Below are 143,508 nucleotides of genomic sequence, written 5' to 3'. Positions count from 1 at the left end.
CGCGCCATGTGGGACCCTCCTCCGGTAGCCGGGGAGCAACCGGGGATAGAACCAGTGCTGCAGAGGCTGCGGGCAGCTTAGCAACCCAGCGCTCAACCTCTGCGCCACCTGGGAGGCCCCTGAATTTCTTTTTCTTACACTATCTTCTTTTTTTCAATTTTTTTTTGAGGCGGTTGAGTGCTTATTGATTGATAGATTATTTTTTTTAAAGATTTATTTATTTATACAAGAACTAGGGTACAGGCCAGAGGTGTGGGGGGTTAGGATTCACCAGAGACAGAGTGGGAACAGAACAGGTGGATCGACTGAAATGCACTGCTGAGGGGAGCAGCAGGCGAGTCAGGAGAGGTCTGCTGTGCCATGTGGGTAGCTCCCTGGCCCAGGATCGAACTCATGCTACAGTGGCTGCAAATAGCCTCATAGGTTGCATCTCAACCCCTTGTGCCACCAGGGAGGCCCAGATTTATAGATTCTTTTTCTACATAAAATAAATCAGTCCTTTGTCTTTGATGTATATTTCATGGATTTTTCCTCGTTTATCTTTTCTCCTTTAACTTGGTTTATGTTTATTGCTTTGCAAACATTTTAATTTTTATGTAATTGAACATGTCAGTGTTTTGTGACTCTTGAGTTTTGAGTTATCTTTAGAAATACTTTATTTACTCTCTTTTAAAAAAAGGATTTATTTATTTATGCATACAAGAACTGGGGTACAGGCCAGAAGTGCGGGCTAGAGGGTGGGTAAGACGATTCACTGGAGACAATGGGAAGCAGAATAGGTGGATTGACTGAAATACACTGTTGAGGGGAGCAGCAGGCAAGACAGGAGAGGTCTGCTGCACCATGTGGCTTAGCTCCTTGGCAGGGGATCGAACTCATGCTGCAGTGGCTGCTGACACTTGGCACTGAAACTTAACCCCTTGTGCCACCAGGGAGGCCCTTTTAATTGACATTTACATTTCAGTCTATGCTTCATTTTGAGTTAATTTTTGTACAAAATATGAGGTTTAGGTTTCAGATATTTTTAAAAATCTGTTTTCTAGTATGTGATTTTTTTAATTTAAATATTTGATCCACCTTGAATGGATGAATGTGTGAAGGGTGGAATGTGTATACCCCTGTCATTCACAATGGATTAAATATTTAAATTTTAAGCATAAAAGCTAGATGTTTGCCAGACATTCGGTGATATACCACTATTTATTCAATAATCAATATCATTTCTTTATATATGCTATGAACATTAACATACGGTTTGTATGAGAACATAAGTTTTCATTTTTCTGGGATAGATGGTTAGGTATACAATCCTTTACCTTTTGGGGAAAGTTGATTTATTGCTCTTGTGGTACGTTACAGATCCTAAATGTTAAGTGTGATGTGTCTGACAGTTGTATAAACCCATCTAAATATGTATAGTATTTTAAATCCAGCCAAATGAAGAAACAGTCTAGGGAAGTAAGGGTATTGTCAGTCTGGTAAAGGTTATCACCAGTTTTGTTTTAGTGGAAGAGGTAATACAATTACACAGAAATCTTGAGCATTTATAAATGTTGTTTGCCTCTCAAGATCAATGAGTACAATATTATTGAAGTCTAGTTTCTTAGAGACTCCAATTTTTTTCATATTATATTCTATTTATTTCATTAAAGCAACCTATTTCATTAGTAATCTTTAGAGTTACTATTCCATAGATTCATTCCTAATTTGATATGTGTTTATTCATATTTGGTTCAGTTAGGTAAGCTATATATATATATTTGTCTTCCAATTTACTTTTTTTTTTTTTAAATGCTCGCCATCTCTTTTTTTTCCTTTAATATTTATTTATTTATTTATACAAGCACCGGGTACAGTCAGAAGCTCGGGAGGGTCAGAGAATTCACCAGAGCCAGAGCGGGGAGCAGAGCAGGCAGAAGGACCGAAGTACACTGCTGAGGGGAGCAGCGGGCGACAGGAGAGGTCTGCGCGCCATGTGGGACACTCCTCCGGTGGCCGGGGAGCAGCCAGGGATCGAACTGGCGCTGCAGAGGCTGCGGGCAGCTTCGGAACCCAGCGCTCAACCGCTGCGCCACCGGGGAGGCCCCCAATTTACTTTAGACATTCCCATTATACAGAAATCTCCATTGTAAAAAATTTTTTTCACTTATTTTAAGCACTACTTAGTGCTATTTGGGAAGTCTGCGGGCATGTTATTTGAGATGTATGATATGGTCAGTGTGATGAACATACTGATAATCTTTGCTGAGGCTTTTTCATAGCACTTACCCTGGGAAAAGTTTTTTTTTTTTTTTAAACATTAGAACAACTATTACCATGTTAATGATCTTTTCCTATCCTGATTCTTCTGTTGGTAACATTGGATAAGAGAGAAAGCAGCATACGCCACATATGGTTAAACAAACAAGTGGTCCTGATGGTCTGCTGTTGCATACGCCACATATGGTTAAACAAACAAGTGGTCCTGATGGTCTGCTGTCCCCTCAGCCAGCTCTTCATCAGCAAGTCAGCCTGGTCTGTTGGCCATTTTATTTATTTATTTATTTATTTTAAAGATTTATTTTTTATTTATTTATACAAGCACTGGGTACAGTCAGAAGCACGGGAGGGTGAGAGAATTCACCAGAGACCGAAGCACACTGCTGAGGGGAGCAGCAGGCAGCAGGAGAGGTCTGCGCGCCATGTGGGACCCTCCTCCAGTGGCTGGGGAGCAGCCGGGGATCGAACCAGCGCTGTAGAGGCTGCGGGCAGCTTTGCAACCCAGCGCTCAACCGCTGAGCCACCAGGGAGGCCCTGGTCTGTTGGCCATTTAACCAGTGCATAGTTGCTTTTGTTTAGTGTAAACCAGAGGAAGTTTTAGTAATTGTGCTGAGGAGGAACTCAGCAACTGAGGCAAGAAGAGAAAAGACATAGATACTCATTTAAGTTTCTAGCTTTTCTGAAAACCATTGCTATGATTCCTGAAGGTTGAAATTTCACAGTTTTGTTTTATGTGCTCCTAGTTTTCTCCAAACAATAGAACATCCATTTTCCAGTAAGATAGTCTATAATATCATCATCAGTGATAAGGAGATATGTTTCTCTGGATGCAGTTTGCCTGGATCCTGGCTGATGAAGATGTGACAGGCCCGGCCATTGAAATTGTTCTATGGCAGGGGTAATGCTTGATGCCAATTGTTCGTTTACAGGTAGCTTTTGAAAATGGCTGCCTCTCGTTTCACCGGGCTCACAGCCGTTGCTGATGTAATTAAAGATCTAGACACTCAGATAGCTGTAAGTAAGCTCCTTGAGACCTCTGCGGGTGGAACCTGGTGAATGTGCTTCTGACCTTGATGACACCAAAGCTGATGTCCAGAGTGCTGTCATGGTTCTGAAAATGAAGAGTCTTGGCTACTTCAGCCTAGGGATGTTGCATGTACTTAAAGGTTGATAACACTGAGAAAAAATGTGCTCTTGATGACAAAGGAGAGCTTACTTTTAACAATTGCTATTATTTAATCATAGTCTTGACATAAACTTAAGCATGTTTTGAAATGCCAGAATAAACTAACTATTTTCTGAAGTTTTATGACTGGATTTCAAGTATGTGATTGTGCCATGTTTTATTGAATTTAACATTATTTGATTTTCAAAAACAATGCATGTGGTAAACATGTCTTCTATTTTTACAGCCTTCAAAAATGTCTTGCTCATTCTAGTTTACTTTTTGTGTGTAAGTTACTGCAGTTACTTTCTTCCTCATATCAATTTTATGGACTATTTCACTTAGTTTTTGGAGAAGAGATGTTTTCTAAATATCAGGTGAGAGAATGAACGTTCTTTTTTCCCTCCATTTTTAATGTGTAGGTATCAGGTGGTCACTATTCCAGATATACTGAAGACCCTTCAACATCTGACAGATCTCATAGAATTTTTCAAAATTCATCCTTTATTACAGGTGCTTCTGGAGCTAATTCTCATGTTTTCCTTCTACAGTTGCTTGGCCTTGGTCCTCACAGCTCCAAAAAGAAACAGGATCTTGATAAGCTCTATGAGCTGAAGTCCAAAGCTCGGCAGATTATGAACCAGTTTGGTCCCTCAGCCCTAATCAACCTCTCCAATTTCTCATCCATAAAACCGGAACCAGCCAGCACTCCTCCACAAGGCTCCATGGCCAATAGCACTACAGTGGTAAAGATACCAGGCACTCCTGGGGCTGGAGGGCGCCTCAGCCCTGAAAACAATCAGGTATCATCCTCATACTTCTTTGCTCTCTATAGGCACTTTGTCTTTTATTTGAACCTGTAATGCTTTAAGAGATGTCCATCTCAGATGCTGCCTCTTCCTCTCAGCTGAAAAAGAAGCTTTTTCCCCTCCTTTGGACTTCTAAGGTTCCTTATCAAATTTCCATATAATTCACTTTTATTGTTGTTAAATAAAATAATTAATGGATTCATTGTTCCTGTAATAAAAGCACTCTTGCCTCTAGCCTTTTCTCCTTCTAGTTCATCCAGCTGCTGACATTATTAATTTTCGGCAATAATTCTTAAATCTACCACCCTTTTTCTACCCATGATTCTGATTCCACCCTCTAAAGCCACAAGAAATAAGTATGATCTCTTGACTGGGACCTTATACCATAAGTAGTAGGATGAGGAGACAATATGTCAAGAGAATTGGTGGAGAGCCTAGCACAGATGAATGGGGGTGGGGCAGATGGTCAGGAGACTAACGTATGTTGAGTGTGGACTCTATTGGAGAAGAACAGGAGATAAATTTGTATAGGTAGGATTACATCAGAACATACTGGGCCTGTAGTAGTTTCCATAGGGGCTTTTAGTCAATCGACAGTTTTTGTGAATATTTAATGGAGGAGTTAAGAATAACACTATAAAAGTAGCATGTTTTAAAAGTATTGACTTGGTGGTAAGGAGATGAGAAAGGTAGGAAAAGGGGTGGACAGAGAGGAAAACCAATATTAAGAATTGACATAAATTAAGACATGAAACAAAGTATTGAATAAAGTAGTAATGGTAAAGTGGAGAAGAATGGGTCGATCTAAGATATCATTAATATATTTATTTTGATAGTTATGTCCTTTATGCACGTTTGTCACACTTTAGAAATACAAAAAGTGGGCCTCCCCGGTGGTGCAGGGGTTAAGCACCACACTATGAAGCAATATGCAGCATCTGCAGCATGAGTTCAATCCCCAGCCGGCCAGGGAGCAACCCACATGGCGTAGCAGACCTCTCCTGACTCGCCCGCTGCTCCCCTCAGCAGTGTATTTCAGTTAGTCTGCCTGTTCTGTTCCTCACTCTGTCTCTGGTGAATCCTCTCACCCCCTGCATCTCTGGCCTATACCCCAGCTCTTGTAAGCATAAATAAATAAATCTTTAAAAAAAAAATTTTTTTTAAATCTTTAAAAAAATAAACAATATAAAATAATTGGCAATTTTCTGAAACAACACACTGTACCATGATGCTTTTCCACCCTTCTTCCTACCTGCTCAGCTCAAGGTATCTCCTTTGTGATGCTTTTCCTAGCACACAAGGTGAAAGCTATGATACTCTCTTTTGGCTACTTTTGTACCCTGTGCACCTTTCTATCATTATGTGTGTTTTATAAACTTGCCTGTTCCTGAACAAATATGCTCAAATCTCCCTGAGGGCAGGAAACAACTCTGTATAACTTAAATATCTGTATAAGTATATATAACCATGATCCCTCTTTCATAAAGGAAATGTCATACATGTCACATATCTGCTCCATTAAAAATAATTAAAAGGGGCCTCCCCGGTGGCGCAGCTGTTGAGCGCTGGGTTGTGAAGCTGCCACAGCCTCTGCAGTGCCGGTTCGATCCCTGGCTGCTCCCCGGCCACCAGAGGAGGGTCCCACATGGCGCGCAGACCTCTCCTGCCGCCCGCTGCTCCCCTCAGCAGTGTACTCGGTCCTTCTGCCTGCTCTGCTCCCCGCTCTGGCTCTGGTGAATTCTCTCACCCTCCCGCGCTTCTGACTGTACCCAGTGCTTGTATAAATACAAAAAAAAAAAAAAAAAAAACCACTTCAGTCCTTTAAATATATATATATATAATTAAAAGACAAGCTAAAATACTAACATAGTCATTTTTAGGTGGTGGTAGAATTATGAGCTATTTATGTTCTGTATTTCTTTTTCTTTTTTAAGATTTATTTATTTATGCATACAAGAGCTGGGGGTTGGGGCCTCCCTGGTGGCGCAGGCGGTTGAGCGCAGCCCTGTAAAGCTGTCCGCAGCCTCTGCAGTGCCGGTTCGATCCCCACTGGCCTTGGAGCATCCCACATGGCGAGCAGACCTCTCCTGTCTTACCCACTGCTCCCCTCAGCAGTGTATTTCATCAGTCTGCCTGTTCTGTTCCCCATTCTGTCTCTGGTGAATCCTCTCACCTTCCCGCACATCTGGCTTGTACCCCGGCTCTTGTATAAATAAAATAAAATCTTTTAAAAGAAAAAAAAAGAGCCGGGGTACAGGCCAGAGATGTGAAGGGTGAGAGGATTCACCAGAGACAGCAGGGAACAAAACAGGCCACCGGTAGGACAGACTGTTACCTCTTTAGGAAGAGAAACTAAACCCAACAAATTAATAGTCTTTCTTCATTATGGAGTAATGAGTTTGTTTTGTTTCCTTAATACTTTGCTGAAAAAATCTTTTCCCTATTAACTTTAGGTATTGACCAAGAAGAAATTACAAGACTTAGTAAGAGAAGTGGACCCTAATGAGCAATTGGATGAAGATGTGGAGGAGGTAAGGTGCAGCTGGGTATCCCTGAGACTAGTAGGAAATAGCAGTTACCATAGACCACAGAGGCACACAAATCTGAATTTAAGTCTTGCCTCTGCAACTTACTTATGTAGCATGAGTCATTTAAACTTTGAGACTCAGTTTCCTCCTGTGTTGGTAGCTATGACATTATCTACAAGTTTATTATGAGAGTTCAATGGAATAACTTATATAAGTTACCTAGGAGAATACCTGGCACTTTATAACTGACAGCTGCTATTACTTTTACTTGTCAAAAAGGGCATTGTTTGCTACTCATGGGCAATTCCTTTCAACAGTTTTAGTTGTTTCTAGAATATTCCTCCATGTTTCTAAGTAATATCCTTAAACAGATATCTTTTGATTCATTAATTTTATAATAATCTATCGGATGCCTATTATGGTAGAAGAGAATTTTGTTAAACCACATACACATGCCAGACACAACTTTTCTTCACTTTTCCAATATTATTTTTGTCACGATATTTTTCGTGAAAATAACTGAAAAGTAAGTACTGACATTATTCTGACTATATGTATAAAAACTGATAGGGCCTCCCTGGTGGCGCAGCGGTTGAGCGCTGGGTTGCAAAGCTGCCCGCAGCCTCTGCAGCACAGGTTTGATCCCCGGCCACCGGGCGAGGGTCCCACATGGTGCACAGACCTCTCCTGCCGCCCGCTGCTCCCCTCAGCAGTGTACTTCGGTCCTTCTGCCTGCTCTGCTCCCCGCTCTGGCTCTGGTGAATTCTCTCACCCTCCCATGCTTCTGACTGTACCCAGTGCTTCTATAAATAAATAAATAAATCTTTAAAAAAAAAAAAACCTGACATATATATATATATATATATATATATATATAGTTCACCACTGAGCCAAGTCATGTCTTAGTTGCCTTTCCTTTCTTGTGCAGCTTATTCTCTTGAAGTTGATAATTGACTCATTTTATTTTTTTAAATATTTATTTATTTATTATGCATACAAGAGCTGGGGTACAGGCCAGAGGTTGGGGTGGGGGGGGAGGGGTGAGAGGATTCACCAGAGACAGAGCGGGGAGAACAGGCAGATCAACCGAAGTACACTGTTGACGGGAGCAGCTGGCGAGTCAGGTGAGGTCTGCTGCACCATGTGGGTAGCTCCCTGGCCTGCAGGGGATCGAACTCATGCTGCAGTGGCTGCGAACAGCTTCACAGGCTGTGTCTTAACCCTTGTGCCACCAGGGAGGCCCTGACTCACTTTTATTTACTTTACTTTTTTTGGTGCCTTTTTTATTCTGTATCTGCTATCAGCTGTTACACACCTATCTAAATTGTTTTCCAAATGGAAAAATACTTTATTGATTTGGGTTCTCCCCACCTCCCTGGAGATTTCACTCTCAGAAACCTCCATCCACTTCAGATTGATTAATTTTAGGCCACTTGAGCAAACTCTTCATGAGTCTTACATTCTTTCTCTATTTGGGTATTTCATTTTCTGGATCCCACATCCCCTTCTCACTTTTCTCCCTTTTGTTGCCGTAGCACAATTTTTGTTACTTCCTACAAAAGGATAGATGAGAGGTAAATGTCTACATTGTAACCCCACTTTTAATTTTTGGTTTGCCTGGATTTAAAATTCTAGTCTGGAAATTGTTTTTTCCTTTCAATTGTGAAGGCTTTGCTTCATTGTCTTCTAAAATCTATTAAGAAATTTCTTGCTGTTCTCATTTCTTTTTAGAATCTTTTTCCTGTTCTGATTTTTTTTTTTTAAGATTTATTTATTTATTTATTTATACAAGCACTGTGTACAGTCAGAAGAGCGGGAGGGTAAGAGAATTCACCAGAGCCAGAGTGGGGAACAGAACAGGAAGACCAGCGAAATACACTGCTGAGGGGAGCAGTGGATGCAGCAGGAGAGGTCTGTGCACCATGTGGAACCCTCGCCGGTGGCCAGGGATCGAACTGGCGCTGCAGAGGCTGTGGGCAGCTTCGTAGCCCAGCGCTCAACCGCTGCACCACCGGGGAGGCCCTGAATTTTTTTCTTTTAAGATTTATTTATCTAGGGTCTTCCCTAGTGGCGCAGCGGTTGAGCGCTGGGCTGCGAAGCTGTCGGCAGCCTCCGCAGCGCCGGATTGATGCCCGGCCTCTGGCAAGGGTCCTACTTGGCGCGCAGACCTCTCCTGCCATGCAGACCTCCCCTGCCATTCCCACTGCTCCCTCAGCAGTGTGCTTCCGTCCTTCTGCCTGTTCTGCTGTGGCTCTGGTGAATTCTCTCACCCTCCTGCGCTTCTGACTGTACCCAGTGCATGTATAAATAAATAAATAAATCTTTCAAAAAAAAAAAGATTTATTTATCTATATAAGCACTGGGGTACAGGCCAGAGGCGCTGGAGGGTGAGAGAATCCACCAGAGACAGAGCAGGGAGCAGAATAGGCAGAAGTACCGAAATACACTGCCGAGGGGAGCAGCAGGCAAAATAGGAAAGGTTTGCTGTGCCATATGGGAATCTCCCTGGCCAACCGAGAATTGAACCGGCAATGCAGAGGCTGCAGTCAGCCTCATAGCACTGCGCTCAACCCGCTGCGCCACCAGGGAGGCCCTGTTCTGAATTTTTTTAAAGATTTATTTATTTATGCATACAAGAACTGGGGTGCAGGCCAGAGGTGCAGCGGGTGAGCAGATTCCCCAGAGACAGAGTGGGGAGCAGAATAGGCACATCTGCTGAAATATACAGCTGAGGGTAGCAGCGGGCGAGACAGGAGAGGTCTGCTGCGCCATCTGGGTTACCTCCCTAGCTGGGGATCAAACTTTGTTGCAGTGGTTGCCAATAGCTTAATGGTGCTGTGTCTTTAACCCCTGCAACATGTTCTAAATTTTTATGTGAGCTGTAGTATATGTCCATTTTTATTTGCTGTGCTGAGTTCTTCTAGATATTTGCATGCCTTGATTCTGGGATGATTTTGTTTATTTTGGTTTCTTTTGGTCTTTGCTAAGGAGTGTGTTATGACACAAAAAGGAAATGCAAATTACAAAAACAGTGTAACTTCACTGTTATTTTCATTTTTTAACCAGCGGGAAAATATGTGCCTTCTTTGTGTATATGTGTGTAGCAACTTTAATGAGATATAATTTATATACCATAAAATTTACTTATTTGAAATGTACAGCAAGTTGTACAAGTATAAGCTATCAGTTTTAGAACATTTTCATCACCTCCCCAAAAGAAATTGATCTGTATTAGCTGTCACTCCCCTTTTCTTCCCCACCCCCACTGCCCTAGGCAACTACTAATCTGCTTTCTGCTTCTGTAGGTTTACCTATTCTGGTAAACAAGTGGAATTATCTGATATTTGTTTTTTGTGACTGACTTCTTTCATTTAGTATAATGTTCCTAAAATTCATCCACATTTTAGTATGTGTTGATACTTCTTTTTGTGACTCAGTAATAGTCCATTGAATGGATATACCATATTTTGTTCATATGTCAGTCAGTGGACTTTTTGATTGTTTCCACTTTTTGGCCATTATGAATAATGTTGCCATAAACATTCACATATAGATTTTTTTGGTGATTTTTCTTTCTTTTTTTTTCATTTGTGTACAAGTTTTTGTATGGACATGTGTTGTCATTTCTCTTGGATATATACCTAGGAATGGAATTGATGAGTCATTTGAAACTCATGGTTTTCCTTAGAGCAACTATCTGACATTTTCCAAAGCACTTTACCCTTTTACATTTCCATCAGCAGTGTGTGAGGGATCCATTTTCTTTTATTAGATTTTTTTGTAATTTCTCCTCTATTTTTGCCTCTTGCTAGAGTGATGATTAGATATTAGATCTTACATAATACCCTTAGTTTTTTCTTGGTCTTTTTCCTCATATTTTTCATTTCTTTGTAATTCTAAGTCCTACTTGCTTAGGCAATTTTCCCTCATTTATTTTCTAAACGCTTTAAATTTTTTTATGTAAAATCTTAATTTTTCTTGTTGACTGATTGGTCTTTTCTTCCCTCTAGCCACTCTGGTCTTATTTTATGGTTGTAATATCTTTCTGAGGGCATTAACTACATTTTTTGTCATTTTCTTCTTTTTCCTGCATTGTCTTTGTTTCCTTGGCATTCCTTATAGTCCCCTTTTGTTTGTTTGTTTTCCTCTTGGTGTTGAAGACTTCATTCAAATATCTAGTGATTCTGGAATGCTAAAAAACTGATTGGAAGCAGAATTTATTAACTGGTGAACTTCACCCTGTTATGTAAATAGTAAATGTTTAACAACCAGCTCTGTAGAGAAAAACGCCCTGATTTTTAGCATTTCTTGATTTCTGTGCTGTAAATATTCCCACTATGCCCTATTTTAAGCTATCAGCCTGTTGTCACTGAATGCAAAATTGGGGAGAAATGCGAATAATTGACTTTCATGAGCTTGTCTCAGCTGGCTCCGGCATACTACTGGCTTCACTATAGAATAATTTGTCCACAAGTCATTCTTCTTGTTGGGGAATCCCTAAATGTCAATGTCTGTAAGTCTTTTCTTTGGTGTCATTTAATATCTTAAGGGAAAAATCTTCCAGTCTCCTGTCTAGAGGGTTTATCCCTAGCCTCCAACATTCTTGAAGAAAGGCAAAGAGAAAGAGATTTGTGTCTCTCTCCTACTTGTGTTGTGTCTGATATATTCTGCCCCAGAGCTGTTTCCATTTAGTTTCTGGTGGATAAACCTGCATGTTCTGTGTCAGGGGTGTGTGAAGAGAAATCACTTGGCTGCTCTGGAGAACTATTCTGTATATAGACACGTAATAATTCCTCAGTTTTTGATTCCATGCTTCAGCCCAGTCTTCTATGATAAATGGCATATCCAAATCACAGATCTCAGGAATAGTGAAGGGTAAGTTAGACAGTTCTCAGTGGTGTCCCTTCTACAGGCACACGTGTTTTAGAGCTAGGTCTGTTCCTATTCTTACTTGGTATCTCTCTTTTTTTTTTTTCAGAATTTTTTTTTTCCTTTTTTTAAACTATTTTTTTTAAGATTTTATTTTATTTTTATACAAGAACTGGGGTACAGGCCAGAGCACAGGCGGGTGAGAGAATTCACCAGAGACAGAGCAGGGAGCAGAACAGGCAGACTGATGAAATACACTGCTGAGGGGAGCAGCAAGAGAGATGGGAGAGGTCTGTCATGCCATGTGGGTATCTCCCTGGCAGGCTGGAAATCGAACCCAAGCTGCAGAGGCTACGGACAGCTTCACAGCACTGCGCTCAACTCGCTGGGCCACCAGAGGCCCTTTACTTAGTATCGCTTTAGCAAATACTTACTTTTTTTTTTTTCAAGATATTTTTTTAAACATATTTATGCACACAAGAGCTGGGGGGTAGGTCAGAGATGCAGAGAGGTGAGAGGATTCACCGGAAACAGAGTGATCAGCAGATTGGGCGAATTGACTGAAATATCCTGCTGAGGGGAGCAGCAGGCAAGACAGGAGAGGTCTGCTGTGCTATGTGGATTTGCTCCCTGGCTAGGGATCAAACTCAGTGCTGCAGTGACTGCCAATAGCTTCATAGTGCTGAGATTTAACCCCTTGCTCTATCAGGGAGGCCCTTTTAGCAAACATTTACTTTAAAAGTTTATTAGAATCTTTGCTTCTTTAAAGTATCTCCTTGCACTTATTGTCTTTCTAGATTTCAGTGTCCCCTTTATTATTATTTTAATGGGCTTAGGGAAGGAGCGGTCATGTCTAGAGTTTATTTGCATGTTCAATCAGGATCTTTCCTTTAGATGATATTCATTTTGTTCCATAAGGAAGGCGACAGTGTGTTGTCTAACAGAATAAGGAATGTCTGTATCTATAGTTGTTATTGTATTTTACTTTATTCTTTGGTTAGCAGAGGAAGTAATGGGGTTAGAGATATTGACTTATCAAATTTTCAGTTTTCTTATGTGCATTTTTAGCTTCAGAATTCTGATTGTGCTTTTTGCAAAGTCCAGGAAAAACTGATAATAAAGCAGAATGAAACCAGGATTTGACTCAGAACCTTGAGGTTGAATCCTGGTTCCACTGCTCAGTAGTTACATGGCTATGAGCAAGTTAGTCTCTTTGGGTCTTAGCATCCTCCTCTGTAGAATGAAGATAAAAGCCATGCCCTTTTTTTCCCCCACTGGGTTATTGTAAGGACTAAGTGAGGTAATGGAAATAAAGTGCTTAAGGAACTTTACATGAGCAATTAAAGGAAACTTTTAATGCCTGCCTGTGACTATGCATTTGTTTCTTTTCACAAACCTTTTCCCTTTGCAAAGCAGCAACAACAGCAGCAACAGCAGTTATCTGCCTACTTGGATTTATATTATGTCTTTTTTCTTTCTCCTTTTCCTAATAACTCTGTCCTTTGAAAATGTTAAAAAGAGGGCCTCCCCGGTGGTGCAGGCAGTTGAGCACCACACTGTGAAGCTGTCAGTAGCCTCTGCAGCACATATTAGATTCCCTGCCGGGCAGGGAGATACCCACATGGTGCAGCAGACCTCTCCTGTCTTGCTTGCTGTTCCCCTCAGCAGTGTATTTCATTAGTCTGCCTGTTCTGTTCCCCACTCTGTCTCTGATGAATTCTCTCACCCTCCTGCGCATCTGGCCTGTACCCTGGTTCTTGTATAAATAAATAAATCTTAAAAAAAAAAAGTTAAAAAGAAAAAGAGGGCCTCCCCTGTGGTGCAGCGGTTGAGCGCTGGGTTGCGAAGCTGCCCGCGGCCTCTGCGGCGCTGGTTCGATCCCCGGCTGCTCCCCGGCCACAGGAGGAGGGTCCCACATGGCGCGCAGACCTCTCCTGCCGCCCGCTGCTCCCCTCAGCAGTGTGCTTCGGTCCTTCTGCCTGCTCTGCTCCCTGCTCTGGCTCTGGTGAATTCTCTCACCCTCCCGTGTTTCTGACTGTACCCAGTGCATGTATAAACAAAAAACAAACAAGCAAACAAACAAATAAATAAAACATGCCTCTATTAAAAAAAGTGTTCAAAAAGAAAAAGAAAAGAAACTTCAAATGAGGAAGTATAATGAATCATTTTTTGTTTTTCCACCTGATTCAGAAGCAAATATGGGGTTAGGGATTGAGCTAGGTGATCCCTACTATGTAGAAAGCCCATCATCAGAAAGGTGTGAGTTACACTCCGCCTGGTTAATGAGTCAGTGTGTTTCTATTGTCTTCACTCCTCCTCTCTACTTCAGCTTAAAAGCCTGACTAATGTGATTCAGGCAGATACAGTTGTCCCAGCAACAGGAGCCTACCTTGCCAATGTGATGGTTACTCTTCCTTCACTTTTGTCTTGCCCAGATGCTGCTGCAGATTGCTGATGATTTTATCGAGAGTGTGGTAACAGCAGCCTGCCAGCTTGCTCGGCATCGCAAGTCTACCACCCTGGAAGTAAAAGACGTCCAGCTGCATCTAGGTATGTGTCTCCTTTCTTCCTGAGGTCTCCACACTATTGTTCCTTTAGAACTGCCAAAAAAAAGTGTAGTCAGAGGACTCTTAATGCCAGAATCAGACTTTTAGGCACTGGGGTTGATATATCCATTAAATAGTGGTGTTACATGGAGAAGAGAGGTGTCCACGATAGGGGGATGAGGCCAGACAGTCGGTTTACTGCTTTCTAATTGTATTCCCTTACCCTTCCTACTTTCTCCTAGACCTGTTTCCATAATTCTAAAGTGGGGATCATAATATTCTACTTAACAGGGTGAGGGGTCTGGCACAAAGTTTGAGCTTAGTAAATACAACTGTTAGGTCTCCACATTCAAAGAATGGTGTTTCCCTTCCAGTTTTTAGCCTATTTATGCATTTTCCCCAAGAAAATTATAATCATGATATACATATAATCTGTGCTCTATTTTTCTGCTTAACAAACACTAAATTCAAAATTGTGAAATTTCAAACTATAGGAATCATGGCAATGGTTTTTAGAATTTGGTAAAGCTTAGCAACCTTAACAAGGCTTTCTCCCCTGTGTGTCTCTGCTCTACTTCTCATAAGCCGGTCATATTGGACTAAGGGCCCACCCTGTTCCTATATGACCTCATCTTAGCTAGTTACATCTGCAACAACCCTATTTCTGGTGCTTGCTGAGTTTTCGGGCGGTTTGGACTAAAACATATCTATTTGAGGGCCTCCCCGTTGGCGCAGCAGTTGAGCGCTGGGCTGTGAAGCTGCCCGCAGCCTCTGCAACGCCGGTTCAATCCCCAGCTGCCCACGAGGGTCCCACATGGCATGCAGACCTCTCCTGCTATGCCCGCTGCTCCCCTCAGCAGTGTATTTCGTCAGTCTGCCTGTTGTGGTCCCCGCTCTGGCTCTGGTGGATTCTCTCACCCTCCTGCTCTTCTGAATATACCCAGTGCTTGTATAAATAAATAAACAAATCTTTTAAAAAAAAACAAAAACAACGTATCTTTTTGAGGGCTCCAGTTCAGGCCAAAACCGTTTCATTGTGTCCATGACATGCATGGGCTAGGGTCTCTCAAAAAGCTGGACTCCTCTGGTCACTCTGTGTTCTGTCTACATAAAGTCATTATTTTGCAGTCCCAGGATACCTGAAAGCTCCCAGAACAAGCATCTCATAACCTTCTGGAAGAAACTACATGGCTTTTTCTAGCCTAGTCTCTACAGTCACATAGCACCACTGAATTTTATTCTTTTTTATTTTAAAGATTTATTTATTTAGGGCCTCCCCGGTGGCGCAGCGGTTGAGCGCTGGGTTGCGAGGCTACCCGCAGCCTCTGCAGTGCCTGCTCGATTCCCGGCTGCTCCCTGGCCACCAGAGGAGGGTCCCACATGGCGCGCAGACTTCTCCTGCTGCCCGCTGCTCCCCTCAGCAGTGTACTTCGGTCCTTCTGCCTGCTCTGCTCCCTGCTCTGGCTCTGGTGAATTCTCTCACCCTCCCGTACTTCTGACTGTACCCAGTGCTTGTATGCATGTATGTATAAATCAATCAATCAATCAATCAATCAATCTTAAAAAAATGGTTTAAAAAAAAAAGATTTATTTATTTATGCATACAAGAACTGGGGTACAGGCTAGAGGTATGGGGGGGGGGTGAGAGGACTCACCAGAGACAGAGTGGGGAACAGAACAGGCAGATCGACTGAAGTACACTGCTAAGGGGAACAGCAGGTTAGTCAGGAGAGGTCTACTGCACCATGTTTGGTTTGCTCCCTGGCCGGGGATTGAACTGGTACTGCAGCGGCTGTGGATTGCTTCATAGGTTGCATCTTAACCCCTTGTGCCACCAGGGAGGCCCTGAATTCTATTCTTACTGGGAGTGTGAAAGAATTTGCTAACATGTTGTAAAACCCCCACAGCCCAGGTTCATAGAGAAAGTAGAATGCGTGGTTGTTATCAGAAACTGGAAGAAGAAAATGTGGAGTTAGTGTTTAATGTACAGATGATGAAAATGTTTTGCAGATGCATAGTGATAATGGTTACAGAGTAGTGTATCAGTGAATATGCATAATGCCACTGAATCTCAGTGTATTCATCACCAGTAAGAAGCAATTATCACAGATACCAGAATATTCAAAAGAAAGGAAACTTAATCATCAGCAGCAGAGTATTTGGAGAGTATGAGATCAGAGCATGGGAATTTAGGTGTCTGGTGTCAAATGGCACTAGACTATGTAGGTCTGCTGCACATATCACACACCCCTCAACAAAGATAGGCTGACCAGTTGGGCTGCAGATTCCTCACAGCTCTCTTCTGTATGAGCTGGGATAGTTCAGGCCAGTGTTAGCTTCTGACTTTGTTTTCTATACTTGGTACTTGAATAACTTCCCTTTCTCATTGAGTCTTTCTTTAGAAATGTTAATGAGATCATGTATAGCAAAAGTTTTGAAGATTTATTTTTATTTATTTATGCATACAAGAACTGGGATGTAGGCCAGAAGTGTGTGTGTGGCGGGGGGCGGGGGGTTTGAGAGGATTTACCAGAGACAGAATGGGGAGCAGAAGAGGCAGAACTACTGAAATATATGGCTGAGGGGAGCACTAGGCAACACAGGAGAGGTCTGCTGTGCCATGTGGGTAGCTCCCTGGCTGGGGATCGAACTCATGCTGCAGTGGCTGGTGATAGCTTGATAGTTCTGAGACTTTAACCCCTGCGCCACTAGGGAGGTCCTTGATTGTAAATTTAATTCATGGAGAATAATCTTTTTTTAAAAAAATTTATTTATTCATGCATACAAGAACCGGGGTATAAGCCAGATGTGCGGGAGGGTGAGAGGATTCACCAGAGACAGCGGGGAACAGAACAGGCAGACTGACTGAAATACACTGCTGAGGGGAGCAGGGGATGAGACAGGAGAGGTCTGCCGCGCCATGTGGGATTCTCTCCAGCCAGCTGGGATTGAACCCGCTGCCGAGGCTGCAGACAGCTTCACAGTGCTGTGCTTAACTGCCTGCACCACCAGAAGAGGCCCCTCATGGAGAATAATCTTAGTGTCACAATATTAGCAGACTTCAGAGATTTTTATTTTCAAGGAAATACTGAAAGAGAGCTGTATTTAAAATTATTCTAGACCCAAACATGAATCCTTCATTCATTGAATATTTACTGTACATTAGACACAAAATATGACTGTGAAACCTCCTGTGCTCAATTTGATTTAAATATATGCCTGCCTGGAGTAAAACAAATCTGCAAAACAAATGTTTTCAGTGCTTTAGGGGAGTATGATCAAAGAGTCCCCATGTAACTCCTTTTGAGTAAAGACTTACTCCGTTAATCTCTTGTTAGTAGACTTCACACTTTTCTTCATGGGTTTGGGGCACTATGTAAGTACTATGCCTGTTACTGCCAAAGTAGAATAAATAAGTTGCCCCCTGGCAACTTGTAGCGACGATTTGACAGGGAAGAGCATGTCCAGTAGCACAGGGCATGGAGCTATGTTATGCACATACCTATGTCTTGTCCTTTCTTTGCGTATTAATCCCAGGCTCTGGGATTGCATTATGTCATTAAAGGCTCTCAACCACCCTGCAAGGTGCTTATTGCTGTTGTTACCACCAGGTAAAAGATGAAGAAACTGAGGCAGACTCTCATATAGCTCCACAGTGAAGCCACAGAGCTGGGACTCCACTCTTAACTCCAAGATTCTAGGAATATCGTTCTGTTCTTCCTCTTCCTTTGGGTTTGAGAGAAGTTACTTTGTTTCTTTTTTTTTAAGATTTTATTTATTTATGCATACAAGAGCTGGGGTGTAGGCCAGAGGTGCAAGGGATGAGAGGCTTCACCAGATACAGAGGAGGGAGCAGAACAGGCAGATTGACAGAAATACACTGCTCAGGGAAGCAGCGGGCGAGACAGGAGAGGTCTGCTGCACCATGTGGGTCACCTCCCTGGCCGGGGATCCACCTTGTGCTTCAGTGGCTGCTGATAGCTTCATAGTGCTGAGACTTACCCCCTTGCGCCACCAGGGAGGCCCCAAGAGAGGAATTACTTTGAACATAAGAGATGAACAACTACAAAAATAAATTGCTTTGCTTTTCCATGAAACCACATGGAGACCTTGTGCTCAGCTCTCACAGTTTTGACTAATCTACCCCTTCTTTCTTTGCATTAAAGTGAAATGGTGTCTTTTTAACATTGAAGGTACCATATTTGATCCCCCACTTTGTGTTCCAGAGAACCCCTCTGTAGGCTTACTGGTTTTGGTTTTGTTTTTTTTTTTTTACATCTTAAAAGGACAGGTTTATTAGGAAAAGAGACACAGGTGGGTAGGAGAGCTGCTGCAGGCTGACCGTTGATAAGTACAGTTGATTTCTCAAATTAGCCCTCCCTGAACTTATCTGTGGGTCACACTGCACACCTGACTCTGCCCTCCCAATCCCCTTATCTCTGCTGCCCCTTCCCTGTAGAGCGCCAGTGGAACATGTGGATTCCAGGATTTGGCTCTGAAGAAATCCGACCCTACAAAAAAGCTTGCACCACAGAAGCTCATAAACAGGTGAGGAGCCATCAGAGACCTAGGGCAGCCACATGGCTCTCAGAGCTGTCTCAGAGGGAGTGCACACATCACCATCACTGTGGTTATCACTTCCCAGCTGGGGAACTTCACTTCCTGGTCAAAGGTCAGAGAAGGCCAGAGGCAGCAGGCCCGGAAGGCAATCTCATTGTTCCTTGGTGCTTTCCTGTTCATGCACAAGGTCTGGGGATTTTTTCTTTCAACTATGATGGGCACCATTTAAAGCTGTTGATTCTGACTTTTTCTAATATGGATGCATCTCATCCCCTGCACATCTCTTAGTACCATCTCCTTTCACTGCAGCTGATTAGATTTTCAGATGGTCTCATGACCAGAGGGCAGGTTATTCACAGCAGTAATCTGCTACAGTTTTGGTGGAGAAGCAGCGGCCCAGCTCTGACCTCTGGCCCTCTTCCCACTGAACTGAGGGTCCATATGAGAACCTAGCACCCCTCTTCTGCTGTGGAGCAAGTCCTCCTGTGATTGGCCAGGGTAATGGCAGTGTTGCCCTCCCTTTGACAAAGCTTTCTTAATTTAACTGGCTACTCTGACTGAAAAGTGAGCTTTAACTGTAAGCTTGATGGGCACAGTGGGCTGTCCTGAGTGTCCCTTTCTTTTCCATAGCCTGGCGTCTCTGCAGTGGGGATGTTTGCAGAACTCACGGGGCAGCCCTGCAAGAGAGCCGCCAGAACTGAATCAAAGGGCCACATGGGGTTCCCTCCTGACAGTGAATTCACTATGGCTCTGCTCCCAAATTTCCACCATTCAACCGTATCCAAATATTTACCAATAAATGGCAATAATATTGGAACAAACTCTTGGTCAACAAGAGTGAACAAAACAAATCAGTAATTTGTCTGGTGATAGTAAAATGTGATCTGAATGTTCTCCCTGCTGACTGTGGTGAAGGTTGTTAGTATCAGTTTTCCTTTATTGTAGGTGAGCAAGTGTGAGGTGTCAGCTGCTTTTAATTGTAGCCACAGACAGGAAACAGAGGCCCCTCTTCATCATGAGAGAGAGATTGGGGTAGGGGAGATCCTAGAAAACACATACTTTGAAGGCCTGTCCCCTGTGTCTCCGAAAGGCAAGAACTGTTACCTTCTGCTTTTAACTTTTTTGCCATCCTGCTAGCCTAGAGCAGTTTGGCCCTTTTGGTCAACAATGTGGATCCACTGGTCTATCCAGGCATCTCTGGGCAGCAGACTGTCTTCAGGTTAAAAGTAGTCTGCGGCCCTGTCCGGTAGGTTCCTGAGAACTCCACCTTGTGGTGAAGAACATGCTGCCTGCTAGCCACACATGGGTGTTCCAGAAAGCTCCTGACCTTAATCTGTGTAATCGGTTATTCCTCTCTCCTTTCAGAGAATGGCATTGATCCGGAAAACGACCAAGAAATAACACATGGAAAGGTCAGGGAATGGACAACAATGTATTTGGAGATACTTGAGCTGAAACCTCAGCCATCTCATCCTTGGAATTTTTTTTTTAATGCTTGACAGAGAAGCATATATTTTTTATTAACAGTGCAGCAATATAATGACTGAAAGGATCTGCCAAAAGAATAAAGCCTCCTACCCCAACTTCCGGTCCCTTTTCCCTGCCGTCTCAAAGAGGAGCAATGTATCTTCCAGAGAAGATTTTATTTCTGGTTTATTATATAAGTGATTGAATATGGGACAAAGCATTATGGTCTTGTTTGGTGAGACAGTATTAGCAGGATTTGTAGAGTTTTCTGTTTCGTTCTCCCTTCCCCTCTTTCCTGTACTTTGTAATGTCAGTGTTTATATGAATATGACTTTCATTTGCTTTTCCAGAATAAAAAAGTTATTAATCGAAAGTTAGAGGGTACATGGCTCACAGCCTTTGAAATGCCACAGGGAGTTAGGACAAGCAAGACTGGATGTGGCTCTGTAGTCAGCAGGTGGCAGCACCATTGTTAATTTTGTGATTGAGGAAGAAACCCAGGGATTTTCCATTATTTTACTCCAAGGAAGGCCATTCCTTCCATCAGTAGGCTTTTTGAGTCCAGTTTCTCTGCATAAAGATGGGCCAGGGTAACCTTCTAGCATGAACCCCAGACGGAAGAGGGATCCTGGTTTTGGCAAAACCTCTTTTGACCTGTTCTTCTGGAACTCTTGGAGAAAGTTGTATTCATCCTTGACCCTAAGAAAGGATGTCAGTAGCCTTGGGGAAAGGCCTGTCTGTGCAGCTGCCTGTCCTTACTTGCTGCTGTCCCTGATGGAGGTATTTTTCACCATGGTGCAGAGGAAGCCAGGCCTCTAGAGACCTCAGGGTCATGACCTTCAGTGGCACTTAGCATCATCCTGTCCTGTGCCCAGTATGGCCCTTGTGGATCGTGAAGGGTTCGTGGGCTTCAGGGGATGTGGCTGTTCACCCAGGGGTCGCCAGCACAGGCACATCCACCTTGCCCTGCTTTGCTCCTCTGCTTCTTGAAGCTTGGCCTGAGATGGACTCTGCTTTTCACTCCCTCCCATTCTGAGTGTGGCTCCATGATCCCCCTCTTCACAGCCTCATAGATGTCTTGAATGAGCAGCTCAAAGGCTGTGCTGATGTTGCTGTCACTCTTGGCTGAGGTCTCGACATAGCGAGTACCCAGAGATGCGGCCAACTTCTCCCCTTCTTCTGCCATCACCTGTCGCTCAGCCTCCAGGTCACTCTTGTGACCTACCACCAGGAAGAAGATGTTGAAAGGTTTCACTTTCTCCAGAGCCTCCTGATGCCACCGGGTAATGCTCTCGAAGGATGCTCTGTTGGTGATATCAAACAGCAAAAGGCCTCCAGCTGAGTTCCGATAATAGGAGCGAGTCACTGACCTCGGCAACCAAGAAGGAATCCAGAGTTAGTTGAATCCTCCATTGAGGACGCAAGGGAAGGGACAAGGGAATCAGGGCAGTTGAAAGGAAAGAACTGGCGCAGAGTTTTAAAAACCTCATTGCTTAATCAGCTGTTACAGGTAAGTGACCTCATCTGTCTGAGTCTTGTCTGCTTATTGAGGGGCTTGTTATTTCTGCTGTGCAGGGCAGTGGGCTCTGCCATGAACAGAAACAGGAACAATCCTGCGATGGATAAATACAAAATTGCCACTGTGACAGAGATGCAAAAGTGAGGTTCACAGGGCAAGGAAGGAGGTCTGAGTAACCCAGGTGAAGGGGGTGGGGATCCTCTTCAAGTTGGGAGAGCTTATGTCTGCCAGTCCTGAGGTGAGTTGGGCCAGTCTTTGTACAGCCTTATAGGCCCCAGCAAAGAAATGGCTTTATCCAGTAGGAAGGATTGTAAGCAGGAGCAGGATGTAGTCAGATTTGCATTTTGAAAAGGTCACTCTGGCAGACTGAGTTCAGCCTATCTGAACAAACCGGAGGGCAGTGGAGGACGACCATGGACGTGGAGAGACTTGTTAGTGGGCTGCCACCTGGTAAAGTTGGGAGAAGGGTAAATGTGAAAGCTGTGTAAGTGGTGCACACACAGGCCTTCGTGACCAGAGGCGGGGGTACAGGAGAGAGCGGTGTCCCCCAGTGACCTGTCAGGGATCGTCTGACTAGCTGACCATCTCGGGTGCAACTTAGCCCCCATCCTGGGCGTGACACCCTCTACCTTCCCACTTGTATTTGGTCCCCAGAGCCTAACGTCCTGCTGAGCACAGGGCACTGGGCACCGGCTGAGGAGCTGGAGGGCAGCTGGCTGATGAACTTGTGCGCGCCAGCGGAGGTTATAGAGTGTTTCCCAGGTGCCCAGTGGTGCTCAGTCCCTTCCCTGGATAAGCTCATGGTGTGTCCCTAATAAGCCTGAAGAAGAAATATTACACCTATCATGTGTCAAGAACTTTATTTACAGTATCTCATTTAATACTGTTTTCCAGTGAGGAGACTAAGAGTGTTTGAGTAATTTACCCAAGAGCACACAGCTACAGGAACAGTGCTGAGGTTTCAGCCAAGCCCATCTGACTCCAGAGCCTGCACACTTCACTGTGCCCCAAACTTCTCCCCAAGTCCTCTGGAGACAGATGGGAGTGACTAAGGGATAAGAACAGCATGTGCAAAGGCCCAGAGGTGTGAAGACACTAACAGGTCAGTGTAGCTAAAGCACAAGGTGCAGCATTAGGAGAGAAGGCCAGAGATGAGCAGAAAGTGAGCTTGGGGGTGGCAGCCCTCAGGCTTAGTGTGGGCCAGTGCCCATACCTCGAGGCCGCTGCGTGTATGTTCCTGTGTGCGCCCATGTGCGTCTTACAGGTAGTGATAAGGGGTGTGACGTGGGAGCCCAGCATGCTGACTCTGGGCTTCCCAACCCTCTTCATCCTGATCAACACCTCTCTTAATGGTGGACATCTTAGGGCAGTGAGGTAAAGTTCCATCTGACAAGAGAATTCCAATACTAAAAACCGGCACATGAAAAGTTTGAAAGCTGCTGTACAGGTAATGGGGAGCCAGTGAAGTTTTAGATGGAGGACACAGTCGATTATGGCTGCATGTTAAAAAAAACAGTCTTCCTCAGGCTGCCAGTGTGGAGAGTGGAATTGGGAGCAGGCAGGAAGGGAACCATCCAGGAAGTTGCTGCAGTTGATTTGAATAAAGGTAAAGGAATAAGGCTTGAAAGACTTTCCTGAGAAAGAATTAACCAAAAAGCAGGTGGTTGAACAGCATAATTGGTTTGTTTGAGAGAAAAAGGAGCCATTTGGGACCAGGATGCCCTCCAGGAGAGGGTCCCCTGTGCCAGCATGAGGTGACGCATGGAGGAGGCAGCCAGAGCTTGGATCAAGGTCTTACAGTGACCCGCAGTTAGAAAAGGCCCCTACCTCCCTGGTGGCGCAAGGGGTTAAGAAACAACCTATGAAGCTACCCGCGGCCACTGCAGCATGAGTTTGAACCCGGGCCAGGGAGCTACCCACATGGAGTGGCGGACCTCTCCTGTCTCACCCGCTGCTCCCCTCAGCAGTGTATTTCAGTCAATCCAGCTGTTCTGCTCCCCACTCTGTCTCTGGTGAATCCTCTCACCTCCCCCCCCCTCTGGCCTGTACCCCAGCTCTTGTATGCATAAATAAAATCTTTAAAAGGAAAAGGCCCTTAGAGGTCCCCATTGTAACCCCCTTTATAGGTAAGAGCACCCAGGCCTAGAGAGGTCACGGAGCTGTCCAAAGTCGCTGGGCAGCCAGGACGCAGAACTGTGTTCTTGGTCCGAGTCCTTCCTTCTAAACAAACCTCCAAAGCCTTTTCTCTTGCCCCTTCCCTTCCTAGTGGGTGGGCTCTCCCTCTCAGGGGCCATGATGTAGAAGGCAGGGGGCAGCGCCAAGCCCAGGGGCCTGCTGCTGCAACACTCACCGGAACCTTTCCTGGCCTGCCGTGTCCCAGAACTGGAGCTTCACCTGGACCCCAGGCTCGACCTCCATGAAGTGCACAGAGAAGTCCACACCCACTGTCTGGTTGACACCCTCCAAAAAGATGCCCTCCGTGTAGCGTCTCAGCAAGGACGATTTGCCGACAGTCGAGTCTCCCAGAAGGATGAGGCGGAACTGGTAGTGCCAGAGGGTGTCCATGGAGCACGGAAGGCCGTGAGACACTGCGGGCAGGAAGAGGAGCACGGTAGAGCCAGAGCCCAAAGGTGATCAGGGGCCTCTGGGTCTCAGCTCCCAGGACACGCCCAGACCTGGGCTTAGCAAAGCCGCCGTGGCACCTCTGCAAGGACACGTCAGGTGCCATTTGAAACCACCTTGCAGAGCGGGTCCCAAGACAGAAGCAGGGCTTCCCCTCAATAGAGGGCCTGGTCCTGTATCCCCTGTGTGTGGTCCCAGGGTGGTAGCTTAAAAAATGATGGGCCACAGCCCCCACAGGCGAGGACGTCCCCTCTTCCTCGATGCTGGCCTCAGTCCCAGCCCCACGCCCATAGCTGCAGGAATAAGGGTGATGCAATGTGAAACCTGCCTTTCCCAACCACGCCTGAGCCTTCCGCAGGGGGTGTCCTGGCCAGGGGCCCTGGAAAGATCCTCCCACACCGGTCGACAGCACCCGTTCCCTGCCAGGCGAGGATCCCAAGAACAGCACCCGTAAAACCAGGGGGACAGTAAAATGGGATTGGGCCTTCCTGGTGATACTTGCTGAAGCTGCGGTACGTGGACAAGGAATTCCTTACATCATTTTATACTTTATCTCAGCTTATTTACACTTCGATGTTTGAAAATTCGATAGTAATTTTTAAAAGCCCAGTGTCCTCTTCCCCAAAAGAATCAGCCTGGGCCTCGGAAAGCTACAGTCTTCAGTGGGGTGCTAAAATGCAGGCAGGAGGGTCTGAAATCTCCAAAAATGAGCCACTTGTGCTCTGACGGCTCCGAGAAGGAATTGGTGTCTTAGGTAAGGCGGCATTTGGGTTAAACTGTGAAGGAAAAAGCAAGTGTTGACGGAATGGAGGACGGACCCTCCAGGTAAGGAACAAGACATGAAAGACAAAGGGGCCTTGTTAGCAGAAAGAAATCTGTTGGGCACTTAACGCACGTTGTTACCTTCAATCCTCCAGCAGACCTGTGCGGTAGGAGACCTTCCCACCACCACGAAGAGACTGAGGCTCAGAGGTGGGAACAGAGCTGGGTCCTGCCCCGTCTTCTGTCCCAGCCTGTGCACGGAGGGCAGGCTGCGTCCTCCCTCTTCATTCACTAGGTTCCCAAGGCTCCCTCAGCAGGCAGGGGCCCACCGCACTAGCAAAAGATTAGGGGTCTCTGCTTCCAGCTTGCCTCTTTGCATAGTTTTCTGTTAATTAAAAAACTTTTACAAAAGACTATACTTTCGGGAATCATTTCTATAGTTCATTACTAGAGAAGTTTAGCAGAAATTTAGAAAACCTAAATAAGGGACCAGGAAAAAACATAGTTATAATAAAGTGAAAATCAAAATCAACAAGCAAGGGCCTCCCCTGGTGGCACAGCGGTTGAGCGCTGGGCTGCAAAGCTGCCCGCAGCCTCTGCAGCGCCGGTTCGATCCCCAGTCACTGCTCCCCTCAGCAGTGTATTTTGTCCATCTGCCTGTTCTGTTCCCCGCTCTGGCTCTGGTGAACTCTCTCACCCTCCCGTACTTCAGACTGTACCCAGTGCTTGTATAAATAAATAATCTTTAAAAAAAAAATCAACAAGCAACTATAAACCAGAGACACACTACTGGCAGGGGTGGGGAGTAGGATCAAAAACAAAGGGGTGGGAATTGTATGGGGACTAGAACCAAGATGAAAATGCATACATTGTGCAGAAATGAAAAATGATGTAAAAAATGTATAAAATAGAGCCTCCCTGGTGGCCCAACAGGTTAAGCACCGCACTATGAAGCAATCCACAGCCTCTGCAGCACAAGTTCCATCCCCGGCCAGCCAGGGAGAAACCCACATGGCGCAGCAGACCTCTCCTGTCTTGCCAGCTGCTCCCCTCAGCAGTGTATTTCAGTCAGTCTGCCTGTTCTGTTCCCCACTCTGTCTCTGGTGAATCCTCTCACCTCCTGCACCTCTGGCCTACACCCTAGTTCTACACACACACACACACACACCCCACACACACCCCTTGAGGCAGTGTGGATGTTAAATCAGAGAAACCCTAGAGGCCGGAGACTCAAGAGGAGACAGACCAGAGAAGCTGGACTGTGATGGTGGTGGCTTGCTCCCAGTGGAGAGCATCAGCTTCTGAATTGTTGTGGGAGGTGCTGTTCCAGTTTTTGGGGTCACCTGCTCCTCTGAGCCTCCTGACCTTCTCTGCTGCTGAGCCCTGCCTTTCTCTAGCCAGCAGGCTGGGCTGTACCACAGGAAGGGGGCCTGGGAGGTTGGGGCCAGAGCCCTGAGGTGGATGAGACATTCAGCCACATCACCTTCGCTGACAATCTTGCTGCCTTCCCAAGATTTTTTTTTTTAATATTTATTTATTTATACAAGCACTGGGTACAGTCAGAAGCGCGGGAGGGTGACAGAATTCACCAGAGCCAGAGCGGGGAGCAGAGCAGGCAGAAGGACCGAGGTACACTGCTGAGGGGAGCAGCGGGCGGCAGGAGAGGTCTGCGCGCCATGTGGGACCCTCCTCTGGTGGCCGGGGAGCAGCCGGGGATCGAACTGGCGCTGCAGAGGCTGCGGGCAGCCTCGCAACCCAGTGCTCAACCGCTGCACCACCAGGGAGGCCCCCAAGATTGTTTTAAAAAGGGGCAGTGAGGCTCCCTGGTGGCGCAAGGAGTTAAGATGCAACCTATGAAGCTGTCCACAGCCACTGCAGCACCAGTTCAATCCCCAGCCAGGGAGCTGCCCACATGGCACAGCAGACCTCTCCTGTCTCGCCCACTGCTCCCCTCAGCAGGGTGTTTCAGTCAGTCTGCCTGTTCTGCTCCCCACTCTGTCTCTGGTGAATCCTCTCACCCCCCCACACCTCTGGCCTATACCACAATTCTTGTATGCATAAATAAAAATCTTTGGGAAAAAAAAGACACCTAGAAGGAGGAATTGTCAGTGGTCACAGATTCCTGAGGAAGAAACAAGCTGGGTTTGACCTTCATTTTTGAGTTGGGGTGAGGACAGGGTCTTAGAACACCTTCCCTCATTAGATCAGCCTTGCTGTAGGCTGCCCCTGGGGGGTGGGCTGGTCTGGGGAGCTATGCAAACTGAGCTCGGCATCCCACAGCACTCCCGGCAACTGGTAGGGGTGGGGGGGCTGGGGGGGAGCAGAGGGACAAAGTGGAGAGCAGGCTGTGGGTTCTTCAGCCCTACAAGTGGATGTTGAGGCTTATCAGTGTCCCCTGTGTCCCCAACCAAACTGCTCCTTCGGTTCCAGCCTCCAGGGTCCAGACCCAGCCTCCAGCCTGGGGGTGGGGCACTGAGCAGTCATGCCGGGTCTGAGGCCACACCTTTAATTCCATCTCTGACACCAAGTTTAAGGACCTCAGGAGGCTCCAGGTCAGGCTTCCCTTGACATTCCCTGCGCCCCTCCTCGGCTGGGCTGTGGCGTCCAGACGCTGAGCATCTCAGCATCCATACCCAGGAATAAAGCCAGAAACGGCCTCGTGCAGCCAAGAGGAGACGGTGCTGCTGACAGTTCTCAGCATTCCGCTCTCACCAGGCTGCAGAGCACAGCACACGCTCCCTCTCACCACACCCCCACCCGCCGGGAGAGCTGGGGTCTCATGGGCCCCATTGACAATAAGGACATGGGCCCAAGGACAGGAAACTGCACAGCTGTCCTCTTAGATCTTTCCAGCGGGGGAAGAGGCTGAGCTGATACCCCAGAACCCAAGAGGTGTGGCTGTGTCAGGATACTGTTTATGTTAAGGCTCTGGAGACATTCTGCCTTTTGCCCTCCAGAGAGGTGGCAACTCTCCCCGCCCCTCCAGCTCTTCAGGGGTTGCCCCTGCTTTACTCTTCCCCTCTCAGAGTCAACACTGGCACGGGCCTGGCTGCTGCTTCCTGGGGGGTGGCCTTGGGATTTGGATGAGGCGGACACCCCCCCAGTCCTCCTCCAGCTTGATGTCGCCTTGCTGCAGGGCCAGCTGGATGGCTTCCGCCAGCGTGTCGAAAGCCAGGTCCACATTGCGCTTGTTTTGGGCTGAGGTCTCCACGAAGGCCATGCCCAGGGAAGCAGCCAGCTCCTCCGCCTCCTGGACCGAGACACAGCGGGTGCTCTGCAGGTCACTCTTGTGGCCGACCAGCAGGAAGACCGCCTTGTTCGGGCCCTGAGTGGCCGTCACCTCCCGGTGCCAGTCTCGGATGTGTTCAAAGGACTTCCTGTTTGTCACATCAAAGACCAGCAGGACACCCACCAAGTTCCGGTAAAAAGACCTGGTGATGCACCTGATGGGGTGGGAAGTAAGTTGGGAGAGGTTTGTTACGCCTTTGAGTGATGCCGCTGACTGCCTCTCAGCCCAGTCTGGCTTTATTTCCCCCTGGGCGCCTCTGTCCCCATCCGCGTCTCTCCCAAGAGAGTGCGCGCTCCAGGGAGGGGGACTCTTGGTTCTGTTAGCTCCCTGACTGCAGATCCTTGCTCCCCATTCTCTGGGGGTCTCCTTCGCATCCCTCAGGGCCAACACCAAATCTCTCTTCCTCGACGCCTCTCCCTCTGCTGCGGGGGACTCTCAGCAGCCAGGCCGCTCCTCCCCCAGCTTTCACCGTTGGGGGCTGTGGGAAAACCAAAGTGATTCCATCCTGCGTGGACCCCATCTTAGGTCGGTGACCGGAGCTGCCCCACCCCGGGGAGACAGCCGGTTTCCTCATGGTTTCTCCCAGCTCTGTGAACCGCACTGCTCAGGGTGACCCAGAGGCCTGCTACTCTCCTTAGCGGAACAAAGGTGCGCGTGACATGGCCCCTGACGACCGGGGTCCCTGGTCTCACCCAAGAAGACCCGTGAACTAAACGGTATGAAAGAGCTTAGTGAGGCGCACGGCGCAGAGGCCTCCGCCAGAAGCCCCGGTCCCAGCTCCAGGGGCACCCTGCCTGCGAGCTGCCCTCAAACTCTAATTGTGACTAACAGACACGTCTGCTTCCTCCTTCAACTTCACATTCCCTTCTCAATTTGGGGGAACTTGCTGGCCCCCAGCGGACAGGGCCGCGCGTCCCTTCCCCCCAAGGTCCGAGCGCCCCTCCAGGGCGCACCCGGGTCTCAGGCGCGCCCCAGGGGCTTCCCTGGGCGGAAGGAGTGACTGGGAGTGAAGGACCCGAGGCCCGGCGCGGGGCCTCAGCCCCTCCGGAGGGAAGTCAGGGCGGGCGCAGAGCGCCCCCCGCGGGTCCCGGCCCAGCCCCCCGCCCCGCCCCGCCCCGCGCACCTGAAGCGCTCCTGGCCCGCGGTGTCCCAGAGCTGCAGCTTGACCCGCGGCCCGGCGCGCAGCTGCAGCGGGCGGCTGTGGACCTCCACGTCCAGCGTGGGCGCCGGCGCCGGCTCCGCGGGGCGCTCGGGGGTGCCCGGGGCGCCCGCCACGTAGCGCCGCAGCAGCGACGTCTTGCCCACGGCCGCGTCCCCCAGCAGCGCGATCCGAAACTGGTGGCGGCAGCCCCCCGCGTCCATGGCTCGGCCTCCCGGGCGCCCCCCAGCGCCCCGCCCCCCGAGACGTCCCGGGGCGCCTGACTGGAGGGCCGAGGGGACCGGGCTGTGCGCAGGGCCGGGCGGGCAGGCCCCGGGGAGGGTCGAGGCCGAGGAAAGGGCCTGGCCGGCTGCACGGGGCCGTCGCTGCCTCTCGGCCTGTTTTCTCCTGCAAGTGGGCAGCGAGTGCTCCCGGCCCCACAGGACAAGCAGATTAAACCAGATCTGGTGGGAGGAGCGGCCTCTCCACGCCTTCCTTCCTGGGCCAGGCTCTTGCAGCAACCCCCCTCGCTCCCCAGCGGGGCCCCGGCCGTCACCTCACAAGGGCCCCTTCATAGGGCCCCGCTCCCGGCTCCTGCTCAGCGCGCAGGGTCAATGTTCAAGTCTCCACTCCTCCTGCGGCACCGTCCTGGGGCCCCGGGGCCCAGAGAAGGATTGGGGGGCAGTGGCACAGGCAGCTGCGGGTGCAGAGGGAAGGCGGCTGCCCGCGGACCCACAGCTGACAGGCACGAGGCCGGACGGTCTGCTCCGTGCGCTTTGCCGGCAACGACTTTTGGGGCCTTAACGCTTCTGCTGTAAGTGGAGGTTCAGACGTGCGGATTGTCTCCGGCCCACAAAAGGGCAGGGACTCGCATGCAGGTTCCTGTGATTCTTCATTACCCCCTTGATGCCTAAAAGGGGACTGGAAAGCAAGTCCCCACAGGGGACGTGCGCCCTCAGGTCCCACTTGGGTTAGGGGCAAAGGGCAAGGCAGGCACTTCTGCTTCCAAGTCTAGTTCGCCCCACCCTGTCCATTCCCTCCCGGAGCCCAGGACCCTGAGGCTGGAGTTCTGCCCAGCTGCAGGCTGCCCATCGGCGCAATCCCATCGTCCTGCTGATGGTGTTACCTGCTGCGCTCGGGCCGTGGTAGTCCTCACTGTTGCAAAGGATCTTGTCATCTCATCTCCTCCACAGCCGATGGGTGGGGGCTGTTATTCCATCCATTTTTACAGATAAGGAAACTGAGGCCCAGAGACCACTCACTGAGGAAGACCTCATGACTCGCCCTTCTCTCTGGGCTCTCTCTGGCGTTCTCTCGCCTCTTCCGTAGTCACTGGTCCTTTCCTAGCGGCCTTTTGATTGATGGTGCCCGTGCAGCCCCGCCTCTAGGCACAGGTGTGCTCACTCACGCATGCCCACGCTCATGCTCCAGGTGTCCACAATCAGGCACGCGTGCCCCGCGCCCACGCTCCCAAGCGCCTTCCGCAGCAACACAGTCAGGGGCCCAGGTGATAACCATAGAGGACAGTGGCGTAAAAAGCCCAATGAGGGCCTCCCTGGTGGCGCAGCGGTTGAGAGCTGGGTTGAGAAGCTGCCCGCAGCCTTAGCAAAGCCGGTTCGATCCGGGGCCACCGAGTGAGGGTCCCACATGGCGCGCAGACCTCTCCTGCCGCCCGCTGCTCCCCTCAGCAGTGTACTTCGTCAGTCTGCCTGTTCTGCTCCCCGCTCTGGTTCTGGCAAACTCTCACCCTCTTGCGAATCTGACTGTACCCAGTGCTTGTATAAATAAATAAATCTTTTAAAAAAGAGAGAGAAAAAAAGCCCAATGAATTCACTTACCCTTCAGGACGCATGAGGTGTGTGTTGGGGAAGGAACCCTTCCTGCCAGCTCTGCCCGAACCAAGAGAGTTGGCCCCATCCCTTCCTCCATCCAAATGTTCTCATTTTGCTCTTGTTCCACTGAAAAAATATGTTTTGTGTCAGGCTCCTGCGGATGCCCCCAGGCCCTTCTTTTCCCTCTGTTTTCCTGGTCATGCTTGTTTAATGCCATGGTCATACCAGCAGGCAATGAGCCGCGGGCACAGGATTAGGAAAACTGAGATAATAGAGTACAGTTTACTTAGTAAGCTCGTCCTCAAGTTATGTATTAGGGGAAGAGAGCAGCCTTGAAGAAAATGCATTCACAATGAGTTGCCAATGGTCTCTTCCTAAGCAGCCCTCCCGAGGTCCCCTCTCTGATTACCTGACGGAGCTCTCTCCCCAAACCCACTCAGTCACTGCTCCCCATACACCCACCACAATTGGAATGCAGTCCTTTTCTGCCCACATGGTTAATTTCCCGACTTTGAAAGTCTCTCCAGGGCCTTCCTGGTGGCACACAGCCTCTCTAGCGTGAATTCGATTCCCGGCCAGGGAGCTACCCACATGGTGTCGCAGAACTCTTCTGGCTTGCCCGCTGCTCTCCTCAGCAGTGTATTTCAGTCAGTCTGCCTGTTCTGTTCCCCACTCTGTCTCTGGTGAATCCTCTCACCCCCTGCACCTCTGGTCTGCACCCCCGCTCTTGTATGCATAAATAAATCTTTAATAAAAAGAAAGTCTTGGGGCCTCCCCGGTGGCGCAGCGGTTGAGCACTGGGTTGCGAAGCTGCCCGCAGCCTCTGCAGCGCCGGTTCGATCCCCGGCTGCTCCCCGGCCACCGGAGGAGGGTCCCGCATGGCGCGCAGACCTCTCCTGCCGCCCGCTGTTCCCCTCAGCAGTGTACTTCGGTCCTTCTGCCTGCTCTGCTCCCTGCTCTGGCTCTGGTGAATTCTCTCACCCTCCCGCGCTTCTGACTGTACCCAGTGCTTGTATAAATAAATCTTTAAAAAAAAAAAAAAAAGTCTTTCCAGGGCCTCCTTGGTGGTGCAAGGGGTTAATACACACCCTGAGAAGCTGTCCGCAGCCTCTGCAGTGTGAGTTCGATCCCCTGGCCAGCCAGGGAGTTACCCACACGGCGCAGCAGACCTCTCCTGGCTCGTGTGCTGCTCTCCTCAGCAGTGTATTTCAGGCAGTCTACCTGTTCTGCTCCCCACTCTGTCTCTGGTGAATCCTCTCATCACCCCCACACCTCTGGCTTGTACCCCAGCTCTTGTATGCAAAAATAAATAAATCTTTAAAAACAAAACAAACAAACCAAAAAAACCAAGAAAGTCTTTCCAGAGACTGATCTGAGGGGAGCAGGGCGTGTCTGATTAGCGAGCCCAGTGCCTTCAACAGGACAGGACGTTTGGCGAGTGTAGACTGAAGGCAGATGAGCCTTTTCAGATCCTGAAGAAATCAATCACGGGGTCCCCCCCCCCCACCCCCAGCGGCAAGGACGCAGCCCGCAGCAGCGCGGGGATGGGAGCGGGCGGAGCCGGAGCACCAGCCCGGGCGTGGACTACAACTCCCAGGAGCCTGCGCAGCGCGCGGCTCCTAATGTCCGGCGCCGCCGCAGGGCGGGGCCTATATAAGCGCCGTCCCGGGCAATCGCGTCCTTTCTCCCGCGCCGCGTCCCCTCGGGAGGAGCTGGCGATGCTGCGGTCAGCGCGCTCTGTCCTCCAGGCCCTCCTTCCCCGGCCCCATGCTCGCCGCTGGCGGCCCGACACGCCGCGGCTGCCTGCGGGGCTGCCGGATGCCGAGCGCGGCGCAGAGGAGCCGGGCGACCGGCTCGCCGGGGCCGAGGGCCGAGGGGCCGGCGCCCGCCCGGGCCGCGCCCTTCCCCCGCCCGGGCCGCGCGGCCCTGCGCTCGGGTGAGTAGCGCGGCCGGGGCCCGGCGCGTGGCTGTCCTGGGTCTGAAGCGGCTTGACGAGGGGGAGGCCGCGTGGGGTGCACCGAATCCGCGCGTCACGGCTGCCTGCGGTGTGGCCTTGGGCACACGACTGAATTAGATTTGGCTGCACGACACATGTTGAGAGGTTACCTTGGTGGACACGAGATTTTCCGGGGAACGGGTTTTTTTTTTTTTTTGGGGGGGGGGACGGGTTTTACAGTCATTTTGAAACCTAGTTCTCCCGCTGCCGATAGGCTGCCTTAAGCAACTAATTTAGTCTTAACCTTGTGTGTAAAATGAAGATAGAATGGTCCTGTGAAGATGCAGTGAGACAAACGCAAAGCATTGGCATATGATGAAATAGAAAACCGGGACCTGTAGGATTTTATGCTCTTTGTGTTTCCGTGATGTTGGGGTACATTAGTTTCAGGGGACAGTAATGCACATAGATTGAGAGGCGTCTGCGGGGCTGTCCTGTGGTCCTGATAGCCTTGGGGCCCTTATCGAAGCTGCAGCTGCTTCCACGTAGCCGCTGTGGTCAAAAAGGAGCCCAGAGTGACAGTTTTCCTTGACGGTCGCCGTTCTGTTTGCTGTAACTGATCTGCAACATTTCGGGAAAAGACAGTTCTACCTGCGTAGTGTGGTGGGGCTCTTGGGGTGGGATGGATTTCCGTAACGGATAGTCCAGTAGCAGGTGGCACAGATCTTGGTGTTTGGGGGCATTACCCTGAAAAGCCTCATGCATCAGTACCAGAACCAAAGGCCTGTCACATCTTTGATGCTGAAGACCAAATAAAGGGAACTAGAAGGTCACTCAACAGCGGTTTCATTTTAGCTACGCCAGGTGAAGATTTCGGGATGTCTGAAGTGAACTTTCTGATAAGTGAGGGACCACGAAGTCAAAATCCTGGAACTCAACAGCCTCAGACCTGGTAGGTGTTTGTGGTGTAACTTGAGAATTACGTGGTGTTGGCTACAGCATGTTTCCAAGGGCTGTGGCCGGTTGTGGCCATGGGATCTCCAACTGCATGCGAGAGCAACATGGAGAGACTTTGACAGCACAGGTCAGCATAATACCTGCAGCTGCCACTCACCTTTCCTATAATATTCCCGTGCTGGGACTGGAAACCTTCCACCCAAGTCCTGGGCTTTCCATCAACTAAATGTAAATAGGAATATTGGATCTACTTTAGAGCTTTTATGTTTTTTTCTAGATTACCCCTGGGTTTTCTGGCATTATCTGATACTGAAGAATTTGAAGCGGCCCCCTTGCTGGAGCGGCTTTATAAGGTAATGTTTGATGCTTAAGATAGTTTGCCCCTCCGGTTCCCTTTCCCATCGGATCTGAACACTGGTCTTGGTGGTCGTATACGGAGGAACAGTGATACTGAAGCTGGTTCACAGGGCTTTTCGTCAGCCGTGTAGTGTGTGGATTAGTTTCGAACAAGTTGAATTCTCCCTGAAATGGGATAGTCTTGTCTGCTCTGAGTTGCTGATTGCTAATTTTTGTATTTGGGAAGGATTTGTTAATGGCTTTCTTGCCTCAAGTCACTGTTTACCCCCTTCATTTTTTAGATCTGTTACCAGTAAAGCTGTTTACATCTTGAGTTTGGTAAGTGGGATGGCTGGAACTTATCACAGCTTCCTTGGGGCTAATGGTGGTTAGTGTTTCACTCTGCTTAAGCAGCACAGCAAAAAGGTACACATCTGGCCTTTCTTGTGTGCTGTATTTGTTAGCTAGTCATAACTAGCGGACAAAAATGTTTGCATTGTGACTTGGTCTGTTAGATTTGCCCACCCTAAAGGCCAAGAGCAGAATGTAGCCCTGAGCATTTGAGAGTTCAGTAGTTTAACTCCATTACCCTGCTCCCCATCATGTGTCATGGATTGGGTAAAAACAAATAGCTCCACCAGGCTCCTTGGTATTTTAGACTGGTCCAGGATGAAACCTATCTGATTAGACATGCATGGATGACAGATGCGGATATGGGACTGAGACCAGCTCTTAAGAGAATGCTTGGGAGGCCATTGATTGTGGCAAGTACTAACACACCGGCTTAAACTTCCTTTACAGAATACTGTGCGAAGAGGCAAGCTGGAAACAGAGACTTACACTTTTTGCTAGTGCTGGCATAAGAAGTCAACAGATTGGGTAGTGGTCGTCTAGGGGTTAGCAGTGGACCTCTCCTGTCTCCCCCTCTGTTCCCCTCAGCAGTATATTTCAGTAGATTTATCTGTTCTGCTCCCCACGCTCTGTCTGGTGAATCCTCTTAACTCTGCACCTCTGGCCTACGCCCCAGTTCTACTCAAATAAATTTTTAAAAATAAGATTGGCTAAAGTTTGCTTGTGTGAGTTTTTTGTATCCCTTGAGTTGATTAGACCCAGAATGAATAAAAGGTTCACCTCTAGACACCATGACTAGCCACAGTCTACTGTGCTGAGTGAGAATTCATGCTGAACTATTTCCTATATACTCCATTTAGATGACAGTCAAGAGGTGATGGGCACGGCTTCTACATGGCTTGGTAATGCCCTTTAAATGTCTGTCCCTAAAACAATTAGGACTTTTAAAAAAATCTAAGCTGGGCCTCAGCAGGCTACAAGCTTTGTGTCTTATGTAGAATTAGCTGCACTACCTCTTCTTTGCCACTCATTGGCCTGCTTCAGTGCCTAGTCTAATCACAACTACAAATATTTACGAGCCTGTTACCTGAAAGCTGAGTCAAGTATATCCCACCCTAGCTGGGCTCTCCTGTCCAAAGGCAGATGGGAACCATGTCCAGTCTTGAATAGCTGGCTCCTTAGTTTTCAAATTCAAAGGGCAGAAACACTCAGAAAACGGTTGTCTTAATAGTAATATAAAACATTTCAAAAAAAAAGGTCTGGTTTTTGATTTCATTTCCTTCAGTCCATTCCGGCTTATTGTTTGTCTTGGCTACATCATGGCAGGGATCTCTGAAGACACTGTGTCCAGGGGTTGCCAGTGACAGTCCATCAATGCATCATACAGCTCCTCACTCTGTTCCATGAACTCCTTGTTGGCTTCTGTCACATCCAATTGAGGCGTGGGGTCTGGAAGAGAAGCAAAGGTAGGCTAAGGAGAGAAGCACTCAACAGCCCAGGAGACCTACATCCAGTGCCCTAGAGCCAGGATTTCTATTGGACTTGTTTCCTAGGGCTAGTCCCTGTCCCGTCGGTTCTCTGCACTTACAGGGGCTGACAGCAAGCACTGCCCTGGTTCCAGTGAGGATGAAAGTAAGCTACATGCCTCAAGAATGAAGCATATATACTGAATACAATCTAGCCATCACATGCCCTGGGTTTTCAAATTTGGGTTTTGTAATATTTTTCATTTCATGGTACTTAGAAGTCACGGCAAATTACTAAAAAACAAAACACAAAAAAACCCTGTAATTTCTTACAAGAGAAATACCTAACAGCAAAATGAACTTTGGCTGCACACAACTTGGATGAATCTCACAGAACACAGCTGAAAGATGGTACAACGGCACTATGTAATACTCCAAACTCAGCAAAACCATTTGTTTTGTGATTTTCCACATTTCACAGTAAAGTTTAAAATTCTTTTTCACTGACTGATTATGTAATTTTCCTTTAGTCTTCTGTTGGTTTGACATGCATATAAATACACTTATGCATTTAAAAACAAAAACGTGTACTCCCCAAGTTGATCTAAAGTCAATGCATTCACTATCAAAATCACCTGACAATAAAACATTCAAGGAACTTAGAATAGTCAAAGATGATCTTGAAAAAAAATGCAAAGACTCATGCTTCCCTGCTTTCAGTATTACGGCAGAGCCATAGTTAACGGTGGGAGTGGCCTAGTGACAGCCTCAGCAGGATTAAGGTACCCACCAAGCCTACATACTCAGTTAACCAATTTCTGACAAGGGTATCTGAACTCACTGTGTAGAGAACAGTCTTCGATGCATGGTGCTGGCACAACTGAATAAGCACATGAAAAACGATGCTAGACTCTTCTTTCACACTATACAAAATTCAATGAAAAATGGTTCAAAGACCTAAATGTAAGAACTAAAGCAATAAAACCCTTGGAAGAAAACAGGTCGTGGTATCTTAGAACGAAACTATAAGCACTAACAAAAGAAAAAAATAAACTGAGCTTCATACAAATTAAAAACTTGTATACTTCAAAGGAGATTACCAAGAAGTGAAAAGATAACTCACAAAATGAAATAACTTAGAAATCAGGACTCGAGTTAGAAGCAAAGTAGCATACCACATAAGGAAAGCATGTCTTGAGTTGGCCAGGATTGTTTTTTCAGATCAATGTCATAATGAAAGGACATCTGTGTATTTTACAGATGCGTTAAGGACATGGATGCAATGAAAGGACATTGCTATTTGAGGACCTGTGGTATAATACCTCATTTGAAGAGATTTGTCTGAAAGTTAGCAATTTCTTCAATTTCAGTATTACTGCAGAGCTATAACAAATGCTTACTATGGTAACAGATGCTTACCAATAAATGCTTCTAATTTAAAAACTGATGATAGCTACTACTACAAAAGGTGATTTCCATAATACCTCAGTATATTTTCAATCATAACTACTAGAAAATGAAAAATACATGTAATTTAAAATACAGAAAAAATTAAAACACAGGGCAAAAAATTTCATAAACTGCCAAATACAAGGCAATAGCAATTATGCTAGAGGCCTCCATCCTGGCGAGACCATCACTCCATAGAGGGGTGCCTCACTCCCCGTCAGGCTGCTTTCCCTGGGCTCGCTGAGACCAGCACTCGCAGCTCAGGCGACACCCCTTACTGTAGTTCTGTAGGTGATGGCTCTGTCACTAGAATGTAAGTTCCTCTAGAGTAGAATTCACCTCACATTCTTTCAGCATGTAGCTAACAAAGCACAGTGCCAGCAGCACAGCAGTCACTTAGTCACTGTCACACAAGTGAAGGAGTAAATGGACTCCTTTCTTACCTTCTAATGCGTCATCTCCAACTTCTTCGTATGTCTGTCAAGAGACCGGAGAGGAGAGTGAGAAGGATGGTGAACTCTGGACCCACGACAAGGACAGCTTATTTTTTTTTTTTAAAGATTTATTTTATTTATGCATACAAGAGCAGGGGTATAGGCGAGTTGTGGGGGAGAGGATTCACCAGAGACAGAGTGGGGAACAGACAGGCAGACTGACTGAAACACACTGCTGAGGGGAGCAGTGGGCGAGTCAGGAGAGGTCTGCTGCACCATGTGGGTAGCCTCCTGGCCAAGCGTGGATTGAACTCATGCTGCAGTGGCTGTGAACAGCTTCATAGGTTGTGTCCTAACCTGTTGTGCCACCAGGGAGGCCCGGACGGCTTATTTTTAATAAGAGGAACTGGGATGCTTCATCCTTTGCCGTTTTCTTTTGAAGCCCAAGCTCCCATCTTTAACCATCCCGTCCTGGAAACGACCCACATTTTCAGAGGCTGGCAAGAGAGCCAGACCTGCCAAATCACGGTTACCTGCATGGTGCTCTGGGTATAGCCATACTGTGGGTAGCTGTAACTGTAGCTGCCTGTGTTCTGGTCATAGCCCCACTGGGCATAATAGTTCTGGTACTGCTGATAATACTGGTTGTAGCTGTAACTGTACATCTGACTATATTCCATGGGCTTCACACGACTCCTTGATGAAGAAAATACCAAAAATAAATAAGCAAGTATAAGCAAACATTTCCACAGCACTTACTGGAGGTTAGTGACTGTTCTACGTGATTTACATAGGTGAACTCTTTAATAGCAGCCCTATGCAATAAGTATAAGTTATCCCTACTTTACAGATGAAGAAACAGAGGGACAGAGGGGTTATGTAATGTGTGCAAGTCACAGCTCATAAGAGATTCAAACCCAGGCAAGCTGGTTCCAGAGCTCATACTTTAGAGTTAGGAGCTTTTGCTTCCTTTTGGGGCCATCGCTGAAGCACTAGCTACTAAAAGGAAGTTCAATTCCTTTGTGACTTCTGACCAGAGCAAGAACCATAAAAGACACTTCAATGCACCCTCCCACATTCACAGGAAGATCCTCTTGTCCCCTCTTCCCAAAAAGCTAAAACAGAAGTACCATGTCCAATCCATGCCCACCCGGAACGATGATGGCAAAGTATCTGGGTTTACAGGAAGAAATGCGTCATCTACACTGAGAGCGAGAGACAAAGGCGAGTGGCACAGCTGCTCATGGGGGCCTTCACCCCAGCAAAGTGGGGATCACTAGACTAAAATTGGACAAAGGAAGAACCAGAGCAAAAACAAAGAAACAACTGAGACGATGCAAGAATAAAGTAGTCTTATAAAACGACTTTCATTAAAAACTGTGAAGATGAAAACAAAAAAAAAAAAATAAATTAGGAGCTTTTAATGGCTAGGTTTGCTTTTCTTATCAAACCTCAAGTACTGACATCTTCAAGAGGGCGGGGGGCAGGGACCTGCTTTTCAGATAGCCACAAAGGCTCAGGTAAAAATGGTCTGAAGAATCTGGATTTAGGGTGATCCAAGAAGCATTTCAAACTATCAAATACTTAATCATCTTAAAAAATTAAGAATATTCCGGGAGCTTTGCTGTCATCGCCATGATCCAGTTACAGTTTATGGAGCAGGTACTTGTACCTGTGCCAATTATATTTCATATGTGGCCCCCTATTTTAAGTCTCAAGCCTATGATAGAGCTATTATTTTTATTCCAGTTATAAAGATGAGAATACTGACAGCCTCTAAACAATTAAATGTATTACCAAGGACCAGAGTCAGATCTACCTGCCAAGTTCATACTCCTAACCCTATGCCATTACATATGGCCTACAAAGGATCCACTGTTTTCAAAAACATGAAAAGCCATGCATGAATAGTCTTATGAAACAGGCCTGGAGTCTGACCAGCAGTTCTGGCTGAGAGGATTCAAAATATAACCCAAGCACAGGCCATGATAATGCGTTTCGAGAATCACTGCCCTGCAAAGAGCCAGTCTCTCTTAGGTGCACACACCCCTACTCCCTGCCCCCCCGCCCCCCCCCCCCCGCCTTCACATGCATGCACATGAGGCTGAGGCTGACACAGGCCAGCTATCTATAAGGAGTCATTACTGTCACACAGTGAGAAACACAGTATATCCTCTTGATGGGGGCAGGGAGCATTCCATCTCCACAATGAAGCCAGAGAGGAAACCAAATAATAAGCAGGAGTTGAATTACCACAGAAATCTCCATCACTGGAACCACAAAGTGGGTACTCAAAAGTCTGAATAAGCTAGTCCCACGTTCCTTCTAAGCTTCACATCTGCTTGGGGAGCAGAACTCAGCCAGAGCAGCTGGGCAGACTGCACGGCTGGGTGCTCAGCACCACCTGCTGCTGGAGTGGCTAGATGACGTCCAGCAGCAGCCTCCCTGTCCCTACCCAGTACCAGGCTGGAATCTGCCAATGTTCGATTTCTTTCTCCCCTTCCATGTTTCAAGGATGTCTGCCATGTTCAATTACCTGATTATGTCAGGTACCGTCTTTCTGGCCTCAGGATGCATATTTCAGTTGCTTCTCCACACTTGGCTTTTAGAGTCTAACTCTCAAAGGGGACCTTTATTTCCCTCAATTCCTAGTGCTTAAGAATACCTCCCTCAGAGGCAGGCACCAAATACTGATGAAAATAACAAAACCACCAAAAACTCCAAATGCTGACAACAGTGTTCAATGAAGAGATAAAGCTGACAAACTATAACCTCCTTGCAGAAGGAACTTTGTTTCTCCCCTTTACAGCTACAGGTCTAAAGTACAGGACAGGCCCACAGAGTTGTAGGGACTCAGTTACTGCTGACTGAATACTAGGTAACATGTCAAAAACAACCAAAATAATCAACAAAATAACTGCTACATGGAAAAGATACTCAAAAGAATATACTGCAGCTGTTCAAAAATATGATTGTACAACCATCTGGAAAAGTGTGTATACTGAGTAAACTGGGGAGAAATAAGCATTGTTACTGTAATTAAAAATGAGGGGGATGGGATTAAAAAAAAGGCATTTATCTCTAAATTATGGATTCTTATGGAGAAGCCTAAAAAGGAACTCAGAAACATTAGCCATTTTTGGGTAACAGGAAAATTTAGTTTTTCTTTAATGTTTTTATATATGGAGTTTAGAACAAATAGCATTTTTTGGAAGGAGGTCAGTAGGCTGATGTATTAAACACAGTTACACTGCAAAGAACTTTTAGATATTTTGCTGCTTTTAAAAATATACAGCCATCTGGAAAATTTACCATAGGAATGCAGCAATTTTTGGCCTGGGCACTACTGACTTTGGAGGGCCGGGGGGAAGGCAGACAGTTCTCTGTTGGGGGAGCAGTACAGTGCATTTTGGGATGTCAGGGGCATTTACTCACTAGATGCCTGTAGCATTTCCTCTTCCCCCTACCTCCCACCCCGCCTCCCACCCAGTTTTGAGCACTAAACTCTGTCTCCAGAGGAGCAAAACTGCTCCTAGCTGAGAACCACTGCTGGTCAAAGGATGAAGATTCTATGTAATTTTACATCTGAGAAACCTGCTTGGAGGTAGGAGGGGAGAAGAGCTTACTGCCTGGCAGGACAGGCAGACAGTGATGTGTATAATATTCTACATATTGTCTGGATCATTCATTCTTAGCCATTCCCAATTATGGGAGGTTTGTGGGTTTCACTGATATAAATGAGGCTAAAATTGGGTTATATAATTTTTTTTTTGAATTTTTAAAAGATTTATTTATTTATTTATACAAGCACTGGGGTACAGTCAGAGGCACGGGAGGGTGAGAGAATTCACCAGAGCCAGACCGGGGAGCAGAGAGAGGCAGACTGACGAAGTACACCGCTGAGGGGAGCAGCGGATGGCAGGAGAGGTCTGCGCGCCATGTGGGACCCTCGCCCGGCAGCCAGGGATCGAACCGACGCTGCAGAGGCTGCAGGCAGCTTCGCAACCCAGCACTCTACCGCTGTGCCACTGGGGAAGCCCTAATTTTCTTTTTTTTTTTTTAAAGATTTATTTATTTATACAAGCACTGGGGTACAGGTCAGAGGTGCGGGAGGGTGAGAGAATTCACCAGAGACAGAGCAGGGAGCAGAACAGGCAGAAAGACTGAAGTACACTGCTGAGGGGAGCAGTGGGCAAGACAGGAGAGGTCTGCGCGCCATGTGGGAATCTCCCTGGCAGGCTGGGAATCAAACCGCGCTGCAGAGTCTGCAGACAGCCTCACAGCACTGCATTCAATTTGCTGCGCCACCGGGTAGGCCCGGGTTATATAATTTTCTCCCTCCTAAGTTGTTACTAATTACATGTGTAATTCTCTAGCAGTAGTACTACCCAGCACTGCTACCTGCAATGTCTGAGTCTGCCTCCCGCAATCTTAGCTCTCTCCCCAACTATAAGCTGTTGGAGGGTCAGGGTCACACTCATTCATCTCTAACACTTGGCACACAACCTGGAAAATAAGAGGATTATCTGTGATTTGAATGGACTCTCCCTCCAGCCTCCCATCTAGCATGGGGATGCCCTGATTATCAAATGGGGGGGGGGGGGGTGTCCTGGTGGGAGTCAGTCCAGAGCCAGTGCATGACTCACGCTTTAGGGATTGCCACGCTCAGTCGCACTGGTTTAGACCCCAATCCCACTGCTCCCTGGCACTCTGTCAGGGCTCGCTTCTGTTCTAGTTCATCTGTGAATTTCACAAAACCATAGCCCCTGTAGGAAAAAAAAAAGCACTATTTAGATAATAAATAGAGGAAAGTAAAGTCTAAGAATGAAAAAGGGCTGAGAAGGGAGACAGCCTATCAGACCATGGGAAGGGAGGAGAGCCCCATTAGTGGAGTTGTACACAGAGCAACTGGAGGGCCAAGCACTGGAGATCCCAAGTTCTGTAGGGATTCCCACATCCAGCTCACCATGCTCCACACTTTCACTGATGGGGCTCCTTCCCAAACAGTTGCTTCCCTTCCAATCTACTGGAAAGTATTTTTTCCTTTTGGAAAGTAGTATTATTAGCAATAGTAGTAACAGTGGTAGAAAGTTCATTCAGCAAGTATTTACTGAGACTGCATGACAGCCAATACACAAGCAGGCTAGCAGACAGACACAAGGCTCCTACTCCCCTGAACTCATATTCTGCTTGGGGGATAAAAAAATTACATTTAATGAGCACTTACAATTTCTCAGGCTGAGCGTTTTCCCAGAGATAGCTCATCAGTCTATGCAACAATTTGATAAAGTATGCCATGTTTTACTGGAGAGGGCACCAAGTTCAGAGGGACTGATATCTTGTCCAAAGTCATACTAGAAGGACTCACATTCAGGTGTGCCAGATTCCCAAAGCCCGAGCTTACAATTACTACTTTGATCAAGAATGGCCCCTGCCTGAGGTATTTCTACTTTTGTAGTAACAATAAACAGAACAGTAAAAATTACAAAGCATTTCCTACTGCTTTATTTATATTGCATCATTTAATTCAAACACACCCCCAACAGCAGATTCCCCCTTAACTACGGGGTATACATTTCAAGATCCCCAGTAAGTACCTGAAACTGTGGGCAGTACCAACTCCTATAAAGCTGACCCTGAGTAACGTGGGCCAACCAAACCTGGGCAGCTGAAAATTTATGTGAGCTTATAGTTTGGAGCCCTGTATACCCGGATTTCATTACTCAGATTCAACCAACCAACATTTATGCTTGGCTGAGTCTGTAAAACTGGAACCCAAAGACAGAAAAAAAAAAAAAAGAAATCCATATATAAGTGGACCAGTACAGTGCAAACCTGTGCTCTTTAAAGGTTGATTGTAAATTGTTTTTTCCTATACAAACGTATCTATGATAAATTTATAAATTAGACACTGTAAGAGAATACAACACTAATGATAAAATAGAACATACTGTAGTAAAACTTATGTTTTAATAACTCTCAAAATAATTACAGAATATGTAATATTTTTGGACCTCAAATGGCCACAGGCAACTGAAAGCAAGAAATTGTGGCTAAATGGGGATTACTTGTACTATTCACCAGTCTAGTTTTACAGATAAGAAAATAGGGTCAGCGGTTCAGTAACTTGTCTAGTGCATCTTCCCTGGTTGGTATAGGAGCTGGGATTCCAATTAGCCAGTTTGGCTCCAGAGCCTGTGTTCTTAACTAGCATGCTTACACGGCCTCTCTACTGGCTCCGTCTGTAAGAAATATGCTGAAACTGAGAGTGTGGGCATCAATAACAGGTAAGGCCTTACTTAGACACGCCTGTCTGGTCCAAAACCACCTTGCCTCCCCGACAGGAGGGATAGACTTTGACGAAGAATTCATACAGCATGCCATCATCCACATCTGGGGTCAGGTCCCCCACAAAGAGGGAGTACTCAGGGCTGAGAGGAGAAACCAAGATTCAGAGACAAAGACCAAAACTTCTGTTCTGACAAGCTCTTTTGGCCCATTCTTGGTAAACCCTTCCTGGACCTCCTTACAGAAAAACTCATCTGCTGGGTCCTTAAGCAGGTCATGGTTTGTTTCCTTGGGCAGTCCTGGCAGAGGGTACAGAAGTGGTCTCCCACTGCCAAGTCCTTCACCAACTGCACAGAGCCTGTCTGGCTTTGAGTATTACAAAGTGCAGATGGAGGAAGAGTCAGAGGTGCTCAAAAGAGAAAACCAGACATTCTCTATTCATTACATATTTTTAATTCAAATGGTGAATGACAGAGAGAACACGACTTAGATCTTACCTCCTAAAGACCTAACACCGAGCTAAAATGAACACCCCCAACTTTTGGAACAGGCACGCAAACTTTTCCTGTCATGGGCCAGATAGTGTTTTAGGTTTTGTGGGGCCCCTATGATCTGTTACTTTTTCAATCCAAAATGTAAAAACTGTTTCGTGTGTGTTCACAGGTGATTCAAATCAAGCCACAGATGGCCAATCTTTGTTCTAGATCAGTTATTTAAAAAAAGAAAAAAAACCACCACACACTTTCATTATTATTTCACATACTCCTTGTATGAAAAATAAAATTACCAATGACTCTGACATAAACTTATGTCATTTTCTATAGCTTTTCTTTTGAGTTTATAAAAATTAGATAGGATCATTTGTTTGTAGCATTCCCCCCCGCCACTTTTACCAAATGGCCAACACCTTGACATGTGCTCTTCGGCTACATAACTTGCTAATGGATACAAAGCATGCCAGCTAATGAACATATTGTAATTTAAACCAGTTCCCTATTACTTGATTATTTGGATATCCCCCATTATTGTAATGGGGGATATTTTCAATATTTCAATGAAGTCATCTTTGCACACATCCATGAATAAACTCCAAGAAGCAGAGTAATAGGTCAATGGGTACAAATCCTTCTACAACTTTTCATGTTTTCAAGCTTTTAAATAGCAACCCACAATGCTCAATTTTTTTCGATAACAGATCAATCCCTACTGAATAAAACCTCAATGATACGGGGAATAATAGAGTAGAAGGTCATACAGAGAAAAAATGGTCTCCTACAGAAGATTCCAGGATAGTCCACCAGGAGGGAAGAGGAATGGGGCTGTCCTTTAAGGAGGGGAAGCAAAGGGAGACAAACTGGCTCCCCTTCCTCCTCTTTGTTAGAGAGAAGATGCATCATCGCTGCTCACTATCTAGACATTTTCTGGGGGATGAAATCACCCAGGGACTGCTCAGCACTCACCTGTTATCTGGTTGTTTTCCATAAGTGGCATAGTTCAATTTAAAACGCTTTGCCTGGAAATTTAAAAATAAACAAACTAAAACAGAGAAAGGTGTTTCAAGAGTCAAACAATATTTGAAAAAAACTGAAATAAATTACCTTGGCCAAAACATCTCCCCCTCTCTAAGCCTCAGACTTTTCTCCTGTATAAAATGAGGGGGTTGCACGGATGACCGCTAAGGGCACTGCCAGCTCCATGGTTCTATGAGCCCAGGGGTGCCAGTTTGGTGCAGCTGTAAGCTAAGTAACTGTGGGAAGAGCAGAATGTAACTCTCTTGAAATGTGTCCTCACTGCTGCCAGCCTGTTCTAGTTTTTCAGTCAGGAAAGAGGCCTAAGAGTTTCAAGTCTTCCATTAAAGGAGGCAACGGTGCAGAGAGGAGAGGGCATGGATTTTAGAGGCAACCCATGTTCAGTTTGTATCCTGACTCTGCAACTTGCTACTTTGTTGCCTTGTTATAAGTGCAAGTTATTTCACTTTCCTGAACTTTAGTTTCCTGGTTGGTCAAAGATAACAATGCCTACTGTTTTGGGTTGTTACAGGATTAATTAACATCAATATACAGTAGGGATTAAAGAAAAGATGGTTATCAATGACAAAGTGGCAACAACATGATTATCTAAGGGTCCTTACAGGTGTGGCTCCTGGAAGGGGTTTCCCATTAATTTTATGCAAACACTTCTCCGCTGTGGCCAAATCTGCAAATTCTACAAAGCAGTAGCCAGCTGGGATCCTGGAGAGAAAACAAACAGAAAGAGCATGGTTAAAGATGCCCTTTCCAGATGAGATCCTGAAGGGAGAGAAGAATTTTTCTTTTAATAGAAAGTCCATGCAATTTTTTTTTTGTTTTTTTAATTTTAAAGATTTATTTATTTATTTATACAAGCACTGGGTACAGTCAGAAGTGCGGGAGGGTGCGAGAATTCACCAGAGCCAGAGCAGGGAACATAATAGGCAGTCAGACGAAATACACTGCTGAGGGGAGCAGTGGGCAGCAGGAGAGGTCTGCGCGCCATGTGGCACCTGGGGATCAAACCAGCGCTGCAGAAGCTGCGGGCAGCTGCCCAGCCCAGCGCTCAACCACTGTGCTACCAGGGGAGGTCCTCCATGCAGTTTTGTTCCTTGCCATATTCCATTTCAGACCTAACTTACAAAATTGGGCCAGCCCCAGAACCATTTAACATTTATTTATGTTCTGTTACCACCTTTGAGGTGCTTGGTGCCAAAATGTTTAATACAATTCAAACTTTTAGCTCTTAATGCCCTGTTTACAGGAAATACTAGGGACAGAACAAGTAAAACACTACCACAAGGAAATAAACCCAAAATGTAGAAACAGAATCTAGAACATAAGATCTTATATATGACAATAGTGTTAACTCTTTTTTTTTTTTTTAAAGATTTATTTATTTATATAAGCACTGGGTACAGTCAGAACCGCGGGAGGGTGAGAGAATTCACCAGAGCCAGAGGGGAGAGCAGAGCAGGCAGACTGATGAAGTACACTGCTGAGGGGAGCAGCAGGTGGCAGGAGAGGTCTGCACGCCATGTGGGACCCTCACCCGGTGGCCGGGGATCGAACTGGTGCTGCAGAGGCTGCGGGCAGCTTCACAACCCAGCGCTCAACCACTGAGCCACTGGGGAGGCCCAATAGTGTTAACTCTTTAAAAAGTCACTAGCCATGTGTTTTGCAACCATCCCAGATGGCAGGTTCACAATCAGTTTAGGCAGCTTTTAAAAGAGAACCTTGGAGGGTCTCCCTGGTGTCGCAAGGAGTTAAGCACAGCACTGTGAATATATCTGTAGCCTCTGCAGCACGAGTTCCATCCCCGGCTAGCCAGGGAGGTACCCACATGGCCCAGGAGACCTCTCCTGCCTCGCCCGCTGCTCCCCTCAGCAATGTATTTCTGGTTTTTTAAAAAATTTATTTTCATTTTTTTATAAAGATTTATTTATTTATGCATACAAGAGCTGGGGTATAGGCCAGAGGTGGAGGGGAGGGTGAGAGGATTCACCAGAAACAGGGTGGGGAGCAGAACAGGCCGATCTCCTGAAATACACTGCTGAGAGGAGCAGCAGGCGAGACAGGAGAGGTTTGCTGCGCCATGTGGGTCAGATCGCTGGCCAGGGATAGAACTCAAGAACTTATGCCAAAGTGGCTGGTGATAGCTTGATAGCACTAAGCCTTTAACCCCTGTGCCACCACAGGGGTTAATGTAGAAGAGGTGGGCTCTTCTACATTAAAGAGACTTTATAGAAGAACTATTGATAAATGCATGCAGGATCTGTTCTCTGACTGGATCCTAATTCATTAAAAACCGAAAAGATGGGGCCTCCCCGTTGGCGCAGTGGTAGAGCGCTGGGTTGCGAAGCTGCCCGCGGCCTCTGCGGCGCCGGTTCAATCCCCGGCTGCTCCCCGGCCACCGGAGGAGGGTCCCACATGGCGCGCAAACCTCTCCTGCCACCCGCTGCTCCCCTCAGCAGTGTACTTCGGTCCTTCTGCCTGCTCTGCTCCCTGCTCTGGCTCTGGTGAATTCTCTCACCCTCCCGCGCTTCTGACTGTACCCAGTGCATGTATAAACAAAACAAACAAACAAACAAATAAATAAATAAAAACATGCCTCTATTAAAAAAAAAAAATCTTTAAAAAAAAAAAAAAACTGAAAAGATGCTATAGAAAATATTCTGGGGACAATTATAAAAATTTGAATGTAGACTTGTCATTATGTTTCTAGGGAATTAATGCCAATACCACCAGCATGATATGAGCACTTTGGTTATGAAAGAAGAATGTCTATTTTGGACATATATGCTTATAGATATTCAGCAGCAGTGTCCAAAACTGTAATTCATTTTCACATGAATTACAGTAAATTCATTTACAGTCCAGTAAATTCATTTACAGTCAGTCCATTTACAGAATTACAGTTCAGTAAAATGAAATTATCCATCCACCTAACTAAAGATATTTTTTCTTTAAAACTTAATTTTTCGGGGCCTCCCTGGTGATGCAAGGGGTTAAGCACAGAACTGTGAAGCTATCCACACCCTCTGCAGCATGAGTTTTGTCCCCAGCCAGCAGGGAGCTATCCACATGGCGTAGCAGACCTCTCCTGTCTCGCCAGCTGCTCCTCTCAGAAGTGTATTTCAGTCAGTCGGTCTGCCTGTTCTGTTACCCACTCTGTCTCTGGTGAATCTTCTCACTCCTTGCACCTCTGGCCGGGACCCTAGTTCTTGTATGCATAAATAAAAAAATCTTAAAAAAAAAAAAAAAAACAACACACGTAATTTTTCTTTGAAAATGTGTCACAACTTTTCCGACAACCCAATAATTGAATGAACTAATTGAGTAAACTCATGGATGAACCTTACCTAATTCGGGGGATGTCTGAGACACCTATTATTCTATTTATGAAAGCATCACTAAGAGACAAAAGTAGGATGTTGTGGGAATACCCTCTGTTATCCCTACCCACTAAGAGACTGATACTGAAAACAGTTAATTATCCTTAAGAATCACCCTTAGGGCCTCCCTGATGGTGCAAAGGGTTAAGTTGCAACCTATGAAGCTATACACAGCCTCTGCAGCACAAGTTCGATCCCCAGCCAGGGAGCAACCCACATGGCGCAGCAGACCTCCCCTGACTCGCCAGCTGCTCCCCTCAGCAGTGTATTTCAGTCAATCTGCCTGTTCTGTTCCCCACTCTGTCTCTGGTGAATCCTCTCACCACCATCCCCCACCCGTACCTCTGGCCTGTATCCCAGTTCTTGTATGCATAAATAAGTAAATAAATAAATCTCAAAAAAAAAAAAAGGATCACCCTTAAATAGGGCCTCCCCGGTAGCGCAGCAGGTTGAACACAGCACTGCGAAGCTGTCCACAACCTCTGCAGTGCGGGGTAAATTCCCAGCCTGCCAGGGAGACACTCACATGGTGCAGCAGACCTCTCCTGTCTCGCCTGCTGTGCCCCTCAGCAGTGTTTTCCATCAGTCTGCCTGTTCTGCTCCCTGCTCTGTCTCTTGTAAATTCCCTCACCCTTCTGCGCCTCAGGCCTTATATAAATAAAATCTTTTAAAAAAAAAAAATCACCCTAAAAGCTATCACCAGTGAAACAATCCAAACTTTTCTGGAAATACTACTTTAGTTCGTCAGTTCAAATAACCTTATAGACACAAAGTCAAGAAAGAAGGAATGACAGGGATAATACCAGAGTCCAAGGATCACAGAGCAAAATCATGAGCTAAGTCTGATTGGCCAACTCTGTGCCTTCTGTCTTGTGTATCCAGAATTTTTTTTTTAAGATTTATTTACTTTTTTAAAAAAGATTTATTTATTTATGCATAAAAGAACTGAGGTACAGGCCAGAGGTGTGGGGGGTAAGAGGATTCACCAGAGACAGAGTGGGGAACAGAGAACAGGCAGAATGACCAAAATACACTGCTGAGGCGAGCAGAGGGCAAGACAGGAGAGGTCTGCAGTGCCATGTGGGTTGCTCTGCGGCTGGAGGCAGGGATTGAACCGGCACTGCAGAGGCTACAGACTGCTTCTCAGCACTGTGTTCAACCACTTGCACCACCAGGGAGGCCCAAAGATTTATCTATTTATGCATACAAGAACTGGGGTACAGGCCAGAGGTGCGGGAGGTGAGAGGATTCACCAGAGACAGAGTGGGAAACAGAACCGACAGACTGACTGAAATACACTGCTGAGGGGAGCAGCTGGCGAGACAGGAGAGGTAGCTCCCTGCCGGCCAGGGATGGAACTCGTGCTGCAGAGGCTGTGGACAGCTTCATAGCACTGCGTTCACCCCCTTGTGCCACCAGGGAGGCCCAAAATTTATCATTTTAACAATTTTTTTTTTAAAGATTTATTGATTTATGCATATAAGATCTGGGATACAGGCCAGAGGTGTGGGGTGAGAGGATTCACCAGAGACAGAGTGGGGAGCAGAACAGGCAGAATGACTTAAATATACTGTTGAGGGGAGCAGTGGGCAAGTCAGGAGAGGTCTGCTGCGCCATGTGGGTAGCTCCCTGGCTGGGGATGGAACTCCTGCTGCAGTGGCTGTGGATAGCTTCACAGGTTGTGTCTTAGCCCCTTGCGCCACCAGGGAGGCCCATTTTAACAATTTTTAAGTGTACAGTTCTGTAGGATTAAGTACATTCACATGACTGTACAACTAACTGCATCCTTGAGCCCTATGCTTTACTGAATTATTAATTTTCCCTGGGTCTTAAACTTCCTTATATTCTTCGGTCTTTGTTTTTTATTTTGCATTATCTTTCTCTTCACAGTACTCTTACAAGCCACTTCAAAGTCTTTCTAAATGAGGCCAAATGTAAATGTAGTGTTAAGACCACCATAAGAAACACCTTGAGTTTAGTAATCGTGGGTAGGCAGGTAAATACAGCCCAAATTTTATTTCAATAAAGATTAAAATGTGAGACCTCCCTGGTGGTGAAGGGGTTACATCTCCGTGTTATTAATGATAGTGACCTGAGTTAGATCCCTAGCCAGGGAGCTGACCCACATGGTACAGCAGATCTCTCCTGTCTTGCCCACTGCTCTCCTCAGCAGTGTATTTCAGTAAATCTACCTGTTCTGCTCCCCACTCTGGCTCCAGTGAATCCTCTCACCCTCCCGCACCTCTGGCCTACATCCCAGTTCTTCCACGCAAAAATAAAATAAAATAAAAGCTGATTATCTGTAACTTTCTGTCTACAAAAGCAAGAAGAAAAATTTTTAGGTCAGGATGATCTAGCAGTCAGAAAATCCATCCCTGAGTACTGGGGTTCTAAATACACAAAGCAACTGTTCACCCAACAGTCAGAGTTGGACGTACTTCCTCTCATATGTACTTTTACCCATTTGATATTTTAGCAAGCTAAATTAGTAGAGTACCTGCCAGAGTAGATACCCAACAAACACTGTCAGATTAAAAAAAAAATCCTGTCATTTGGGCCCAGGGACTATGTCTGGCTTGTTTCAGTCATGTATCCCAGCAATCTCGAACAGGAACACATAGCAGTGTCTTTAAATAAATCTTCACATGAATAGTCTACCAGGTAAGGGCACTCATGAGCTCTGAAGAAAGATTTGAATTTGAGTTGGCTTGTCATTTAATAGCCATATAAACTTAAGACAGTTATTAAGTTTCTCGAATAATATTATTTAGCTCAGACATTTGTGAGATTGAAAAAGTGACTTTTAAATGCTAACCTAGCAGATCATGACCTGTTTACATTTACTGAGCATATACACATGCCAGACACTAAACAAGGATGATGAATCAGCTCATTTAACCCTCACCATAATTCTATGAGGTAGGTGCTATTATTATCTCCTTCACTTTTACAGTGAAGGTGAAACGAGAGGGGGAAGTCGGGTCACCTGCCCAAAAGTCACACAGCAGATATATTCTGGTTCCATGGTGCAGTCCTTAAACATTACCTGTATCTCCTCTCAATAGCCCCCAAAAGTTAGCTTCTGTAATGTTATGGCAACAATTACCAGGGCTGAGGAGTCCTGGCCCTGCGATGTTTACTTCCCCTGAAGGGCAGGGTGATCTATTAAGGGAGAACTGAGTAGATGGAAGAAGAGAACTTACCCAGTGAGGCGGTTTCGGATAATTTTGACGCTCATCACGGTCTCCCCCATGGTGGCAAAGGCTCTGGAGATGAAGTTCTCATCCATGTAGGGCTCCAGCTGCGTAAATAAAAGGGCAGGGCGTCTCAGGCCAGCATCCTGGGTCCCTCTCCCGGTTCCAGAGCCCCTCGCTCTCAGGCCCGGGTTGGCCGCCGGGAGCCGGTAGGGATGGAAGTGGACAGGGACGGGGTTGGGGCGGGGAGGTTTTCATCTACAGAGTGATCTGAACCCCAACTTCCGCGCCCCCCACCAATCCTTTGCGTCCCTTCCTTCACACTTGCTCTCTTTAGAAAGCCTCCCCCCACCCTGGTCTTTGGAACCCCACCCCGCCAGTCTTACCACCACAGCGCCCTCCACCCCTAAGAATGTCTCCATTCTGTCCCCTCTGAGAACCCCCCTTTCTCTTCAGCAACCCGGATGGGGCCCTCAGACCCCTCAGACTCAGCGCCTTCACCCCCACGCCGGGACTCCCGCTCTGTGTCCCCCAAAAGAACACCCCTCCACATTCCTAGGGCTCCTCCCCCTCAGACCCGTCCTCTCTCGCGACACTAAGATTCCACCTCAGACCCGGGCGTCGCCCCCACTCACGTCGCCCATCCACAGGCTGGCCGCCATGCCCGCAGCGGGGCCGGGACTGCGCGGCGGCGAGGGCCGGCGCGGACGCCAGCCGCCGGGTCGCGGCCGCAGGGAGCATGCGCCGCCGCGCCTTCTGCGCACGCTCGGAAGCTCGGTAGCTCGGCGCCTGGCCCGCTCCCGCTCTTTCCACTCCGGGTTTTCCCGGGACCCGGCTAGAGCTTCCGGATCCCGGAGTGCGGAATCCGGACTGGAGGGGGAGAGGAAGGTGAGACCTCTGCGGGTCTAAGACCTCTGTGGGTGGGGGCGACTTGCTTCGTAACCGACTTTCTCGAGTTTTTCCTGACTTACATTTCTATCTAAACATTCATACAGATATACATGTAAATTCTCAAAAGTGATGAATGTAAAAAGGTGCAAATATAAATGCTTAAGAAAAAAGTGATTGGGCCCTCCGTGGTGGCGCAAGGGGTTAAGCACCTCACTAAGAGGCAATCCACAGCCTCTGCAGACCGAGTTCGAGCCCTGGCCGGCCAGGGAGCTACCCACATGGCGCAGCAGACCTCTCCTGAGTCACCCCCTCAGCAGCGTACTTCTGTCAGTCTGCCTGTTCTGTTCCCCACTCTGTCTCTGGTGAATCCTCTCACTCCCTGCATCTCTGGCCTGTATCCCAGCTCTTGTATGCATAAAGAAATAAACCTTTTATTTATATATATATATATATATATATATATATATATATATATATATTTTGTGGGACCCTCACCGGTGGCCGGGGATCGAACTGGTGCTGCAGAGGCTGCGGGCAGCCTCCCAACCCAGCGCTCAACCGCTGCACCACCAGGGGAGGCCCAATAAATAAATCTTTTTTAAAAAGAAAGAAAAAAGTGAATAGCTCCCTGTGGGAGTCTAGACCAACATCGTGGCACAAACCCTACATGACCTTGGGCATGCCACTGACCCACCAGTCCCCCTCTCACTCCATGATTCCTAGTTTGCAAGACAAGAGGTTTCTGTGGAAGCTTAGAATAGGGTCCTCCCCTTTCCCATGAATAACTTAGGGGTGGGAGAAGGGAAAGGTTAAAGGGAGTGTAAGTTAGGACAAACCTGTCATCTCAACAACCACTCAACCCCAAATCTTGTTACTCATCTTTCCTGAGCTTCACACCCATTGATTGCCCTAATCCAAACCACCAGGAGCTCCATCAGATCCCACAATTTCACTCGCCTAGCTGGAGTGTAGGAGAGAAGAGATTTGCCACCCCAAAATAGGTCTTTGGCAAGAGGTTTATTTCAAGCAAGAGCTTCTAAAGGCTGAGTGGAGGTTACTTTTGACATATTTTATATATAAACGTGTCTCTGAAAGGCCCTCTCCCTAGACCTAATCTCTTTCTTTTCTGTGGAGAACACAGAATTAATTTTGTATTTCTTTTTTTCTTGGTAAACATCTGTAGGGTAAGGTAAAATGTATCAGGTTTTTCTGCCCTCCCGCCATTAGGATAGACGGAATCCTGTGGTCCTGAATACATGCCTGATGGCAGGCACCTGGAATAGGGTGTGGGCATAGGTAGATGGGATTCACCTGGGCTGAGACTGGGCTTTTAAGGGTGGCGTCAGGGGGACGCCAGCAGAAGCCGAAAGAGAAGCAGAAGCTGGGAGAAGGCCAGAGAGCCCAGGGTGAAGATCTGCTGGGGGCTGGGAGGCCTGCCAGCCTACTGGCCCCCCAGTGCCCCTGCCTGCCATGTACCTGGTAATCCCAATAAAGACCTGCAAAAAGCCACTGAGGACTCTGACTCCTTTACCCGGTCTGCTGGATCAGAAAACCTGCACCGTGCCTACTCCTGACCTTACAACATCCTGAACTGCCATTCTTCTCCCAACCTGCTTCCACCTGGGGTCATTATCAGTCATGCTAGGTTTCTCCCAGGTACATGTTATTAAATTTCTGTGTGTTTTACTCTCTTCAATGCTTGTTTACTTGCCAGCCTAGAACCCAGAAATACACAGGATTTCCTTTGCACCGCAACAGTGATTTGGACCTCAGCCTCACTTTGGTACTCATTTCTTAGAATGAGAAGTTTCTGTAGGTGTTGTCGTCTCTAAAAGTGAACTCACACCAAGTGAGTCCCTTTCTAGCACTCCTGGAATGGGTGTCGCTTCCCTACCAGTTTATATATCCTAAGCTTGGGGTATTGTATCAAGCACTCAGCAGTCTGAAAACCTCAGGGTTGCCAACTTTCTAGCTTTAGATAACTCACCGCAATGAATGTATTGTTTAGTTGCTTTGGCTAGATTTGAACAAATTCTAACTTCCCCTAATTACTCTGTAAGTTATTTAACCTGAGAGTAATATGCATAATAGCAATGCTTACCTCCTAGGGTGTTGTGAGGAAACAAGTTGGGAAAGCACTTGGCCCAATGCCTGACATCCAATATGGCAGATAACTGATAGCTCAGTTGTTTACTTAGCACTCCTCAGTCCCAACGCTGTGCTATTGACTATCTTAAAATTTATTTTACATGTGGTAGATTTTTAAGTATTTAATTTTTTTAAAAAGATTTATTTATTTATTTATACAAGCTCTGGGTACAGTCAGAAGCGCGGGAGGGTGAGAGAATTCACCAGAGCTAGAGCAGGGAGCAGAACAGGCAGAAGGACTGAAGTACACTGCCAAGGGGCGCAGTGGGCAGCAGGAGAGGTCTGCGCGCCATGTGGGACCCTCCTCTGGTGGCCGGGGAGCAGCTGGCTGGGGATCGAACTGGTGCTGCAGAGGCTGCGGGCAGCTTCGCCACCCAGTGCTCAACCGCTGTGCCACCGGGGAGGCCCTTAAATACTTACTTTTTAGAGTGTAAATTTCACGAAACAGATTTTGTCAGTCTCGTCATACTCATACAGTATCTAGGATATGGCAGGCACTGAAAAAAAATTAGTGAGTTTATGACATGATAAACAGCTTTCCCTTATGCCCTCTATATATCCCTACCTTCAATCCTCACTCCCTTGAGGCAGTCACTTCCTAATATTTTCCCTAAATTATCTGCATATTTCTAATGAACATTTCTCATTTGTAGTTTCAGATACTTTAGTGACCACCTTTCTTACACATTTCATCTTGTAATTATAATTTTTGTCAAAGTTAATATCGGGCATTTACATGATTACCTTGTAAATATTTATAGCTCAGTTATATGGGATACAAGAATTACTTTTTTTGTTGCAACCACTCCAGGTTGGAGAATGAAAGAAAAGTAAAAGTATTGGATGTGTCTGAACACACAAAAGATTTCTATGGGCTAGATATTCGCGTTGAACTGGTACTTACACCAAAAGGCTAAGCACATTAAAAACAAGGTAATTATTAACTACAGGGAATAATGTACAATATTCCTAATATCAAAAACTTAAAGAGCATTTATTATATGCTTGACACTGTTCTTCATAACTTATAACATGCAGTATAAGGAAAAGGAATTGAGTTTCTGGGCTCAGGTGGAGACTGATTTAGATTCCAGCCTTGACTGTATTTGGTAGTTTCTTGACTTCTAGCAAGTCACTTGACCTATCAGAAACTGTTTTCCTGAGGGACAGCAAACCCTAATTTGAGGGCTGATATGAGGATTGAAGAAGCTATTATTGCAGTGCTCGCTTCGGCAGCACATATACTAAAATTGGAACAATACAGAGAAGATTAGCATGGCCCCTGCGCAAGGATGATACGCAAATTCGTGAAGCGTTCCATATTTTTAGAAAAAGAAAAATACCGGATGGTCTCACTCATAGCAGGAATCTAGAAAACTTAAATAAGGGACCAGGAAAATGAATAACTATAAGAAAGTGAAAATCAAAATCAACAAAAAACTATGAACCAGAGACACTTTTAGGGGGGCGGGGGCGGGAGGGGAGGGATTGGGGCCAGAATGGGGGGGGCTGCAATTGTATGGGGAATATAAAAATAAAATTTATTATTTAAAAAAAAAAAAGAAGCTATTATTGCATGTAAAGTATTCAGAGCAATGACTGGCCCATTTTAAGTCCATAAGAGCTGTTATTAAGACTAGGATACTTTCAACGTGCAATTATAATCAAAAGGGAAAACTCCAGTAAATCTAATCCAAATTAATTTTTAATTTTTTTTTGGTGGGGGGGAGGAGGAGCGCAGACACAAGTTTCTTTACAAAGAAAACATTAAAACCAAAAGCATGATTTTTCCAAGAAATCAATTTCTAATTGATATAGTGACTGCATCAAAACTAAAAGTTCATATATATTAGGGAAATGCCAATTAAGAGTTATTTAAAAATAAGTTTACAATTACACGAATGGCTAAAATGAAAATGACAAGCAAACTCAAGTTTGGTGATTTTGTGGATCAACCAGAGATCTTGTACATTCATGGTTTATGTAGAAGTACTTTGGCACAGTATCTTGCAGTATCTTAATAAAAACATGAGCATTCTCTGTGATCCAGCAATTTCATTTGTGCAAACACACCTAGAAGAAACGCACAACTCCAGTCACCATAAAATTATGTACGTGCACGGCAGATTTGTAATAGCTCCAAGCTGAAACCAACTCACATTAGTAGAATATGTAAATAATGGTATCTTCCTACAGCAGCAGTAAAGCAATGCTATATGCAACAATGCAGATTTTCACAAATACAACACCAAACAAAAGAAACTAGTGTATACCATATTATCCTAAAAAAAAAACAATGATCAGAGTGGTGATCCTTGGGACAGTAATGTCTGCTTAGGAGTAATGTTTTCATTTCCTGATTTGGGTGCTGGCTACATGGCATGTTCATTTGTTAAAAAAAAAAAATCATTAAGATGAACACTTGTATGTGTTACACCTTAATAAAACGTGTACTTTTAGGGGAAAAAGTCACAGAATACATTTTACGTTTTTACATTATATTAATTTCTTCAAGAGTCACCAACACCTAAGAATCCTCCTGGTGCTAATAAAACTTTGTTATACATATACAGACAGTATTATCAGCATTGTATATTATAACTTTCTTCAGTTCTATATATTCCTATAATTGTATAGCCCTATATGAACTGAAGAAGTGAATCTCAAATTTTTACATTTTGATTTAATTGTAAAAGTCACATGTAGCTAATGAGCACCATATTGGTCAGCTCAATGGTTTCATCGCTCAAATGCCTGTGAGAAAATCTACATTAATATGCATAAGTGGTCTGAAAAGCTATTGTGCAATTAATCATGTTTAATCTATTACATCAGCTGTTGACAATGATACAACAGCAAGCTTAATAGAAGCATTTCTAGAGAGGTACTGTGCAAAATCTTGGTTTGAGTTTAGAATATTAAGATTCATTCCAAGTATCTCATATTATACAGCATAATTTAAAACCCAGTGATTTGTGATACATAAATAAGTAGGAAAAAAATCAATCTAATCTCTTCTCTTTGATTTGTATGGAGCAGTCACTATCAACAGCTGATTGGCACACACCGACATTTCGACATCACTTAGGTCCTAGCTTTGACTAGGTCCACAGGAAGGGTTTATTCTGTCCTTCCCAACATAGCAGATGCTCCCTTAAAAAAAGCAGGGAGCATGTAGAAAACAAGTGGCCTGTTTTATAAAACTCTAAATTTATTAAAAGTGTTAAAAGGTTCCACTCTCCCCATCCTTTTTCTTACATTAAAAAAGAAAATCAAAACTGTTTTCTATTTTCTCAGCCACTGTACAAGCTACCACTTCCCTTTCTGGGGACCAGCCTCTCCCAAACTCTAGTCTTCCCCCTTTCACTCTCAATATTGCTATAAATTTGTTTATAAAGCCCTCCACCCTCCCTCCCCACCCCCCCCACGTCCTGCCCTGCAGGCAAAGCTTCTTTTCCAGATCCGGGGTCCTTGAAGTTGAGCAGGTTGCAGGGGTGGAAGAACAGGCAATGCCTGAAAGGCAGAATGCTTTGTGCTTCTGGGAAAAAGGCAGATTGGCTTCTTTCTTGATTAAGTGGACTTTGTTTTGTTTTTGCCCCATGCACACCTGTTGAGGGTCAACTATTTGGCTTGGGGTGGCCACAGCTGAGTAGCCTTGCCCCTTCTCCAGTTCCTCCAGGCATCGGTCCATGACAGCTGGGTCTGACTGATGACTACCCTTTGCCTGTGGACTCTGAAGGACAGGAAGAGTGGCACATGACTACAGTACTGAGTTTGATGGAGCTCCAACTTCGCAGTGTGGGCACCTAACCCCCAGGGGAGGAAGTTTTGTTTTTTGGTAGGTAAAACCAGGGTCAGCCAGGACCATGGGTGATAGATAAGGGAGAAAGGGGTAATCACATAGCTCTGAGCTGAGCAATGTTCCTTCAGGCAAAACCCCCTATCCTTATATCCTGTCAATGCCCCTGGCCCCCACCCCACCTTCATCCTGCAGGTCCCAGGATGACTCCAGAAAGGAGGAAGAAAAAGAGGAAAAGGATTCTGTTCTGCTGATGGGAAAAAGGCAGGAGATGACAGAGTACTCAGGGTTTGGGGAAGCCTGCTGGAATCTGTAGTCCTCATGGCTTTCCTGTTTCGGGAGGGAGGATGGGCGGGCCAGGCCCTCAGAGGCTTCATCAGCTCAGTTCCTTGTCCTTGACTAACAAGACTGTATGCTGGCCCCCACTGGACACAGATAAGACCACGCGGTTCTCCAGTTGCTTGCCAGTCATCTCTACTGGGCTCCAGGCATCCTCTTCCTGCCCGGTGCCCAGCTGATAGTTGGTGCCCATTCCCCAGGCAAAAACACGACCTGCAAGGGAGAGAAACGGGTGCAACTGTCTCCAGGATCCCCAGCCCCACCTTCCAGACTATTAAGAAGCCTCTGGGGCCTCCCTGGTAGAGCCAGGGGTTAAGATGCAGCACTATGAAGCTATCCGCAGCCACTACAGCATGAGTTCCATCCTTCACCAGGGAGGTGACCCACATGGCACAGCAGACCTCTCCGTCTAGCCTGCTAGTCCCCTCAGCAGTGTATTTCAGTCAGTGTGCCTGTTCTGCTCCCCACTCTGTCTCTGGTGAATCCTCTCACCTCCCCGCATCTCCGGCCTGCACCCCAGCTCTTGTATGCATAAATAAATAAACCTTAAAAAAAAAAAAAAAAAAGCCTGGGACACAGAGATTTGTAAATTTTCATCATGGCCTGCAGCAGCCTGGTAATGTCCCAGGTTCTGGGAGTTCAGGGAAGCTAATTCAAGGAGATGATGGGGAAAAAAGAGCTTCGTCAACCAGAAACCACAGTCCTTACACACTGCCAAACACTTCTCGCTGCTTGTAAGCAAGGCATTCAAAGCCCTATGTGACTACCATTCCCCAGGCCCCTACACCACCCTCCATTACTAAGACAAGTCACCTTTGAGACAACTCTGGATGTTTCTATGCCTGGAAAGCTCTTTGCTTATAAAGGACCACCTTCAAGGTTTGTGCAAGCCCCACTATCTCAGGAGATCACCTGAGATCAAGCATATCCACCAGGTCCAGACTTCTCATGCTACTGAGTCTTTTTTTTTTTTCCCTAAAAATTCTAAGTACAGCTTCCTGGGAAGCTGGTACATAGCAGATTGTAAATAAAGAGGTCACCATGGTGGAAAGCAGAGAACTAGAGTCTGGAGATAAGACTTCAAGTTGTATTGCCTGACTGAACCTCAATAACATACCCTCCCCTTTCCACAGAACCACCTTTATTAAAATTATTTGTTTACTCATTTTAAGTCCATCAAAGTTAGAACCTCTGAGAGTCAGGAAAAGCAACGTCATCAGAATCACTGCTCTCTGCCTCTCAGCTCCATCTGATGACACCAGAGGCTGCTAGGGAGTTTGGTGAGAATCACGACCCCTGGGCCTCCCTGGTGGTGCAAGGGGTTAAGTCTCAGCACTATGAAGCTATCCATAGCCACTGCAGCATGAGTTCGATCCCTGGCCAGGGAGCTACCCATATAGTGTAGCAGACCTTTCCTGACTTGCCCGCTGTTCCCCTCAGCAGTGCATTTCAGTAGATCCACCTGACCTGCTCCCCACTCTGTCTCAGGTGAATTCTCTCACCGCCCCCCACCCCTGCACCTCTGGCCTACACCCCAGTTCTTGCATGCATAAATAAATCTTTAGAAAAAAAATTCACAGCTTCCCCAAGCCCCCCATTAGAAAGACTGGGCAGCCCCACTCACCATCCTTGGTCACTGCATACCCCACAGAGGCCCCGCAAGCCACTGAGGAGACGGCAGGTAGCCTGGAGATGAGGGTTGGTATGCTCTTCTCCTCAGCACCCTCCCCGAGGCCTAGCCGACCATACTCAGCCCGGCCCAGGCTGTATGCTTTTCCTGTGAGAAGAGGGAGAAAGATGGGGAGATGGAGAGTGTGCTCCAGGTAGGCCAGGTGAGTCCCCGTAACTCTGAGAGTTTGTTCCCATGTCCTGGTGGTAAGGAGGCCTGTAGTGTCTCTTCCCAGTTTGGGGGGAGGCCTGGGAAAACAGTTCCATAGAACTCATATTTGGAAAATGCCAGGACTGTGGAGTACTGGGTTGATTAAGGCCCATCCTTGGAGCAGGGCCAGATTCCAAGGACCATGGTCTCACTACTAGTCTGGCTAGGCTTGTGTGCAAGGAACATTCCATCCCCCATCCTGAGGAGGACCTAGAGGTCCTACCTTCTGAATCCATGCAGACGGTGTGGTGCTGGCCACCAGAGAAGCCCACCCAAGACTTGGTGGAGTTCTTGAAGGACGTCAGGTTCTGGGGTACAAAGCAAGGTTCTGTGCCTGAGGTTCCTGGAGGGAAAGGGCAAGATCGAGCTGTCATGGGTACAGTTGTCCAAGGACCTGCCCTCCTTCATGCCCTCCCACAGTGAGGCCCAGCCAGGGTATTTATATTCTCACTTTACAGATGACAAACTGGCTCTGAGGGGTTAGGTGGTCCCACCAAGGGTGCAAAACAAGTGAAGGGTAAAGCCAGGCTTGGAACCCAGGTGTTACTGGGCTATGCCTGATGCTGGGCTCGGGACTCACCAAGTTGATGGTAGTTGGAGAGGCCAAAGCCATAGACGTGGCCTTCACGAGAGATGGCAAAGGTCAAGTAGGCACCACAGAAGGCATCCTGGAATCTCACGTGACCCCCACTTCCCCTGGATTTTAGAATCACACATTTGGGAACCAGGAGTCGTTCTGCAGGCAGAGAAGATGTCAGGGTCAGCGGCAAACACACATGGCCTGTCTCTGCCCTGAATCTGGTTCTCCTTCACTATTAAAGGCCTCAAAGGAAGGCTAAGCAGGAACTCCTCTCCCTATTTTACATGAGAGGAAACTGACGCCAAGAAACAAGTGCCTCAAATTCCAAAGCCGTAAGAGGTAACATTTACCTGGAACTTACCAGGTGCCACACATTCTCCTATTATTAACACCTTCTATGTTAACTTCACAACAACCCAGTGAGGTAGGTTTGGAGACGAAGAAACTATGTCCACAGCTAGTAGGGGTAGAACCAAGATGTAAAACCAGAGTAGTGTGGCTCTAGAGTGAATTCTTAACCACCGCAGGTCCCTCTGACACAAGCCTGAACAGACAACTCCTCCTGCTTTTCTTTGACTTTTACATGGGGGGTGGCTTGCCAAGTTGCCTGCCGGAAGGACCTAAGCCACCTACCAAGGCCCTGCCGGCCACCACGATTGGCAAATAACGCAGGCACACGGCCCAGCTGGCCCTGCTCCCCGCAGCCCAAAGTGTAGAGGTCGCCATCAGCTGTCAGCATCACCAAGTGGTCGTTGCCTGAGGGTGAGAGGAAGGCAGGGGATGCAGGGCTTGTAGGTAAGGCCCAGGCTGGGTTGGCCCCAGAACAAGGTTCCCTTAATTCCTGCCCAGAGTACCCCCAGTCTCACCTGAGGCCACTTTCACCACAGGCATACCCAGCTGCACCTGGACGGGCACCATGCTCTTCTTCATGGGCTCCAAGAGCCCAATCACACCATTATTGTCCTGGAAGGGAGGGGTAGAGAACCTATCAGCCAAGTGCAGGCTTACAGACAACCACAGAGCTGGAAAAGGGCACTGGTGCCAGATGGAGATATGGCCAATAGCCAGGCCACATACTGAAATAGTTATAAACACAGTCATACATGCCTTTTATTTGTTTTAAAATAACAGGAGGGGGAGTGGATGGTAGGTAGGAGAGTGCAAACAAGTTGGCTACAAGTTGATAATTGCTGGGTTGAATAAATGGGGGTTCATTACTTTCATGTATTTGAAATGCTCCGTAAAAATATTTTATGGCCTCCCTGTTAGCACAAGGGGTTAAGTCTCAGCACTGTGAAGCTATCCACAGCCACTGCAGCAGTCAGGGAGGTGACCCACATGACACAGCAGACCTTCCTGTCTTGCCCACTGCTTCCCTTGGCAGTGTATTTCAGTAGATCCTCCCCACTCTGTCTGTGGTGAATCCTTTCAACCCCACACCTCTGGTCTAGACCCCAGTTCTTGTATGAATAAATAAATATTAAAAAAAAAGTTCGGGCTTCCCTGGTGGTGCAGGGGGTTAAGACGCAATCTATGAACCTAGGTGCATACTGCAGCACGAGTTCGATCCCCAGCCAGAGAGCTACCCACATGTTGCGGCAGACCTCTCCTGACTCGCCCGCTGCTCCCCTCAGCAGTGTATTTCAGTCAATCTGCCTGTTCTGCTCCCCACTCTGTCTCTGGTGAATCCTCTTACCACCCCCACACCTCTGGCCTGTACCTCAGCTCTTGTATGAATAAATCTTTAAAAAAAAATTCATTTCCCTCATGGAATTTCTGATGTGACAGTTCCCCTTCCTGCCCTTTCCCGCCATCCCCCAAAAACAGTACAGATGAAGGTGGGAAAGGGGGGTTATGTTGAAGGTAGGGAGATAGGGAGATGGGTAAGGACAGCAAGTGAGTCTCCTGCATCAGCCTCAACCCAAAAGCATATTGGCTTACCCCCTTGCCAAGACACACACTCCATAACATCAGATTTGAGGAAACAGATGGTGGTGTTGACAGGCTTGGAAGAAGCAGCCAGAGACCTAGATTTGGGCCTGATCTCTGCCTCTGGGCCTTGATTTCCACTGGAAATCAAGACCATGGGGGCTCAGAGATGGGTTATCTTTGGGGCCCCAGCAATTAATTCTGCCTGCTAAGTCTCATGCACTTTCCAAAGAGAGGAGGAGCCCCAGTCTTACCCGAAAGGAACCCCAGAGGAAGACACGACCATCCTCAGTGAGGGCTGCTGTGTGACTGTCTCCTGCTGACACCTGTATCACCTTCTCTTGCAGTTCCACTTTTCCAGGGACCATCTCTGAGCCCTCCACTGATGTGTCCCTTCCCAGGGCACCATCATCATTGCAGCCGAAGGAGTAGACCTGTGCCCAGGATATCCCCATCAGTGCAAGGTCTCGCCTCACAGTCCATTCATATCTAGGCCACACCCTGCTTGGTTAGCCAGCTCCATCTCCACAGAGATATGTGTGTGGCTCAAAAGTCCCACCCCAACCCCCCCAGCCCAGGGCTTGTCCAATCCTATGCCACCCACCCAACCTACCTGGCCACTTTTGCTTAGACACACAGTGTGCATGCCCCCAGCCTCGGCCTGCACAACGTCCTCTGGAATGGGGACCAGGGCTGGCTTCTTCCTCTCCATCACATTCTCGCCCAGCCCCAGCTGGCCCACGTCGCCCTGGCCCAGTGTCAGCACCAAGCCTGGTTCTGTGCTGTGGGACCTATGTGATACTGAGGGGTGAAGAAGACAGTCCCTGAGTGTGTAGGATGATGGGAAAGTGGAGACTCACTGCATCAGCTCTGGGATCACATGACCCGGGTTCAAGTCCCGGCTCTGCCACAGACCATTAGTATAACCTTTTGGAGCCTAAGTTTCCTGATATGTGAAATGAGGATCATGAAAGATTTAAAAGTGAGCACGTGATTAATGTGAGAAAGGAAATGGGAACAAGGAGACACTCTACATTGTGAGGTGAATCTGGGTGGGAGGGGAATATAGTGAGGACACAAGATGGTTTCCTGATGAAGTTCTGTCAGGAGCTTGGTCAACGCTGAGGGCTCAGATAGTGTCTACCATTCCTGATTGCTCATTCTACTAAAGTTAAATTGCTTTGTAGTGCCCAAATTATGCTACAGACCTTTCATATTCAGGATCTTGTTTTATAGGAAAGGGAGTCTCAGGGACATTAAGTAACCTTTCCAGGGCCACAGAGCAAATAAGCCGCAGAGTCTGCACTGAAACCAAAGAACTACATGAGTCAGAGCAGAGCCCCTGGCTCTTATCCTCAGACTGTGATTTAACTTCTGGACACGTTCATAGAGGAAAACGGCCCCTTCCGCTCCTGTCTGGGGACAGGCAACTGAAAAAGTGGCGGCAGAGCTGTAATTGGCATGGAGGTACTGGGTATGCGGCACAGGGGCATCTGCTGGCCAATGGCAGCTGCCGGTGCTCTGGGACAGTCAGTGGCATCCAGCCCCTCCACTGGGGGTGGTGGCATGGCTGCCAGGGCCTCTGCAGCTGCACAGAGGGTACACTGGGCAGGGAGCCACCTGGTCAGGTTTTCTGGTGAGGAGGGCTAGGCCTGCAGGCACCTTGGCAGGAGCTGGCGCCTGGAACGTGGCGGGAGACAACGGCCCTTGCTGCCTGGTTACGAGGGTCTGCAAAAGACAGACACTGTCTGAGTGTGGATCCACACTCCATGCTCTCAAATTAAGGGTGGATCACTGTCTTCCTTATGCCCCTCCAGAGTCCCAGGAGAGAGGAAACCACAGCCAACTCCCTCAGATGCTGCCAGGACACTATCTCATTTAATCCTCATAATAGCTCAGGAAGGCTGGTGCTACTCTCAAATCCATTTTATGAATAGAGTAGTCCAAGCTCAGTGAGGTTAAGTGACTTGCCCAAAGCTACACAGCTAGAAAGTGGCAGAGGCAGGACTGGAACCCAAGCCTAGAAGTCAAAGGTCCTAATCATAATGCATTACTGCCTGGGGCAAAGCCCTAGGTCTAGTGCTGTCTGAGTGCCTTTAGACAAGTCTCTGTCCCCTTGAGATCCTCAGAGGGTGGGGTTCAATGAGCTATATGGGAGACTCTCCAGTTAGGATGGTTCCCTGGAATTCCAGGCTCCTCAGCTTAAATGCCAGGGAGGAAGTAAGAAACCCAGCCCCAGATTCTGGGGGCTCCTACAAACCACCCATACCCAGTATAAAGGCCAAGGCCAACTTACTCTTCACCTTCTTGCTTTTGGGGAGAGCATCTTCTGGGGGTGACCTTTTCTTAGCTATGCGCTTGGGTGGCATCTTTCTATCCTGAAAAACCCAGACAAAATATTCCAAGTCACAAGTGGCAATCATTTTCCTGTTCTAATTAGACAATATTTACCAAAAACTGTATTTTAAAAAAAGGTGAGAGGAATTTTTCAGAATTTATCCCAAGAACAGAGTGGATATATGCAAAGATTAAATATTCTTTACTGTAATCTTCATTACATTAAAAAAAACAACCAAAAGTGAAGCAACCCGTGAGCTCAACAGGAGGAGATTGGTATAGGCATGACAGGAATATGAAGCCCTTAAAAATGATACTTTCAGGGCCTCCCTGGTGGCGCAGGTGATTGAGCGCAGCGCTGTGAAGCTGTCTGCAGCCTCTGGCCGGCCCTGGAGCAACCCACATGGTGAGCAGACCTCTCCTGTCTCGCCCGCTGCTCCCCTCAGCAGTGTATTTCAGTCAGTCTGCCTGTTCTGCTCCCCGCTCTGTCTCTGGTGAATCCTCTCACCCTCCCAAGCATCTGGACTATTGCCGGGCTCTTGTATAAATAAAATAGATCTTTAAAAAAAAAAATTGATACTTTCAGAGATTTATTGAATGGGAAGATGTTCACCATTACCAAGTGAAAAACAGCTCACCTTCTTATTTCCAACACACACATACATGTAGAAAAATGTGTGGAAGAAGGCCTCCTTGGTGGCTCAAGGGGTTAAGTCTCAGCACTATCAAGCTATGGGTAGCCACTGCAGCCCTGGCCAGGGAGGTGACCCACACGTCACAGCAGATCTCTCCTGACTTGCCTGCTACTCCCCTCAGCAGTGTATTTCCCACTGTCTCCTCAATCCTCTCACTGCCCTGCACCCCAGTTCTTCTATGCATCAACAAATCTTTAAAAAAAAAAAAAAAAAAAAAAAAAGGCTGTCAAAGCCTGGGGTGCCCAAACTCTGGAGTTTACACTAGAATGGATGACTGGGGTCAGGGCTCTGGAACTACTCAGATGCAGAATTAGTATAGCATGCAGCACAGCCTGGAAGCTAGAATCTGGGCTCAGCTACTTTTTAACTGTCTGACCCTGGGCACATTTCTTTAATCTCTTCAGGATTCATTTTCCTCCTCAGTAAAACAAGAGTAATAGAACCTAGACCTTTTGATGTGTAATATTAAGAGCTAATACTGTATAGTAGTTGCATAGTTAGTGATCAACAAATCAATACTGGACTGATGTTATAAAGGCTAGGCCCTGCAATCTAATCTAACCATCTTTCCTTCAGTTTACAGATGAGGGAGACTTTACCCAACCTACAAACAACACAAGAACTCCAAGAGCCCTTTTTTGGCTCAGGTGCGTGCCTAACCAGCACTGCCTCCCCACATTCTGCTGACTATCCAGAGGGAGGAGAACAAAGCACTAAAGATGGGAAAGTGGCCAAGGGACAGCCATGTAGGCTGAGCCTCTGCAGGCTGAGATGCTATAGGTTGTGACTGGCCAAGGTGATTCTGATGAGGGGACAGTTCTGGGCTTCCCACAACTTTTATCTTCCTAGGGTGGGACTCCTCCCTTCCAACCTGCCTCTTGGAGATCCCTCTTCCCACACTATAATACACTCTTTGGGGTTAAAGGGAATTGGATTCACCTGCCAGAGCAGTGGCTTATTAGCCCCTGCTGCTGCTGCTGCTTCTTTTTTTAAAGATTTATTTATTTGTAGAACTGCAGTGTAGGCCAGAGGTACAGGAGTGGGGTGAGAGGATTCACCAGAGACAGAGTGGGGAGCAGAACATGCAGTTCGACTGAAATACACTGCTGAGAGGAGCAGTGGGCAAGACAGGAGAGGTCTGCTGTGCCATGCAGCGGTGATAGCTGAGACTAAATCTCTAGGCCACTAGAGAGGCCCTATCTCCTGCTTTGTGACCACGGGTGGCCAGCAGCCCTCACTTCCCTGAGCAGTATCCACATCTGTCAGAGGGGATGCCAAGACTACTTCTCAGGGTTGCCACAGAGACTGAAGGAAATGTCTGTAAAGCACTTTGTAGTGCCAAACACACTCTAAGTACTCAACACAGGGCAGACTATTCATTCATTCCACAAATATATTTGTGTACTGAGTGCCTGTTACCTTCGTTTGGCTTTGGACCAGGTATAGCAACAGATACTGTTCTCACGGGGCTTACAATCTAGTGGGAAAGAAAAAAAAAAAAAGAGGCAGAAATATTACAGATGGTGCTTGTGCTGTGAGAGGGTTAAGGCAGTGTCGTGGTAAGAGAACAACTTTGGTTGCATGACAATTAGAATGTTTTAACACAATTAAGGTTAAAATGTTAACACTTATGTTATGACTATTTTACCACCATCACCACCACAACAACCAAAAGAAAACAATTGGGATAGGGGAAGAGACTGGTCATAGAGGTGACAGTTCAGCTAAGACCTTAAGTGTGAGCAGGGGATGACCAGGATAAAAGCACTCCAGCAAACAGTGGGAAGTGTTTGGGGAGGAACCTGGAGAGGCCAGCATGCTGCAGCTGGAGAGCAAAGGGCCTAACGGGCTAGATCAGACGAGGCCCTGTAGAAAAAAGGCAGAAAAGTCTTAAGAAGAATGTCTCCACCATTTGCACTTTTAAGTGCTTGTTCTGCCTACTGATAGAAAATGGAGTGGATTAGAAGGATGCTACAGCAGGCATCCAAATGAGATGATACTGACTTGCCTTGGCCTGAAGTAACAGAGAAAAGTAGACAAAATAGATCAATTTAATTTGCCAGTGGAGTAGATGTGGGGAGTAAGGGAGAGGGAGGACTCCAGAATGACTTTTGCATCCTAAAAAATCCAGGAGATTCTGGGGAGGCTTGGCCAAACACAAGAACTCCTAGGCTTTGGCTTAAGTGACTAGATGAATGAAATAGTTCTGTTAGTAAGATGGAGAACACCATGGGACAGATAGGACAGGCCTCAAGCTCCATTTTACCAGGTGTATTCATTAAGTCTGAGGTGCTTGGGCCTCATCAGGGAAGGGATGTTTCAGAGGAAGACCTGGATGGGCTAAGGGGTGTGGGATATAACATGTGTCCCAGGTAGACAGCTAGCATGCCTGACCAGGCTGGCAATCATTTCACTGTGTTCAGGGCCCTATCCTGCTAAAGACTAATCTCCCTACAGACCATCAGAGTGATCTGCAGTAGTCTGCTGTGCTGTGGAGGGAAAACATAGAAAAGAACTCACAAAAAGTTAAATGAAAAACAATTACATAGGCACATGAGGGCTGATGCAGGGTTGGCCCTGGGGAAGGCCTGGGGTGGACACAAAAATAAATATGAGATGACTGGTATCATGGGGCACTAATAACAATGAAAGTGTGTTGTTATAGACTGGAACCAGTGCCTCAACCACCTGCATTTTGGATGACATCTTGGGGTTTCTCACTGCAAGCTAGCCACACTGATCCCACTATGAGGAGAGAAAACAGGCTAGAAAGGTGACCTATCTTACCCAGGACCAGAACAGGAAATCAAGACAAGTGGTCAGACACCAGAGCTGGTACCTTTAGGAACCCACACCCTTTAGGTACCTTTACCAAAAGGTAACGGTACTTTTGGCCTCACCCCTCCCCTCATCTGTCACACCCTGCCATGTCTTACACAGCCCTTGACTGCTTACAGTTTTCTCTACACCACTGTGCATTTCTATACTTTCCCACCCCTACCCACACCTCTACTCACATTTCAGAGCCACCCCCACTCATACATTTTCTTTGATCTCTTCCCCCATCCTAAATGAACCGTTCTCTTCCAGAGGAACTAGCACAGAGTTCTGGATGGTAATGAATTTACATGTCAATCCGCCACACCAATCTACTCTGTAAAATATGAACCTTTTTGGGGCACTGGTCACTCCTTGTGACTTTTTCTTCTAACAAGCTGAAGGTGGCACTGTCACTCCTATTTCCCAGCGGAGGGAACTGAGGTATAAGAAGTCAAAGTACTCGTCCAGGTTGACACAGGCAGTAGAGTCAGGAAAAGAATCCAGGTATAGCTGATTGATTAAAAAAAAGAGAAAAAGGCCAGGTTGCTTACTGGTATGCCATGATCCAGGCAGGAGTCACGGCAGCCTTGGCAGGACTCCCCAAGGGGCTTGGGCAAACACAAGAGGCAGGGGGCAGCAGCCAGCTGAGGGAAAAGATGGTGAGACCCAGAGAGGGAAGACTAAGGTAACAGGGCCTGAGGGCCGGGAGGTAGAGCCACTGAAAGATAACGGGAAGGATGATGCTTACACACAACACAGGGCCATAGTGGAGAAAGCTCTGCCTTCAGAGGCCTGAGTTCTCTCTGAGCCTTAGAACCTTTCTCAAATGGAAGACTCTGGCGTTACAACATGCTGTCTGAGCAATCCTGGAGGTGGGGCAGTGAATGGATGACAGGGCACCTTTGCAAAGGTGGAGCCCTGCACCCTCTATTCACCTGTAAGTCCTCTAGTGTACAAACCAGTCTTCTGTAGCTGCTCTGGGTGTGACTGCTCAACCACACAGTGCATGTCCAGGCTATTGTTCCTGCCCCCTCACCCTCAGACAGATAAACACAGCTCCCACCTCAAAGAACTGAGGTGAGACAAAGGGACACAGTCACAAATAATTCAGTTGGATAGTTAACTTTCACTGACAGGCACCAATGGTGCCCCAGCCTCTCCTAAAATGCTCATGCCTGCCCACTGAGGTGTGATCATCCTATTTTACAGAAAAGAAAGTTGAGGCTCAGAGGAAGTCCCCTCAGGTCACACAAGGTGACATGAAATCCTGTTTCCTAACCACTCCCCACCAGGGTCAGAGTTTCTCCCTTCTCCTTCAGCCTGGGCCTCAGTTTCCTGAAGGCAGACCAGACAGCCAGCCAGGGGCCATGTGTTCCTGCTGTGACCTCACCAGTCTCATTTCTGCAAAGGGAGATAGAGCCTCTCTGACTACAGCAGCTGTCTCAGCAACAACCCCCCCCCCTCCAGCCTCCACCATGTCAGGAGGCAGAAGCTTGTCTGCCAGACTCATAGGTTGAATGATCTCTTTGTGAAAAGGGCTCCCAAGAGGGAAGGGAGAGGGGACCCTCTGTCAACAAACATCTGCTAAACTCCTGTGCCCTGCCAGGCGGGGCTGGTATACTTCCTCCCAGGGCCCCTGGCTGGGTGTCCCCCTGGGGTACAGGTTGTGCCTGGGTCTATGTGTATTTACTCTCTCTGTGGGGTAGGGAGGGGCGGGAGCTTCCAGCAGATTTCAGAACCACTGAGTCATGGAAATCACGGGATATTGGTACTTCTCACCTCTTGCCTCTTACCTTCATTTTACAGGTAAGGAAACTAAGGCTCAAAGAGATTTGGTGGCAGGCCCAAGGGTACCCAACTAGGCAAGTGCAAAACTGAACAGGATCTCCGCTCTTGAGATGTCAACTAATGCATCTTTCCAATTTCCACTCTGGAGGCCCTTTTTGGGTGAAGCCTCCCCGCCACCTCCATCCCACGCAGTGTTCTCACTGCAAGATCCAGCCCCGGCTCTACCACGTCGCCTTTTGTATCACAACACCTGTGCCCCCCTGCCTGGATCAGCCAAGCCCCCCCCCCCCCTTCCCAGTCGGCCTCAGTAACTCTAGTCTTTCTTCAGAAAGCGCTTGTTCAAGAGTCACCTCACCTGCAAAGCCATTCCTGACCCTCCCGGGCAGGACTGGGTGGCCTCCCCAGAGTCACAGTAAAGCTCCACGCACTCAACTGAAGTGACTACACACTTGGTTCCAACACCTCAACTATGTGACGCCCGACGCGGGGGGCATCCCCGGGCTCCCTGGGCGCCTGGGGCGCTCAGTGGCCTTCCGCTGTGGCGCGCCCGGGTCTGCCCGAGGCGATCGGGAGCCACGCGGGCCCCCTCACCTCACAGGGCCCTGGAGGCGCAGCTCGGAGCCGCCGGCCCGGGAATCAGCCGTTGACAGATGCGTCTGCGGAGTTCGCGGGGCGCCTCTGCCGGGGGTGGGCAGCCCGGGCGCCTGCTGCCGCGGCGACCTCCTCCCCCGCGGCCGACCCCCAGCCGCTGCCCCGGAGCCGCGGAAGGCAGCCTCCGCCGGCCCGGGCTCTCCCCGGCCTGGCCAACCTTTCCCCAGACGCCTGCTGGACAAAACCACCTTCCCCGCTCCGGAAGCGCAGCCCCGCTGGGCGGCCGGCCCCTGCCGGCGGGGCGCGCGGTGGCGCCCCCCGGGCCGGCGAGGTCGCTGCGGCCGCGCGCCCCCCCGGCCGGCCGCGCTCAGGCCGTTTGAATCTCCCGCCCGCCGGCGCCGCGGGCCCGGCGTGAGCGGCGCGGCGGCGGCGGAGGGGCCGCGCGGCCCTCGCTCCGGCAAGGCGGGGCCGGGCCGGCGCCGGGCGCCCCGCGGGGCCCGGGACACGCGCGCCCGCACGCGCGCCTCAGGCGCCGGCTTCACGTGGGGCCGCGCCGCGCGGGGCGCGCGCAGTTAACCGCCCCCGCTCGCCACGGCCGGGCCCCGCGCCCGCCCCGCGCGCCTCCCTCCGCCGGGACCCGCCGCCGGGAACCGCCGCGACCTACCTCCGTGCGGGTCGGCGACGAGGAACTCCTCCTCCCGCCCGCCGGCCGCGAACTGGGCAGAGCATGCGCTCTGCGGGCCTCCGGCCTCGACCCCGGCCCGAAAGGAAAACAAAGAGCCCGGCGACCCCTGGCGACGTCCCCGGGAAGTGCAAGTGACGCTTCAGACCCGGGAGCTCCGGGCGCGCTCTCCACCCTGAGCGAGGTCCGCCAGGTGTGTGTGTCAGAGACCCCCAGATCCGGACAAGCGGGTTGACAACCAGGAAGACCACCTGAAGTCAGGGTCTGTTGGGGGAAAATCTGTTGTGGGAGGGGCTGTACGATGAAAATATACTTATCTTCCCTGCCCTCAAGAAAGCTTCCGACAGGGAAAGATGAGAAAACAGACTATGGAAAACACACAGGGCTGTGGTAAGGTTAGCCACAGAGGCATCTGGCTCAGCCTGGAACTTGAGAAAGGCTCTCCAAATTAAATCTAAGAGTGCAGGGCATGCTAGGAGATGCAGTCCTTGAGCGATGTGAGTCGGCCAAGGTCTGGCGGGAGCAGAGGCTGGAGAGGGAGAGTCAGACCATAGATGCAGGGTCTTGTGTGTCTGTCCTGAGGCCACGGGATACTATGAAGGGTTGTGAACAGGGGGAATGAAAGGATCAGATTTTGTTTCTAGAGCAAACTGGAAGATGGACTTGAGGGGAAGGGAAGCCAGAGTAGGAGGGAGCAAGAAGGTGTGACAGAGGATTGGAAGCTGGAGATTGAAAGAAGGTACCAAGCAGACTACCCTCTGTCGTTCACACACTCATTTTTCAGGTTGGATCCAAACAGATGTTCAAGATTCCAGGGGTTTCCTCAGGTGACCTCTCAGGCCATTTGATTGTGTCTGGGGGGTTCCCCAATCAGGTTTGTGACCTCTGCAGAAGGGTATTTTCTCCATTTCATATTGATTCTGAGACTTTGTTATACCTGAACTGTAGATGGACACTTTTAAGGATTATTTGCCAAATCATTTTCTTCTACTAGCAGGACTCACTCCAAACACTCCCCATTTTCAGGATTTCTTACCTGTCCAAGTTTACCTCCGCCTCCATCACTGACTCCTTTTTTGGATGATATTCTGTGACATTTCTCCAAGTTTTAATTCTGGTATCTCTGATCTCTCTCTGCTGTCTTCCTCCAAGATCTTAGTCATTCACATGGCTTGATATAATTATAAAAATGATTATTATCACCGATTTTGTAAAAACCCTTGCTTAGTTAAGTATAGAAACATGTCCATCCATGTCAACTAATTCTATTCCTCACAGAAACCTCATGACAATTGAAAAAAAGAGAAAAATTGGATTCAAAGAGATTAAGCCAGTTTTTTAGGGTCAGCATACAGATGGTGGAAGGGGACTAGACCTTTGCTTGTTCAGGCTGAGCCATCATCCTTTAACTGAGAGGGCAGCCCATAGGGTCTGGGTCTGCCCTCTGACCAAAGTTCTAGCTTCTCTCTAAATCAAAGTGAAGCCCTGACATAGAAAATAAAACTCATTTCCCGTGGACCTAGACTCTCTCCCAGCTTTATTCTTCCAGCCAGGGTTAAAATTCTCAGATAAGTACAGGTTCAAACCCTAACTTCTTTTGATTGTTTCTTCTCTCCTCTTCATGTTGCTATTTCTTCCCTCGGGACTAAAGCACCACTCTCCTGGCCTCTGTTCTTGTTCCTTAACCCTTCACCTGCATTTCACTCCACTTACCCCAGCTAGTTTCCTTCAATCATGGCTGTGAGACTTTGCTTAGAGATTTTTTAAGATTCAGATATTTCTTTAGTGCTATGCTTGGACTTGAGGCTGCAAGCCCCAAGCCGTTGATTTCCCATTTCCCTCTCAGTCTCTGCACTGTTGTCTGAGGTACCTATGTTCATTCCTACCTTCTCACTTTCATTTGGACTGTTCTTCCTACCAGGTGCCTTCTATCCTAACTGCACTGAATTTGTTTTTTAAAGATTTATTTATGCATACAAGAACTGGGGTACAGGCCAGAGGTGCGAGTGGTGAGAGGATTCACCAGAGACAAAATGGGGAACAGAACAGGCAGACTGACCGAAGTACTCTGCTGAGGGGAGCAGCAGGCAAGGCAGGAGAGGTCTGCTGCACCACATGGGTAGCTCCCTGGCTGGCCGTGATTGAACTCATGCTGCAGAGGCTTTGGATAGCTTCACAGTGCTGTGCTTAACCCCTGGTGCCACCAGGGAAGCCCTGCACTGAAACCTTGATATATTTAAAGCCCAATTCAGGGGCCTACCTGGTGGCGCAAGGGGCTAAGACACAGCACTATGAAGCAATCCGCAGCCACTGCAGTACAAGTTTGATCCCGGCCAGGGAGGTGACCCAAATGGCACAGCAGACCTCTCCTGTCTTGGCCGCTGCTCCCCTCAGCAGTGTATTTCCATCAGTCTGCCTGTTCTGTTCCCTACTCTGTCTCTGGTAAACCCTCTTACCCCCCCATCTCTGGCTGTACCCCAGCTCTTATATGCATGAATAAATAAAATCTTTAAAAACAAATAAAGCCCAATTCAGTCACCAAAACTATGACACCTCCCTTGGTCCCACTTAATCTTTTTCTTCTCAGAATCCAATTATTGATTTTAATTTTTTCACTCTATCATTATTTTATCTTATTTATTGGACATGAGCCATAGTAAGTAGAGCAATCAGTTAAATCTGATCCAGAATGTACAGATGATAAAAGTGGAGGACATTAAAAGTTATGCATGTAGTACATAAAATCAAAAGTTTAAGTAGACAGGAAAAATGTAAAATGACTCACTGAACTTCTCAACAATATCTAAGATGACAAATACACTGGCTGTGATTAACAGTAGATTGGATATTGCAGAAGAAATGGTGAAATTGATGGCAACACTTGAACTTGACAGCAATAGAAACTATCAAAATGACAGAAAAAGAAATTAAAAAAAATGTAAAGAGCATAATTGAGCTATGAAATAAATGTAAGTGGCCTAATGCATTGGTAATTGGAGATCGTGAAAAAGAGGAGGAGGTGGGGACAGAAAATATATGTAGAAATAATGGTTAAAAAGTGTCCAAACTATAAACCTACACGCCTGCAATGGTTAATTTTATGTGTCAACATGACTAGGCTATGGAACCAGTTATTTGGCCCAACACCAGTCTACATGTTGCTGGAAAGCTGTTTTGTTTTTGTTTTGCTTTTTAAAGATATTATAACCTTTTTTTTTTTTTTTTTTTTGGTGGGACCCTCGCTGGTGGCCTGGGATTGAACTGGCGTTGCAAAGGCTGCGGGCAGCCTCGCAACCTAGCGCTCAACCGCTGTGCCACCAGGGGAGGCCCGATATTATAACCTTTTAATCTGTACACTGTGAGAAAACAGATTACCCTCTAGGATGGATGGGCTTTATCCAATCAGTTGAAGTCCTCAAGAGAAGGATTTGGGCTTCAAGACTTCAATGTCAATTTCTGCTAGAATTACCAGCCTGCTTACCTGCCCTACAGATTTCATACTCACCAGCTCTTCAACTACCTGAATCAGCAGTTTCTTAATCTATCTATCTCTTTCTGTCCTTCCATCTACCTTCCATCCTTCCATCCAGCCATCTATCCCCATTTATCCTATTGGGTTTGTTTTCCCGGAGAAACCTAATACAAACTCCATTAAGCTCAAGCACAAGAAATGCAGCACATTAAAATCAAATCACTTAAAACCAATGACAGGCAGGGCCTCCCAGGTGGCGCAGCGGTTGAGCGCTGGGTTGCGAAGCTGCCCGCGGCTGCAGCGCCAGTTCGATCCCCGGCTGCTCCAGAGGAGGGTCCCACATGGCGCGCAGACCTCTCCTGACGCCCACTGCTCCCCTCAGCAGTGTACCTCGGTCCTTCTGCCTGCTCTGCTCCCCGCTCTGACTCTGGTGAATTCTCTCACCCTCCCGCGCTTCTGACTGTACCCAGTGCATGTATAAACAAAACAAACAAACAAACTAAATAAATAAAAAAAATGCCTCTATTAAAAAAAAAAAAAAACAATGACAGGCAATCTTAAAAAGCAGTCATAAAAAGTCATTTTCATGTAGACAAGAATAAGACGAAGATACAATGCAACATGTTATCCACAGTGGAACAAAACAAGGATACAGTGCAAACAAGAAGAGAATGAAGTAATAATATCTCTAAAGGACTCCAATGAAATTATAACCAGTAAGGGGACTCCCTGGTGGCACAGAGCTGTCTGCAGGGCAGGTTCGATTCCCACCCATCCAGGGAGAAACCCACTTGGCGTGGCTGACCTCTCCTGCCTCACCTGCTGCTCCCCTCAGCAGTGTCTTTGTTCCGTCTGCCTGTTCTGCTCTCTGCTCTGTCTCTGGTGAATTCTCTCACCCTCCTGCACCTCTGACCTATACCACAGTTCTTGTATAAATAAATAAATCTTTAAAAAAAAATGTAACTAGTAAGGTATAGCCAGCAAAAGTATCCTTCAAAAAATGTTGGGAAAAAAAATGGTGAAACTAAGATACTTTCTGAACACACACACACATACACACAAGCTGAAAGAATTCATTACCAGTAGGCCTACAATAAAAGAAATTTTTTTTAAAAGATTTATTTTTATTTCTACAAGAGCTGGGGTACAGTCCAGTGTCGCGGGAGGGTGAGAGGATTTGGCCCGCAGACCTCTCCTGCCGCCCGCTGCTCCCCTCAGCAGTGTACTTCGGTCCTTCTGCCTGCTCTGCTCCCCACTCTGGCTCTGGTGAATTCTCTCACCCTCCTGCGCTTCTGACTGTACCCAGTGCTTGTATAAATAAATAAATAAATATTAAAAAAAAAAAAAAAAAGAACAGGCAGACTGATGGAATACACTGCTGAGGAGAGCAGTGGGCGAGACAGGAGAGGTCTGCTGCGCCATGTGGGACTCTCCCTGGCCGGCCAGGAATCGAACCTGCACCGCAGAGGCTGTGGACACATCCCAGTGCTGCGCTCAACCCTCTGCGCCACCATGGAGGCCCAATAAAGGTAATGTTAAAGGAAGACCTTTGGGCAGAATGAAAATGGTACCAGATAAAAATATGGTTCTACAAAAAGGGATGAAGAGGTCTGGAAATGTAACTATATGAGTAAATATCTATGTTTTTTTTCTTTTTAAACCCTTCAAAAATGACAACTGCCTATTTAAGCAAAAATAATGTATTGTGGATGTTATAATGTATATAGATATTGTATGACAACTATAACAAAGAATATGGGGTTCTCATAAGTGAGATGACAAAATATCAGTTAAATATAGACTCTGATAAGGTATAAATTCTAAAGCAATCACAAAATAGTTATGGCTAGTAAGCCAACAAGGAAAATAGATTGAATAAAAAAGACTAAATTTTTAAAAAGCACAGAAAAGAGAGCGCAAAAGGAACAAAGAACAGATGAAACAAAACCCAAGAAGATGCAAAGCTAAGCACATTAATTAAAATAAATATGGTCTAAACATTCTAAAAGGCAGATGTTGTCATAATAAAAAAAAAGCAAAACCAACTACACACTGCCTACAAGAAACACACAAATAGGTTAAAAATAAAAAGGTAGAAAAAGACATTCTGTGTTAGGGCCTCCCTGGTGGTGCAAGGGGTTAAGCACCGCACTATGAAGCAATCCACAGCCTCTGCAGCTGGCCAGGGAGAAACCACATGGTGAGACAGACCTCTCCTGGCTCGCCCACTGCTCCCCTCAGCAGTGTATTTCAGTCAGTCTGCGTGTTCCGCTCCCCACTCTGTCTCTGGTGAATCCTCTCACCTCCACCCCCCCCTGCCCCCGCATCTCTAGCCTGTACCCCAGCTCTTGTATGCATAAATAAATAAATCTTAAAAAAAAAAAAAAGACATTCTGTGTTAACAGTCAAAAGAAAGTTGCACTGGCTAATTTAATAGCAAAGTAGATTTTAGAGTGTCATTGAAATGATGGTAATTTTATGACAAAGGAATCATCAAAATGCACTATCCTAAACATATATGCTATGAACAGAGCTTCAAAATACATAGCAAAAACTGACAGAACTTTTAATAGACAAATATCCTACTTTTTTTTTTTAAAGATTTATTTATTTATACAAGCACTGGGTAAAGTCAGAAGCGCGGGAGGGTGAGAGAATTCACCAGAGCCAGAGCTGGGAGCAGAGCAGGCAGAAGGACCGAAGTACACTGCTGAGGGGGAGCAGCGGGCGGCAGGAGAGGTCTGTGCACCATGTGGGACCCTCCTCTGGTGGCCAGGGAGCGGCTGGGGATCCAACCCGCGCTAAGGAGGCTGCCTGCAGCTTCGCAAACCAGCGCTCAACTGCCGCGCCACCGGGGAGGCCCTCAATATCCTACTCTTAATCGTTGATGGAACAAGCAGACAGAAACCAGCAAGTAGATAGTATAACACATTCAACTAATTTAAGTTGATTGACATTTATGGAATACCCTTCTTCACATTCACCTTGCTTTCTTTAAAATACACGTCCTTTCCAAGTGCACATGAAACATGTACCAAGATAGACCATATTCTGGGATATAGAAAAATCTCGACAAATTTAAAAGCTCTAGCCAGCTCAGCTTTCTCTCAGCCTGGGCCCTTGGGCAGCTCACAGTGGGGAGGCTGAATGGAAGGGTACCCTAAGGGAGGGGACGGAAGGTGCTGTGACTGGGGAAAGTGACAAGCTGCTTTTCATTGCCAATCAGGGACAAGGACACGGACACTTGCTGCCCACGAACTGTCATTTGTGAAGATGTCAACTGCTGGTGGCTCCCGAGGCCTGAGGGCCACCTACCACCAAGTCCTGGATAAAGTGGAGCTCTTGCTACCAGAGAAATTGAGACCATTTTACAACCACCCAGCAGGTCCCAGAACCGTTTTTTTCTGGGCTCCAGTTATGAAATGGGGATTAGTGTGCGCTGGATTGGCTGACTTGGCCAGACCTGCAGAAAAACTTAGCACGGCTCAATCTGCTGTTTTGATGGCTACAGGGTTTATTTGGTCAAGATACTCTCTTGTAATTACTCCAAAAAATTGGAATCTGTTTGCTGTTAATTTCTTTGTTGGGTCAGCAGGAGCCTCTCAGCTCTTTCGTATTTGGAGATATAAACAAGAACTAAAAGCTAAAGCACACAAAAAATAAAAGTTCCTGACCACTCAAGCAATGAAGATGTGAATTTAGTCACTGGGACCCAATTTGATTAACTAGTTATTTGATGAAGTTATGCTAACTGTGCCAACACTTGTAAGGTATTGAAAAAACATGTAACTGTAATTGGTAGCTACTACTTGATTAAGTAAATAGAAAAATAAAGCAAACTTTTCAGACTCTATAGAGATGCAGATCTTCAAAATCCACCCTGTGACCCTGGATAGGTAAGAGAATCTTTGTCTTCCTTTTCTAGAATGGATTTAATCAAAGACCCTACACAGTATTGGGCTGTTGTAAGGATTAAAGAATGCATAATGCATGGTAAATTCTTATCAAATGTCAAGTACTATCATAAAGATGTGGGTTCCATCCACTGGAAAGGGGTAAGAGGAAATCAATGCCAGGGGCTCTTGCGCCCCAGGAAACTACTCATCCCTGCTTCAGTATTTCCCAGTCAAATAAAGCCACACACGTTTATAATTCATTACAACTGTTTTATGGAGTAGTGGTTACATTAGCTTCATAAAAAAGTTCTGTAGCTTAAACCTGGCAGAAATGGTATTGCTATCACCTCAATTTGAGGTGACAGGAAGTAGGTGAAGCAGAGATTCTGTAGTCCATTGTCTTGCTCAGACCCATGCTCAACCACTTTTATGTAACTTGGACACATTGAACTCCAACTTGTTTACTCATGTGCAAACTGGGCAGAGAATCTCCTTCACAGAGGGGTGTGGAATAATGAAATATGCATCTAGTAATCTTACCACTTTCTAATTCAATTAGTATTTCACATGATTTTGAAATAAAGTTCAAATCCTAGTTCTGCTATTTAAGAGTCATTTTGGACAAGTTACTAATCCTTCAAAATCCCTTTTTTCCCCCCAGAGAGTTAGGGTGGTTGAATGAGAAAACCCTGCTTTAGTAGTAGAGATAGCTTCAAACTATTCATCCGACAAAAAAATTTATTGGAAACCAATCCCATTTGAAAAGCCAGATAAGCTCAATATACTTATGAGACTTTAACTTTCCACAAATATTCTCATTACAACCCCACCATAGCTAACTTTTTACTAACTCATTTCTATGGCTGAGGAATTTAAATACAAAGTGGCTTGCCAAGATCACATCAACAGCAAGTTAGTACTATCAAGATTCAAACCCAGGGCCTCTCTGGTGGCGCAGCGGTTGAGTGCTGGGCTGCGAAGCTGCATGCAGCCTCTGCAGCGCCGGTTAAATAATACCTGGCCGCCTGACCGCAGACCTCTCCTGCGGCCCGCTGCTCCCCTCAGCAATGTACTTCATCTTGTCTGCCTGTTCTGCTCTCCGCTCTGGTGAATTCCCTCACTCTCCCGCGCTTCTGACTGTACCCAGTGCTTGTATAAATAAATCTTAAAAAAAAAATTCAAACCCAGTCAGTCTCACTCCAAGTTTGGCAATGGGTATGTTGGCACACATGGGGTTTAAAAAAAAAGGATCCTAAGAGCCTGTTCAGAAAAATGTCTACAGGCAAGTTCCTTGCAAGCTTATTTAGCAAAGGGGTCATGACAGAGCACCTGCTGAGAGCTTTGTTTCAGCTAATTTAGATAATTGGGAAGACAAATGCCATGTTCCTTTCTGCCCAGCTTTAGATAACCAGCTCAATCCTTAAGATTTCCTTGGAAATTATAAACTTTCTGATCATAGGGAAAAAGCCAACACTACTCATTTTACTTAGCTCCTCTCCAAAGACGTGGAAATGACACCAAGAGAAAGAAAACACTGATCATAGGAATAGAAAGGTCAACAGGACCTGGCAGCAGTTTCCATTCTTTGGAGATAGCTTTGGGCCATTTGCCTTTTCTGTTCTTGAGTTTTCCCAAAGTAGGCTAGACCAACAACCTGAAGTGTGATTAACATGCCAAATGCATATAGTATTAACTGTAATAATTTCAACACTACTCCTTGGAACCCAATCCTCTCCCAGGTGCTGCTTCACATTTGTGGCTAGAGTAGAACTAGCCCATTCTCATACTGTGGCCCCAATATACATCACCCCAAAACCCACACCCAGACAGAAACTTGTCCCTGATGGCTTAATTGGACTGCTCCACCTCCCCCTCGTCCATTTAGTCCCACTAGAGATATAAGACTACCTTCTGGATGGTTTCCCGCTAACTCCCATCCTTCAGGGTCTTAAGTCCTCCTTTTAATGTTAGCACCCTGCACAGGGGGGAATGACAACACTTCCATTGTGACTCTATCTCACATCACTTGTAGGTTGGTCCGGCTTTTTACCAGGCTAAAGCACCACTTGGACACAGAAATAGATGCTCAGCTAGCATAATAGCTGGACAGTTTTTTTTTATCTTTTGCCAAATATTGCAGCTAGAATCAATTTGTCTGTACACCCAGATCTTACTGAGCACCAACTAGTCGAAATCTGAGACACCTAAATTTGATAGGTACCCCAGGCAGCTTTGAATTTAACCACTAACATTTATAATGGAAATCTACCTGTTCCCAATTTAATGAACTAGGAATCAACATACTGTTTATCCAGGAAATAGAAACCAATCAGAATCTTGAAAAGCAGTTCAACACTTTGACTTATGCCATACATCTCCACACACAAAGAAACCACAAAACTGTACACAGTAACCTTTATTGTAATTCATATACATAAGAAACTGGCAGATGTTCTTAATACAAGGCAGCTAAGAATTTCATGGACACATTTTCTATTAATGCAGCTTAAAAAATCCACTGAGAAAGGCAAAAACTAACGTATGTCGTCATGCACAACTTTTTACCCCATCAGTACTCTGAAAGTGTCTCTGGGCCTCTCAGGTGGAAGTACTATAAATAGACTCTACTTACCAAGGGTCTTCTTGAAGTCCTTAAACATTTCAAGGGGCACAGGAGGAATAGAACATTCTACTAATCTAGAGGGAAAGGTGTGGTTCTATGGCTAATGCAGTTCTAACCCACTCCACTTTGATACAGTCTTAAGTTGCTGATCTTTTTATCACCCAAGTCAATTCTACCTGCCAAATAAAGCAGCATCCACAAGCATTAAGAGCAAACTGAAAGGTGAGGTTCCTCTTCTCTCCTAAATGGAAACAAAAACAAAAAAAACCCCAGGAAGATTAGGATTCTATTTACAATCTTTCTTAAACGTAAAAATTTTAGTACATTAGATGTTTCCTGCATGGTTTGTCTCCTCAGTCATAGTCCAGCGGACTCTGAGAAGCTGTAGGAATATGCAGGCGCAGACTAGAGCCCAGCTTTATCTCCAACGTCGTGGAAAGGGACTATACATCATGGGGCAGTGCCCTTTGCTCCCATTCGCCACCTGGACAGAGCCCGGGAGAGCGACCTCCCGGGGTATCCACGTTGGAACACCCAGCTAAAGTGCAATAACAAACATCAAACATCCCTGATCACCATCAACATTTGCCATCCCCCACCACGGGCAATTAAGATTTATATAACCCATATCACTGCAGCCAGGCAATTAGCAAAGAGTTATTGCTAATACTCTTTAGCAATAAAGTAAATTTAAATCATGGCATTAAAAACAGGTGCTATGGTACTTAACAGACTATTTAAGCATAAATCTAACTACAGACATGCCCACAGAATAGCAGCCAAATCCATATCTGGGTGTATTTAACAATATAAGTGTTTTCATAAGACTGAACTCACAATGACAAACAATCCTAAAGCATTTACTTACCTCCAAGTCAGGGTATCTGGTATCTTGCACAGCCCTGCAAAAACAAGATAGGGACTTAAACCCAGCTATCCAAAACCGATGAATCCCAAATTTTGTTTGCATCAACCTAAATCCAGACTGTGCTGAAGCTGTTTCCTGCATGGTTTGTCTCCTCAGTCATGGTCCAGAGGACTCTGAGAAGCTGTAGGAATATGCAGGCGCGGACTCAGGGCCCAGCTTTATCTCCAACGTCGTGGAAAGGGACTATACATCATGGGGCAGTGCCCTGTGCTCCCGTTCGCCACCTGGACAGAGCCCGGGAGAGCGACCTCCCGGGGTATCCACGTTGGTTACAGTACACGGTACATTGCACGAGAAAGCAGTTTAATTCAGCTGGTAGCTGAATGACACCCTATGTAGGAAATTATTCTGGATTCCCATTAATTATCAGCGAAATTACAAGTCCAAGATTTATCAGCAATCAGGTGCCAGTGAAGAACGCAGGTAACCGGAACCTATCCAGAAACCTCCCCAGGTGAGAAACACACTGCCCAAGACACGTTAAGTCGACACGGACAGTAAGCTTTATCTGCAGTCCTAAGGCAAGTGGCAGCGTAATAGAGCAGCCATTTTCAGAAAAAATCGAATCCTGCATGAATAAAACGTCCTGCACCCAGCTGCGGCCGACGAGTCACCTTGAAGGCAGAGAACACGGGCTTCAGGGGCAGCAGCGGAGGGCGACGGGGGGCAGGGGCCGGCGCACTCGGCGTCCAGGCGCGCGCGGCAGCAGCCCCCGGGTCTCGGCCCGCGCCGGCCGGTTAGGGTCCAGGGCCGGGGCGCGCTCGGCCTCCGGGGCCACGTCCCGCCAACCACACGTGCAAGTGCAGCCAGCACGAACGCTGCTGCTGAGAACCGCTTTTTCAAACAGTAACGATCCCCAAAATCAGGACTGTTATAAGACCCGGTTCGCTAAACCCAAACCCAGAGGACTACAGAGGTGCCTAACACTCACCGCACAGCAGCGCAGCCCAGCCACGTGCTCTCCGCAAAAGACTGAGCAGCGCCCGAGCATCCGTATTTATACCTTCCGAAGCGCCAGGAAGTCAAGGAATGCCTATTGCGCCTGCGCTGCCCCGTGCACGGAGGCATGCGCAGTTACGAAACCAGGAATTCGCTAAGGGTGCTGGGAAGCTACTATAGGTTAAGCTCCACCCCTACGTGGGCTCAGAGAAATCTCGCGACACTAGATCCTTCCCGCGAGACCTTGCAAAGGCAGTAAATGACAGAGGCTTTTTGAAGGGTGCGGTGTGACAGGTACCCGGCGCCTTGCACGTTTACTTTTCTTTGCTTCCTTCACCCTGTGTGGGGGATATGCTGTTAAATATACTCGCCATAAAAGAGCTTTGCAAAATAGAAAAAGACCTCTAACAGATTTTCTTTGCCTTTTTCACTGTGTTGGCTGCGCTGATGTTGTAAGATGAAATGATGGTGACGCCTCCCTGGTGGCACAAGGGGTTAAGCACCGCACTCTGAAGCAATCCACAGCCTCTGCAGCACGAGTTCGAGCCCTGGCCGGCCAGAGGGCTACCCACATGGCGCGGCAGACCTCTTCTGACACGCCCGCTGCTCCTGTTCTGTTCCCCACTCTGTCTCTGGTGAATCCTCTCACCAACTCGCGTCTCTGGCCTGACACTAGTGGTTCTGATTCAAGGTTTCTTTTTAATCTTTGGTAAAAGGTGATGCATTAATCAAGGTCAGTTTCTGAAGTGACAAGTAGAAAGTGAGTCACTGGTGAGGCTGCCACAATTAAAACCAGGCTGCTGGCTAGAGAGCAGTACATGAGTAAGAACTGTCCTACTGTAATGTCAGCCTAAGGTCTAATTATATGAGGCTTACAGTAAATCCTTGTTCGGACAATTGATTAAGATTCAATTGCTTGTTCTCTCTCTCTTTTTAAAAGATTTATTTATTTATACCAGCACTGGGTACAGTCAGAAGCATGGGAGTGTGAGAGAATTCACCAGAGTCAGAGCGGGGAGCAGAACAGGCAGAAGGATCGAGGTACACTGCTCAGGGGAGCAGCGGGCACGGCAGGAGAGTTCTGTGCACCATGTGGGACCCTTGCCCGTGGCCAGGGATCAAACCAGCGCTGCAGAGGCTGAGGGCAGCTTTGCAGCCCAGCACTCAACTGCTGCGCCACCAGGGAGGCCCTCTTTTTTCTTTTTTATTTTTTTTTAAAGATTTATTCATTCATGCATACAAGACCCAGGGCACAGGCAAGATGTGTGGGAGGGTGAGACAGTGGGGAATAGAACAGGCAGAGTGACAAACACTGCTGAGGGGGGCAGAGGGTGAGACAGGAGGTCTGCTATGCCATGTGGGTAGCTCCCTGGCAGACCGGGATCGAACCCATGCTATGGAGGCTGTGGAGAGCCTCACAGCGCTGCACTCAACTGCCTGTGCCACTATAAGGCCCCAATTGCTTTTTTTTTTTTTTTTAAGATTTATTTATTTATGCATACAAGAGCTGGGGTACAGGCCAGAAGTGTGAGGTGAGAGGATTTACCAGAGACAGAGTGGGGAACAGAACAGTCAGATCGACCAAAGTACACTGCTAAGGGAAGCAGCAGGTGAGTCAGGAGAGGTCTGCTGTGCCATGTGGGTTGCTCCCCGGCCAGCCAGGAATCGAATTCTTGTCTTGCTGTAGAGGCTAGGGACAGCTTCATAGGTTGTCTTAACCCTTTGTGCCACCAGGGAGGCCCCAATTGCTTGTTCTTAAACATACACAAAAATGATTACAGGGCCTCCCCGGTGGCGCAGCGGTAGAGCGCTGGGTTGCGAAGCTGCCCGCGGCCTCTGCGGCGCCGGTTCAATCCCCGGCTGCTCCCCGGCCACCGGAGGAGGGTCCCACATGGCACACAGACCTCTCCTGCCGCCCGCTGCTCCCCTCAGCAGTGTACTTCGGTCCTTCTGCCTGCTCTGCTCCCCACTCTGGCTCTGGTGAATTCTCTCACCCTCCTGCGCTTCTGACTGTACCCAGTGCATGTATAAACAAAACAAACAAACAAGCAAATAAAGAAAAACATGCCTCTATTAAAAAAAAAAAAAAGTGATTACATAATTTGCTTTGACCTTGGGGAAGCAACTTCACCTCTCAGATTCTTTATTGGTAAGTAAGTTTCTGTTTACCTTCCAGGCAACGGGTAGAATAAATAGGATAATAGGTCTAGTATGGTAGATGGACCATAATATGAGATTTGCAGTTGTTTTTCTCTCTGCAGTCTATTCTTTTCTTATACTTGGGCACAAATAGACACAAACTTGATTGACCTTCATTGCTGCCTATATTTAAGGTTCTTACTATTATTTTCCCTCATCCCTAGATAAATATACTTGTTTATCTAGCAATATTCTAGTTATTATTTTTATGCTGATTGAAAATTTTTTGGAATCTGGTAAAACAAACACTTCACCCAGGATAGTTTTAATTCTAAAATACTTTAATAATTAATATTGATAGGAAGACTGATATACAATGCAATTATTTATTTTACAGGAAGATTCTGTACATCAGGGAAAAACATCTTGAAGTACAATACATCAGGGTTTTATTTCTTCTTTACATTATGATGGTGAATTGTTACGTACATGGAAAAGGAACACAAAATCCATTATATATATATATATATATATATATATGTTAAAAAAAAGACAAAACCCACCTGAAAAAACCTGACTCCCAAAGCATCTCATTTCAAAAGAATAGGAATGAGATGAAGGATGAACCAGATTCCTCGGTGGCACATAGAAAGCAGACAAGTAGCTCAGGAAATTAAATCCTGTTTCACTCTTGGCACATTAAGGGAAAAGACAGACAGTGGAAGAAAGGCCTGAAAATGTCATCTCAAGCTACAGAGGGTGCTTGTTTAAACCAAGAAGTCTCCAAACCAACAAGACTGGAAAGGTTAGAAGTTAGCAGTGAATGTGCGGCCACCTTACCTACAGACCTCTAATAACTTTTAGAATCACTTACTTTCCCCTCAGTTGCCCAAATGTTAAGGAGCTTCAAGGAGATGTGAACCTGGTATATCTCCAGAACCATAAAGAATTGATGGTACTGAGAAATTTGAATACTCCCCGACTCCCCATACAGAGAGATGAAACTACTTTTTTTTTTTCTTTAAAAAAAATAGATCCATTCATCCATGCATAAAAGAACTGGGGTATAGGCCAGAGGCATGGGGGGTAAGAGGATTCACCAGAGACAGAGTGGGGAACAGAATAAGAGGACTGACCGAAAAACACTGCTGAGGGGAGCAGTGGGTGAGACAGAAGAGGTCTGCTGTGCCATATGGGTCACTTCCCTGGCTGGGGATGGGACCCGTGCTGCAGCGGCTGCAGACAGCTTCACAGTGCTGTGTCTTAACTCCTTGTGCTATCAGGGAGGCCCAAAAAGTTTTAAGGTCATTTTAGCTTTTTTGTTTTGACCTGATATTCTTGATTCTTCAGCAAATCTTACATGAACATGATAGGAAAAATTGAGAAATACCTACTGAACAATCACATATAGAACAGGGATTGCAGAAGCAGTTTATACTACAGCCACAATTTTCTGAACAATTAAAGAGAAAGCCATTCACCAGTTAAATAGAAACGTTCTTCCACTTAATGTGGATAGGAATTAAAAGAGTGAGGCTGTATGGTTTTTCAATAAAAATTCAAGGAAAGCAACTGTATCTCCCATTTTAGGAAATCACATTTATATTACAAATATAAAAGAGTCAGGATTGAGCCAAAGCCCCCAGGCACCAAGTACACTGGCTACTTGGAAGAGAAGGGGTGAGTGAGGTGGCAGCTGTCAGGGAGGGGCAGCAGGAGTTCAGAGAAGAGCACAGCAGGAGAGAGCTAACAGCACTGAGAAGGGAGCTGCAGTGGGTCAGGAGCACACCCTTCTGACTGTTTCTTCAAAAACCTTTTCCAATGTAGTGCTCCACGTTCCTAGGACCTTGCTGTGATTCTGTCTTGAAGTTTGGGGACTGGGAGGTGGAAGTGCTCTCACAGAGTTGCTATAACTTACAAAGAATATTTTAAGTATCATTGTACAAAAGAGAGACAACAGCCTATAATCTATGAATCAGTTTTTCCCCCAAGTTGTTATTAATATAAAGGCATTTCTGGCTTTTCTTTTGTATAAAGAAAACATATTACTTTCTTATTTTACCAACTTAGAATCTGGATGTAGCTCAGACTGTTTAATAGAGAGGATTGCCATTGTTTCTTCAAGATCATTCTTCTTTGGGGGAAAAAAAATCAGTAAGACCTGTGCCACAGGTCATGGCAGATCCTGAGCTTCTCTCAGACTGGAATGTCCAAGGAGGGTTACTGCTGTGACAAGATGTACAGAGTGGTACTTTCAGCCAACAGGCCAACGTGGTGTGAAGGCAAAGGGCCTGATTCCTCTGCAGGCCCTTTGTCAGAAGGCCAGGGCATCCAGGTTTTCCCCACCACCATTGGATTTGAGGGCAGCAATTCAGTGCCTATGTGGTGGGTCCCACAAGCAGGACAGGGCAGGTAAGGCTCATGGTGGAAGTGTGCCTGAGAGCAGGCAATCATCTTGTGGCGGGGATGTGGTGCAGCCAATCAAACTTGGAACCTGCAAGTGATACAGAAATATGGTGGCTGGTGAGGAAAGACCCCTCAAATATGCTGCAACGTGATAAGGTTCAAAAGCACTGACGAAGTGTGTTTGGTTTTGCCCAAGGCAGCACGTGAAAATTTGTTCCAGTGAAAAAAGATACATTCATAGAAGTGCTGTTCACTCCAGAACTCTATCCCAGAGGACTCAATCTGGCTGTGCTCAGAAGTACAGATATTCCATCATGACACTCTGGAGACTGGAGCAGCCAAAGCAGCGCAGTTTTGGGGGTTGTTGAGTTCCTTTCTGACTTCAGCCTCATGGACGATGGTAGCTGAAACAGACAATCAAAATAGCCAAGTTACAAGATATTGTAGATTGTTTTGCTATTCTTAAAGTAATAGAAATGTCATGTACTAATAAAAAAAAAATTAGTGGCAATGGATACTCCTAACCTCCTTTCTTCTTGAAGTTCCCTTCTCTTGGCTTCTTTTTTGTGTGTGTGTGTGTGACTCTCGCCAGCAGCCGGGGAACGAACCGGCACCGCAGAGGCTGCGGGCAGCCTCGCAGCCCAGTGCTCAACCGCTGTGCCACCAGAGGCCCTCTTAGCTTCTTTAATACTATCTTTTCCCTAGTTTTCTTTCTTCCCCAATTGCTTTCCTCAACATGCCTTCCTGTTTCATTTTCCTCTGTCCACCCTTCAAATGCAAATCAATTTTCCCCCTAAGAAACACTACTTTTCTCCTGTCTCTTTAGACCCTGCTTTCTCCCTGGACTCCAGGCTGAAATCCAACTATTTTTTAGTCATCTCCACCTCAATGTGTCCTATGCTCGTCAACTCAACTTAAATACTTTCAGTGTGTTTATTGTCTGCTTTCCTCTCAGAGTAAAAGCTACTGAGGGCAGGGACTTTATTCTGTTTGTTGCTGTATCCAAAGCACTTAACCCCCTATTATGGTGTCTGATTTTTTTGGTCTTACCGTGTAAAATGCTTGCTCTCTTCATGAACCTCCATCTCTGAGCTTTTAAATTCATTTAATTCTTTTCTTATGGCAGCCTGCGGAATAGAAACAAAAATGCTTCAGTCTGCTACAGTATAGCAGTGTGATTTGCCATGTATTCTCTACAGTGCTTAACTCTGGGAGTGGATGCAATCTGTGCTGGGCACTGGAAGGGAAGAAGCCAGTCAACACACTGAGCCGAGCTCTGAGCTCAACGCAGAGCCCCTTCCCTGACACCAGTCACCTCATGGTAAAATTTCCAGTTAAATCAAAAACAGCTGAGGAGCTGAAGAGATGCACTGTAGCTTTTATAGTCAGATACGAGTAATTACTAAAATATACCACCCAAACTCTGCCCAACCAAACATAACCACTGTTAAGAATGTATTTTAGGACCTCCCTGATGGCACAAGGGGTTAAGATGCCACCTATGAAGCAGTTTGCAGCCTCTGCAGCACGAGTTTGATGGCCGGCTGGCCAGGGAGCAACCCACATGGCGTAGCAGACCTCTCCTGCCTCGCCTACTGCAGTGTACTTTGGTCGATCTGCCTGTTCTGTTTCCCACTCTGTCTCTGGTGAATCCTCTTACCCTCCTGTACCCCAGCTCTTGTATGCATAAATAAATCTTTAAAAAAAATTGTGTTTTATTTACTTGTGTGACGAGAAGCAGGGAATTTCCTTTTTTTTTGGCTTTGTGGTAGTGGAGTCATTTGTATATAGTTTTGGTTTTTATTTTATTTATTTTTTAAAAGATTTTTTATTTATACAAGCACTGGGATACAGGCCAGAGGCACAGGAGGGGAGAGAATTCACCAGAGACGGAGCAGAACAGGCAGAAGGACCGAAATACTCTGCTGAGGGGAGCAGCGGATGAGGCAGGAGAGGTCTGCCCCGCCATGTGGGGATCTCCCTGGCCAGCCAGGAATTGAACTGGCACTGCAGAGGCTGTGGACAGCTTCACAGTGCTGCGCCCAACCCGCTGCGCCACCAGGGAGCACCAGTTTTGGTTTTTAATCTTAGCATTTTGTGTCTTGATTGAAAATTAAATATATCCAAAGTAAAAATTTTATTTATGGTTTCTGCTTTTGGTGTCTTCTTAAAAATAGAGAAAGAGAGAGAGAATTGAGAAAGTGAGAGAGTTACCTTGTCAGCAGGGGTCAGTTTGGTCCAGGGTTTGTCAGCTCGCCGATCATAATCTTGAGCATCTGTTACCTCCACATATTCATTAAACCTCAGAATCTTCCTAGCAAGTAGTTCAGCCACAGTCGGCCTTTGACTGAGCTGAAAGACAGGAGCCTCTCAGTTCACTCTTCCACAATTTAGGCATGAATCACATTCAAATTGCTCCTAACTGTGCCTCAACCATTGCTGCCCATCACAGTCACCTGGGGGCCTTTCATACACTACTGATTGCTGGTTTCATCCCCCAGTTAAACTTCTCAAAGCTTAACTATGCATACAAGTCATCTGGGGATCTGGCTAAAATGTGGATTCTGATTAAACAGGTCAGGGGTGGGGCTGAAGCTCTTACAAACTCCCAAGTGATGCCAATGCTGCTGGCGAATGGGCCACATTTTGGGTAGTGAAAGGACTAGGGTTATAAATGCATATATAAAAATACATCAGAAAGTGAATGTATTTAATATGAAGGCAGTATCTATTAGTGGGTAATATTAAGGGGGAACTTTATTTGAACATTGTAGGGTAAGGTAAAAGTATCAGGCTTTTCTGCCCTCCCGTCATTAGGATAGATGACGGAACCCTGTGGTCCCGAATGCATGCCTGATGGCGGGCACCTGGAGTAGGGTGTGGGCATATGTAGATGGGATTCACCTGGGCTAAGACTGGGCTTTTAAGGGCGGCGTCACCGGGACGCCAGTAGAAGCCGAGAGAACGCCAGAGAATGCTAGAGAGCGCAGAAAGAGTGAAGACTTGCTGGGGGCTGGGAGGCCTCCCCACCCCCCGGCACCCCTGCCTGCTGTGTACCTGGTAAATTCCAATAAAAGCCTGCAAAACCCACTGAGGGTTTCAGGATTCCTCCTTTACCCGGTCTGCTGGATCAGAAAACCTGCACTGTGTCCATTTCTGCCCTTACAAACATGAATAATGTCCAGAACACCAGATTCTGTAGCAAATTATGATTTAAGGTGACACAATTGGTAACCTGCTCAATCTGAGGGTAATCAAATCCAGCCATGACCTCTAGATACCCTCACTCTATCAAGGATACTTCCTTTGCTCCTGGGGAAGGAGAGAAGTAGAAGATATCAGGAAGAAAATGTCTATATCCTTTGCTCTGGGAATACTTGTAAATCTTAAGAAATATCTAGAGAACTCAGGCTAAATTAGCATTTACATGGGGTAATTATTATTATGGTGGGAAGGAAAGGGAAAAGGGATGAATACAAAGTTTAACTGTTAACACAGGTTTGGTACAGAAGATTCTATGCTGACTGACCCTGTCACCCAGGAGCCTCGTTACTTGTTCATACTTTTCAAGTATTTCTTAGGGTCCATTCAATTCACTCGCTGATTAGAAAACAACCTGTCTGCACCACAAAATTGAATGCTACATCCTCTTCCTGTTACCATCCTTATTTTTTAACAGGTTTTATTACGTACATCAAAATCCCAAGTCTACCAAAGAAAAGGCCAAAATCTATCCGGTTGAATATTTATTGAGCACCTACTTGTACCAGGTTTTTAAAATAGTAAATATGAAAAAGAAACCAACACCCTTGTTATGCTGTACTATTTTCCATAAGGTACTATATTTTCACAGCAATCAAAGGCAACTCAAATTCATTTTTTTTCCAATCAAAATAGGTCAAACACAAGACACGCAGTCAGTCTGAAACCAAACACTGGGCAGCGTACCTTTCTAGTGAGCCGGCGTTTAATCTCTCGTTTTTCTGCCTGACGATCAGCTTCGTTTTTAGCTATAGTTGACAAAAACAAGAATGTTACTTCAAAACAGCAATTTACATATCCAACTTTTCATAAAATACAACACCTCTACTTTTTTAGAGGCTCTAAGCGAGGATAAAATACAGACTTGGGGCCTGTATCAGGTGATGGCTCATCAAGACAATTTTCTTGTCAACTGGCGAAATCAAATACTTAAGAGCAAGGATCAGCAAGTCATGGTACTAAATCTAGTCAGCCACTTGTATTTTTACTGCACATGAGCTATGAGTGTTCTTTACATTTTTAAATGTAAATGTTATTTACATTTTAAATTCAAAAACCATTATGAATGGTTTGATAAGTTTTCTCTAAGAATAACCTAGCAGGATCCTTGCTCTAGAGTAACCACTAAGAATAGAGAATGGAGAGCACACTAAACTTTTGTGTGATACTCTATGGAGGCTCCCACAGTAAAATTCACTAAGAGACTGTCAAAGTTTATATAATGATCCCTTAGTATCCACAAGGGATTGGTCCCAACTGCACCTCATACAAAATTCAAGAATGCTCAAGTTCCCTATATAAAATGGTACATTTGCATATGATCCACATATATCCTCTTGTATAACTTTAAATAATCTCTGGATTAATTATGCTATCTATACAGTATAAATGTTACATAAATAGTTGTTATACTACGTTTTTTAGGGAATGACATAAAAAAAATCTGTACATGTTCAGTACAGATGCAACTACTGTGGGTCTACCTATATAAGTACTTGTCTTTGATCTGTGTTGGTTGAACTGGTGAATGCAAAACTTGTGGGGGGCTTTCTCTACTCCAAATGGTAATGAAGGAATAGGGGAGGACTGTTCAAACTTAGCATGTTCACAAGTAACCCAATAAAGCCTAATCTGCTTCAATGTGGAGGTTTTAAGGCCAAATTTCACCCTATAATCTAGCAAAGTAAATCAAATCTGTACTAGATTAGAATGTGATTTCGGGAAGTTAGTTACAAAAACAGAGAGCAAATTAAACACAGGGTCTTATTTTGTGATTGTACTGAGATGAAAGTTTTAAGAGATCAAACAGGCAGGAAGACGCTGCACCGGGACTTGCATTTGTTCCACCAGGAACAGGAAGGTCCTCTCCAAATACAGGCACCATCTTATTTCCCTGAAGACAGAGAAAAGTTGGGCAGCAACTTTTATAGCACTGTCAAATCTCCCCAAATGCCCAAGGTGGCCTCAAGATACTATGAGAACATTAAAACACAAATTTCTGGAGTATCCCAGCACACTAAATAATACCATAGGGACAGTTTGAACACGAAACTGGAGGAACACTGTTCCCTCTGGGGTAGAAATATGCAAACTGTTTCCTCACTAGAACACCCTTTCCTCAACCCCTGTAGAAAATGCATCTCTTCTCTGTTGTGTACGTTAAAGCCAAAAATACATAAAGAAAATCTGTACAACTTTATCAGTGGCTATGAGCATTCACATTTTTGGTGACTTCTGCAAGTTTGCTTTAAAAAAAGCAAACTTTTTGCCATAGAAGGACTTACGTTGCAGTATGTTTCTTTGTTCTAATTCCTCTGGGGTTGGTCTTTGACTTAGTCGTCTAGAAAGGAAATAAACAAGGTATTGCTTACATTAAACCTCCAATTCTAAACTGTTTATGAAGATTTTTTTTGACTATATGTTAATCCCCACACTAGCAAGAAATCAATAAATTTCAAGCTATTTTGATATCTCATTATTTTATCTGATTGTTTATGAAACAATTTTCAGGTTTTAAGCATTAATACAGCTATTACAGCATAAGAAGGAATTGTACAAGCAAGTAGGAGGCCAGTATTCTAGTTCTAGCTCTGAAGCCAATAAGCGCTATTACCACAAACAGAATGTACTCATCTTTAAAGTGAAGATCTGAACTGAACCGGTAGCTCCCAAACAAATTTGCTCCTTCAGCAAATCTGATAAAAACAGATCCTTAAGGCATATTAACAGAAATTCTGATTTAGGAAACCAAGATGAGGACTGAGATTTTACATATACATGTTTTTTTCCATTTTCTAAAGTTTCATTTTGTGATGCTTCCCATGTGACTCTAGTGTCCCTCTTTAGTTTATAAATTGATAGTTTAGGAACCATGGGAATTTAAAGTCTCTTTTTAGAGTGATATTCTGTAACTGTGATTTTTTTTAAAGATTTATTTATTTATACAAGAACCGGGGTACAGTCAGAGGTGCGGGAGGGTGAGAGAATTCGCCAGAGACAGAGCGGGGAGCAGGACAGGCAGACAGACTGAAGACACTGCTGAGGGGAGCAGCGGGCGTGACAGGAGAGGTCTGCCGCACCATGTGGGATTCTCACTGGCCGGCCAGGATCGAACCCACCCTGCAGAGGCTGCGGACAGCTTCATAGCGCAGCACTCAATCCGCTGCGCCACCGGGGAGGCCCTGTAACTGTGATCTTAATTTCAGTCCTCTCTGAAATATCTGATGAAGCTTCTCGTTTCATCAACAGTTCTGATGTCACTAACCAATGACAACTTGCCACTTCTGAAATCAGCGAGTTACTCGTTTCATATTTTTAATTTATACTTCTCAGATAGTATCTGAACTGTATAGCTAGTATCTTAACAAATCCATCACACTTGTATTTGTTTCCTAGGGCTGCTGTAACAAATTACCACAAACTGGGTGGCTTGAAATAACAGAAATTTATTCTCTCACTGTTCTAGAGATCACAAGTCCAAAGTCAAGGTAATGGCAAGGTTGGTTCCTTCTAGAGGGCCTGAGGGAGAATCTGTTCCAGGCCACTGTCCTAGCTTCAAGTGGTTGTGAAGCAATCATTGGTGTTTCTTTGGCTTTTAGCTGCATTACTCCACTCTCTACCTCCACAGACACATAGCATTCTCTCTGTCAGTGTTTTGTGTCTGTGTCCAATTTTCCATCATTTTATAAGAACACCTGTCATTGTATCAGAGTCTAGCCTAATCCAGTAGGATTTTATCTTAACTTGATTTTATCTTCATAAACTCTCCTTCAAAATAGGGTCAGATTTCATAGATACCAGAGGTTAGAATTTTTTTTTTTTTTTAAGATTTATTTTCACGTATTTATGCATCCAAGAACTGGGGTATAAGCCAGAGGTGCGGGGGGTGAGAGGATTTATCAGAGACAGAGTGGGGAACAGGTGGATCTACTGAAATACACAACCGAGGGGAGCAGCAGGAGAGACAGCAGAGTCTGCTGTGCCATGTGGGTCAGTTCCCTGACTGGGGATAGAACTCGTGCTGCAGTGGCTGCCGATGGCTTCATAGTGCTGAGACTTAACCACTTGTGCCCCCAGGGAGGCCATAAATAAAATAAATCTTAAAAAAAAAAATTTAATACTGAGACTTCTGATCTATGAATATGGTATTTTTCTGTTTAGTTAATGTCTTTCTTTTCTTTTTCTTTTTTAAAAAAGATTTATTTATTTTTGCATACAGGAACTGGGGTATAGGCCAGAGGTGTGGGGGGTGAGAGGACTCACCAGAGATAGAGTGGGGAACAGAACAGGCAGACTGACTGAAACACACTGCTGAGGGGAGCAGCAGGGGAGAGAGAAGAGGTCTGCTGCGCCATGTGGGTAGCTCCCTGACCAGGGATCGAACTTGTGCTGTAGTGGCTGCGGACAGCCCCACAGGTTGCATCCCAACCCCCTGCACCACCAAGGAGGCCCTGTCTTTATTTTCTTAAGCAGTTATATTATAGTTTTTAGTGTACAGGCCTTACACAGTATTTTGTCAGATTTATCCATGTATAGTTAAAGATTTATATTGCTACTGTAATTTTTTTTAATTTTTTAATAATTTTTCTTGATGTTTCTTTCTTTCTTTCTTTCTTTTTTTAAAGATTTGTTTTTATTTATTTATACAAGCACTGGGTACCATCAAGAAGCGTGGGAGGGTGAGAGAATTCCCCAGAGCCAGAGCGGGGAGCAGTGCAGGCAGAAGGGCTGAAACACACTGCTGAGGGGAGCAGCGGGCAGCAGGAAAGGTCTGCGTGCCGTGTGGGACCCTCCTCCGGTGGCCGGGGAGCAGCCGGGGATCGAACTGGTGCTGCAGAGGCTGCGGGCAGCTTCGCAACCCAGTGCTAAACCGCTTCGCCACCGGGGAGGCCCTGCTACTGTAAATTGTTATTGAAAATTAGTCTTGGGCATCCCCTGGTGGCACAGCGGTTGAGCACTGGGCTGCAAAGCTGCCCGCAGCCTCTGCAGCGCTGGTTCAATTCCTGGCCCCTGGAGAGGGTCCCACATGGCGCGACAGACCTCTCCTGCCACGCCCGCTGCTCCCTTCAGCAGTGTATTTTGTCAGTCTGCCTATTCTGTTCCCCACTCTGGCTCTGGTGAATTCTCTCACCCTCCTATGCTTCTGACTGTACCCAGTGCTTGTATTAATAAAGAAATCTTAAAAAAAAAAAAGAGAAATGCTTTAGAAAAAAAAGAAAAGAAAAAAAAAGAACAAAGAAAAAAAAGAAAATTAGTCTCTTATATTTTTAGATTTCAATTTCAGATTGTTCACTGCTTATGTCCAATGAGCTTGTCAAAGAATACTATGACATGTGAAACACTCAAAAGGTAAATATCTAGTTCTGCCACAAAAGAAAAAAGAATCTTTTCCAAGGTTCCTATTCTGAACTAATTCCTAATCCTGATGGTCTAATCATGTTGCTGAGAGATGCCCACAGTTGTGCACTAAAGCTGCCATCCTGACCAACAGGAAAGCCAGATGTGTGAGTAGGGGAAAATACGTCTTTTTTTTTTTTTAGATTTATTTATTTATACAATCACTGGGTACAGTCAGAAGCGCGGGAGGGTGAGAGAATTCACCAGAGCCAGAGCAGGGAGCAGAGCAGGCAGAAGGACTGAAGTACACTGCTGAGGGGAGCAGCGGGCGGCAGGAGAGGTCTGCGCGCCATGTGGGACCCTCCTCCGGTGGCCGGGGAGCAGCCGGGGATCGAACCGGCGCTGCAGAGGCCGCGGGCAGCTTCGCAACCCAGCGCTCACCTGCTGCACCACCGGAGAGGCCCGGAAAATACGTCTTAATTAATGGACACTCTCAGTTATTAAGAGAAACATCTGAGTTGGGCATACACTTGTCTACATCCCTGGACTTCAGGAGTATTACCTGTCTGTAGGAAGCTGGCCTGAATTTAGTTTCTCTATGGTTGGACTCCAGCTGACTTGACTAACACTGAAAAGTAGTGGTTACACGGGACAGGTGAAAAAGATATAATGAAAAATAGGGGTGAGATGTTTAACTGGGTTGGCACCTCATCGTTGAGAGGTCTTGCTCCTGGGAACCACCTAACTTTTCTAGAAACTTAAAAAAATTCCTGTCTACTTAATGGTTTATAGATGTGAAATATACCTATATCCTAGTTTAAAGGTATGAAAGCAATCTAGTTCTTTAATATAAAAATTTCTTAGTGAATACCCACTTTTGTATTATCCTATGCACTTAAAAAAATTTTAATGTTTTTAGTGGAGTTAAGTCTAGGTGGTTTGTTGCCTTTTCCCTTTAATCCTGGGCATTTTGTTTCTCTTTCTGAGAATATAAATTGAAAAAACAGAAAGCCAATAATCATTTAAAGTATACCCATAAATGTAGTTTTAAACATGTTCACAACGTATTTTTGCTGCCTTCTAGGTATTTATTTTGGAACATTTAAAAAATAAAAGTTACGCTATCCCTTAAAAAAAGAGAGAATGTTCCACGATGCAGTAGGTCTCCTATCCATCCCAGCATAATCAAATCCAATCAATAGATTCTAGGCAAAATCCTACCTGATCAGTGTTTTCCCAATCTGGTGCCGTATTTCATTCCACTCTTCTTTGCTTTTTCGTGGCCAAGAATTCATGTCCGACTCTGGTTCACTGGGTGGTCTGTGGTTCAACTTCATTGCAAGTGTATCCTTCCTCTTGACTTTGTTGGCAAGAGCACCTTTGCAGCAAGAAAAGGAAAAAACGTAGAGGCTTAAGGCTTGAAGTCAAAGGCTCAACCTCAACTGGAGCTAGACAAGAATCTGAACAAATAAGTCCCAGCTTCCTACTTTGCTTCCAATGACCCACCTAACACAGAGGTGGAGGTAAAGCTGAAGACTTCTGAAATCTTTTTAGCCAGATGGGCTCAGATGGCTGAAAGATATTTCTCCCTTCTATCAGTCCTCTACATTTTCCTCCTTAGTAAGAATAGACAGAGGGTGGGAAAAAGGCATTCACACCAACACACTTCCCAAGATACTCATTATTTTATATACAAGAACATGTTTCTATTCCTTATTAGTCCGGAGGACATTATCATTTTTATCTTTTCAACAGCTCAAATACCAACTTTCTTCTACTCTTGTCTTTTTTAATATCAAGATAAATAATATTTTAGCCAAGAATAAACTCAATCGACAGGGTCCCTTTTCATTGGTTTGTTAGAACAGTAAGAAGAGCAGGGGCAAGAGTTCTTCACAGTGGCTCCCACCATCAGTTTGTTAGATAGAAGACTTGATGGGGAGATGGTTCCTTTATCCATTCATACTTGCTAAGACCAGCAAGTAGCTTTATTTATTTATTTTTAAAGATTAATTTTATTTATTTATGCATACAAGAGCTGGGGTGTAGGCCGGAGGTGCAGGGGGTGGGAGGGTGAGAGGATTCACCAGAGACAGAGTAGGGAACAGAACAGACAGACTAATTGAAATACACTGCTGAGGGGAGCAGTGGGTGAGACAGGAGAGGTCTGCAGTGCCATGTGGGTAGCTCCCTAGCCGAGGATCGAACTCACACTGCAGTAGCTGCTGATAGCTTCATAGTGCTGAGACTTAACCCCTTGCACCTGTAGGGAGGCCCCCGGAAAGTAGCTTTATCTGCAAAAGATTTTTCTCTTTTGTCTTTCACTCCCTTTCTTACTATTATGGCTATCATCTTCCTCCTCTTCATCTCGGTATTGAATCGGACCTTCTGAATCAGAATCACTCTCCTTCTCCCCCTCTTCTTCCTGTAGACACCGTGGTAGTTTAGGAACAGCTGAGGTAGATGTCACAACTTCATCGAATGCAAATATCTGAGTTTGCTCCTCTTCTTCATCGTCTGGACTAACAAATTAAAATAACTTTATTTCCCTTTCAGAAACATAAAGGATAACTGACTTGCAAAGTAAAATACCGAATAACTATAGAAAACTATATGAAAAAAATTGATAATTCCTTCCCTCAACTTTAAACAATCTTGCTAAGAAATTTATTAGTACCTATTAATCTAAATGGCACTGTGTCCAAATCCCAGCTCTACTTTTATTCACAAGCTTGTAGTAGTGTCGCTTAACTTTTGTGTAAATGGGAATGATACCTACCCTGCAGGCTTGTTGTAAGAATGAAACAGACAAGTTCTAGAAAGCACTAGTATCTGACACTTAGGTCCTTGACGATCTACATGTGAAATGCAAGTTTGCTTTAGTTTAGTTAAATGAGAGGACCACACAGCATCTAACTTTGTACCTGGATCACTGAAGATACACAATACAAATATTTAATCCAGTTCCCTTTGGTTTATCAATGGAGTAGTTAAAAAATGATAATCTAATCTAAGGGAGCAGAGAGAAGTAAAAAAAACTAAGTTCCCCCACCCATCTCCATTCTGGAGGCATAGTACTATGACTTAGTCTACTTCAAACTCCTAAACTGTCTCTCTAGTTTATAAAATAAATAATATCAGCAAGTACAAAGATTGAGGCAAAACAAGTAACAATTAGGATGATGATATAACAGTTCTATGATAATACATTCAGTTGGAAAGACAAACCTTCAACTTGCCAAAAAGCGTTAATGTTCTGTCACAATTTGTCTGAATTTAAAAAGTAAAAAAAAGGCATACATAGAAAGACTGCTGTGAATTTTTAGGGACAGATGAAGAACAAGATAAGCAGCTTTAGTTTATGGAATATTGAGCTATCTTTTAGCTCCGTTCTTTTTCTTCTAGACTGCTCTCTGTTCTTTTCTACCAATTATATGTGCCAGGTACTGATGCTTTCAGATTTGTCTAATTTCATTCTTACAGAAAGCCTATGAGTCAGGCATTATAGCAGTTCACACATTACACAATTAAGGAGCAGAAAGGTTAAATAATGTATATTGCTGTGAGCTAATAAGAGGTAAAGCTGATTTGAACTGAGAGCTATATTTCTCCAAGGTTAATGCTCTTAAGCAGCCTGTTATACTGTCTTTCTTGTATCATCTAAAACCAGTGGCTTCAATTTTCACATACAAAAGTTCGTAAAGTTTTTGTATTATCATAAAAATTTCTTCCATGGAAAAAATGCTACAAAAATCAGCAGAGTAAATAAATTCTAGAAATTTTGCTATTAAGTATTCTTTCTTTAAATTTACTCACATTTTCTTTTTAAGTAACTTTTTCAAAGTAGGGTCACATAAGTTAAGAAGAGGAAACAAGAGGCAAGCTTTAAAAGCACTCACACTTTCAGCATTTCAATAGTGATGGGAAGTGATCTGGTCCTTTCCAGGGTACTGCTCTCCTCAGAGAAGTGTTCACTGTTCTCGAAGAGCAACGAATGAGCTCTGTGAGAGCCTTCCAAGGGAGGAGTCACGGGAAGTGGGCTGGTCAGGGCCTGTTGGATTCGGATATGCAGTGGGAGAGGGGGCAGCCTAGAGGGTGTGTGGGGCTCTCCAGAGCTCTGGTCCGGTATCCTCCTGGGTACTTCCTTTTTCTGATCTTCTTGTTGGGGAACCTCTGGGGGTAAATCTAAGGAAGGTGGAAACTCACTTCCTGGCACAACCTGAAAAGTCTTAGCAGGGAATGGAGGGGACCGTGGTGGTTCTGGAGGTATATGATTAGGTAGTGGGGGGGACGGAGAGGGAGGTGGGATCATCAGCAGTGACTCAGAGCCCACACAGCATGTGTTCTTTTCTCTTTGATCACTTGGTGCTTTTGTGGTGACAGCAGTAGACTCTGAGGCGGGTACCGAGGTTGATGGAATGCCTCTTTTAGGTGGTAAGGGTGGGGATGGTTTTGATAACAACGTACCACTGCTGATTGCTTGGGACAGTTCAGCTGGAAAAGAGAGAACACTTCTGTTTAAGGTCACTTTACAATGCTTTGAGGAGCCAGCCCACGGTCTAGAATTAGAACTGAGCTCAGTCATTCTTTCACGCAAATTATACTATCTTGAGGCTTTGCCATTCTCTAGATATCTCATCCTGAAGCAAAATTTATATTTAAATAACTAGAAGGTCTAACAAATGTATAAAGATGAAGGAAGACCGCTGCCTTAGTATCTGATAAGAAATTTCTCACTTTTCTGCTATAATAATAACAGCAGTTTTTATGACTGATTCTTGGTGTAGATCGTTAATATGAATACAGAAAAAATGCAGATATAAAGTTCTTTTAGTTTTAACTGCTTACCATTTTAAAAAATGAAATGTGTAGAAAGCAATAAAACACACACACACACACACACACACAACTGCCTATTGTTACCATATCCTCAGAATATCTAGATAATTCTGTATCATAAAACTATCAATAATAATATCCTGGATTTTTATAGCAAATGGAAAGGCCCCTGAAAACACTGAAGTATTTTTCTATTTGACTTCATGTTTCTCTTATAAAAGAGATAATTTTTACCATTTTACAGCAGGAAAACCAAGGGCTACAGAGGTTGACTTGCCCAATATCATCCAAATGTTTGGATTTTATAGGCCAACACAATTAACAAAAAATTCTTGACCAACTTCAGGTTGTTAGTTTTTGTTTCCAAGTAAGGTTTGATATTCAGTAACCACTTATAAACATAATCCTTTCATGAAAGAGATGGCATTTTAAGACCAAAGATTTAGGAAGGACATAGTTTCAGAATAAACAATAATCCTTTTAGTTAAATCTAATTAACCTTAATAAAAACTGTGTGAACTGTGCTATTTTTCTCCTTCTGGTGACAACCACTCACGGACTGGCACTGATTTCTCAGTTGTGGGCCTACTGCTTTGGGCTACTCACTGTAGTCAAGAGTGGCCTCTGTGGCTTGGCCCAGGTTATAGTACCACTGACTTAGCAATTTATCCCAATGCATCAGCGTTACCTGGGAACTTAGAAATACAAATTCTTAAGCTTTACTCCAGACTTACTTAATCAGAAATTGTAAAGGCATGGTTCAACAATCTGTGTGTGTGTATGTGTGTGTGTGTGTGTGTGTGTGGTGGTGGTGGTGGTGGTGTTTATTTTTAAAACATTGTATTGAAGTAAATACTGGTTTGCAACTATATACATGTTTTAGATGTAAAGCATATAGTTTGACAACTATACGTGCTACGGTAAAATCTCCACCAGCTCTCGAGTTTCTATCTCCCACGATATAACTGACCCCCTTTATCCGATTTGTCCTCCCAGCAATCTGTGTTTTAACAAGCTCTCCTGATCGGGATGCAAACATGTGTCTTCTAGATAACAGTTTGAGACCACAGGTGAATAGGACGGAGGTCTAGACTTGAGAGGGGAAAAGCCTTTGCTTGGGCTCTCTCTAACAGCAACCCTGAATGAGTCACAACTTCTTCATGTTGCAACTGCTCTAATTATATAATAGATAAAATCATTTTCCTACTTCACAAGGAGGTTTTGAAAATAAGTATATGAAAGTTCCTCAAGTTCCTCAGAGATAAAGCAACACACTATCCATCCAAGATAGTGATAATAGTAATAATGATCTTCATCCTGTTTTTATCAAGCTGAGTATGCCTCCAACCTGTCAAGCAATAAATTCTGAGCCTGTTTTTCAAGGTTCTAGTCACCCCACACAAAGGGGTGGTATTAGCCATTGAATAAGCACATTTTTTAATTCCTCCAATCATTAACAAGAACTCTAAGCAGTATATTAAGTTTAGTAGTTTTCCTGATAAACACCTTCTCCCATCCTCCCTAACTTGAAAAGTCCTTTAAGAAAATATACATTTATGTGAAGAAGGCAGACCTAAATGGGTTCAGGTAAAACTAACAAATTTACCAAGACTATAAAAACCTCACTGGTTATCTTTTTTGCTTTCTCTCTTCCACCACTCATTTCAGTAAGAGTAGAATTCTTGACTCTCCCAAGAGAAAACATGATTTTATCAGGACAATTTAAATAATATCTTTTGCAGTTCCCCATGAAGGTATTATGTCATAGCCTGAATCACAAGGTGCACTGGCATCTATACAATCATTTTATCTACTCAGCTTATGATGAAGGAAGGCACTGGCAATTTAAAGTGGGTTAAAAAAAAACTTTTCTCAATGCAGGTCAAACCTGTTGTGGTCTTCACATACCCAGTCCCTTAACTATAAACAGTATTTCAGAAACACTGTTTAGGAAAATAGGTATCAATGCCTCTAAACTTGAACCTAATTTTAGTGCTACTTTGATTTCAGCTTGTTCCCATGCATAGCTATCTGCCTCATTTTCCAGACTTTTCTCTTTATCAAGGGCATTCAAAGGGACATTATATGGAGAACTCTCTCACAAATCAAATATTGTACCAGTTATTCAATAAAACAATCATTCCAAACCAAACTAAACTGAAAACAAGGGAAACCTAAAAATTTACTTACCAATGACAGGGTTGCTATTTCTGTGAGCTGGTTTAGGGGGAGGGACAGGGGGCTGCTTGGCAGGGATGGTATGAGTGATGCTTGGGGCAGCAGTAGTGTTAGTGCTGGTGGGAGCAGTGAGCAGAGTCCTGGGTGCTGGGGAGGGGGGCACGGAGGAATTAACAGTTTTTGCTAGGCTGGTGGCAGCAGGTGTTGTGGTGGTGGCAGCAGTGGAGATGGAGGAGATGGACCTTGCTGAGCTGCCAGAGGAAGTGGCATCCTTTGCTTGTCCTTCATTTGCTTCGTGAGAAGAGGACAGAGGTCTTTTAGGGGGAAGTAAAGGCTGTCTGGGTGCATTCTCAGGAACAGACTCTGATTCAGAAGTAGGCTGGCTTCCAGTTGAGCCTGTGTAAATAACAATATGATTTAAAAGGGAAGACAGAGTACCAAGACAGACTAAAAATGTTAACATATCTATGGACTTATGGTCAACTTCATCAATTACTTAATTTATGGGTTAGTTTATAGAAAAAATTTCCTAAGCTCAATATTCTTAACATATGTGACACCTCATTCAGTAAGAGGGTCATTATGGTAAATATTCTTCATACAAAAGCCAGGCAACTGGAGGAGACACGTCAGCAGCCTTCCAGTGAAGGAGGAGGAAAGTGCAGCTTAAAAAGATCTGCAGTTATCTGATATTTAACATCCTCGTCCATCTCTGAGAATCACAAAATCAGGTATTTTATGAATGAAAGAAGGACGGGGGAAAACTCCACTTATAGCTACAGTTAGTTGAGAAATTTCTAGAGGAGAACATAATTCTCTCTGGATTCCATTTTCCCTCCTGCTCTCTTGCAAACCTTCAGGTAAGTAAGATGCCTGATCTATGGCTCTTAAACTAAAATACCCAGTTTCTCACCAAGTCGCTTCTTTGGGTCCTCTTCTGGAACAGGTTTCCTAAGACTTGGTAGTCTTCCTGGCTCGTCTTCTACTTGGATTGGACTAGAAGATCTGGCACTCCCTATAGGAGTGGTGTGACCATTTTTTAACATGGTGTGGCCCAATTTCCCTGGATCCTCACCACCTGCCAGGTTCAAAAAAGAAGAACAAACTGATGGAACTGGCATGGCCAGACAGGGAGAAGAGCTGGTGATTTCTCACCATTCAGCCCCCTGTTCCCCTCCTTCCTGATTTAGATTATTATTTATATCTACAGTATCTTGAGTTTTACAGAGGTAATGGAAATAAGTAATTCCTTTTTCCAATAAACATGTGATTGCCTATTATGTGCCAAGTGGCTTCTCCATGAAATCAGATTTATTATACATAAGTAATTATAATGTTCAATGTTAAAAGTTAAAATGAAAGAAATGCTGTGGTAGCAATGAGGAAGAAACTAATCTCTTGGGGTATGAATGGAGTTGGGAAGACTTCACAGGAAGTGGAAGATAAACTGGGTCAGAAAGGAGGAGCAGAAGCCTCCACACTGGCGACAAGATGAAGACAGACAGTGTATTTAGGAAGAAGGAAAACATGTACAAAGGTGTGTGACTGTTCAACATGTTTGAGAACTGGCACTAGTTTGGTTTGGCAGAGGATAGATATCTGCACACAAGAAACAGTTATGGACAGGGCTAAAAAGACAAGTTTAAGAGCCAGGCTACGAAGGATACCAGATACCACATAAAGGAGCCTGGACTGAATACTGTAAGCAATAGGAAGTCAAAGAATTAAAGGAAGAGAAAGATTTGATCTCATCTTTTAGAAGGTTAACTCTAAGAGCTGTGAGGAAGAATATAGATGGGCAGAGATTGGAAAAGGAAAATTAACATTAAGACCTACTTCCAAATATAAGAGAGAAATAAAAGAGGAAGTCTGGAGAGTACGGGAAGAACCAATTGGTAGATTAAGAGTAAAATTGCTATAAATTGCAGGAATGATCACTAGGTTAGAGGCTCTGGGATGACCACTCACTGCTATGAAAAATGTAGGAAAGATGCCTTCATGGAATAATTAAGACAAACTTTCCCAATTATTGCTGACTCTCTTTTGGAGGAAAGCTGAAAAAATTGAGCTTAGAGACTCAAAATGGTCTCACCTGCATAGTGTCAGGGGGACAAGAAGACTAGAATTAGTTGCTGTCCTTTTTTGTTTTACACAGTGAGAGACTTTGGAAAGTGTCATTTTAGTTATACTTCTATTGATAATCAAGTTATTTTCTTTAGCTTCCACAGAGCAAACCACAACCTTTATGGTTTGCTTATCCCAAACCATAACCTCTGACTAGGGAATTAGGCACTATCAGCCTTCATGCAGTATGCAGTCTCAGTAAGCTTGGGCTAAAAGTAGTGAAGAGTTTAAGGCAAAAAAGCACTAAGTAAAAATGTATTTCTAAAGCTAAAGCATTCTGATGCTAGGATGCTGGACATGTACAGAAGAAGGGGCAAGAAGATAATATTGATACAAACATAGTAAGTTATTGCTTTTAAGGTAATATAGCTCGGCTTTAACAAAAACAGGACTTTATTGAATATAAAGCAATTAATCATTTCAAAACCAACAAAGACTGCTACTTTGGAAAAACATATAGTGAAAGGTTAAGACACGTTATCATTAATTGGTTTCTACTCAGTACACACTAAAAAAATACATGCAAAAATGATCAGTTTTCTCTACTTGAGGAATTATTTCTTATACTTAATGTAAAGGTTTTTGCGAAGCTAGCAGAATGGAGCAGAAGTGGCCTCTGGCTTTAACATCTATGAATGCCCCACTGCCCCTCAGGTCCAGGAAATCTATTAAATATCTTGCAATATAGTCAAGTTAGAAACATAATTAAGCCAAAAGCCATCTTCAAGTAGGAAAAGAACTTTAAAAAGCTCAAGCATCGCTTTTGGCCTAAATAGATAATATAAGCCAGGTTGAGAGAAACTCTGAGTTTCTTCTTACACAATAAAGCTTACGTCAGTTCTCTGGTTGGCAGAGTGGCATCTTGACCAATAACTGCATGTCATCATCAATTGGCCGTTGGAGCTTGCAGTTTAGCTTGGATCAAGAACCAATATGAACATAGGGCAAAAGAGAATGAGCAAAGGTGAAAAGAAGTAATGTAGTAATGTATGGAGTTTGTGCTGAGTGAGCAAGAAAGATGAATGGCAGGAGAGGGTATGGGGCGAGGAACAGCCATATCAAAAAAGCAAGGGCTAAAGGTGCCACAATGGAGACATTCTAACTGAAGTTATGTCACCGTTGTAACTACAAAGGTACCTAGAAGAGTTTCCCCATACTGCTGAGAAAAAACAGACTCATGAAAAAACAAAAGTTATACCTGCTCATAACTTAATTGTGTAGAAAATCCAGAATACACCCTTCCCATCCAATTCCCATCTCAACATTCAGAGGTAAGCATTGTTAATAACATTTTACTATTTTTCTTTCAAGCTTATTTTCTCTGCCAAGTTTTTACATATTCCAGATATCAAGTCTTCAATATATATACAAATCAAATTTTGATTTATCTATGATGAAAGGTGATGGATTTGCATGGTTATATTTTTCAGATTTTGTCTCATGCAAAGTAACTCTAATGAAAAGCAACCAATGTCCTATAGTCCTACTGTTCCCCAAAGCTGCTTCATACCAGCCATGTGTTGGAGAAAGTCCTGACATTATTAAACCATTAATGAGTGTTGAAATATCAAAATAGGATTTTTATGACAAAACTGTGTTTGTGTGAGGATTAAAAAATAAAATGTCTCCAAAACCATGAAGGCTCATCTCCTCCCACAAAAGCACACCTTTTCCTCTCATAAAACAATCACTCTCCTTCCTAACTCTTGTGGTAAAATCCCCCTTTTTAAAATAAATTATAGTCTAACCATTTAAGTATGCATCTCCAAACACTAGTTTAATATTACCTGTTTGTTCCTTAAATTCATAGAAATGATATAATACATACTCTTTCACAACTGAATTCAATTGTTCAATAGTACTTATTTTCTTTATATTACTGTAACATGTAGATGTAGTTTGCTTTCAATGTCATATACTATTTTCATTTATTTATTTCTATTATTAATAAATACCTACTATGAGCATTTTATACATGTCTCTTGATTCACATGTATTCGTCTTTTTGTTGGGTATCTATCCAGGACTGGATATACTAGCACACAAGTTTTACACATCTCCAGCTTCATAAATTCGGCTCAACTATTTTCCAAGGTGGTTATTTCCCCGTAACACTTTCATCAACAGCTGTTTATGAATTGTATCTATTTCATACTCTTGTTTTTGGTAGATTTATTTTGGGTTTTTTAGTACACATTTAATTTTGGTTTTAATTTGAATTCCTTAATTACCAACGCAGTAAAAAACCCCACAAAACCTTTTTATTTATTTGTTGGGCATTTTCATGTATTCTGAGTGAAGTGTTTGTTTAAAGCTTTTGTAGACTTTTCTACTGAGTTGTATTTTTCTTTTTTATACATATAAGTATAAAAAATATGTAAAAAATAAAAAAATATATATTTATATATAGAAGTTGGTTTTAAAATATATTCTAGATGTGTGAACAGTGTTGCTGTTTTTTTTCCCTTAAAGTTCCAACAGAAGCAATAACAAAGGAAAGGGAAAAAATTCAAACATTTAGTCAGAAACAAAGGCCAAGTACACAGAGATAGGCAACAGCAGTAATTTGAAAACTCACCCTGCTCAGAGTCTTCCAACAGAACCCCTCTCTTAACCAGCTCTTCTCTCGGTTTTCGCATAGATATTTTTCTCTCTAAAACTAGTATTAAATTAGAAAACAGAACTCAGAAATGTGGCAGTTAAAGTTCAACTTTAAGTACTATAACCCTACAAGTAAGAGAATAAAGTGGCTCAATTCTCTATTAAGAACAGGAAAACTGGGCCTCCCCGGTGGCACAGCGGTTGAGCGCTGGGTTGCGAAGCTGCCCGCAGCCTCTGCAGCGCCGGTTCGATCCCCACTGCTCCCTGGCCACCAGAGGAGGGTCCCACATGGCGCGCAGACCTCTCCTGCCACCCGCTGCTCCCCTCAGCAGTGTCCTTCGGTCCTTCTGCCTGCTCTGCTCCCCGCTCTGGTGAATTCTCTCACCCTCCCGTGCTTCTGACTGTACCCAGTGCATGTGTAAACAGAACAAACAAACAAACAAACAAATAAATAAACATGCCTCTATTTAAAAAAAAAAAAAAAAAAGAACAGGAAAACTTTCAAATAAAAAAACTTTATTTCCTTCATATCCTATGCTATTGGAAAAGTATTTCCAAAAGGAATTATCCTTAATTTTAGCTTTTCCTTTTTTTTTTTTTAAAGATTTATTTATTTATTTATACAAGCACTGGGTACAGTCAGAAGTGCGGGAGGGTGAGAGAATTCACCAGAGCCAGAGCAGGGAGCAGAACAGACAGACTGACGAAATACACTGCTGCGGGGAGCAGCAGGCAGCAGGAGAGGTCTGTGCACCATGTGGGACCCTCACCCGGTGGCTGGGTATTGAGGCGGCGCTGCAGAAGCTACGGGCAGCTTTGCAGTCCAGCGTTCAACCGCTGTGCCACCGGGGAGGCCCCATTAGCTTTTTCTTTTTCAGTTAAAATTTCAATAACAAGGTATTTAGATTTATCACAGTTCAGGAACTACATTTACCACTCAATAGATAAACTTTAATCCGATCAAAATACCAACCTGGTAATGAGGCTATAGTAAATAAGATTTAGAGGGTGATCATTTGGTTTTTTAATTCTAAAAGATTCAACTCCCTCTTCAAATAAGGGGTTATAGAAGCTTGGGAAGAGAAAGGAAAAGCTGGGTACTTCTAAATGGGAACTCTAACTCAGAACTCTTTTTTTAAAAATTTATTTATTTATTGAAAAAAGGAGATTAATTTATTTATGCATACAAGAGCGGGTATACAGACCAGAGGCATGGGGGGTGAGAGGATTCACCAGAGACAGAGTGGGGAACAGAACTGGCAGGTTGACTGAAGTACATTGCTAAGGGGAGCACCAGGCAAGTCAGGAGAGGTCTGCTGCACCATGTGGGTTGCTCCCTGGCTGGCTGGGGATCAAATTTGTGCTGCAGAGGCTGTGGACAGCTTCACGGGTTGCATCTTAACCCCCTGCACCACCAGGGAGGGCTCCCTAACTCAGAACTCTTTTTTTTAAGGGCCCCCCAAAAGCTTTTTTTTAAAATAAATTTTATTTTTATATTCCCTATACAATTGCAACCCCCTTATTTTGACCCCAATCCCTCCCCTCCCCGCCCCTCACCCCCCATAGAGTGTCTCTGGTTCATAGTTTTTTGTTGATTTTGATTTTCACTTTCTTATAGTTATTCATTTTCCTGGTCCCTTGTTTAAGTTTTCTAGATTCCTGCTATGAGTGAGACCATCCGGTATTTTTCTTTTTTTTTTTCTTGGCTTATTTCACTGAGCATGATCCCTTCCAGCTCCATCCATGTTGCTGCAAACTGCATGTGTTTATCTTTTTTGAATGCTGAGTAATCTTCCATGGTGTATATGTACCACATCTTCTTGATCCAGTCATCTGTTTTTGGGCATTTGGGTTGTTTCCAAAGCTTAGCTATTGTAAACAGTGCTGCTATAAACAAAGGGGTGCAGGTGCTCTTTGGAATGGATGTTTCTGTGTCCTTTGGGTAAATACCTAGGAGTGGAATTGCTGGATCATATGGAAGCTCTATCTAACTCAGAACTCTTAATCAAATCTTAAATCTTACCTTCTGATGTCTCTTTGAATTTATCGCTACTTTTTTTCTTCCGCCACTTCCAGGGCTTGAAGATCTTGCCAAAGCCTGAGAACTTGCTCTTCCTTTTGATGGGAGGCGTTGTCTCTCCTGCTTCCACACTGTCCATGACCATGCCTGGGTCTGCAATGGGCTGGCCTGCTTCTTCTGTTGCATGGTGAGAGGGAGAGGAAAGAGAACAGCCAATTTATTATTTCAGCATAATCTTGAAAATGTCCCTTCCCTTCTCTTCCTGTAGCAGTTGGAAAGGATCAGGGCAATAATAAACAATCATGCAGACAGTCAGACTCCTTGACATCACAGAGACACCAAACATCAAAATCCATGACAGATAAATTAATTACTAAGGAGGAAAAGAAATCAAATCAAGCTGACATCATTTTAGTACAAAAATACAATGAGATGATCATAACCAGTTCAAAATTTCTTAAAGGTGCACACACAAATGTGGATGTCTTCCCTATACGCATGAGTTCTTGCTCCAGTGTAGCCCATTGCTGTTGGCCACTCTCATCCTGTTGGTATGAGGGGAGGTCTTTCCCATCTAACACTACAATCTCCTGTACCACTGAAGCAGGGAATCCCATCAGCAGTGAACAAACCATTCTTCTCTGTTAAACACTGCCCTCTCCCTGCTCTCCTCTTAAGGGCATAAATAGTTCAGGGAGGAGATAACACATTAAGTATTCACACATTACTAATATCTGCTTGTCATATTATTTTCCACATTCACAAATAAAAGCCTAGGTAGTTCTTGAGAACTGGGAGGGAACTAGGATGGGCAGAAACATTACAGAGTGCTTTAAAATGGAGGTAAAATTTTTTGGAAAGTAGAGGTAAGATTCTACTTTGCCTATCATAATATTGCTTTAGGGACAGTCCTGATTTTAAGGATTTAAAAGAAACATAACTGACATGATAAATGTGCAGGGATTGAAGTGAAAGGTCATGAGTCCCTCATAATGACCACACATGCAGATCTAGTTAGTTAGCTTTAGTGGTAGAGAAAGGTGCAGCCAAAACTGGGCCAAGAATAACAAAAAAAAAAAAAAAAAAAAAAAAAAAGCAGGAAGGCAACAACAACAACAAAAAAGCAGGAAGGCAACACAATACAGTTTTGCACTCCACCTACTGTCCCAGGGTTCGCTGAAGAAGTCTAGAGGAGAAGAAAAAAAGAGTCATGTGGAACCACCCTGGCATTAAAGTGGAACCTTTATAGAAATACATCAAGGACCACATACTGTTTTATCTCATGTAATAAGTTAGCCTGTTTATTACAAACAATTTCGTGTCAAAGGTTAACACTTTGGGTAGGGATACAAGGGTATTAATACATCCACGAAAAGTTTTTTAAAACAGATATTTTTAAATAAGAAAACACACAAAAAAGCATTATTATTTTTTTTAGTTGATAGATGTGAATCAAAGGAAGTCAATGATAAAGGTCAGATTCACATAATTGTAATTATTGGAGCAACCAAAGCAATGACTGTGGATGCATTCTTTTTTCTTTTTAAAAGATTTTTAAAAAATTTATTTATGCATACAAGAACTGGGGTGTAGGCCAGAAGTGTGGAGAGGTGAGAGGTTTTACCAGAGACAGAGTGGGGAGCAGAACAGGCAGATCTACTGAAATATGCTGCTAAGGGAAACAGCAGGCGAGACAGGAGAGGTCTGCTGCACCCATGTGGGTTAGCTGCCTTGCCAGGGATGGCTGCCATTAGCTTTATAGTGCTGAGACTTAACCTCTTGTGCCACGAGGGAGGCCGCCCCTCCTCTTTCTTTATGTAAAGAATGTTACTGAATACAGTCTCTAGACACAAAAAGCAAGAAAAGCAGCAGTTTTTTTTTTTCCTCTGATGACATTTTACTATTTATTTTCTATTTGTCTCATTTGTTCTATGTATCTTTATTATAGCCCATGTAAGCTAGTACTTTTACTACTTCCTGAAAATACAAGAATCTTACAATGTTTTAATTTCAGTTACTCTTTGATTTACTATCATTTTTACTTCTACATATATAACAATAAACCACAGAAAATATTGTTATTTAATAAACAATATTCTTTTATATTTCCTACATATTTGCTTTTGCAAGTACTCTTCATTTCTTTCCACAATGTTGTACTTCCATCCAGATAATTTCATTTCATCATTTTTTTTTATATCCAAAAGGGCAGGTTTATTATAAAAGAAGGAAAGAAAAGGATGCTTGCATAGACACAGGCAGGGAGGAGAGCTGCCTTCATCACTTTGAAGATTTTCACTAGGGTTAGCATTTCAGTTGGGAGTTAAACAGTTTTATTTAATTTCAGCACTTTATAAATGTCATTTCATTGACTTTTCCTTCTCCCATATTGAATTGCTTTTCTTTGTATGTTTTATTCTTTTTTTAAAGATTTATTTATTTATGCATATAAGAACTGGGGTACAGGCCAGAGGTGTGGTAGGTAAGAGGATTCACCAGAGATAGAGAGGGGAGCAGAACAGACAGATCTAGTGAAATACACTGCTGGGGGGAGCAGCGGGTGAGTCAGGAGAGGTCTGCTGAGCCATGTGGGTAGCTCCCTGGCTGGGGATCGAACTTGTGCTACAGTGGCTGAGGATAGTTTCAGAGGCTGTGTCTTAACCCCTTATGCCACCAGGGAGGCCCCTGTATGTTTTATTCTTTGAGAATTTGTCAATAGCATAAGTGATATAGTTGGGATTCAAAAGTAAGTCTTGACATCAAAATCTGTGATCCTCTTGACAATGCTGCCTTCAAAATAAAGATTAAGTTTAAATCTTACAAGCTCTTCTAACATCTGGCTTCATTCACTAGCAAAGGCTTATAGAATATAATTTAAAAAAGTGGCACATTATATGATTTAATTCTTACCACAACCTAGATGATTGATATTAGCCTCTGACTTTATATAATTTGCTTTAACAGTTTGGTATTCATCTCAAATAAGGCTCAATACCAAAAATCTATAAAGGGTACAAATTCTAAAGTTCAATGTCTTATTAGGGCCTCCTAAAAATCTAATTTGCCACTCAGTTATAATTACTTCTAATTTCAATATTGTTTTATTAATCCTTTGTTCACTTCTATTAGAAGTTATTACTTTGTACTTAAATTGGATATAACAATCAAATTTTAAATTTAGTTCATTATATTATTTTTACATCAGATTACTGGTCTCTTTTATTCATAAATCACATCCTTTACTTGGAAGTTTTTTTTCATTGACTGATTTGCACTATTACTTCTTCAGATCTTGCTTCAAGTCCAGACAGATTCTTCACGCTGTTGATAAGATATAAAGACAAGAGATAGGATTCCAAAGTCAAACTTTTAAGTATGTCTGGTGGGAGTAGTCTAGGAGTGCTCTGGAAACTCACCTTTTAGCTATTATTCAAGTACAACACCCACTATTAATTATTAAAGTGCTGATAAAGTTCTTCCCACAAACTAAGGTGCCAACTGAAAGAAACAAATTCTGAATCAAGGAAGTGTTCTCATGGATGGAAAACAGCAGAAAAAGAAGAAAGAGAAAGCAGGTTAATTATTTCTAATGAAAAGGGATAAAAGATAAATCATCTCCCTTTCCCCCAAAATCTATTATGTTGACAATGCCAGAGGGAAATCACAAAAGTCAAACTGATACTCATTAAAGTTTCTTGTTAAGAATTTTTGTCTGGGCCTCCCCTGGTGGCGCAGCGGTTGAGCGCTGGGCTGCAAAGCTGCCCGCAGCCTCTGCAGCACCAGTTCAATCCCTGGCCGCTGGGCGAGGGTCCCACACGGCGCACAGACCTCTCCTGCTGCGCCCTCTGCTCCCCTCAACAGTGTACTTCAGTCTGCCTGCTCTGCTCCCTGCTCTGGCTCTGGTGAATCCTCTCACCCTCCCACACTTCTGACTGTACCCAGTGCTTGTATAAATAAATAAATCTTTAAAAAAAAAAATTTTTTGTCTGACAGAAAGAAAATTCAAATGCATCATTTAGAAGACCAATAAAAAGTGAAACTGAGAGATGAATAAATTATATTGAAAAAGTGTATCTGGGTATCAATGATATAATTACATCCCAAATTCGTTCTACATTCAAACATAAAGAGCAGAGAGGGTTGAGTTTGAAAATGTTCATTAAAAATTTGCACATCTATCAAGTCATTCTCAATAACTGATTCTATCATTATTTTGGTCCCATTTCCAATTTGACAAGAAATACAGGCTAAGAGTCACATTTGGGTATCTTATTCTGTTTAAACAACTGATGGAATCTAAGCTGGCCTTAAATTAAGTGCCATTCTATCTTCCATTAGTGCCCAAACAAGGCACCTTCCCAGAATACAGAGTGCAGCATGCAGACTACAGTTTCATGATTGTGTGTTGTGAAGAAAACACTCTTTTGAGTCACGCCACTCCTGGCAACTAGGAAAGTATGTCAGAGTTGGAGGTCTTGGTAGTTTTGGAAGAGGTGGAGGTTGGGAGAGGAAGATAACTAACCAAATTATAGTTTGGAGTACCTGGTTTAAGTAGTACCCTAAAGCCTTGCCCCCATATTTAAACACTTACTCCCTCATTCAGGCCATAGCCCCTCACATTTCAGTGGCCTGTTGTTCTATATGTATTATGCAGCGCTCTAGTGCTTTCTTTCTTCAACCTCCAGATTTTTCCTGGTCAACTTTTCATTCATGTTTTTAAATTCAAGCTTAATTGTTCCAAATGAATTTCTGGGGTGATTTTAAAATAAATGTTATGTACTATTTAAAAAATCATTTAGCAGGCCTCCCCAGTGGTGCAGGGGTTGAGCGCTGGGCTGTGAAGCTGCCCGCAGCCAGTGCAGCGCCGGTTCGATCCCAGGCCACCGGGTGAGGGTCCCACATGGCGTGCAGACCTCTCCTGCCGCCTACTGTTCCCCTCAGCAGTGTACTTCCTCAGTCTGCCTGCTCTGCTCCCCGCTCTGACTCTGGTGAATTCTCTCGCCCTCCCGCGCTTCTGACTGTACCCAGTGCTTGTATAAATAAATAAATAAACAAATAAATAAATCTTAAAAAAAAAAAACCCTAAAAAATCATTTAGCACTTTTGATCTTTAAACAGTATATCCACTGTTAAAAGAAATAGAAGAAGACACAAAGAAATGGAAAGACATCCCCTGCTCATGGATTGGAAGAATAAACATTATTAAAATGGCCATCCTACCAAAAGCAATCTACAGATTCAATGCTATTCCAATCAAAATTTCAATGTCATTCTTCAAAGAAATAGAACAATTATTGATGAAATTCATATGGAATCACAAAAAACCCCGAATTGCCAAAGCTCTCCTGAAAAAGAAAGAAGGGAATGGAGGCATCACACGCCCAGACTTCAAACTATACTACAAAGCCATAATCATCAAAACTGCATGGTATTGGGGCCTCCCCGGTGGTGCAGCGGTTGAGCACTGGGCTGCGAAGCTGCCCACAGCCTCTGCAGCGCCAGTTCGATCCCCGGTCACTGGCGAGGGTCCCACATGGCTTGCAGACCTCTCCTGCCGCCCGCTGCTCCCCTCAGCAGTGTACTTCGTCACTCTGCCTGTTCTGTTCCCTGCTCTGGCTCTGGTGAATTCTCTCACCCTCCTGCGCTTCTGACTGTAACTAGTGCTTGTATAAATAAATAAATATTAAAAAAAAAAAACTGCATGGTATTGGAACAAGAACAGACATACAGACCAATGGAATTGAATCGAAAATCCAGAAATAAACCCACAGATTTATGGTCAACTAATCTTTGACAAAGGAGCAAAGACTATGCATTGGAGCAAAGAAAGTTTGTTCAATAAATGGTGCTGGGAAAACTGGGTTGCTACATGCAAAAGAATGAAGCTTGACCACTACCTCACACCATACACAAAAATCAACTCAAAATGGATTAAAGAACTAGATATAAGACCTGAAACCATAAAATATATAGAAGGAAATATAGGCGAAACACTACGTGATTTGCACATCAAAGACGTCTTTACAGACACATCACCCAAAGCAGTGATAGTGAAGGCAAAGATAAACAGCTGGGACTACATCAAATTAAAGAGCTTCTGCACAGCAAAAGAGACAATAACAAAAACAAAGAGAAACCCCACCAACTGGGAGAACATTTTTGCACCCAACACTAATGATAAAGGACTGATCACAAAAATCTGCAAAGAGCTGATGAGACTCAACAAAAACAAAGAAAATAATCCAGTCAAAAAATGGGCAGAAGAGCTAAAAAGAAACTTCTCTGAAGAGGAAATGCAAATGGCCAACAGGCATATGAAAAAATGTTCAACATCACTTGTAATCAGGGAAATGCAAATCAAAACTACCATGAGATACCATCTTACACCAGTGAGAATGGCACATATTAAAAAAACTAGCAACAACAAATGTTGGCGAGGGTGTGGAGAAAAAGGAACTCTTCTGCACTGTTGGTGGGAGTGCAAACTGGTCCAACCACTATGGAGAGCTGTGTGGAGATTTCGGGACCTACTAAACATAGAGCTTCCATATGATCCAGCAATTCCACTCCTAGGTATTTACCCAAAGGACACAGAAACATCAATTCCAAAGAACACCTGCACCCCTATGTTTATAGCAGCACTGTTTACAATAGCTAAGCTTTGGAAACAGCCCAAATGCCCAAAAATAGATGACTGGATCAAGAAGATGTGGTACATATATACCATGGAATATTACTCAGCATTCAAAAAAGATAAACACATGCAATTTGCAGCAACATGGATGGCGCTGGAAGGGATCATGCTCAGCGAAATAAGCGAAAAAGAAAAAGAAAAATACCAAATGGTCTCACTCATAGCAGGAATCTAGAAAACTTAAATAAGGGACCAGGAAAATGAGTAACTATAAGAAAGTGAAAATCAAAATGAACAAAAAACTATGAACTAGAGACACTTTTTGGGGGGTGGGGGGCGGGAGGGGAGGGACTGGGGTCAGAATGGAGAGGTTGCAATTGTATGGGGAATATAAAAATAAAATTTATTATTTAAAAAAAATAGTGTATCCATTTAATGATTTGTTGTAGATATATATCATACTTTTAATACCTGGTAGAAGTAGGGATAACAGTGTTAAACAATATCTTAGGTCAAAGATAGTGTTCATTTTAGAATCCCATTTACAAATTCTTAATCATCCATGTCAGAAGGCAAGGTATAGACAATTGCGGTCCACAGAAAACTTAGTTTTTAACATAGTCTTTTTACTACCTTCTTCCCTTCAGATTAAGTAGTGTCAAAATTATAAGTTTTCCTATTTAATCCACCAAACTTTCATGTAAGCAGTTACATGTAAGCAGTTACATTTAAAAATCTAAAGTTTTTTTTTTTTAAAAAAAGCTCTTTTTTTTTTCCCCAAGTCTTTTTTTTTTTTTGTTTAAGATTTATTTTTTTATACAAGAACTGGGGTACAGGCCAGAGGCGTGGGAGGTTGAAAGGATTCACCCGAGACAGAGTATGGAGCAGAACAGGCAAGGCAGGAGAGGTCTGCTGCGCCATGTGGGCCTCTCCTTGGCCAGCCGGGGAATCGAACCCGCGCTGCAGAGGCTGCAGACAGTTTTGCAGCGCTGCGCTCAACCTGCTGTGCCACCAGCGCTCAGCCTAAAGTTTTGTGTAACAAGATACACATGCCATTATCAAAAGATGCCAATTACATTTTTTTTTCAAGATTTTTTTTTTTTAATAGAGGCATGTTTTTATTTATTTATTTGTTTGTTTTGTTTATACATGCACTGGGTACAGTCAGAAGCGCGGGAGGGTGAGAGAATTCACCGGAGCCAGAGCGGGGAGCAGAGCAGGCAGAGGGACCGAAATACACTGCTGAGGGTAGCAGCGGGCGGCAGGAGAGGTCTGCGCGCCATGTGGGACCCTCCTCCGGTGGCCGGGGAGCAGCCAGGGATCGAACCAGCGCCGCAGAGGCCGCGGGCAGCTTCGCAACCCAACGCTCAACCGCTGCGCCACTGGGGAGGCCCGCCAATTACATTTTTAAATTTAAGGTGTACAGCATTATTTGACTTACACGTACTGTGACCAATTATCTTTATAATTTAATGATTCAAATTATTTTATTCCCATCTCGCTTAAAACAAATCTTGTTTTGTACAGCATTTTGACAGGATCATAACCTTATAAGTGGAGAACATTCATTTATGGTATTTGTGCTATTATAGTTACTAATTTTTGCATTCTATTTTTTTTATTAAAGATTTTTATTTATTTATTTATTTATACAAGCACTGGGTACAGTCAGAAGCGCGGGAGGGTGAGAGAATTCACCAGAGCCAGAGCGGGGAGCAGAGCAGGCAGAAGGACCGAAGTACACTGCTGAGGGGAGCAGTGGGCGAGGCAGGAGAGGTCTGCGCGCCATGTGGGACCCTCCTCCGGTGGTGGCCAGGGAGCAGCCAGGGATTGAACCAGCGCTGCAGAGGCTGCGGGCAACTTTGCAACCCGGCGCTCAATGGCTGCGCCACTGGGGAGGCCCGCATTCTATTTTTTTTTAAAGATGTATTTATTTATGCATAGAAGAACTGGGGTATAGGCCAGAGGTGCAGAGGGTGAGAGGATTCACCAGATGAGTGGGGAGAATAGGCAGCAATCTACTGAAATACACTGCTGAGGGAAGCAGTGGGCGAGATAGGAGAGGTCTGCTGCACCATGTAAGTTACCTCCCCAGCCAGGACTGAACTCAGGCTGCAGCAATGATAGCACTGAGACTTAACCCTAGGCCACCAGGGAGGCCCCAGTTTCGCCATCTAAAAGAGTATTATTGGATTTAAAGAACTGTTTTAGAAAACTACAACAAAATCACAGAAAGCAAAACCTGCTACTAATGAACAAAGCAGGCTTTGTCGAGAGCAGGTCTGTAACTTCCCTTGGAAGTATACTGCATAGTTCTTACCTTTGGGAAGTAGTAAGAATTTGTGAAAGCATGCAAGAAGATAGCGAGAAGGCTTCTCTCTGAATTTGCAAGTACAGTGAAGTCTGAGATTCCAGCTCTGGGAAAAGACAGTCTTCTCACTGTGAGGGCATTTAGAAGCAATGCTGCTGGACCTTGGCAGCTGGATGTGCAAGGCTTTTCAACAAAAATTCCAACTTGAGAGTAAGTTTTCATAGTGAGGTGCCAAAATATAACACTCTCTCATGGGAAAAACTGTAACTTTCCCAAGTTTAACTCCAAGTGGAAAGAAGGAACCATCATTTTTAGTTGGTGTTCTATATTTGATGACAAGAGAAATTCCTTTAAGTTCAGGAAAGATGCCTATATTGTCACTTCCTCCTGATTTCTGGATTACATGCCTAGAATATGCCTAGTTTCTCAGAAGAAAGCATTTATTGATCAGCCTATATAAGAAATGTCCCTGATAATTCTGATGACCAAATAATGCTAAGTGTTTTTCTTCAAAGTCCTATAAAATTGTTTATTTTTAAATGACCTATCATTTATTCCTGTTAATATTGCCTGATAGCTACACAAAACTTTATTAATTCAGCAACCTCCTTACCATTTTGCCTTTCAGTGACAATACATATTTTTAAAGGTTTTTATTTTTTATTATTTTTTTTTTTAAAGAGGCATTTTTATTTATTTATTTGGTTGGTTTATACATGCACTGGGTACAGTCAGAAGTGCGGGAGGGTGAGAGAATTCACCAGAGCCAGAGTGGGGAGCAGAGCAGGCAGAAGGACCGAAGTACACTGCTGAGGGGAGCAGCGGGCGGCAGGAGAGGTCTGCGCGCCATGTGGGACCCTCCTCTGGTGGCCTGGGAGCAGCCGGGGATCGAACCGGCGTCGCAGAGGTCACGGGCAGCTTCGCAACCCAGCGCTCAACCGCTGCGCCACCGGGGAGGCCCTTTAAAGGTTTTTAAAAAAATTTATTTAAGCATACAAAGCTGGGGTCCAGGCCAGAGGTGCAGGGGATGAGAGGATTCACCAGAGACAAAATGGGGAGCAGAACAGGTAGATCTACTGAAATATACTGCAGCGGGCAAGCCAGGAGAGGTCGGCTGTGCCATGTGGGTCACCTCCCTGGCTGGGGATCGAAATCCTGCTGCATTGGCTGCGGATAGCTTCATAGTGCTGAGACTTGACCCCTTGTGTGACCAGGGAGGCCATGACAATATATTTTTTATCATCTTTCCCTATTTCCATTATCATAAGCATGAGAACCAATAAATACAACTTTCAGAATAAAGTGAGTCAAATGGTGATGAAAAAGGAATGTAGGGAAGAGAAACATTACAAGACATTATCTTTATTTTTTTTTATATATATATATTTTTTTATATAGAGGCATGTTTTCTTTCTTTCTTTTTTTTATTTGTTTGTTTTTGTTTATACATGCACTGGGTACAGTCAGAAGCGCGGGAGGGTGAGAGAATTCACCAGAGCCAGAGCGGAGAACAGAGCAGCAGAAGGAGCGAAGTACACTGCTGAGGGGAGCAGCGGGCGGCAGGAGAGTCTGCGCGCCATGTGGAACCCTCCTCCGGTGGCCGGGGAGCAGCCGGGGATCGAACCGGCGCCGCAGAGGCCGCGGGCAGCTTCGCAACCCAGCGCTCAACCACTGCGCCACCGGGGAGGCCCAAGACATTATCTTTAAAAGCAACATATTCCTATGCAAAAGAAAAATGGGAAAAAAAGGCTAATAAATGAAATGTATATGAAGGGAAAAAAAAAAAAAAAGCTAGCATGGAGGAGTGGAAGGCAGAGAGAAGCAAAGTGCCAGACTAAATGATTGGGTAGAGCTTCTTAAAATTCTTTGGTCTTGTGCTTAATTTAAGGACATGTGCTAATTAGCTGGTTGTTTTAATATGATACATATTAAAGAACTCTAGTGAACATAGAAACAATGTCTAATGTTGATTAAAAACTAGGAAGATTCATTTAAACATTTTATATGGTTAAGTATCTAAGCTTTTCCTATGGACATATTTCATTCAAGGATAATTTTTTTTGTATGTGAACCTGCTGAGGATAACCCCTTATTTCCTTGACTGGACAGATAGCACAGCATAAATTTCTAGTCTGTATTCAAATAGTTCATCAGTTGTGAGAAAGAGCCTATGATAAAAAACTTTAGTTGGAAACTGACTTCTCAAGAACTGAATGAGGGGCCTCCCCGGTGGCGCAGCGGTTGAGCGCTGGGTTGCGAAGCTGCCCGCGGCCTCTGCCGCGCCGGTTCGATCCCCGGCTGCTCCCCGGCCACCGGAGGAGGGTCCCACATGGCGCGCGGACCTCTCCTGCCGCCCGCTGCTCCCCTCAGCAGTGTATTTCGGTCCTTCTGCCTGCTCTGCTCCCCGCTCTGGCTCTGGTGAATTCTCTCACGCTCCTGCACTTCTGACTGTACCCAGTGCTTGTATAAATAAATAAATAAATCTTAAAAAAATAAAAATAAATAAAAATTTCAAAAAAGAAATTGTAAGTTTAAAAAAAAAAAAAAAGAACTGAATGAGTCTTCATACAAAGGTTATTTATTTGAAAGCAGACTATTGGTTAATAGCCCCTGGTCATAAGTCAAGGAGTCAACTAATTTAAAGAAAGGGAGATGTTTTAATTTATAAACTTTGGATTTCTTCTTTTAATATTTTAAATTCTCAACTAGGAAGTAAACTTCCTAAGGGCACAGACATGAGTTATTTTATACAGGGTCCACTACTACAATCAGTACCTTGAAAATAACAAGAAATCAATTTAAATATATTCAGTCACTTATTTTACAACACTTGGCTTGCCAAACCTAGCACCCTCAATTTTAAAGTTCAAAGCTAATTCTTGTATCATAAATCTGAGCTGTAAACAAATGATTTGGGTTTTAATATACTCGGTACATTTATCCTTCCAAAGAATCTGGTAAGACTTTCCACTGAAATGCTTTTCAAATTCCATTAGGAAATTGTTGTTTGGCAAAAATCTTTAAGGCAATGGTATAGTCCTCAAAGTTGTCAATGTTAGCCTTCATGACTTGGCCCTGACTTGTGCAAACAGAATACATTCTGAATTATAAATAAAATAATGAGGTCTGTCCATTAAAATAGCTTATAGTCATCTAAAAATGATTTAGGTAATTGAAAATAAAATCCAAAAATTAAATCCAGAGAATAAAAAATAGTTAGGTACTGCAGTGATTTCTACTTCACCACAGGTCTTTTACTAGGCTACTGTTAGGCAGAAAAATAGAGTCTCATTTTTATAGGAGCATAATAATATCAAATTTTACTCAGAAGAAATTTTTGTATAGTATATGCTAGATGAGCATTCTCTATAAGACTACCACCCATCAGTAAGTTGTACCTGCTTACTCACTTTGTGCTTTTCCATCTCATAGATAAGAACCTAACATAATCCAGTTCCTTATAGTATCTGTTAACAAAGAACTAAACCTTGGAGTGGAAATCACAGGAGAATTTAGTGTTCTAAATGTGAATTTATCAGATTCAGGAGAGTCATTACCAGTGGGAACAAGGAACAAAATGTCAATATAAGGGAATCACGCATTGAGAAATGGGGTGGGATATGTATCTGCTGTTAATTTTATTTCTTAAGCTGTACAGAAACCCCAGAGATTGAAATTTTTTTTTTCTATGTAACTTCTTGTACTTATGAAACATTCTACTTATGAAACATCTTTAGAAAAAAGTGAGCTACTGAGTTGACATGAACCCAGTCCTGGTATGCAAGGAAAAGTGAGTCAAATCCTGGCTTCAGTACTAAAAATCTATTGCTGAATGATTTCACTATGTGATCCATGTATTTCCATTACAGTAAAACATAAAAATTACTTCACAGGAATTTCAATTGGCAAGTTGTAAGGAGAAAACATGCCTTTAGAAACAAAATTACATTAAGTCATGAGACACATTTGGGAGTATTACCTGTGTCTCCACACAGTTTTCTATTTTTTAAAAGTCACCAACATTTTTCTTTTCTGGGGGGAAAAAAAGCAGTCTAGGACTAAACATGTTTTTTTGTAGTTCATAAATCAAAGAGAAAGTGTAGTTTTTAAAAAATAGCACAGTGTCAAGAAATGATTCACAGGCTTTCTTCCTTTTTGCTTATATTTAGCAACCCTTTAATGGACATCCACTTAAAACTATTTGTTACAACTTTGATGTCCCCATATGGCTGGGAAAATGAGTCTTTAGTGACAATGGACTTCCATTTCACTTACAAGTTTTGAAACTCTGAGCTTCATCTTATAATATCAGCTTGGTTTCTAGCTATCTTTCAATAACACTTCAAATGTGAAGTACTGCCTTCAGAAATGTTTATACCGAAGTGTTGTTTAATGAGAAATGGAAACACAGCACAATGGAAAAAGCCTCAGACTTATTTGGAAAATGTATAACTGTGTCTAAAAAATTAAGTCAATTCTTAAAAATGGTCCTGTTTATAAAAGCCTTCTAGTTCTACATCACATATATGAAATGCCCAAATTCTAGAAAATATAAGTAAATCACTACTGAATTCTAAATAAGGGTTCCTTATTCTTTGTAGCACATATCTTTTATAAGGCTAAGAAAATAACAGATGATTTCTTAGCAGTATTACATTTAAAAACCCCAAAGGGATTAAGTAAACAAAACTATGAGTACAAAATTAATATAACTGAATGAAAAAACGTGTTTTCATTTACTCTTTACAAAGTTATAAACATCCCAGAGCTATAAACATCAAAATCCTCACATTTGAATTCCTATAAAACATTCAACTTCACCTGTAGGCTTGCCTTGTTTCTGTCAAGATTCTGATTCTCTGCCTTCTATTACTCACCAAATGCATCTGGATTTACCGGTCTGGAGACGTCAGCTTGCCCCATGATTATATTATATGGTGCCTCACGACAACAAACTATCCCGGACTAAAGCAAACTTTTCTCAAAAGATAAATCCACATAAGGAGGGGATAGGCAGTCCTCTTTGTGTCATCGCCAAGCTTCAAGAAACGGCATGAGACCAGTTAATCTGCTGAGTTTCTGTCTTCGTTTACCCTGGTCTGGGCACTTGTGACTCTTACAAATATGTCCTCACACTGGCTCTCTTCACGCAGGAATGCCTGTCATTCCAGAGTGCAACAGTGAAGAGCTGAAGTGCAGGAAGGGGAGGAGACTGCCAACCACATTCTAGCTGCTGAGCAGCACAGCCCTACAAGTCCACACCTACTTTTCCTGATACTGGGCTTGGTTAGAACTCTCCAGCCACAGAGCCACAGGAGTAATGGAGTTTGCTCAAGAGCCTACAGAAGACGAATCTAAATTTAATGACACAAAAACATCAGGGTTATGATAGCAGACTAACAGGGAGAAGTCCATTCAAAGGTATGTTTCTGATATAAGGTTGCCTCAAAAATATCAGGCTAATCTGACATTTACTGCTTGCTATCTAAACTGCGTTCCTACCTGTGAGTGGTGTACCCAAAGAAGGGTACACCACAAGAAATCTATATACTGGGAATTAATAACATTAGGGACAATATTTTAGTTTTGAATATATCTTTTCTTAAAGTAAAAATAAGTATTTCTGGAAAATTTGCTTACTAAAATAGGATACTTAAAGTAAATATTTAGAAGACATTATACATTATTTCTCTTTCTGCTAAAGTTTAATAACTAACATAATCTTAAGGAATACAAACTTACAGGCAGTAGCTCTCCATGCAGGGTATAATAAGTGAGAAATACCAGCTAACCATATGCAGCAGCTGAAGGTTCAGTCTGTATACTGAGTTTCCTTTTTTTATGAGACATAACTAATTTATATCCAGCCAAATACATAAATATTAAGGGTACAGTTTGACAAGGTTTTACTTACAGACATTCGAAATTTTCTAAATCTAAAAAAGTCACACCACAGTAATTAGTCACACACTCTGGATTATTTGACTAACTACCTAAAGATAAAATAGCAAACTAATATTTTGAACACTACACTAACAATTTTGATTTTTACCTTGGCTATTTCATTTAATCACAGCAACTAACCACGGACTGTGATAAATATACTAATACTCTACTATCAGACAAGAAAATTTAGGTTGGTGAGGTCAAATTCTATGTTTTGCTTATCAAGCATTCCTTCAACAAATGACAACTACCAAATAAATGGGGTTTTTAGTTTAAAATCTTTGTTCTCCAGACTTAGATTTTCCAGAGATTTCTAGCATGTGGACTTTCCCTTTGTCTTTCCTTAGTACCTTTTCTCCTTTCCCCTCGTTATTTTATCCCTATTATCTACTTTTGATAGAGAAAAAAAAAAGCAATGATATCAAATAAAGAATATGACAGTGCTAACTTACCCAAAAGAAAAAAAAGTGAACACTTAATTGACATTCAGTTGTTAATACTCGTAGCAGTCAGAAAAAAATTATGATGTTGACCATGAAAATAGAAAAGAGGGCCACCCTCATGGCACAGGGGCTAAAGTCTCAGAGCTATCAAGCTATTGCCAGCCACTGCAGCATGAGTTTGATCCCAGGCCAGGGAGCAACACACATGGCGCAGCAGACCTCTCTTGTCTTGCCCACTGCACCCCTCAGCAGTGTATTTCAGATCTGCCGGTTCTGCTCTCCACTGTGTCTCTGGTGAATCTTCTCACCCCCCTGCACCTCTGGCCTGTACCCCAGTTCTTATATGCATAAGTAAATAAAAATAAAATCTTAAAAAAACAATTTTTTTAAAGAGAGCAAAAGGAAAAACACATTGAAAGAATGTTCAAGAGTGTCCAAATCCTGTGAACCCTGACCCTTTATATTTATTAACCTAAAAGCAGATCGTGTACAACAGCAGTTTCTACTACTATAATATGGGAAGACAAAGGTGGCACATGCACTGCCCAGCACCCAGAAGTGCTCCACACACTGTTGGTATCATCATCATGGAGACACCCTGTTGTTTAACAGGGTGAATTCTGGAGGCAGACAAAATATCAACTCCATATCTATCACTATGTTAACATTGGGCGATTTTTCACCTCTCAGAACCTTCATTTTCTAATTTGTAAAATGGCCCTAACAGTGATCTATGTGTACTGGCCAGCTGTAAGGGTTACATGACATGAAATAAATAAAGCACTTTGTAAAGTGGCAGGCACATGGAAAACTCTTAATAAATGACAGTGTTAATGATCACAGTAGTTCTAGAAAAATACAAGTCAGAACGGAGAGGCCAGGTCAGGAACAGCCAGACAATAGTACATGGCAAAAAACTTAGTCATTACAAAGAGGTTAGTCAGAAACGGAAGAGAATGACATTTCTGTACCATGAATCCAGAGAGAAAATTAAAAGAAGCAGGCCAAGAAGGAAGTGTGAACACAATCAGGGTAGATACACAGAAACATCAAGCAGATGGAAACATACACACACGGTCCAAAAACAGTACCACAGAATCTAGTGTATGTTGATAGGACATGTAAGAGAGGAATAGACAGATTTAAGGATCCTAGTATAAATGCTGTTGATCACCTACCAAATTTTTTTTTTAAGATTTATTTATTTTATGCATACAAGAGCTGGGGTACAGGCCAGAGATGCAGGAGGTGAGAGGATTCACCAGAGACAGAGTGGGGAACAGAACAGGCAGATTGACCGAAATACACTGCTGTGGGGAGCAGCAGGTGAGTCAGGAGAGGGCTACTGTGCCATGTGGGTTGCTCCCTGGCTGGCCAAGGATTGAACTGGTGCTGCAGAGGCTGCGGATTGCTTCATAGTGCGGTGGTTAACCCCTTGCGCCAAAAGGGAGGGTATCACCTACCAAACTGTAATGCTGATCTTGGCTTAGCTCACTGCTCATTCTAGGGTATTGTGAATGCAGCAATAAAATTTAAAATATAAAAAAATGACAAGATTCTTATTGATCTTCAGACACAATCTGCTACTCTTTATAGAAGATGGAAACTAGGGTCAAAGAGTTTAGAATGTCTTGCTCAGAGCCAGGGCTATAATCCAGGAGTCCTGATTCTAATTCTATGGCTTATTTTAGCACGTGTATAAAATGACCAAGGAGATATTTACCTTCTAAAGATATATTTCTCAAGGAATTCCATATTCTACAATGACAGCATCGCTCTCAGAAATGCTAATTCACTATCTGTACACCAAGCTACCACATAGCTTGTTTCAGTTTCATTCTAACATGGATCTTTATTTTGGGTCAACTGGTAAGAAGACAAGCAGAGAGAAGACACTGGCTCCACTGAAGGCATTCAATTTTAACAATCAAGCCGTGGGTTCATTCCAGTTTTCCATGCAATATATTTTAGAAAAGAGCAGGGAAGGCTCACTTTATCTTTTTAAGAAGTAGGCAACTATCTTGTCTTTGTTGTCACCTAATAAAAGATACCATCTTTTTGGAGTACTTTTCCTTCAGAGGTTATTTCCAAGGAAAGGGGGAAGCAGTAGGTTAAAATTTATGAATCTATTTCTACTTCATTTAGGTAAAGAACAAGGAAGGTTTTGTAAAAACAAAGTTTAATAGGCAAAAGAATCTAAATACAGCTTAGTTTTAGACAACCCTTGAGGTCTTTAACCAGAGCCTTATTTTATGGAAGAACTGCTTCTTAACACTGCAAGTAGCATAAAAAAGGCTGAGCATCTGAAATTTTTGGTATCATTCACAGTTCTAAAACTTCTTGCTGGCAAGCACATCATCTCATACACTAACATGAGAACACACTTTATATTTTCAAACAGCTTACAAGATCAATCCCAAGAGTATAATGCTTTCATTTGAATGTACTTTTATGCTGAAATACCAATATAAATTAGATTACCTAGGAGAGTAAGCTCTTAGCTATTTTAATTACATCTCCAGCTTTATTCACCATACTACTTTCCTTGAGCTATCTCAAGGAGGTGAGATCTAGTGAGAGATGAGGAAGCACTTTCTTCTAGAAAAGACTGATCAACACAGACGTATATTCAAGTAGAAGACTAATCTTCAATTTCTGATTATATATAGCTGGGGGAGGGAGCCAAGTGCTCACATCCTACAACTAATTGCCTGTGCCTCAAACGCCAAGTGGAAATTGGAAAGCCTTGCCAGTCACCTATAAACTCTTCATTGTTTTATCTATTTGTACAAATTGCTCCCTTCATCTAGAATTTCTTCCGCAGATCCATTTAGGGAACATTACTCATTCTTTAAGTACTGGTTCAAATGTTGCTTCTACTATAATGAGCCTTTCCTTAGTCACTTTAGCAGAAAAGAGTTATTGATCGCTGATTACATGCTCAGTAATATGATGGTAATAAAAACAACAAGTTCAAATAAATAGAATATATAAGCGAATGATGAGTATTTAGGTACTATGCAAAAATGAATTAGTGCAGGTAGAAGTGTCCAGCTTTGTCCCAAGAGGTCACAGAAAATAGCTTATCTGACTCAGTCTTAGAAGGGATGACAATGGCACATATTCAGCTTGGAGGGTCTAGGCCATGAATTTCAAGTCCAAGAACTTCCAGCAGCTTCCTGCTGGACCATTGTGGTGAATGTAAAAGCTTTAAAGAGAAATCATGAAGAGTTTCCATGACAATAATTCTGAAAACGCTTTGTGCAGAAATCAATCAGAGGAATGAGAAACAACTTGTTGCACAAGAATCACTGGGAAAACTGGGATTTGGAGATTTGATAGATGGAAAGCCAGAGACAAAAACTAAATTTTGAGGAAAGATCCTGGGTGGTGTTGGGGACGTCAGGACAGAGCATTTGCACTAACTGCTACCCTGAGGATAAGCTTAGGCAGTGTGACGGAGAAATGCCTTTGACAGACTCAAGCAAAGTCAAAATAGAGAAACTCTCCTTCACTCTGTCTCACAGTTAAGGAGATGGCTCATCTAAAGCTTCCTAAATTATTTAAAAAATTTATTGTTCCTTTTAGATTGTCATTTTCTCCCAAGAGTGAGTCATTGTCCTTAAATCTGCATGTGTGACAGTTCCTGGGGAGGCCCCTGACAAAGGAGGTAAGAATGTCAGAGTGACCTCTCTACCGGTAAGTAGGCACCTTGGGTCTTCTGTAAAACAGTCCTTTTATAGTGGCAGACTCTGGGGCAGTGGCGCAGTGGTTGAGCGCTGGGTTGCAAAGCTGCCCGCAGCCTCTGCAGCGCCGGTTTGATCCCTGGCTGCTCCCCAGACACCAGAGGAGGGTCCCACATGGCGCGCCGACCTCTCCTGCTGCCCGCTGCTCCCCTCAGCAGTGTACTTTGTCAGTCTGCCTGTTCTGCTCCCCGCTCTGGCTCTGGTGAATTCTCTCACCCTCCCGCGCTTCTGACTGTACCCAGTGCTTGTATAAATAAATAAATAAATAAATCTTAAAAAAAAAAAAAAAAAAGTAGCAGACTCTGTGTGTCTTCTCAATACTAACTGCTAAATGTTCATAAATTTCAGTGAGTGATATACCCAGATACTGTCTGAAAAGCATTCCCTAGCAAAATGATTTCCTTTTTGTACTCATAAATATACATACAATTTGAAAAAAATAAGGGAGGATTGAAGATGAGAAAATATACAAGCATTAAGAGACAGTAAGATTGATTGTGTTGGACATACAACCCTAAATTGCAATGATCTTCAGACTTCTCTACAAGGCTAGAAACTTCCTGTGGGCAGGCACCACAATGAACTTAACTCTTAAAACCTAAATGACTGGCACAACTTAGTGTACAGTGGACATGCAACAAGTATTTATTAACCTTGAGTACAAGGATAGAATAACATTCTTCAACTTTAAGCTTTGCTCATAGAATCAAGCAGCAAAAACCAATTAAGGTGAAAAGTGCCACTGAAGGAGGCTGGAAGAAATGTAGAAACCATGGAGACTATTGTGCCATTCCAAACAATCCTGAGAATTTCTGTGAAACTCTTGCTTTTGTGGGAAAGAACGGCACATTACGGCACATTCATGAGGTTTACAAGAATTTGTAGTTGTTACTTTGAAAGTAGCAACTTTCAAAGGAGACACAGATGTGCTGCCCAAACTGTGGACACTAGTCACACATGATTGTTTACATTTATACTAATTAATATTAAATACAATTTGCAATTCTGCTTCTTAGTTGAATTAGCCACAATTCAGATGCTTAACAGTCACACTAGGCTCCCACACCACACAGTGTAGATTGACTTTTCTATTAATGCTGAACCTGAAAGATTTTTAAAGCACATCAAGAAGCATGCCAGTAATAACAAAACAAGAGTATTTCAAAGGACCACATTTAAATCAGCATGTGGTATCCATTTTCCATGGCACCAAGTACTAAGTACCAGCTACTAAGGAAACTTAGGCTGAAGGAAACTAGACAGTTAAAAAAAAGTTTCCTTTTATTCAGTTATAAACTACTGAGCTATTTATAGCCACGAATTTTGATACTTTCTTCACCAACTGAATTACTGCTTATTTTTCTTGTTATACTCTAGCTAAAGTCTTTGACTATTAATAACTTTCAAAACCAAAGGAATAAATAATGGTTTTATGTCAATCTAAACCTCTATTGAGAATTATATCCATTTGTTATCAGTTGAAAATTAACACCCTCCATCTTACTGGCTATTCATTATTCTTTCTACTCCAAAGATTAATTTTTCCTGAGCTGAAGGCAGATTTTACATAGTTACAGTGAAAATGAATGAGGATTCCATCTCAAAGAAAAAAGTACTTACAAAACAAAAAGGAAAAAAAAAAAACTCTTCATAAAACCACATGATACTCATAAAAACTAAGACCCAGTTGGCCTCCATTTAGAAGCCAGGAAGTATCAATGATGTGCAGACATTAACCAGTCAGAAATCAAGGCACTTCCCATCACAGGGTTTTGAAACAAGTTCAATGCTCCTCAGCGAAAAGCCATTCATTGCTGGTGACTCAGTGCGATGACTATTAGCTCTGCCACTCATCCTTCCTTTTCTTCCTTTCATAGCTCTTTCTAGCTTGCTGGTCCTCAGTTACACTTTACGTGATAATGAAATCTAAATCTAAATTACCAATATTCAGACATATATCAACTGGGAATACAATAATGTCTGATGATAGCTATACTATTTATAAAAATTACTCAGAAATTTCTAATAATGGATGTTCTTAAACAACCTTCTGTTCTAGTACAGGTGACTATAGCCTTCATCTACTAAAGAAAAGTTCTGAGTAATGAACACCTGGTTATGTGATGAGTCAACAGCACTTCCTACAAAAGAACTAAGGATGACTACAAGGAAACCAAGGTGTTTCTACCAAACTTGCTCTAGCCAGTAATTCAAATGCACTTTATTTTGTTTTCTATGTATGAAATATTCAACTCTTTTATACCATTCCCATTCCTTAAAACTCTCAATATTCTACAACCATAAAAACTAGACAGGTAATACACAGAAACAAGCAAAAGGAGTTATATATATATAATTTCTAAATTAAAAGTGAAATTATGTTTTGATTTATACAAATCTTAGCTTGTAAATCTCATTAAAAAATTAACATTACACATAAAGAAAACAGTATGGTAAGGTCAGAGAAAATGTGGACAGCTTGTGTCTTCCCTCATCTGTCTATGCTAGAGCAACAAGTCTGGATTTTAGTTTAACTGTTCAGAAGAACTAATTTTTTTAAAAAGATTTATTTATTTTTATTATTTATTTATACAAGCACTGGGTACAGTCAGAAGCGCGGAAAGGTGAGAGAATTCACCAGAGCCAGAGCAGGGAAAAGAACAGGCAGACCGATGAAGTACACTGCTGAGGGGAGCAGAGGACGCGGCAGGAGAGGTCTGCAAGTCATGTGGGACCCTCGCCTGCGGACCAGGATCGAACCGGCACTGTAGAGGCTGCGGGCAGCTTTGCAGCCCAGTGCTCAACCACTGCACCACCAGGGGAGGCCCCAGAAGAACTAATTTTTATTATTTTTTTAATTTTTAAAAAAGATTTATTTTACTTATTATTTATGCATACAAGAGATCAGGTGTAGGCTGGAGGTGCTGGGGTGGAGTGTGGTAGGGTGAGAGGATTCACCAGAGACAGAATGGGGAGCAGAAAAGGCAGACTGACTAAAATACACTACTGAGAGCAATAGTGGGCGAGACAGGAGAGGTCTGCTGTGTCATGTGGGTTAGCTCCCTTGCAGAGGATTGAACTCCTGCCCATAGCTTCATTTTTTTTTTTTTTTTTTTAAGATTTATCTATTTATGTATACAAGAACTGGGGCAGAGGCCAGAGGTGTGGGGGGTGAGAGGACTCACCAGAGACAGAGTGGGGAACAGAACACGCAGATTGACCAAAAGACACTGCTGAGGGGAGCAGTGGGGAGGCGAGTCAGGAGAGGTCTACTGCACCATATGGGTAGCTCCCTGACCGGGGATCGAACTCGTGCTGCAGTGGCTGTGGATAGCTTCATAGGTTGTGTCCCAACCCTTGCACCACCAGGGAGGCCCTGCCCATAGCTTCATAGTGCTGAGACTTAACCTCTTGTGCCACCAGAGAGACCCCAAGAACTAATTTTTATATTGAGTCTGTAAAAGTGTAATAATCAAAGATGTAAATTTGATTAGGTTTTTTTTTTTTCAGTTTAAAAAACATACAATGGGAAAGAAGAATTTAACAAGGGAAATAAAAAGCAAAAATAAACAATTGAAATGATCTCAGATCAAAAAGTTTTTATACAGCAAAAGAAAATACAAGGAGGTTAAAAAAGACATCCTACCAAATGAGAGAAAATTATCTACACATTAAACAACTGACAAGAGGTTAATGTCGGGCCTCCCTGGTGGCGCAGCGGTTGAGCACTGGGTTGCGAAGCTGCCTGCGGCCTCTGCAGCGCTGGTTCCATCCCCAGCTGCTCCCCAGCCACCAGAGGAGGGTCCCACATGGTGCGCAGACCTCTCCTGCCGCCCACTGCTCCCCTCAGCAGTGTACCTCGGTCCTTCTGCCTGTTCTGCTCCCCACTCTGGCTCTGGTGAGTTCTCTCACCCTCCCGCGCTTCTGACTGTACCCAGTGCTTGTATAAATAAATAAATCTTTAAAAAACAAGTTAAAAAAAATACTAATTCATAAATGAGTATAAATTTAAAAAAAAGAGGTTAATATCCAAGATATATTAAAAAAAAACTTAACTATTCAACAATAAGAAACTGAACAACCTAATTAATAAATGGGCAATACATCTGAACAAATAATCCACCAAAGAGGATGTCCAGAAAGCCAGCAGTCATTATCACTTTTAATAAGAGTTACAGGTCAAAACCACAGTGATTTATCATCTCACACCCATGAAAAGTGGCAAATATTAAAGACTCCAACAACAAATGCTGGAGAAGATGTAGAGAAAGAGAAATCCTATTACATGTTGGTAGGAATGTTAACTGGTATAATCATTCTGGAAAGTAATCTGGATTTACCCTAAAATGGTACAAATGGAAATACCACATGACCTAGCAACCCTGTTATTCGGCATCTCTCCAATAGCATGAAACCATCAACTACAAAAGTTATATGCTCTACAGTGTTTACTGCAGCATTATTTATTATAGCTAGGACATGGAAACAACCTAAGTGCCCAATGATAGAGGACTAGATCAAGAAGATATGGTATATTCACACAAGGGAATAATAATCAGCCATAAGGAAAGACAAAATGTTGCCATTTACAGCAAAATGGAGTGTTAAAGGAATTATGTATAATAAAAGCAAGGTACAATGGCAAATGGTGCGTATTTATATAGCAGACAGGAGACAAAGCAAAATACTTATAAAAACTATTTGACACTAATAAATGAAGGGGACTTCTGAGGTTAACAGACAGGGGTGAGAGAGAAAGGGTCAAAGGGGTATTAAAGGATGGTATTGAAAAAAAATTCCTGAAAAGGTTTCATTTCATTTCTTAAAAATGTACAATAAACACAATGTAGCATGGGTGTAAAAACTGTAAGATGGTTCAACAGAACACAACATCTAGTCCAAAAATACACTCAAGAACTTACAAACTTGGCTTGACCAAAATGGCATCATAAATCAACAAAAAGGGCAGTTTGCTAACTATTTAGCTTTAAGTATTCTTCTTTTAAGATTTATTTTATTCATTCATGCATACAAGAACTGGGATGTAGGCCAGAGGTGTGGGAAGGCGGGGGTGAGAGGATATAGCAAAGACAGAGTGGGGAGCAGAACAGGCAGATCTACTGAAATACACTGCTGAGGGGAGCAGCGGGTGAGACAGGAGAGGTCTGCTGCGCCATGTGGGTCAGCTCCCTGGCTGGGGATCAAACTCAATGCTGCAGTGGCTGGCAATAGCTTCAGAGTGTTCATTAACCCCTGCTCTACCAGGGAGGCCCCAGAAATCCTCGATAATGTTCTTTGAACACACTGAAAAATTTGGCATATCAAATGTGAAAAAAAGCAGTTCTAAATCAGCATATTGAAAATGTATAACAGGGCCTCCCCGGTGGCGCAGTGGTTGAGCGCTGGGTTGTGAAGCTGCCCGCAGCCTCTGCAGCGCAGGTTTGATCCCGGCTGCCAGGTGAGGGTCCCACATGGCGCAGCAGACCTCTCCTGCCACACCCACTGCTCCCCTCAGCAGTGTATTTCGTCACTCTGCCTGTTCTGTTCCCCGCTCTGACTCTGGTGAATTCTCTCACCTCCTGCGCTTCTGACTGTACCCAGTGCTTGTATAAATAAATAAATAAATAAATCTTAAAAAATAAAATAAAATAAAAAAATACTTAAAAAAAAGAAAAAATTACAACATCTGTGTTATCAAGTTCTGAGAAAGTGGCATTTTGTGGACTTTTTTTTTAGATTGGTAATTCTATTTATGCATAAAATTTAAAACCACTCTAAGAAGTACACACAAATATGTATTGTGCGCTTACTAGACAGTGCGGTATAAAAGATCTTGCCCTCCATAAGTTTATACTTTTAGCAGGAAATAAGATGACAGAAAGTACTGAACATACATTTATGACAGTGCTCTATTAAATTTCTACTCAAAACTAAAGGGAGGGCGGGAACAGAACTAACACCATTTTTGGCATTGTTTAATTCCAAAGGAATTTATCTCCTACACTCTAAGGATCTAAAAACTAATTAAGTTCATATTTTTGTCCTTCATTCTTAGCAAGGAAGGAGGGAAGGACTGTGTTATTAGCACATTTTGAGCTTTAGCAGTAACAATATAACATCTCAAAAATTTCCCTCATGAATCTTGAAGTGAAACATGTTTTAGCCTTGAGCATGGCTCCTTAAATGTTGATGAACAGTTAAGAGAAACCCTTTATAACATAATAACGTTTTGTAAATAGACACAGAACAGGAAGAAAATAACGACCATTTGGACACAGCTTATTTTCTAAGTCAATAAACTGCTTCTCATATTTCCTATATGATATAAATTCTAATCTAAAGGAAATATTACCTTGTAAATCTATTCCCAGAATGCCATGTATATGAATAAATCCTTTGTAACTAGCTTTAAAATGAGGGTTCAGGGCATCCCTGGTGGCACAAGGGGTTAAGCACCACACTATGAAGCAATCCGCAGCCTCTGCAGCACGAGTTTGATCCCCGGCAGGCCAGGCAGCAACCCACATAGCGCAGCAGACCTCTCCTGACGCCCCCGCTGCTCCCCTCAGCAGTGTACTTCAGTCAATCTGCCTGTTCTGTTCCCCACTCTGTTTCTGGTGAATCCTCTCACCCTCCGCCTCTCTGGCCTGTACCCCAGCTCTTGTATGCATAAATAAATAAATCTTAAAAAAATTGAGGGTTCAGACTAATAAACTATCTCATCAAATAATTATCTTATTAAACACAATCCAAAATTTCCTCTTTTTTTCCTTTTTTTTTTTGAAAGTGAAGTGGTGATAAGGGTATCTCTGATGGCACAGGGGTTGAAGACACAGTGCCATCAAGTTATGACCAGTCACTGCAGCAAGAGTTCAATCCCTGGCCTGCCAGGTGTGAAGTGCTATCTCATTATGGTTCTGATTTGCATTTCCCTAATAATAAGTGATGATGAGCATTTTTTCATGTTCCTGTCTGCGGTATATATTTCTTCTTTGGAGAAGTGTCTATTCAAATCTTTTACCCACCTTTTGTTATTGAGCTACATGAGTTCTTTATACACTTTGGATATTAACCCCCTATTTGACGAATGATGTGCAAATATTTTCTCCCATTCAGTAGGCTATCTTTTCATTTTTATGACAGTTTCTTTCTCTATGCAGATTTTTTTTAGTATGACGTAGTCCTGTTTGTTTATTTTTGGTTTTGTTTTCTTTGCTGCTGGAGTTGAATACCCAAACACATCTCTGAGGCCAATTATCATGGAGTGTGTTGCCTATGTTTTACTCTATATATTTTGTGGTTCCAGGTCTAGTATCCAAGATTTTACAATCTGTTTTGAATTAATTTTTGTATATGGTGTAGGAGAGTGGTCTAGTTTCATTCTTTTGCATGTGACTGTCCAGTTTTCCCCATATCATTTGTTGAAGAGATTTTTCTTTCTCTATTGTATACTCCTGGCTCCTCTGTTGTAAAATAATAGTAAGCTTTTCTTTTTTTAACTGGAAGCATATATCAGAAGACTAACAATTAATACTCTCATATCTAACAATGTCTTTGACACTTGGGATGAAAGGGAATGGAGTAGAGTAAGGAGAATCAGGGTAAAAGCTGTTTGATTCTTGAGTGTCTATCTAACACTAACCCTGGCAGAATTTTGGAGATCTGTTTTACTGGAAAGGATTAAAAAAAAAAGTGCTTTCTGTACTGGGGGACAAAAAACACAGTTGAATATGGGGACAGAGTGCTAAAAGTTGAGGTAAATTATGTGAACACATGCGTAACCAGTACTGAATGCAGCAATCATCCCCTATCCCAGCCCTCTTTACCCTTTATCATCCAAACAGTGACAAGACACTGATAGTGCTATGGGGATGTTTCTCAACAACAGGTACAAGCAGCTCACCCTATAGAATGGCCTAAAGGCAGCCAGCCTATGCATTCAAAGCTTCTAATTTAAAGCTTCCAACTCTTAATGACAAGCAGGCAGCTAATTATTACTAGACATCAGAAGAAAATGCTAAGATAAAAGAGATGAAAATGAACAAAGAAAAGCAACTTTAGGGGAAAAGAGATCATGCAGGGCAAAGAAAATGTGTTGAAAAAAATAAAAGCATATTATTAAAGAAACAAACTGAGAAAAGACATAAATTTTATACTAATTGTTAGAAAAGAAAAATTCAGTAAAGATGAAAATAAATCTTCCAGGAGGATATAAAATTAGGGACTAATCCAGGAGGTCCAACATCAAGTAAGTGCTAGCAATCAAGAAGGAGGATGCCCCAGATTTAGGAAACTAAAGCCGAGTTCCCAGGTGAAAAGGGCTATCCCAAGGTGACAGATGTGTACCACACAAAGGGACACTATCTCCATGGGAACAGTGTGACTCAAGAGACATATTGCAGCAAACCAAGATCTTTATTGTCACTTATCCTCTTTTTATTTTTTACTTTGTTGTTTTTAAGATTTATTTATTTATTTAAATGTATAGTTCTAACACTTTGCTATAAATCTATTGTCTTTTTAAAAATTAATTAATTTATTTATACAAGCACTGGGTACAGTCAGAAGCGTGGGAGGGTGAGAGAATTCACCAGAGCCAGAGTGGGGAACTGAACAGGCAGAGTGATGAAATACACTGCTGAGGGGAGCAGCGGGCAAGACAGGAGAGGTCTGTCGCGCCATGTGGGACCCTCGCCAGCGACCCGGGATCGAATCAGTGCTGCAGAGGCTGTGGGCAGCTTCGCAGCCCAGCGCTCAACTGCTGCGCCACCAGGGGAGGCCCTAAGATTTATTTATTTATGCATACAAGAGTGCTGGGGTGCAGGCCAATGGTGCGACCTGCACCAGAGACAGAGTGGAGAGTAGAACAGGCAGATCTACTGAAATAAACTGCTGAGGGGAGCAGAAGACAAGACAGGAGAGGTCTGCTGCACCATGTGGGTCACCTCCCTGGCCGGGGATCCAATTCATGCTGTAGTGGCTGCAGATAGTTTCAATAGTGCTGTGACTTAACCCCTTGCACTATCAGGGAGGCCCATTATCCTCTTTTTGAAGACAGGAACATGGTGCCCAGGTGAGCCTACCCCTCAGCTTGTTTTGACTAAATGTTGATAATTATCTCTCAAAATACTCAGTTGCTTAAATGAGCTTAAAACATTCATTTTTACTCCAAAGAAGTGTTATTTAACTTATTCCTGAAAAATGTAGTTAGGTCATAATCAACTTAGTATAAAGCACATAATTGCTGAGTCCCTTTGACCATATTTTTGTCAAATGTCCACAGCAAAGCCCTGTCCAATACAATATCCAGCACTAAGTTTTGACTTTGCCCATAACTTCCAAAGAAGAGACTGTGAGCCTCAGGAAACAAACAGATATGGTCCATCAATCCCTGGGACCCCCTAAGAGGTACAGCTATTACTTAGTAACATAAAGAATGATTTGACTTTTTCTCTGTGTTGAGATCTGCGCTGACTGCAAAAAAGCGACAATGAGTATAACTGCTAGTAACTTAACACAAACCAATGTGCTACATCAAAGTATAGTAGGACTCATGTTCCTCACCACTTAAAACTGCAGTTAAAAGTAATCTCAGTTATAATTTAAGAAAGTCTTTGATAAGGCAGTAAGAAGAATTTTAATAAACCTTAGTCCTTCAGTACATGTCTTTTTAATGTTCTGTGTGATGAAAGGGTAAGTATGCATAAACTATGTACTTAAGTACAATGGTTACCTCTAGGAAAGGAACTTGGGTGATTCAGTTGCAAGTTGAACTAACCACTTTTTTTTTTTTAATTTTTTTTTTTTTTATAGAGGCATGCTTTATTTATTTGTTTGCTGGTTTGTTTGTTTGTTTTGTTTATACATGCACTGGGTACAGTCAGATGCGCGGGAGGGTGAGAGAATTCACCAGAGCCAGAGCAGGGAGCAGAGCAGGCAGAAGGACCGAAGTACACTGCTGAGGGGAGCAGCGGGCGGCAGGAGAGGTCTGCACGCCATGTGGGACCCTCCTCTGGTGGCCGGGGAGCAGCCGGGGATCGAACCGGCGCCGCAGAGGCCGTGCGCAGTTTCGCAACCCAGCGCTCAACTGCTGCGCCACCGGGGAGGCCCACTAACCACTTTTTTAATGAAGAACCATTTTTACTTGAAAGACTGAATGACAAACTATGCTATTCAAGTACAGTTATTTCACAGATGTTTTCTCAAAACTGAATAAAGTGAGTCTTTAATAGTACTGTAAAGAGGCAATACTTGTTGCCAATAATATAAGTCAAGCAGGTAAGAGGAAATTAGAATTTTAGGAACAAAACTGACAGCTTCTTAATATTTAAATAAATCTTTTCCGATGAGACCATGGCAAGTATAAAAAAATATGATTTTTAAATATTCCATCATAAAATGTGCACAAATTTTCCATGTAGCAAAGGCTCTAGAGGTCTATATTACTGGTATTTGATGTGTAAGTATCATGCACTTTTATTTTAAGAATAAATAATTTCTTTTCAATATATCTGGATAACAGTTGACCTAATTATAACAAAATTCTCACCCCATCTTTTAAGAATTCCATCTTCTTAAAAACAAGTTCATTTTACATTCAGAATTCTTTTCATTGTCAAATGGCACTGAGTGGGCCAATAAGTGTGTAAATCAAATTCTTACCATATGTATGTTTTATAAGCAATAAGAAATGTCAGTGTAATGTTCAGAAGGAAGATAAGAGACAGAGGATGTTGGTTCTTAAATATAACTTATGAGTCATTTCTGTTTTTGTCTAAAATCCACATTATGAATATAAATGTTAATTAATTTACAAATATCAACATTAAAAGTATAAGATTAAAATATCTCACTAGCATAAAACATAAACTTTCATATTAGTGATCAAAAGCATATTCCAATTTATGTTTCAGTGGACTACTGGCCAGCTATAACTTCCACAGCAACTCTTCCCTTGGTACTCCCTACTAAATTCAGGTTATAGTTGGCAGCACTTCCACGGCCCACCTGTGACTATGCAGGTGCCTCTTTTCATCATCTCTCTCCCTCCGCAGTGCAGCAGCCTCCAGCCTGCCCGTGACCTGTACATGCCGGGGCTTCTCTTCTTAACTGACCTCCCTCAGTGAAGGCAGCTGTCCTAAAGGCTGCCTGCCTGCAATCACACAGGCCTCTCTTGGCAAACCTCTTTCCAGGCAGCTCTTCCTGCCCGCTTGTGTCTATGCAAGTGTCTTTTATTATCCTATCCCTTTTCTAATAAACTTGCTCTTTAAATATAAAAAAAAAATTCAGGTTATAGTTAATTAGTTTAATAATACATTAATTAAATTTAAGTAATAAGTTGGGTAAGGTGAAGAGGTTAGAGAGGAAAAATAAGTTTCCAGCAAAAAACTTTAGAGCTGTCATAGATTATTCAGGTTTGTCACATGGACATGTTCTTTAGCTAATGTTACCAGGCAACTAAAATTAACTTGATTTAGCATATTGCTCATAGATAATCCCCTCAAGAATTAACTTCGTAGTGAAACTACAAATTAATAAACTAGTGAATGCCCTCTAGTGTTCAAATTAAGAATTTCACCGATGAATTGGTGTATATAGTACCTTTCACAGGGGGAAAGAAGCCAATTATTAAAATGCTGTTCTTGTAAGGTTTTCACAACAGCAGTTTTCTCAAAAGCAAGGCAACAGCTATTAATCTAATATGTTTACTACTACCAGTAGCCCAAGGAACCTAAGCTCAGTCATCTCTGGTAATTAGGCACTGGCAGAATATATATCACACAAGGAAAATTCTGATTCCTTGTTTTTGTTTATTTTTACCTATTTATTTATTCTTGCTGATGCAAATTTTATTTATTTATTTAAAATATTTATTTATTTATTTATACAAGCACTGGGTACAGTCAGAAGCATGGGAGGGTGAGAGAATTCACCAGAGCCAGAGCGGGGAACCGAACAGGCAGAGTGATGAAATACACTGCTGAGGGGAGCAGCGGGTGCAGCAGGAGAGGTCTGCGCGCCAAGTGGAACCCTCGCGTGTGGTCAGGATCCAACCGGTGCTGCAGAGACTGCAGGCAGCTTCGCAGCCCAGCGCTCAACCACTGCGCCACCAGGAGAGGCCCTGATACAAATTTTAAGTGGAAGAACTTCCTAACTAATCTTCCTAGTTTAAAAAAATTGGACATCCTGGACAATCGCTCTCTTTGAAATTTGTCAAATAGGAAAACAGGGTTTAACACACAGTAACTGTTGTTTTTAGCAAAAAAAGGTAGCTAATCAATCTGTGTGTGTCTAGATCTATATTCCTTTAACCATGCTGGATAAAATTTGACATGCAATAAAACAACTGTGAGTAGAATATATTCCTGCTATCATGATTACTTCCACGCTTTCAATGGTCACATACTAATGAAGCACTACAAGCACACTTGTTAAGAACTATTAGCCAAACTAAATTTCAAACCAATAGAAGTAAATATAAGTTGCTAAATTTTGAAGAGAGTTAAAA

At 44.1% G+C, this 143,508-nt stretch overlaps 7 protein-coding genes across 12 annotated transcripts; 2 read left to right on the top strand and 5 right to left on the bottom strand.

Annotated features, from left to right (window-relative positions):
- Positions 1-3,201: 3,201 nt before the first annotated feature.
- On the top strand, positions 3,202-20,137 carry TAF12 (TATA-box binding protein associated factor 12; the record flags this gene model as incomplete). The annotated part of the gene is made up of 6 exons (XM_084242014.1): positions 3,202-3,273; positions 3,976-4,227; positions 6,687-6,764; positions 14,066-14,180; positions 18,636-18,724; positions 20,102-20,137. The coding sequence occupies 6 exons, from the start codon at positions 3,202-3,204 to the stop codon at positions 20,135-20,137; spliced, it is 642 nt and encodes a 213-aa protein (XP_084098140.1).
- Positions 20,138-21,113: 976 nt separating this feature from the next.
- Positions 21,114-24,287, bottom strand: LOC311176596 (ras-related protein Rab-39B-like; the record flags this gene model as incomplete). The annotated part of the gene is made up of 2 exons (XM_084242252.1): positions 21,114-21,573; positions 24,073-24,287. 2 exons carry the CDS (start codon positions 24,285-24,287, stop codon positions 21,114-21,116), a joined length of 675 nt encoding a protein of 224 aa, XP_084098378.1.
- A 3,847-nt stretch (positions 24,288-28,134) lies between these two features.
- On the bottom strand, positions 28,135-29,757 carry RAB42 (RAB42, member RAS oncogene family; the record flags this gene model as incomplete). Its single annotated transcript, XM_084242012.1, has 2 exons — positions 28,135-28,549; positions 29,519-29,757. 2 exons carry the CDS (start codon positions 29,755-29,757, stop codon positions 28,135-28,137), a joined length of 654 nt encoding a protein of 217 aa, XP_084098138.1.
- A 6,500-nt stretch (positions 29,758-36,257) lies between these two features.
- Positions 36,258-53,356, bottom strand: TRNAU1AP (tRNA selenocysteine 1 associated protein 1; the record flags this gene model as incomplete). Its single annotated transcript, XM_084243432.1, has 9 exons — positions 53,315-53,356; positions 52,689-52,786; positions 46,714-46,813; positions 46,043-46,095; positions 44,594-44,725; positions 42,941-43,060; positions 38,828-38,990; positions 38,304-38,337; positions 36,258-36,394 (listed from the first exon to the last, which is right to left on the bottom strand). The coding sequence occupies exons 1-9, from the start codon at positions 53,339-53,341 to the stop codon at positions 36,258-36,260; spliced, it is 864 nt and encodes a 287-aa protein (XP_084099558.1). The 5' UTR covers positions 53,342-53,356.
- A 6,537-nt stretch (positions 53,357-59,893) lies between these two features.
- Positions 59,894-74,320, bottom strand: RCC1 (regulator of chromosome condensation 1; the record flags this gene model as incomplete). 4 transcript variants are annotated; one of them, XM_084243427.1, is made up of 11 exons in its annotated part: positions 59,894-60,069; positions 61,481-61,633; positions 61,959-62,078; positions 62,316-62,471; positions 62,949-63,071; positions 63,182-63,278; positions 64,499-64,678; positions 64,858-65,045; positions 65,925-65,972; positions 66,541-66,622; positions 74,194-74,320. In XM_084243427.1, the coding sequence occupies 10 exons, from the start codon at positions 66,611-66,613 to the stop codon at positions 59,894-59,896; spliced, it is 1,314 nt and encodes a 437-aa protein (XP_084099553.1). The 4 variants fall into 4 exon arrangements, with proteins under 4 accessions (XP_084099553.1, XP_084099554.1, XP_084099555.1 ...); XM_084243428.1 differs by lacking the exon at positions 74,194-74,320 and having other exon boundaries at positions 65,907-65,972; positions 66,541-66,613; XM_084243429.1 differs by lacking the exon at positions 74,194-74,320 and having other exon boundaries at positions 65,907-65,954; positions 66,541-66,613.
- Positions 74,321-79,902: 5,582 nt separating this feature from the next.
- On the top strand, positions 79,903-80,292 carry LOC311176595 (mitochondrial pyruvate carrier 2-like; the record flags this gene model as incomplete). The annotated part of the gene is made up of 1 exon (XM_084242251.1): positions 79,903-80,292. One exon carries the CDS (start codon positions 79,903-79,905, stop codon positions 80,290-80,292), a length of 390 nt encoding a protein of 129 aa, XP_084098377.1.
- Positions 80,293-90,606: 10,314 nt separating this feature from the next.
- Positions 90,607-125,803, bottom strand: PHACTR4 (phosphatase and actin regulator 4; the record flags this gene model as incomplete). Of its 3 annotated transcripts, XM_084243566.1 has the most annotated exons (13): positions 90,607-90,687; positions 91,775-91,912; positions 93,509-93,570; positions 95,107-95,162; positions 99,380-99,536; positions 100,496-100,680; positions 102,058-102,652; positions 105,188-105,571; positions 106,089-106,253; positions 109,878-109,958; positions 111,924-112,097; positions 113,083-113,106; positions 125,743-125,788. In XM_084243566.1, 13 exons carry the CDS (start codon positions 125,786-125,788, stop codon positions 90,607-90,609), a joined length of 2,148 nt encoding a protein of 715 aa, XP_084099692.1. The 3 variants fall into 3 exon arrangements, with proteins under 3 accessions (XP_084099692.1, XP_084099693.1, XP_084099694.1); XM_084243567.1 differs by lacking the exon at positions 113,083-113,106 and having other exon boundaries at positions 125,743-125,803; XM_084243568.1 differs by lacking the exons at positions 109,878-109,958; positions 113,083-113,106; positions 125,743-125,788 and having other exon boundaries at positions 111,924-112,092.
- Between the last annotated feature and the right edge of the window lie 17,705 nt (positions 125,804-143,508).

Source organism: Talpa europaea (assembly GCF_964194135.1).
Source record: "Talpa europaea genome assembly, chromosome: 9".
NCBI lineage: Eukaryota > Metazoa > Chordata > Mammalia > Eulipotyphla > Talpidae > Talpa > Talpa europaea.
Note: the sequence above shows the minus strand (reverse complement) of the source record. Positions and strands in the feature narration are given on the sequence as shown.